We start from the raw sequence: 144,179 nt of genomic DNA, 5'->3' as shown, positions 1-144,179 counted from the left end.
AACACGATGGTGTAAGTGTGATGGTACGGAAAGTTGGGACAGTGTTGCGCCTTCTGGTAACGGTAGCCCAGCTACTCAGGCGTGGGCACGTGCTTTGCTCCTTTATGATAGGACTCCTGCTTTCCAGCTCCTCAGCATCTGCTTTTCCAGCTGGGTAGTGGCCCAGGCCCCTGAGTGTCCACTTTCTTTTTTTGCTGGCTTTTTTGTTGTGGTTGGAAGTCTGGCAATTCATTAACATCTCCACCAGAGGATGGGCAGGAGAAAGGAAAGCTGGGAACTCCAGTCCACCTTGCATTTCTTAGTAGTTAGTACTTCTAGTACTAGCTGGGTTTGGTGGGAAAAGAGCTGTGCTGCTGGCTAAAATGAGATTTTGTGATTATCTGTGGATTTAATCTGGTCTCCTCACATCTACCATTTCCACAAATAATTAGAGATTATTAGACACATTCAGAAGTTGCATTAGCCTCAAAGAATTTAGAGAAAATCTAAATAGGCTTAAATACCATATTGGAATCCAGAATGTTAAGCTCTATGCTCCAGATAATTAACATTTTTAGGGCCTCTTTTCTCCCCATGGGGCTAAAAATCACTCCTGGGTAACAATTAACTGAACACATTCTAAGTCTAATATATTTTGCAGAAAGGGATGAGCTGAGCAGAAAAACAGATGATGCACTACTGTTGCATTAAAAAGAGAATAGGCCATACAACATTGGAGGTTTGGCACTTCTCTGTTCTCTTAAGATGTATTCCGATTCTCGAGGTATTGAGAAGAGCCTTTGTTCTTTTCCCACCAAACCCAGCTAGTACTAAAAGTACTAACTACTGAGAAATGCAAGGTGGACTGGAGTTCCCAGCTTTCCTTTCTCCTGCTCACCCTCTGGTGGAGATGTTAATGAACTGCCAAACTTTCAACAACAGAAAGCAGCCTTTATATTTTCAAAATAAATCTCATCAGTTGGCATGCGTGAGAGCCCCTCAGGTAGAGGGTGATTCATTGAGAGAGCAATGCCTGCTCCATGAACACAAATATGCTGACCCCTTTTCCTGGAGAACATTCTGGACATAGAGTGTCCATCATGAGCAGGGGATGATGTATAGAGAGGGGCCACAGCCCTTCCTCAGTGCCCAGAGGGCTCCTTCCAGAGAACTTGAATGGAGTACCACCGTGGAGTTCTTTGGTTACTTTCCTCCCAGTGAGAGTCCTACCTTAGCACTGACATGCAGTGGCACCCCATTATTGCAGGATGGTTGAGAATATGACGATGAGAGTATCTTGTGCTCCTGCAATATTTAACAGTTTTCAAGGCAATTTTATATATGTTATCTTTTTTGTTTTTTGAAACGGAGTCTCACTCTGTCGCCCAGGCTGGAGTGCAGTGGCACCATTTTGGCTCACTGCAACCTCTGCCGCTCGGGTTAAAGCGATTCTCCTGCCTGAGACTCCTGAGTAGCTGGGACTACAGGAATGCACCACACACACACCACAGAGCACACCACCACACCCGGCTACTTTTTGTATTTTTAGTAGGGATGACGTTTCACCATGTTGGCCAGGATGGTCTTGAACTTCTAACCTCAAGTGATCCGCCTGCCTTGGCCTCCCAAAGTGCTGGGATTATAGGCATGAGCCACCACACCCTGCCTTTCTATATGCTGTTTTATTTGATGTTCATAATAGCTGTGAGGTAGGCAGTACAGATATTATCTCCATTGCTTCCTAGCGAAGGACTTAGCCATGGTCAGATAGCTAGTAAGAGCAGAGCAGAATTAGAATTGGAGACTTCTGGTCCCCCTCGTCTGCATGCCATTCAAGTTCTGTAACAAAACATCATAGTCTCTTATTTGACTACATTGTCACGTTTGTTATGTGTTCTTTAAATGCCCACTACACCCATGCATGCTAATTTTACAATGTTTTAATTATGCAAAGTCTATTAAAAAATTCAGAGTATCATTTCTAACACTGTATTTCCTTTGAAATTCCATTATTGCAGTTCTACGTATTAGTTGCATTTCCCCTCTTTAGTAATGAGCAAGGTTTTAATCTAATTGTGTTGGACAATTTCCCAAAGCCACTTAGAAAATATCATCTAGCATTCACTTTATCCCACAGATCTTTTTCATTACTAGACAGGTGGTTACTAGGATATGCCCTAAAGAAATAAGATCACAACTTACAAAAAAAAAAAAAAAAAAAAAAAAAGCCCAAGCACATAAAACGTTTGGTAGATACAATAACTGTAAATTATTATAACCATATATATTTTTAGAAAGATTGGTTAAAAAATACTCTGACATACCGCACATGCTGATAGTTCAATTCATGCTTGAAAAGCACATTTTAGCCTTTTCCATCAGCACCATTCACATTTCAGAAGACTGACTTCCTAGGGAGCTCCCCAAAGTGTCTCCTTAAACCACTGCCAACCCGGGGTGCAGTGGGTAGTGGCAATATTACACCAGTATCTGTATTGGGTTCTTGGATAGAGCTGCACAATGGCCATATATGGTGAAAGGTAGATTTTCCCCTGAGACTTTATTCTTGGAATATGTTAAATTGCATATGTCTCTATTTCTGCTCCCAAGAAGGTGGTGTACATATGTTAAGTATTCGGGTGGTAGGAACACTGCTGTCTACAGTTTACATGATGTCTAATAGGCCTCTAGAATGTGTTTAAAAGGCAGTGTTCAAAATTAGGCCTCTAACCTTCTTTGATGCAATTGTCTTTCTTTGGAGTTACATCTTGAAGGAAAGGATGAAGATTTGGAAAGGGAATTAATTTTTCTGACCGGACTTATTATTTTCCCCTGTACTTTATAGTAATCCTTTAAACTCAAAAAATTCAGCTAATTATGGATTTCTACCTGAATAATGCTGCCATTTGAGTGGCTGCATGTCACTGTTTCTGGTTTCTGACCCCCTGTCAGGCCAATTCTGCCTGATTTCACTCATGTGCTGCTGCTTTTTATAATCTGAACATTATTTCCACTCAAATGTTTCCAGCTTTGCCCAAAACCTAAGAATCTGAAAAGGAGGGAAAACTTTCTTCATAACTAGTATTTGAATAATTATCACTTTGCGTTATTCTGATCTTTTGCAAAATGTATACTCCAAGAACATTTGAAAAAAGTTAGAAGTCTTAGTTGATTTTCTAATTTACATTTAAAAATAGAACGTAGGCAGTCTCTCTTGTCATTAAAATATGATTTTCCCTCTATTGTCTATGCTCCATAAACTCTATTACAATATATTTTGAAATATAGGACATTGAATTGAGGATATTAAACAAAGAAATTCAAAGGCTTTGAGGGGAATTTTAAAGATCCAGTTTCCTAATATGTAGACTGGAAACTGGAAAGACTTCATGATGTCTAGTATGTTTTTTCCCTATCTCCTAAACGCAATAATCTCTAACCGCCGCTTGATCATTAGAGATTTATATTCACTGTAATTTATGTCAACTTATATCTGGGACCTTTTTTTTTTTTTTTACAACATTTGGCAGCCAACTGCTGGTGGAAATGTAGAATGTTTCACGTTAGTCAGCAGCCCTCTTAAATTATTTCTATGAAATAATTTACTGTGGGTTACAAATTCTTATATGGCATTTAAAGTTAATGATTAGGCAGAGAGATATATCAAAAATATGATTAGTCACATATGTATCTGACTTGCATGGTTCTAGCTCTATGTGTGTTTTATAAGAATTGCTTTTTAAAAAGATATTTTGAGACTTACATGTTTTTACAAGGAAAAACAACACATGTTGAAAGGAAAGGAGAAACGGATGCATACACTGTCATAAAATCTGTTCTCTAATTAAATGTCCATAAAATTATTTTCTATTTCATGATAAACATTTTTGGCATAGGTACTGTGTGGTCTAAAACTATAAGAACTGACAGTGGTAAAGATCTGTTGCCTCATAATTTGAGGTAAAGATGTAGAAACCCTAACAAAATATGAGATTGTCAATGAAAAATGTAATGTCCCTTTTTCATGGAAAGGAATTAGTAGTGAAGTGATATACTTCTAGAAGAACAAGAAACGAAATGAAACTGAATTCCTCATTCAAATCTCAGAGTGAGCTACCTCCTAACTAATTTTCATTTCTCTACATAGTTATGGTTAAGACTTTTAGACATTTATCGTTCCATTTCATTTATCACTCAGGAAAGAAAGACATAGAAAAACAGCCCAGAAAGTTTAATTAAAGTTTTATTTGCATGAAAGGGACTCCTAGAGCATCTCTTTTGTATCTTAGACAGATATTTCTTTTTCATTTCGTTTCTTTCTCTTCCTTTTTAACAGTGGTTTTATTAACTCAACTATTTATGATTCATTTCATGAAAGGCTAGGTTTTCTCAGAGGGTACTAAAACGTCTTAAAGTGGTTTTAGAGACTAGCAGCAACAAGGAACTATTTTCCTTCATGTTGTAAAATAAAGTCATTGTCAATAGCCTACAACCTGCAATAAACTATTAAAAAAGGAATTTATGATGGCTGGTTATTATCCTCCTGAAATAATGTTGTTACAAGTCTGCCCTTGTCAGTCATCCACAGGAATCACATGCTGAATTGCAAACAAAGGGAGGGTCTGGATCCACACAGAGGTTCATGGCAGATTACCCAGGGATGGTGGGCCTGATAGTCCCTTGTGCCCTTCATCACCTTTTTCAAAGAAACAGAATAATAGCCACACGTGCAGATTGCACTAAAAGGCACCTGTTTGCAAGGTGGAGTTTGAATTGTGAATTAGAAAAGTACTTGAGTGGCTAGTAACAGCAAATTATGTGGGAGTGCCCTGGACGGGTCGGGAAAGTAGCAAGCAGGATGCTTTAGAAAGACAACTAGAAGCATCCTACACACACCTAAAGCTGCATGTCAACTCTTCTCCTTGTTTTTTTTTTTTTTTTTGAGACGGAGTCTCGCTCTGTTTCTCCTTGTTTTTAATGTTATTATAAGTCTTAAGAAGTCCTCCCTCTTTCTCTCCTTGCTCTGTAAGCGTGTTCCTTTGCTAAAGCCAGGTCTGTCTGGAAAGCTCCTTGGGGAATTTTCTTTGGGTTCAGCAGAGAAAAGACACATTACCCTTCTGCTGAGTGTGGTGGGTCAGGGAGAAAGACGGGGAGCCAGTGCAGGAAGGAACAGAGCTTTTCACCAGTGGCTGAGGAACCAGAAAGCGTCTGTTGATGCTGGCAGATTACTGAAGTTAGAGGATTTGCCTAGATTAGAGAGCTATAGAGAATGGCTTTCAGGGAATTATAATGAAATTGTGTGTGGTTGGGGAAGGATGTAAGATCCACAGAGAGGAAGATGAGAAGGAGAGTTAAAGATGAGACAAAGGCCAAAAATGGCTTGATTAGATTAGAAGAGTTGAAGGTATAAAATTTCATGTTCCAAACCTTTACGATATAAATAATCACTTCCTGAAGAAAAACTAATATAATTTTTCTGCTAGAAAAATGGTGTTCTTTATTTTTTAAAAAATTATGTTATACCTCCAAATGTGAGAAAAAAGAAAGCTCTCCAAGATTTGGGAGATTTAAGTGATTATTGCATGATATTAAATGTTAAAGCAAAGAAAACTGACTTTAAAATGAGAATAAAAATTAAGAACCACTACTTCTCGGACATTAATTTAAATAAGCATGCTCTAACATATTGTGCATTCATTACTAGTTTCAGAAAGTTATCAGAAGCATATGTTGAGCATGTTTAGAAAGCCAACTTGCTTAGTTCAGTGAAGCAATGTCTGGCATTAGTGCCTATGGAAAAACAGAAAAGCACACACACTACTTTAATCCCATTGTTTTAAAAACTTGGAAAGACTTTTTTTTTTTTTTGAGACCAAGTCTCTCACTGTCGCCTGGGCTGGAGTGCAATGGCACAATCTTGGCTCACTGCATCCTCCACCTCCCAGTTCAAGTGATTCTCCTGCCTCAGCCTCCCGAGTAGCTGGGATTACAGGTGCCTGCCACCACTCCTGGCTACTTTTTTGTATTTTTAGTAGAGACGGGGTTTCACTATGTTGGCCAGGCTGGTCTCAAACTCCTGACCTCGTGATCTGCCCGCCTCGGCCTCCCAAAGTGTTGGGATTACAGGCATGAGCCACCACACCCAGCCAAAACTTGGGAAGACTTTAGTGTCATCTGAAATGATTGATTAACTTATTTTGTATACTTAGACAAGCACTAAGATTTAGGAAAAAAATGATGTTGATTTACAATTTGAAACTCAAAATCCAGAATTAAAATGATCATTTAATACACAGCTCTGGTTTGTAACTGTTTTATCAAAACAGGTGACATAGTTTTTATCATTCCCTCAGGATTATTTCTGCAGTTTAACAAGGGATTTCTAAAGCTCATTTCTAACAGGAAATCTAAAATCTACTAAAATATTGTTACAACAATTTGAAAAATTAAAGACAATAGAACAAAACATTAAGTACTGTCTGCCAAAATAATGCTAATTTACATTAACAACATGTCTCACTTTTTTATACAAAATTTCAGAGCAGCCGCAATTCACTAACAGTTATGGAATGATGGCCTATGTTAATGTCTGCCCCTCGCTAAATCACTCAGTATGTCCAAAGCTGGAATGTTTTCAACAACATTTTTCAGTGGTCATTTTTAAGTGATTGAAACTGTCAATGACAGCCTTTGAGTAGACCATCCACTTTTGGTCAAAATATACTAGAAAAGTCATCCCTCTTTGAAGTGCCATGTATTATATCTGCAATCACGTTGTCAAAATAAAATGCATTTAAGACATGTAAAGAAGAAACTTTCTTACTTAAATGCAAAAAACAAAACAAAACAAAAACAACCCCACACAAGACAAATGTTCATTCTTGTAACACAGTCCTAGTCCACGATTTCTATAAATAACCAGAGCATTGGAGACTCAAATCAGCTTTCTGGTCAACAATGGGAACTCTGATATGTTTAGCTATTGAGAACTTATGAGAATTTGTCACTGTACTAGAAAAATACAATCTGATAGAAAAGATAGCATTCTAAAATAGTTTTCTAATGATCACCTTGGCTTTCTGTGGTTCTGCCAATACAAATAAATAGAGAGCTAAGTCCTTCATTTCTTCCCAACTTCAAATTTAGCTGTAAACACTCTTAAATGAAAACACAGTTTTCTGGAGTTCTGAGATGTCAGGAGTGGTAACGAACAGAGATGCAAGAACTTCCAGGAAGGTCTGAGAGAGGTGCAGAAGGTTTAGGGAGCAGTTTGGGTGTGCTGGAGAACGCTCCTTAGTCTCAGATGGTCTCCTCCTCCCCATGACCTCTCACCACTCTTTGCTAAAAGACTATTTTAGAGAAGTGGAGTTGCTAATGTTGGGTTCATTATTAAAAGAAAACACCAAACCAGCTATTACCAGATCTGCTGTTACTCCTTGGTTTCAAGTGAATGCTGAAGTGAGCAGTTGTTGAATCATAAAATGTTAACGCTGCAAGGAAGCCTTAAAAGTTGTCTCTCTGGGTACAATTTTTAGCTGACTACGGGCTACCCTGGAACTAGAGTCACTCTTGACTCTCAGTCCACAGCTGTTTAATATGTAAATATCAGAAATTGTTTTAGCCAAGGGATTATAGATTAGAACATATTTTGTTACATTTATAACTAAATATTTCATGTTTTTAAATAACAAATTTGAGTCCAGCTCCTTAGAATCTCAAATTAAATCTGGATCAGTGTTGTTCCATTTGAGCCACAGAGACAGACCAGTGCTGTCCAGTAGAAATATAATGGGAGCCACACATGTAATTAAAATGTTCTAGTAGCCATATCTTAACAAGTATAAAGAAACTGGTGAAATTAATTTTTGTAATAGTGAATTTATTTATTGTTGCATAACAAATTGTCCCAAAAATATAGCTTAAAACACACATTTATTACTTTACCATTGTGTTGGATCAGCAATGCATAATGGCTTTGAGATAGAAAGAGAGATAGAGGCGGAGGTGTCAATGATATCCTTAATGAATGAAAGAGGGAGTTCCCAAGATATAAGCCCAGTCTTTTTGTAATCTCAGCTTGGAAGCTGCAGCCCATCACTTCTGTCACAGTCATTTGTTAGTATTGAACTACTAAGCCTAGCCTAGAGTCTAGGGGAGGGAATTACATATGGGTGTGAATACTGGGAGGCTGAGCTCAGTGGGGGCCATCTCAGAGGCTACCTACCACAAATATGTGTGTACATATATTCATGTATATTTATATACTTTTAAAAAATTTTAGGACTGGGCGCTGTGGCTCATGTCTGTAATCCCAGCACTTTGGGAGGCTGAGGCGGGTGGATCAGGAGGTCAGGAGATCGAGACCATCCTGGCTAACACAGTGAAACCCCATCTCTACTAAAAAAAAATACACACACAAAAAATTAGCCGGGCGAGGTGGTGGGCGCCTGTAGTCCCAGCTACTCAGGAGGCTGAGGCAGGAGAATGGCGGGAACCCAGGAGGCGGAGCTTGCAGTGAGCTGAGATCATGACACTGCACTCCAGCCTGGGGGACAGAGCAAGACTTTGTCTCAAAAAAAAAAAAAAAAAAAAGAAAGAAATTTAGACAGAGGTGGTACATGTGCAAGCTTGTTACATGGGTATATTGCATAACGCTGAGGTGTTTTGGCTTCTAGCGAACCAATCACCAAAATAGTGAACTACTCAATAGGTAGTTCTTCAGCCTTCATCCCCCCACACCTTTAGAGTCCCCAGTGTCTATTACTTCCATTTTTAGATCCATGCATACTCATTGCTTAGCTCCCGCTTATGAATGAGAACATGTGGTATTTGATTTTCTGATTCTGAGTTGTTTCTCTTAGGATAATGGTCTCCAACTCCCTCCATGTTGCTGTGAAGAACATGATTTCATTCTTTTTTATGGCTGCCTGGTATTCTGTGGTGTATAAGTACCACATTTTCTTTATCCAGTCAACTGTTGATGAACACTTAGGTTGATTCCATGACTTTGCTATTGTGAATAGTGCTGCAATAACATACAAGTGCAGGTGTCATTTTGGTATAACAATGACTTTTCCTTTGGGTAGATACCCAGTAATGAGATTGCTGGGTTGAATGGTAGCTCTACTTTTAGGTCTTTGAGAAGTCTCCGTACTATTTTCCATAGAGGTTGTATTGATTTACATGCCCACCAACAGTGTACAGTGTTCACTCTTCTCTGCAGCCTTGCCAACCAACATCTGTTATTTTTTGATATTTTAATAATAGTCATTCTGACTGGTATGAGATGGTATCTCATTGTGGTTTTAATCTGCATTTCTCTGATGATTAATGATGCTGAGTATTTTTTCATATGTTTGTTTTTAATGGGTTTTTTTTTTCTTGTTGATTTGTTTGAGTTCCTTATAGATTCTAGATATTCATCCATTGTCAGATGCATAATTTGGAAATACTTTCTCCCATTCTATAGGTTGTCTGTTGATTTATTCTTTTGTTGTGCAGAAGCTGTTTAGTTTAATTTAGTCCCATTTGTCTATTTTTGTCTTTGTTGCATTTGCTTTTGAGGTCTTACTAATAAAATATTTGCCTAAGCCAATGTCCAGAAGAGTTTTTCTAGGCTTTCTAATAGGATTTTTATAGTTTGATGTCTTACATTTAAGTCTTTAATTTATCTTCATTTAATTTTTGTATATGGTGAGAGATAGGGGTCAAGTTTCATTCTTCAGCATATGCCCAGCCAGTTGTCCCAGCATTATTTACTGAATAATAATGTGTCCTTTCCCCCATGTTTATTTTTTCTTGGCTTCCACGAATATATTTTATCTAACCCAATATACCCAAAGTATTATTCAATATATAACTAATATAAAATTATTAATGAGACTTTTGCATTCTGATTTCATACTCTCTTTGCTGTGGACTGAATGCTTGCACTGCCCCCCAAAATTATGATGTTGAAGCCCTAATTCCCAATGTCATGATACTGGAAAGTGAAACCCTTGGGCGGTAACTAGATTTAGATGAAGTCAGAAGGATGGGGTTCCCATAATGGGATTAATGCCCTTATAAGAAAAGGAAGAGACATGAGCTCTCTCTCCCTCCCTGAGCCCACCCCCACACTGCCCCCTCTTGCAAGCACCAGGGAAAGGCCATGTGGGGATGTAAACAGGAAGAGGGTCCTCAATAAGAACCCAACCACTCTGGCACCCTAATCTTGGACCTTCAGCTTCCAGAACTGTGAGAAATCAATGTTGCTGAAGCAACTCAGTCTATGGTAATTTGTTATAGCAGCCTAGATTTACTAAGACAACCTACAAAGTCCAGAATGTATTTTACACTTACAGCCTACATCAATTTGGACTAGATACACTTCGAGCATCAGTTGCCACCTGTGGCTAGAGGCTTCTGTAGCACAGAACACATCTAGATGGTCCAAAGCCATCTGAAGATCCAAAGACTCTATCTAAGCGGTCTTCTTCACCAGCAACCTAAATGATTTATGTGATTTGTCAGATATATCAAGTGCTTACCAGGTACCAGACATAGTGCTAGATGGAGGGAACCTCAAGTTAATAAATAATAGTGCCTGCCCTAAAGGAACTCACACAAGTAAGAGGTTAACTTTGGATTCTAGACCAGCCATGCGGGGCCTACCTCAGAGAGCTCTACGCTGTGATGAGTTCTGGTGTAAGGCAAAGTTCGGTCCCTCCATGGCCTGTGGGAAGGTGGGTGACCCAGAGTCTGCCTGGCCCAGCCAAAGTCTCTGACAATGACGGTACACATCATTTACTCCCAGGCCTAACCTGAGACCTGGGCCTCAGGCCCTGAACTGGAGCCCATATGTTGGCCTGAAATCTGATTTGCCTTGGACATGGAACAAGTTAAATATTTGTCTAACTCAGTACATTGTATTTTCCGCTATTCTTCACAAGCATAGCCTGTAAAAGAAAGCAGACATAGGGCCTACCTTAATATTTCAGGCTTCTTGGGTGCTTTAGAGGGGTTTCTGCAGAAGTATTGGTACATGCCACATTTGCACCAAGCTTCAAACATATGTGACTAAATTTATGTGGAAAAAAATGTCCTTAATTATCTTACCAGCTATGAATGAATTTAGCACCAAGGAGATATGTTTTTAGTCTCTTCTCTGTCCTAACTCTAATCATGCAAATACCTTTGCTTTTTGTCTCACAATGTATGTCCTGAATTGTATTTGTGGTAAGTTATAAGCACCTTGACTATAACTCTATGTATCCAGGACATCTAGGGCCTAACAGAGGAGCCCTCCCACCTCTCCCAAAATGTACTTAAACACTATTAATGGTGATACACTCGGCAGTCCAGTTAAATAATTATAGGTTTCATTTGGGGGAAATACAATATACTTTTCATTAACAGTAGAGGAAAGCAGCTTTCGGAGTGGTCTCTCTACCAATGTAAATAGTAGTCATTTACTTTAAAGTTAGAGGAAAATCTATGCCTGTCCTAATGGAAAGAAGTTCGTTTCTTTCATATGGTGTCTGGAAAAATGATCTTGAATGGCTTCTTTATTAATTTTTATCTTCATAAAAATATTATTTAGAAAAACAATTGTGAAGACAGTTGCAAGTAAAGGACTACAAATAAAACATTATTTCTTTCTGACATGTAAAACCCATCTCCAAATTGTTATTTCATCACAGAGACATGCATTGTCTCATTAATATCACAGTAGCTGCATCTTTAAAATGTCTTTGTTTCACAATGTGAACACAATAAAAAATATGAGGACATAGATCTCATTTCTGTGCCTAATAATGTGGTGATTCTGGTTGAGCTGCTGTAGGCTGGAACTCGACTACACAACCTGGAAAAACATTCAGGGAGTCTGGAACATAGAAAAGTCCCCAATGCTGTTTGGCTGGAATTTGAAGGATAAAATGAAAGCTTCTGTTCTGTGTAAATCTGTCCAGATTTAGTGTTTTACAGCATCAGGCAATGCTATTGGTGCCAAGAACTGGCTCTGCCTAGAGGCCCCATCAAGAAGCGAAATCCCTTTGCCCAGAAGTCAGGTTACATTACAGAAAGAAATGAATTTTAAACATTCCATTGTAAATACAACTTACGCATGTCATCTTTCACATGTAGAGTGGTTTCATTTTAAAAGTAAAGCTTGCTCCTGTTTTGGAGGTTCCAAACAAAAATGAAAAGAAAATAGCATTTTGGTTGGCCTTTTAAAAGATCATGTGTGACCAAGCTTGGCGTTTGTAGTTGTGATATAAAACAGTGTTTTTGCAGTTTTAGAATGTAAATTTAAACCTACAATATATACTCAAGCAAATCAACAAATATCTATTTATAAACATATAAATAGATACACACACAGAGAGACGTGTATATGCGTACACACATTATGCATAGCAACACTGGTATAAATATCTTTACTTCTTTTTTATTATAGCTTTCATTGTCACTTATTGTAACATTTTCCGCAAAACACGTTGTAACATTATTTGTAACATTTTCCGCAAAACACGTTTCATTGCTGTAGTAGTTCCGGCAGTTGTGAAGGATGGACGGGGAGGCAAGGGGGAAGTGCGTGTCTTTGGACAAAGAGGGAGACCTGAGGATGGGCAACATCTTTTAGCTTTTTCCATCTGAACTTTAATTTGCTCTCTAAAAGGAGAAGCTGAGTCCATCAAGCTAAACAGTGAAGCCTGAGATTTGCTTTAAAACTCGAACTCATTCTCTTTGCTTTGGGCAGGCGACTGCTAGCCCTCGCCCCCGACTGTCCTGTTCCTAGGAGGGTTTGCGCGGCCTGTTTGCGGAGCCTGTGTCGGCTGGACAGGGGGATTCCCAAGGCCGATTAGATCCGATTTACTGCCCTCTTCCCCAACCCCGGGGCCACCTCTGAGGCGTGAACCCAGAGACGTGCGCCCTGGGCTGGGAAAGCGGGACGGCTGCGCCCAGCGCCACAGGGGTAGAGGTGGGAACAGGCCCGCGGTCGCTTTGCTGATGGGAAGGGCGATCTGGCGATAAGGGAGTTGCACCCTTTTCTCTGGGCCTCGTTAGGGAACAGAGCAGCTACAGCGCTGGGCCGGCCGCGTACTCCTGGGGCTAGGTGGGCCTAATGCTTCCAGGCCACGGGGCTGGAGCGCGAAGGCTGGAGAGGGAGGAGGACCCGCCACGGCCTCAGGCCTCCTGGCTGGAGGCACTCACGTCCGGGACTCCCCATCAGACCTTTGAGGGGGAGCTCCTCATAAAACCCTAAACTCCTCCAGGACATTCTCCGAGTGCTTCTCCGTACCCAAGCGGCGCGTCCGTGCGGACTCCAAGTCTCGTAGAACTAGCTGGCTTCCACGGTCAGACCCGTATTTTAAAACCCCAAAACAGATGTGCCCTGAAACTCACAGAACCTGAGTTTCTGGGTTCCTCGCTTGCGCTGCCCCTTCCGAAGCCCTGAGAGGGGCGCTAGTAATCCTGGATTCCGATTGTGAGTTCTCAGTTTAAAGGATTGCCCCCGGCCCCCACCCCTTCCCAATTGTCTAATCTCAGGCCTGCAACTTCGGTGTCCGCCCAGCGCCGTCCTTGCCGCAGGTCCGGGACCCGCCCGACTCCTGCAATGCGCTCGGGGCGTTACCAGTCTGTTTGGGGTGCGGCCTGCAGGCATAACCATGGAGTAACTTCGGGAGCCAAACTGACTTTTGCAGGGCACGGAATCAGACTTCTTGCGTCATTTTCACACCTCCTTTTTCGGTTTGTCTCTCCTATTTTGAGCCCATCAAGGGAATAGGCCCACACAGCAGCTTAGGCAAAAATGTCATAATTCTGGTGAGGTATGGATTCGATGGAAGTTCTCATTTTTCTAAATATTTTTTTTCTTGGTATAACAATTTCGTCTTTTAGCCAAGGCTCTGAAACGAATGTCAAATTTCATGGCTTTTACGTGTTGTTGAAATCAGTGTGGCGTGCTGAAATATATGCAGTATTAAATCTCAAAAACAAAACAAAACAAAACCAAAACCCCAAACCAAAACCCTCTCTTTAGGGCAGACTGATTAAGCAGCTGGAGAGAGAAGAGGGAGGATTGTGGAATCACGGGAAAGGAGCAGGAAGGTCTCTCTTGCTGTCATCAGAATATTCTCCTCCCCACCCGCTGTCTTCTAGGACAAACAAATAAAGCATTGATTACCTCTAAACCTCAGACCTAATCTGAGAAGTGTGATGCAGGGCAGATATTCAGATAGCATCACCCATTTCTGCATAAAGAAACAGTTCACTACTTCAAAAATCCACATCTTATGATTTCCTGAATTTTATACCAAAGGAGGGAGGTGGAATAGGTCATCCTTATACAGCAGAGAAACACAATACCTTTCCTCATTTAGAATATTCTCAACTATTTTCTGGTGAAGAAAATTAGTAGGAGTCTACAATTTGAAAAATAAAACAAATCACAAACAAACAAAAAATCCACCTACAATTATACACTCTATTTTGTATGTTAATCCTTGACAGGCTGAGAGTATTTTTTAATAACACTGGCAATCAGAAGTCAAATGAAAATAAATAGATGTTCACTAAATAGCATTCTTTCTCTATTTGGTGGCAATGTTGCTGTCATCGGTTTTCCGCAAAATCATGGGGATGGGAGGAAGGAGAGAAACACATGGGCATGTTTGTGTTTTGCCTGGGTCTGAAACTTTCGATCTCAAATCTTCCAGTCCATCACAGTAACGTCTGGTGAACTCAAGCTGGCTTTACGTTACTTACTAACCTGGGTTCCTGCTGTATAGACTCAGAAACCCGGGAGAGTTTAGGCGGCCTCCGAGGCGAGCACTTTCTCTAATCATGGCGCGTTGCAGTCAGGAGAGCCCAGGTGGCTGCGGCCGCCCTTGGGAGACCAGAGATCATCCCACCCAGCCACCTTCCTGCCCAGCCCCGGGCCGAACTGGAAAACTCTTAACTTTGGGCTTTATTTAAAACACTCAGGTTTCGAAAGCCGGGTCCCCTCCGCAGACCAGCAGGCCTCAGTGCGCATCCTATGCTGCGTGGGGAGGGCCTGGCAGCTGGCGGATCCGTCTGGGCTGCAGCTGCAGGGTCGGGAGCTCTTCTTGGACTCGGCTCCTTTCAGAAAACTCTTTTCTTGTCGGATGTGGTTTCCCTTTAATTAATCACTCATGCCCGCGTGTCCGCCGCGCCGCTTCCCCACTCTTCCTCCAGCTCCGCATATGATCTGTATTTGGAAGCAGGAGAGCTGGTGGAGCATCTGGGGTTGCCGCGGGGGTGGTTCTGCCCGCCGCTGGGCTTCGGGCCGCCGCCCAGAGACAGGGCGATATCCTCCCAGATAGGCCTTCTGGAAGATTCACTGCCCTTTCCGGACTGTCGGGCCTGTTGGTCATGCTGGCCTCGAGGCTCGACAGTTCCAGGCCTCGGCCTGGGTGGTCCAGGTGTTCAGGGTGGTCTCGAAGTCCATATTTCCTTCAGGTTTCCTCCCTTCTCTGCCCTCCTCCCCATCCTCGCTTAAGCGCATCCCGCTGACACCAGCCAACTTTTGCATCCCCATCAAGGATCTCTCAAAGAGTGGCTTGGCCACTCAGGCGCTGTGACTTCCTGGAGTCCGCATGACACAGGGCAAATAGCCAAGCTCCCAGGCAGTTGGGCCCCCGGAGGTTGGAGGCCGTGGCCTGTGCAGGTCCCTTTCCGGAAAGCCCTGGCCCCAAACCCCAACATCAAGCCATTCTCAGGATTGCGGGGCAGTTGGCGAGACCTGATCCAGAGGGTGTGCATTAAGCCGTTGCCCTCGTTGCGTTTAATTCTTCCGTCACTCCCCAGTCACTAACGGAGGCCTCCTACTTGGGCCTCAGCTTCAAGGGCGGATGTGGCTGGGACCACCCTGGGACTCGGGTATCTCCAAATGTGGCTCAGGCCGCCCCACGCCTAACGAGGTGGGATCAGATATTCCCGCTGGTGAGTGTTGGTGGGGCTGAAGAGATCACACGCGGCCGGGTGTGGAACCTTGAGGGGTGTCATAGCCAGGGCTCTGCGGCCCCAGACTACCCAGCGGCTCGCAGGGGGCGCCAGGTCCGCTCTTCCCCTTCAGTCTTCGAGCCGCGTGTGCGCAGGACACTGGCCTCTGCTGCCCAAAGCCCGCAACAGGCTCCCGGGCTTCCACGGGCTTCCGCAGGCCGCGGGCGCGAGGCGGGGACGCCACCCGCACTCTCCCGAGCTCAGGGAGGGCTGTCGCCGAAGCGGAGACCCACGCGTGGACCCCGCCTGCGCTGGGCGGGGCCGGTCCACTGCCCACCCGGGGCCCGGCTCGGCCGCGTTCCCAGCAGCCGGGAGCGCTTCCTCCCTCGGTCACCGATCCAGGCCGCTGGTCCAGCTGTCAAAACAGGGGGTGTCTCTTTCATTCTGGCTCACAAAGTCCCAAAGGGGAACAGGGGGCCTTAATGCTTGTGTTTGGACACAAGCAATTATCCCTAATTATTCTTTTTCTTTTGAGCCTGCCCGTCCCGCCGGCGAGCCCGCCGCGGAACAGGCCCCGTAATCCTCCCCGGTCGGCGGATCTCAGTGGGCTCTGTGCGGCCCGAGGCTCGGGCGCTTTCATGTCACTGCGGGTTTAGAGCTGATTCAAACTCATTGCGATGGGGGAATTAACCCCGGGGCCCGGGCTTTCAGGGGCCTCTGATAAGAGATTATACGTGTTGATGGCAAGCTTTTCTTGGCAAAATGTTTTCAAAGGGCTTGGAGTTGTTAAATCAAAGCGCCATTGAATTGCTCCGGACCACCCCTCCCCCTCCTCCTGCCCTTCCCCCACCTCCATCTTTTTCCCTTCATCCCTCCGCCCCCATCACGGCCCAGGGCTGCCCACGGCGAGCGGCCCAGCCTCCGGGAGTGGCGAGTCACCTTCCTTGGTACGATTTTCCCTCGGTGCCTCGCCCGGGGAGGATTGTTTTTGTAGGTGCTCCTGCTGCTGGGCACTTTGGTACCCCTTCCCTTCCCCGCCCCTCCCCACCCCTTCACACACACTTGCTCTGGTAAAGAAAACATGTCCTAGATGAAAGACGTTTTTTTCAAACGTACATGTGTTTTGTAGAAAACGGAGGTGACAGGGTGGGATAACGAGGAGAAAGGAAGGGTGGTTTTCCTGCCTCCCTCACCCCCGAAAGGTCATCGGAGTCAAAGGGGTAACCATCGGGTTAAAAAGTGTTGTGGGCAGAGTTCAGATGTCCCATGAATCTCACGGTTCTGCCCTGGGGGCGATCTGCCCCCCACTCCCATCCCCGCTGAATGACAGAAAGAGTTGGGAGGACCGTGGGGATGTAGATTCTACACTGTGGAAAGTCTTTATTCAGGGAACTGGGTCCAATTATAAACTGCAAAGGATTATTGGGTACTGTGCTGGGCCCTGCTCGGGTGCAGTGGGAAATGCAAATTTGGACAAGGGTTTACAAAGTCTTACAGGGGCTAGGTAAACACCTCCCCTTGAAATAAAACAAGGTATTTTAAGAGCCAAATATGTGAAACTGGTAACAGTATTGTGCCTGTCATCTTCCCCTCCCCACCCCAGCCCAATATGGATCACATATGCCACATTAAACTGGTCAATTTCCACAGCTAGACTTCTTGGCTATCCAGACCTTCATCCTCTCTTCACCTCTCCCCATCCCTGGGATTGGAACTCTGCCCTCTACCCTCATTTGGCTGGTCTGACACTCTGCCTGATTCCTGTTAATCCTTGGGAGTGGCACAGAGGTAGAACAGTATCCTGTTCTTTTTTCTGAGATAGAGTCTCACTCTGTCGCCAGGCTGGAGTGCAGTGGCACTATCTTGGCTCACCGCAACCTCCGCCTCTTGGGTTCAAGCGATTCTCTTGTCTCAGCCTCCCGAGTAGCTGGGATTACAGGCATGCGCCACCACATGTGGCTAATTTTTGTATTTTTAGTAGAGACGGGGTTCACCATGTTGGCCAGGATGGTCTCAATCTCTTGACCTCATGATCTGTCCACCTCGGCCTCCCAAAGTGCTGGGATTACAGGTGTGAGCCACCGCACCTGGCCTATCCTGTTCTTTTTACCTTGGCTGGTGGTTGGGTCCCCGCTAGGAATAGATTGGTTATTAGGACAGCTGACTGCCTAACTCAATACCCACACCCTGTACAGGATTGGACCCCAGGGCACACCACCTGCTGCCCAGGGTTACTAGAATCCTGCACTGCCCCAACCTTCTAGGCTAGGAGTTTCTCACCCCACTTTCTGTTTACCTTTTCCTTCCCACTCCTGCCACTCTAAGGCCCAGCATGTCTGCCCTGTGAACCTGCTGAAGTTATAACAAAATTTGGTGCCAAGTTGGTACCCTATTTTGTTTTCTGGCTTCTTGAAGGATAAAGTGGTTCCTTGATTTATTTTCTGCTTCTTTCATAGTTAATGAGCTATGATGGGCCCTGCGGGAAGCAAAGTTCAGTTATGACTTTTTGTTTTACATTGCCATGGAATCCTTGGCCTGGTGTCTCCCAGTAATGTCTAATATGTAGCTTTGTCTTTTAAAGCTTGTATTATCGCTCCAAGATACACATGGTTTTTGTGATCTTAATCTATTTCATTGGTAATATTTTACTTAAATTTTTGAGTCTCATAGCCAATGGAAGCAAAAATAGACAAATGGGATTGCATCAAGCTAGAAAACTGCACAGCAAGGGAAACAACAGAATGAAGAGACAACCCACAGATTGGGAGAAAATATTTGCAAATCATACATCAGATAAGGGGCTAATATCCAAAATGTATAAGGAACTCAAACTACCCATAACAAGAAAACAAATCACGCTATCAAAAAATGGGCAGAGGACCTAAATAGACATTTCTCAAAAGAAGACATACAAATGGCCAACAGATATGTATTTAAAATGCTCAACGTCTCCAATAATCAGAAAAATGCAAATGAAAACCACCATGAGATATCACCTCACACCTGTTAGATTGGCTTTTATCAAAAAGATCAATGATAACAAGTCTTGGTGAGGGTGTGGAGAAATATGGAACCCGTACAGCATTGGTGGTATTGTAAATTAGTACAGCCACTTTGGAAAACAGTATGGAGGTTCCTCAAAAAATAAAAAACAGGATTACTATACCATCCAGCAATCCCAGCTCTGGGTATATATACAAAGGAATTAAAATCAGTATGTTGAAGACATGTCTGCACATGTTCATTGCAACATTATTCACAATAGTCAAGATACAGGAATGGCTGGGCACAGTGGCTCATACCTGTAATCCCAGCACTTTGGGAGGCAGAGGCAGGCAGGTTCCTTGGGCAACATGATGAAACCTCGTCTCTACAAAAAAAACACAAAAATTAACCGGGCATGGTGGCGCATACCTGTAGTCCCAGCTACTCGGGAGGCTGAGGTGGGAAGAACCCTTGAGGCCAGGAGGCAAAGGTGGCAGTGAGCCGAGATCACACCACTGCACTGCAGCCTGGGTGACAGAACCAGACCCTTCTTAAGCAAACAAACAAAACTATAGAAACAATTGAAGTGCCTGTCAATGGACAAATGGGTTTAAAAAAGTGGTATATATACACAATGGAATATTATTCAACTTCTAAAAAACAGGAAATTCTGTAATTTTCAACAACATGGATAAACCTAGAGGACATTATGCTAAGTGAAATAAGCCAGACACAGAGTGACAAATAATATAATCTCACTTATAAGTGGAATCTAAAAAATCAAATTAATGGAAGTACAGAGTAGAATGATAGTTCCCAGAGGCTGGGAGCAGAGCAGAGAGGAAGATGGGGAAAGGGGAAACATTGGTTAAAGGTACAAAGTTGCAGTGAGATAGGAGGCATAAGTTCCGGAAATCTACTGCCTAGTATGGCAAATGTAGCTAATAGTTATATGTACTTCAAAATTTCAAAAAGAGAGGATTTTAAGTGTTCTCAACATAAATAAATGATAAATATCTGTAGTAATGGGTATGTTAATTAGCTTGATTTGATTATTCCACAGTGTATACGTGCATAGAAACATCACATTTTACCCTATTATATATAAATATATCTATATATATAAAATTTGTGAATAAAAACAAAACTTAAAAAATATAAATATATTTTTGAGGCTAATAAACAGAACTCACTTATACTTCCTTTTCTCATTCTGTTGTCTGGTTTTGGTATCAGTTATGCTAAACTCATTCCATTTCAATCCACAATTTTTTTTTTGATACTAGATCTTGCTCTGTCACCCAGGCTGGCAGTAGTAGCGAGGCCTCAAAATCCTGAGCTCAAGACATCCACTGAGCTCGGCCATCTGAGTAACTGGGCTTATCAATCTAGAAATATTTATTGACTGCTTCCTGTGTTCTAGGCACTTTCAAGAGTGAATAAAACAGATTTAAAAAGGCAAAAATTTCTGCCTTCCTTGAGTTTACATTGCAGTAGAGAGAGACACAATATTTTAAAACATAGGAAATAAATACATATTATAGCATGTTAGAAAGTAATAAGTGCTATTGTAAAAATAAACCAGGCATCAAAAAGATCGATAACAAGTGTTGGTGGGGATATGAAGGGATTGGAATCTTCATACACTGCAGGTGGAAATGTAAAATGGTATAGCCACTTTGGAAAACAGTATTGTAGTTCCTAAAAAGGTTAAACATAGAGTTAGCCATATGACCTAGCAATTCTACTCCAGCTATATATTCAAGAAAAATAAAAACATCTGTCCACAAAAAAGCTTGTACACAAATGTTTATAGTAGTATTATTCATGATAGTCAGAAAGTGGAAACACCCAAATGTTTCCATTTCAATTCACCCATTTAAAGTATACAATCCAATGGTTTTTAGCCAAATTTCTATTGGTGAATGGAGAAAAAAAAATGTAGCAAATCCATACAATGAAATGTCATTCAGTCATAAGAAATAAAGTAGTGATTCCTGCTTCATTCTACATGTATTCATACTGCTGATACATGTAGATACATGCTACATTGATGAACTTTGAAAACATAATGTTAAGTGAAAGAAACCAGTCACAAAGGGCCATGTGGTGTATGACTTCATTTAGATCAAATGTACGGAAAAGGCAAATCCATAGACATGAAAAATAGGTTGGTGTTTGCCTAGGGCCTGAAAAGAGAAATTTGGGGAAATGGGGATCGATAACAATGTGGTTTCTTTTAGGGGTGACAAAAATGTTCTAAAATTGATTGTGGTGATGTTTGCACAACTCTGTGAATATACTAAATACCATTGGATTGTATACTTTAAATGGGTGAATTGCATAGTGTGTGAATAAATGAAGGTTGGGTTTGGTGACTAGGAGCATGGCCGTGGTGGTGCTGGGGTTACTTGAGATTTTTTTCATAGAAAAGGCCTATTTGAGAACATGACATTTAGGTAAAAATCTTGATTGAGGGCATTACCCAGGCAGCTGTCTGGAGCAGAGAACTCCAGGCAGAACTGCAGCCACAGCAAAGACTCTGGCTATCTAAGACACAGTTGGTAGGCTGGCAAGGCTGGAGCGAAGTGATGGAGGAGGTGACAGATGAGGTCAGAGGTGAAATGGAGGAGGTGCTTCGGAGAGGGCATGTGGGTAGTATACACCTTCTGCCTCATGGACCTGTGAAGGTTTCAGTAGAGGAAAATCATGACTCGACTAGCTTTTTAAAGGACTTCTGACTGCAGAAGGGTAAGAATGGAGACCAGCCAGGAAGGCTATTGCAGGACTCCAGCAAGAGATAGAAGCTTAGTCCTGGGTGCTAGCAGTAGAAGTGAAGTGGGATGCTTTTTCCCTGCGGCTGTCCTGGGGAGGAGATCCTCTATTCCTGGTTTACAAGACCAGAGAAATAAATTATACTACAAGGGCATCTTCATTAAGTAGTTTGTTTTCAATTAGGCTGATAAGTGGCATAAGGGTGAGGATAAGTGATCAGATTTTAGACATACCTTGAAGGTGACTTCAACAGAATTTGCTGATGGATTGAATGTGGAGTATAGGAGAAAGAAAGTTTTAGACTATAAGGCTTTGGAGTTGAGCTACTAGAAATACACTGTGATAATTGGGCCAGGGAGAACTAGGGTGGTATATGTGGGGAAAGATTAGAAATTCAGTTTTGGACAGGTTAAGTTTCAAGTTGCAATTGACTAAGTGGAGATGTCTATCAGGCAGTTGGATACATGAGTATGGGGCACAGGGGAGAGGTACGGGCTGGAAATAGAAATTTGGCAACTGGGCCAGGCACGGTGGTTCATACCTGCAATCCCAGCACTTTGGGAGACCGAGGTGGGTAGATCGCTTGAGCTCCAGAGTTCGAGACCAGCCTGGGCAACGTGGTGAAACCCTGTCTCTACGAAAAATACAAAAATTAGCTGGATGTGATGGCACGCACCTGTGATTCCAGCTACTTGGGAGACTGAGGTGGGATGATCACTTGAACCCAGGATGTTGATGCTGCAGTGAGCCAAGATTGCTGCTCTGCACTCTAGCCTGTTGACAGAATGAGATCCTGTCTAAAAGAAAAAAAAAAAGAAAGAAAGAAATTTGATAATCGTTGCATATTGGTAGGAGGTTAAGCCATGTGACTAAATGATAACAACAAAAGAATGAGTATGGATAGAGAAGAGCTGAGTGCTGGTGGCACTCCGATGTTGAGAAGTCAGGGAGGAGATGACGAACAAGCTAAGGAGACTGAGGACTGCATAGTGAGGTAATAGGAAACCAGGAGAGTGCAGCGTCCTGGCAGCCATGTGAAGAAAGGGTATCAAGGATGAGGGAATAGTTGACTATGTTTAAATACTGCTAAGAGAGCAGGTACAAGTTTATGAAATTAACAATGTGGAAGACTTGAAAAAGAGGGGGCTTCAGCGGGGTGTTGTAGAATGAACACCTGATGGGAATCTTTATTTCACAGAGAGTGGGAGGAAAGGATTGAAGTGAGTGCAGACCACACTTTGAAGGAATTTTGCCACAAAGGTGAGCAGAGAAATAGGGTACAGCTGGTTGGAGACATGGGGACAAGAGAAAGTTTCTTTTAAGATGGGAGAAGCAACCATATGTTTATGTGCTAATGGAAATTTGGAAATTTCCCATCCAGTAGAATGGGAAAGTCAATGATACCAGAGAGAGAGAGACAGATAGATAGAGGGAGAGGGAGAGAGAGAGACAGAGGGACAGAGAGAGAGAAATTGCTGTAGAGCTGTCCTTTACTAGCCCTGAGATAAGTAAAAGGAAATAATATCTAGTTCCACATAAGTAAGAGGAAATAATATCTAGTTCCACCCAAGTGGGGAGATTGACTTCAGATGGGAGCATGAGTGGCTCATTCACTTGGAGTAGCTACTAAGAAGACAACGTGGAGGCCCATCAGCTAGGAGGAGGGCAGAGGTTGTGGTAGGAATTTATGAAATTCTCTTCTGATTGCTCCAGTTTCCTCAGTGTGATGGGAAGCAAAGTTTTCCATGAGTGAGAATGTGGGGAGAGGTATCAAAAATGTAAGAATAAATAAAAAGTAGGACAGTAGGAGATAAACGGATTAGGAAATACAGTACGTCTGCCAGGGAGCATTAGGGCTCACTTGAGGTTTGTGATCCTGAATTTAAAATGAGCCCGTTAGAGCATTAAGGGCTCACTTGAGGTTTGTGAATCTGAATTTAAGATGAGCCCATTAGACTGCTGGCATGTTTTTCTTCTGCAGGCTCAGGGTAGGTGGAAAGTTGAATTAAATCATAGTTTGGCTGAGTAAGTATAACTAAAGGAAAGAGGGGCAAGAGTACTGAGGACATTCAGCTGGGAACAGTGGGAAGGTAGAACATCAGGGCATGATGGGTGCTGTAAAGGTGGTAGGAGGAGGGGAATGGAAGGGAATAGTAGGTCAAAGGGCTTATTAAATTCAGAGTGCTGAAATAATGAGCTGGAAAGATAAGAGGAGGTGGTGGTCAGTGAGCAGATACATGAAATTGAGGTTGTGGAGGGTGCCAGTTATGGAAGTGAGTGACTGAGGTGGGGTGGAAGACCATGTCATTGGAGGAGAGGAGCTTAAGGCACTGAGGATTTCGGCTACTGGAAGGGTTGCTGAGTGTATGTTGGAATCACCGAGAATTAAGAGAGGAGTAATACTGGAAAGAGTGATAGTGAGGAGAGAGCTAAATAGCCAAGAAGTGAAGTGAGCACAAGAGTCTATAGAGAAAATAACGGGACATTTTCTCTTCTCTTTGGAACAGTTTGTGTAATAGTTGGGTTACTGGTTCCTGGAATGATTGAAAGTTTTTAAACCAATGATATTGTTTTTTAATAGTTAATAAGCTATTCAAGTATTTAATTTCACCTATAGCTTGGAAAATTTATATTTTTTGAGAGTTAATGATCCTTTCCTTGTAGCTTTCAAATTTAGTGGCATAAACTTATTAAACATCATACATTTTAAAAATATTTTCTTTACCTTTACGTATACCCCCTTTTAATTCACAATTTTTCTGTATTTGCACATTTTCTTTTTCTTAGGTTAATCTTAAAAGAAGTCTTAAAACTGTTTTTTTTTTTTCAAAAAACCTATTCTTAGCATTGATGATTCCTTTTGACTTTCTATTTCTTCCATCTATTTCTCCTCTTGTCTTATTTCCTTCTTTCTGCTTTCTTTTGATTTATTCAGTGAAGGTGCAATAATGATAAATTATCTCCAACTTTGAGAAGATATTTATTTCACCCTGACTTTTGACCTGATGGTTTAGCTGGTGGTAGGGCTCTGGTTGTCAGCACTTTGCATATATGATTCCATTGTCTTTTAGCTTCTATTTTGCTGCTGAGAAGTCTGCTAAGCTATTAAAAAAACAGATTATCTGTCTTTCTTTCTGGTAGCTTTTAAGATCTTTTCTATATCTAAAGAGTTTTTCTCTTTCACTATGATATACCTAGGGATGACTTCATTTTGATTTATATTGTAATTTCTGAAAAAATCAGTAATTTGCATTACTTTTGAAAAGTTTCTAGCTATTTTTAAAAATCTCTTTATTGAGATGTATTTTACATACCATAAAATTCAACCATTTAAAGTATTCAACCATTTAAAGTTTTAGTACATACACAGAGTTGTGCAACCTTCGCCACATTATCTTTAGAATATTGTTTTTCCTTCATCCATTTTATTTTCTCTTTCTGGAAATCCTTTTAAACATGTTAGACTATTGGAGTTTGAGCAACTAATATGTAACATCCCTTTTCCCCCACTGAAAGTCAGAGTTAATTAAGAGAGAGGCAAGGAAATTAGACAGATGGAAATAAAAAGAACAGCTTTATCAGTAATAAATACTGGATTTGAGGATGTGGCTTAGATGAGTGACAACCATAGATCTTTCAACACCAAACCCTAGAGTTTGAATTACCCACACCCTCTGCTCAGGCAGCACTGAATCAACATGTGCTCTCCACATGGAGGCTGCCCCTGTGAAATATGGTGAGCGTTATAGCTCAGAAAGCATGTTCTCTGTGGGCAGGCTGGCTCCCAGGAGGAGGCAAGGAGGCAGGGCCTGTTCTATCCCAAACTCACCGGTAAGATAGGTAGAGTTAGTCAATCTTAAGACCGGTAAGATTGGCAGAAGGAAGCTGCAGCTGTCACACTGACTGATGTCCCTCCACACACCTGCAAAGCTACACAGATTATTGTATAAAGCAAACACAATTCTGATACCAAACCCAATCAATACAGATAAACAAGAACTACAGAAGTTTCAAAAATGCAAAAATCAGAGAAACAGACTTGAGCATTATATATTGAGTACAAAGAACAATTACATAAAATATATTGATCTAAAAATTCAGGGGTCTTAAAATTTAGAGAAATGTATTAAATACAGTGACATAAATGTGTATTAATAAGAGTCACTAAGAGAGAATATGATCATTTTCATAGATGCTCAAATAAAACCATTACAGGATGACAGAAAAGAAGGATACTTCCGGCTGGGCGCAGTGCCTCATGCCTGTAATCCCAGCACTTTGGGAGGCCGAGGCAGGCAGATCACCTGAGGTCAGGAGTTTGAGACCAGCCTGGTCAACATGGTGAAACCCCGTTTCTACTAAAAATACAAAAATTAGCCAGGTGTGATGACATATGCCTGTAATCCCAGCTACTCAGGAGGCTGAGGCAGGGGAATCGCTTGAACCCAGGAGGCAGAGGTTGCAGATGAGCTGAGATCATGCCACTGTACTCCAGTCTGGGTGACAGAGCAAGATTCCATTAAAAAAAAAAAAAAAAGGATACTTCCATAAGCCAGTATCCAAAATTATACAAAGATACATTTATACATTTGTCACATTCATTTGAAAAATCCAGAACAATGTTGGCCTCAATAACATTAATATTATTTTGGAAATTTGGGGTAATACAAGATAAGAAATCAAAGTGAAATGAATAAATATTTCAAATCAGTCAAAACATCATTTTTGGTAGATGACTGTATATAAAGAAAAGACAAAGACAACTGGAAGCTGTTTTGGAGTGAAGAGTAAGCAGAGTCAAATGTAAACACTCCCCCAATTAACATAGTTTTAACACAATCCCAGTTGAAAAATTCAACACAATTTTCCCTGAAACACTATAAAACTTTAATAAAACTGATAAGAAATATAAGCAAGTATGAATATCAAATAAAATTTTGAAAAAGAGAAACTACGGGGACTATCAGCTCTGAAAATGTTTTCTAAAACAACAATAATTAAAATAGGATCCAAATACTGAAGTAACATAGATATCAATGAAATAGAATAGAAAGCCCAAAAATAAATTTATCACATATAACAATGCAAAATGTAATTCGTGATAAAGAAATTATAACCAAGGAATATATAATTAAATAAACCCTGTTGGGATAGCATATGGAGGAAGAGGATTTATGTGTGTGTTTCTATCCACTCCACAATTTTAAGTGTAGCTAAATAATTAAATTAAAAGTTTAATTCTTTAGAAAGAAAAATCTCAATCACATCTATTAAGTCAATAAAAAAGTTATAAGAAAAAGCATTGTCCCATATAGTCCAGAAATTACTATAATGTTCTAAAATATGTGTATGACATAGAGAATCTGACATTTTTGGAGTGGAATGTATGACTAGTGTAAAAATTTTGAGCGATGTTTGAGATTTTTCATTTGTCGTTTTCTTTTCTGTTTTTATTTTGAGATGGAGTCTTGCTCTGTTGTCCAGGCTGGAGTGCGATGGTGTGATCTCACCTCACCGCAACCTCCACCTCCTGGGTTCAAGTGATTCTCCTGCCTCAGCCTCCTGAGTAGCTGGGATTACAGTCATGCGCCTCCATGCCCAGCTAATTTTTGTATCTTTAGTAGAAATGGGGTTTCACTATGTTGGTCAGGCTGGTCTTGAACTCCTGACATAGTGATCCGCCCACCCTGGCCTCCCAAAGTGCCTACACTCATCACCACTCTTGCATCTCAGAAAAAGTACAAGAAAATGTGAATGAATACTTGTTAGCTTTTTGGAGGAGTGAACACATTATATGCTTTGAAGCAACAGAAGAAATCACAGCGACAGAATTAACAGATTTAACTTTATAAAAAACTTTACACTTCTGTACAAAAATAAAATAAGAAGACATAGAGAAACATATTTATAGTATGTGTGCACATATACACACACACCAATGAGAAATGAAGTGAATATATGTAATTACATAATGGATTCTCTCAGAGTGGAAAACTAATTTATGTTATATTCATACAGTGGAATTTAGTTTAGCCACTGAAATGAATAAAATTGATCGTATAATTTGTCAAAATGAGTTTTTAAAAAGTAAGTTGCAGGATGCTAACTTTAGTATATTATCAGTCATATAAAGTTTAAAAACTAACAAATGTGTGTGTGAGAAAAAGAGAGAGAGAAATATAAAGAGAGATGACCAAGGACTAAAAATATTAAAATGTGGAAGGAATAGATGTAAAGCAACTGTAAGTGGATAAATTACTTCTGGAGGAGAGGGTGGGAAATGGTATCTGGGAAGGTTACAAAGGGAGCTTTAAATATATCTGTTACTTTTCCGTATGTCTGAAATATTCTGTAATTAAAAAAACAGGACTTACAAGTTGCTAAGGAAGAACTCCTAAATTCCAAAATATGTATGTGAAAACAACATGACTAAACAATTTATAGGAAAGGAAATAAACACATAGAAAAATGTGTAGCCTCCTTAGTAATCAAAGAAGATTAAAATGAGACACCAATCATATCTATTAAATTAGTTTTAAAAGATTTTTTACAAGAAAAACATTGTTGCATGTAGTCCAGAAATTAGTATGATGTTTTAAATATGTATACAAAATACAGAATCTTATATTTTCAGAGTGGAATGTATGACTATCTAGTGTAAAAATTTCAAGCAATGTTTGAGATTTTTCACTTTTTTCTTTCCTTTACAGTTAAGACTACACTCATCACCACCCTTGAATCTCAGGAACAAATGTTTCTTTTAAAGAACTTCAAACTTTCTGGAAAGAAAGGAGACTCATGAAAGTAGCTAAGGACAGAGTCTAAATGTTTACCAGATAACCAACTCAGTACTTAAATGCTCCTCAAATAAAACTTCTAATTCTCAAATATCCACCAAATCCTCAAACTTTTCCCAAAATATTCAAGACAATTCATAATCCTGCAAATCAAATCCAGACAGTGCAGAGCCCCACCTCCTGTTCATCCATTAGCATGTATGACCGTGCACATGTGCGCGCACACACACACACGTGTGCACACCCCCCCCCCCCCACCAGAGTTTACTTGTGGTTTTGTTTTTAAGGGCATATCAGTCAAGACAAAACTCGTCTTTTGTGAAACAGCAGGCCTCTTCCACAACAGGGCCTTCCTCTAACTCCCCAGTGACTGTCATCAACACTTCACTTCACTTTTTCCATTTGTTTTTCAAAAGAATGGTCGGGGCATCAGTGGAATAGAGATGTCGAGGCAGCGGGAGGCATTTTTATTTTTGTTTTTGTGTTTTCACAAGGGAGCCCTAAATATATTAAATTTCTGGCTCTCCTCAGTTCCTGAAGCTGTTTCTTTGGGACTCCATACTTCTGTGAAGTTCTTCGTCCTCCAGCTCCTCCCAGGTGGCTAAAGAGAGAGAGAGCAAAGAAAAAGTTGCACTTCCTTTTAGAATCTAAATATTTGAGTTCCTGAGTAAACGGAGGCATGTTTGTGTGACAGTTCTCACCAATTCATGCCTAGTGGTGATTTCAAGCTAAAATAAAAGAGAAGTTGGCGGTTTGCAGGTTCAAAGGTGTCTAAAAAAGAATGGCCAGAATGTATACATCAATTTAATAGGAGGATTCAGGATACCAGAGGGTGACTAAGGAAGATCTAAGGTGCCCTGAAGCTGAGCCAAGAGCTCAATGCAGTGCTTCACTTGAGAAACCCTTGAGGCTCAAGTGAGGAACAATGGATGGGATAATAAGAGCCAACTCCCCCAGAGGCTGTGCCGTAGGCCAGACGCTATACCAATAACTTTACACGGATTCATTCATTTAGTCTTCCCATAAACCTATGATGAAGATAGCATGATCACTCCCATTTTACAAAGAGACTGAGGCCCAGGGAAATTATACAACTTGCACAGGACCGCAGAGCTGGAAAAGCAACAAGGCAGGACTTTCACCAGGCACTAGGCATTCCAGCTAGAAGCCGTGCTCTAAGTTCCTATGCTGGAATCTCCTGTACTTGACCAGAAACCAGATGGGAAGAGGAGAAAAGAGAGTTAAGCTGAATGTTCTTGGCGAATTACTCCCCAGTATATTTTAGTTCAGACCACAGGTTCAACACTATGGCATTTACTCTGCACCCTCGTTGTAAGGAGCTTTGGGGATGCACGGGTGAGGAAAGCTTGCACTATGCTCCCCAGGGCCGTGCACCCCAGAGAGATGGACAGGTATATATACATATATTTTCTTTTCTTTTCTTTTCTTTTGAGACAGAGGCTCACACTGTCGCCCGGGCTGGAGTGCAGTGGCGTGATCTCGACTCACTGCAAGCTCCACCTCACAGGTTCACGCCATTCTCCTGCCTCAGCCTCCCAAGTAGCTGGGACCATAGGCGCACACCACCACACCCGGCTAATTTTTTGTGTTTTTAGTAGAGATGGGTTTCACTATGTTGGCCAGACTGTTCTTGAACATCTGACTTTGTGATCCACCTGCTTCAGCCTCCCAAAGTGCTGGGATTACAGGAGTGAGCCACTAAGCCCTGCCATATTCAGAATATTTTTAACATACATTTTAAATTTTAGAACAGTTTTAGATTTACAGAAAAATGGCTGTAGTTCCCATATGCTTTGCATCCAGTTTCCCCTATGATGAATAACTCACATTAGTGTGATATATTTGCTACAATGAATAAACCCACATGATACATTATTATTAACATTATTATTAACTAAAGTCCATAGTAAATTTTTTTAAGTATACTTTATTTCCTAGTTTTTACCTAGTGTCTTTTTTCTGTTCCAGGACTCCATCCAGGGTAGCACATTACATTTAGTTGTCATTTCTCCTTCGGCTCCTCTTGGCTGTGACTGTTTCTCAGACTTAACTTGTTTTTTATGACTTTGACAGTTTTCAGGCATATTGGTAAGTATTTTGTAGAATTCCCCTCAACTGAGATTTGTATGTTTTTTCATGCTTAGTGATATGTTTGGTTGTGTCCCCACCAAAATCTCATCTTTAATTATAATCCCCATAATCCCCACATGTTGTGGGAGGGATCCAGTAGGAAGTAATTGGATCATGGGGGCGGTTCCCCCATGCTCTTCTCATGATAGTAAGTTCTCACAAGATCCGACAGTTTTGTTGTTGTTGTTGCTGTTGTTGTTGAGACAGAGTCTCGCTCTGTCACCCAGGCTGGAGTGCAATGGTGCTGTCTTGGCTCACTGTAACCTCCGCCTCCCGGGTTCAAGTGATTTTCCTGCCTCAGCCTCCTGAGTAGCTGGGATTACAGGCACCCGCCACAGCTAAATTTTGTATTTTTAGTAGAGACGGAGTTTCACCAGGTTGGCTAGGCTGGTCTCGAATTCCTGACCTCAGGTGATCCACCCGCCTTGACCTCCCAAAGTGCTGGGAATTTAGGCGTGAGCCATTGTGTCTGGTGATTTGATGGTTTTATAAGGGGCTCTTCCTCGTTTACTCGGCACTTCTTGCTGTGCCTTGTGAAGAAGGTGCCTTGCTTCTCCTTTGCCTTCTGCCAATGATTGCGTTTCCTGAGGCTTCACCAGCCATGCTGAACTGTGAATCAATTAAATTTCTTTCCTTTATAAATTACCCAGTCTCAGGCAGTTCTTTATAGCAGTGTGAAAACAGACTAATACAGTTAGACTAGGGTTATATATTTTTGGGGAGGAAGACCCCAGAGGTAAAGTGCCATTGTCATCTCATCATGTCAGTGTATACACTACCAACATGACTTACCACCGTTGACATTAATCTTGATCACCTGGCTGAGGTAGTATCTGTTAGATTTCCTCACTGTAAATTTACTTTTTATTCCCTGTGTTTCCACACTGTACTTGTTGGAAGGAAGTCATTAAGTGACTTCTCACACTTAGGGAGAATAACCAGGAATTTTGTTAGCCAGTTGTTAAATCTTTGGTAGCTCGAAGTCAGCTATGGTGGGAATATTGACATCATGGCAATTAGCAAACTCTGCAAATCTGGGCTCATTCTGGGGAGTTGGTTTCCTAGTGCACCACTGCATGTGTCGCTTGAGCTGAGTCTCAGGAGATGATAGGTGGGTGGGCAGGTAGAGAGGCATTTGGATCAAGTGGCTCACATGGTATAAGTGAGGACTTGGAGGCAAGAGGGAGGGTGCTATGCTTACAGGACGTGGATTGGGATTAGAAGAAGCTTGGCACAGACATATAGTCACCTGGGAACCACACAGAAACTATAACCCAAAGGGTTTTAATGTAAATAGGGTTGGAAACTTAAAGGACCTACTTTTGTTTTTTTTCTTTTCAGAATAGTAATAACTACCATTTGTTGAGTGCCTACTACGTACAGGTGCTTTTTCATATATAAAATTCCTTTCAATCACCACAAACCTATGGGGTGGATATGGTTATCCCATTTTACAAATAAGAAAACTACGGTTAAGTGGTTTATTCGAGAATACAACCAGCAATCAGCAAAACTGAGATTCAAACCTCCTGTGTAAATCCAGCCACGCTGTTCTCTCTGCTTAATTTACTTCCTTCTTCCAGGAGCATTGGTTACTAGTAGGATCTGTTTCAAGATGGTGGAATGGCAATTGATGGTGAGATTCCAGGACTTGATTAGTGATGAGACTGCCATTTGCTGTTCAGGACATTCCATCACAGTTCATACTCATGGAAGTGCATGAGAACCGGGACAAGCACCACTCTGTAGACTCCAGAGGTTTCACTTTGGACCAGGCAAACTATATTGACACTTTAACTTCTAGTCTTCCAGACAAAGTATCCATCTTAGTAATATTTTATTTTTCTTGTGGGTGTATCATTAAGGGAGCAGAAATTATGATACCCCTAAACTTTGTATCTTAATTGAACTCTGTGGTATCTTTATGATTTAATTTAATAGGTGACTTCAGCTATTGTTTTCAAAGGCAATTTTTAAGAAGCAGACTTATAGAAACTCCGGACTACAGTTCATCATTAGAGTTTTGGTTAACTCTACAAAACTGTATGATCTACATGCATACTGAACAAATGCATATAAAATGCAATATATTTCACTTCAAAAACGTAAACATAAGAATCACTAAGAGTTTATGTCATATTTAAGGCACATGAAATGCTATTTGATCTCTTTCCATTTGAGTCATTCAGGGACTTTAAAGCTATTTTAGGATAAATAATCTTAAAGAAGCTCTAGAAGGTTTGAATGGGATTTGCTTAAATAATAGAGAATATTATATTGCTTTATTAAACTTTAGTTACCATTTTTAACTAAGACTTCATTGGTCTTATTAAGGTCTGGGTAATATTAGAAACTGTTGTTAAATGATGGTAATGCTATTTTGACTCTCTCCCTCTCACATCATTGAGACTCTTTAAACTGTACAACTAGTGGTGGGGTGGTGCAAAAGTTACATTCAAGGGAATTTTGTTTTATTTGGTCTACTTCCCTTAACTTCCTTGTCCCCAGCCCCAGCTGCCTCTTTTACTCAGAGATCTGGCCTGAGATGATTGGACCAAGAACAAACACCTGCCCCAGTGGGGAGCCCATTTATAAACCAGCTGAGCTAATCTTCCTCCCAAGAGCATTTATGTTTGGAGAAAGAGAGACTGAGTCAGCCTGCTGATGGATGGTGATGGACCAAATAAAGGTCATATGGAGTTAGGGTTGGAGTCAGTCCATAAACAAGTTGAAGTCATGTGGGGGTAGACCATGGGAAGCAGGAGAAGCTGCTCTGTGCAGACAAATGGGAGAATAGAGCTAAGGCCAGAGAGATCCGGGGCATGCAAGAATGAGAGAAGAGCCCCAGTTCAGAAAACCACCTGGCCAGATGTCACCTGGTTTTCTGGCCCTGGATGCCTGCGAGACTGCTTGTTATCCATTGTATTAAGCTCTCTAGGTGGGTTTCTCTCACTTACAACCCAAGTGATTCCAGACTAAGACAACTCCATACACCAAATGGCAAATACAGGCTATCAAATAGTTCCCCACCTCTTCAGTATCTCCACCAAGTCACCCAGACTGCAGAGGTCTATGGTGCAACATAGGGATACATGGAGGAATAGGCAAGATGGAGGAAATGAGTATACAGGACATTTTCCATATGTTTTATAGTTTATAAATGCCCAACTCGCAATTTGTCATTTTCTATTAGCTTTTTCCATGTGTCTTTTTCACCTGCAATCTTGTGGGCCAATCAGTACGTTCTGCCCAGATCAGGGTTCAATGCCCACAACATGTCACTGCCAAGTCATGGGCCCACGTCTTCAGTGTCACGTTCCAGCAGGGCAGTCTCCTCCTCTGCTTTAGAAAGGTGATGCCTGAAATAGAGTTTTATTTATTCGATACATATTTACTGGCTGCCTGCTATGGCTAAACACTGTGCAAGGTGCCAAGGATACGGCAATGAGCTAATGGCATATGTCTTACTTGCATGGACTTATATTGGTGGGGAGGGAGTACACTCGCAATGAACACTATGAAAAGCATAAGCAGGACAATTTGTGATGGTAGGGGTCAGTGAGGATCCTACTTAGATGGGTTGGTTAAGAAAGGCCTCTCGAGGATGAAAAAGAGCCAATCATGAACAAATTTTAAAATAGAAGAAATGACACTCACAAAGACCCTTTCACAGGAAAGAGCTTGGTGACATCAAGGGATTGAAAGAAGTCAGAGAAGGCAGAGTGGTTGGATCATGTGGTCTCTCTGATACACACCCCTTTGGTGCCTGCTGTCCCACACAGTTTTCCTTTTTGCCTGAGGTATTAGCCTTATCTGGATATTTGTCCCCATGTCTGTTGGTTGGACCTGCACAATCTCTCTCCTGTTCCACCTCTCCTTTCCTGTCCTGCAGCTGCTGGTCTGCTCAGGCTTCCTCCTCACTCACCTAATCTCTGCAACTACCTTCTAACTAATGGGGCAGTGACTTTGTCCTGTTCACTCTTGTAGCTTAGCATCAACTGTCTGTCATTAGTAGGTGCCTAAAAAGTATTTGCTGAATGAATGAATGAATGAATAAATGAAATGTCTGGTCCAGTCTTCACCCCTGTGTTGCATGCTACTGTCAGGATTATTCTGTATCCTTGTCTTGCATGCTACTGTCAGGATTATTGCTCTAAGTTAGAGATCCAATTATCTCAGTTATCAGCCTTCCGGTGGTTGGCCCCCATTGTCACATGACTGACTAAAACCCTCCATATTGCCTTCATAGGTCTTCAGAATTTGATCCCAATCTGCCTTTAAGGCTCATTTCCCAAACACTAAACCCAGCCACTCTGAAATACTATCTCTTGGTGACACCATGAACTCCCTCTGCTTACAGTTTGTTCCCCCTACGGGGTTTGCCCACCTGCCATTCTTCAAGCTTCAGCTCAAAAGTCACCGGCCTTTCATGTCCCTAGTCCCACTTTCTCCCACTGGAGACAACTCACCATCTCTACTAAGCTCAGAACAGTTTGTTCCTATTGCTCCTACAGCCTGGATTAGCCATGAGTTTGCATTGGTCTTTCTCTCCTGAGAGATGGCAAACCCCCGCAGGGCCCAGGAGCTGCATCTTACTCATCTTCGTGACCCCAGTTCTTAACACAGAGGCACGTGTGATATTAATAGTGACAGCAAAAAATCTACTAAGTGCTTGCAAAGTGCCAGCCTATTTTACACAATTAGCTCTCTAGTCCTCAAAATAATCTTAGGAGGCAGGTCATATTGTGGTTCCTATTTTAGAACTGAGGAAACTGAGACTTAGAGAAGTTAAAGAAATTGCCTGGAGTTGCACAGGTAGCAAGTGACGGCAGAGCCGGATTTAAACACAGTCTGACTGCAAAGCCCACAAGTGAAACCATGGCAAAGTGCTGTATCCCACAGTGTCTGCTGACTGCTTCTTAGAATCACCTGAGGAACTCTGAAAAATCATCCGTGTCCCGGCTCCATCCCACACAAACAACTGAACTACTGGACTATGAAAGCACTAAACTGGGGCTTAGACAGTTTCGAACCTTGACCATAAGTATGCCCTGGAGTATCTGTTAAATATGTAGATCCACACCTGTCTTCCAGATAATGCCATTTCAGTAGATTATGGTTGAAGCTGGGCAACTTGTTGTTGATGAGGTACCCCAGGTGATTCATATCTTAAGGGAAGTTAGGGAAATAAAGCTAGAGAGTAGGTTGCAGAGTCATTTAAGTAGGTCTCTAAACATTCAACAGTCTGTGATGGTAGAAAGACCCTGTGGAGGATTTTTGACTGTTTCATCATGGGGCTGAGCTGAAAATGATGAATAACACAGTAAATTGGCACGGCTCTTTGGGAACCCTAAGCTGAAATAGCTAATAGCACTGCACAAGTATACATCTTCAAAACCGTCCACTGATAGTGCTGCAACCAAAAAACAGTATTTTGATGGTACTTATTTGTCTTGAGCATTCTATATACTTTAGCCAAAAACTGAAAGAGAGGCCTCGTGATTCTTTAAGAAGTGAAGGGGTATAATACAGCCCCAGGGAAGTATGCGCTGAGGCTTTTTCCACCTCCTCTCCTGGGGCCTCCTGAACTCCACCTGCCAACACACATACATGTGAACACATGTACACACCTACATCTACCCACACACACACAGGTGGCAAAGCAGATCACTTCCTTGATTTCCTTAAATGTAGACTTAATAAGCACCAGGTGGGATGCAGCCACATTGCCTGTCCTTGCCTCCCAGGGCTGACTCTATGTTCCCTTTCTGATATGGTTTGGCTCTGTGTCGCCACCCAAATCTCATCTTGAATTGTACTCCTATAATTCCCACATATTGTGGGAGGGACCCAGTGGGAGATAATTTGAATCAATGGGGCAGTTTTCCCCATACTGTTCTCATGGTAGTGAATAAGTCTCACGAGATCTGATGGGTTTATCAGGGGTTTCTGCTTTTGCATCTTCCTCATTTTTTCTTGCCGCTGCCATGTAAGAAGTGCCTTTCACTTTCTGCCGTGATTCTGAGGCCTTCCCAGCCATGTGGAACTGTTTTCTTCCCAGTCTCGGGTATGTCTTTATCAGCAGTGTGAAAATGGGCTAATACACTTTCCATGGTCTCCTGCCTTATCACCGGCTCTCTGAAGTCCTGACCAGCTGGTTTCTAAGCTATTTCATGATCATCATTTTGATCCACTCCATTTTCTGCCTTCTGACTGTTGTGTTTACTGACCTTTACCAAGATTGAAAAGAAAATGCCTCATCTTTTACATGCAATGCATAGAACTGGACTCCTGAATCCAAGAAAAATATCTTCCTTGCTGCTCTCTTCTCTTTCCTCCATTCTCGCCCCAAGAGAAGCCCTGAATCTATTTATGAATAACATTCAGGTTCTACAACTTGCTCTGCCAGAATAATCTTCCTAATGGGAAATGTAATGGGGCCTCCCACTGACAAAGAAGACCACCCCATCTGCAGCTAGGGACAAGAGACACTCCCAGCCCAGATGTAAAGAAATGCAGCAGATCGTGGTTTTGTGTCTATTCATTGCTTATTTAATATTTGAGCATCTTTTTCTAAAGATATTTCTATTGAACTCACTTGTGGTGTCACCATCTGGAAAATATCAAGCCTCACCCCACTGAGGTAAACCCCTATTGCGTATTTTTTTCCCTTTTATGTGAGCCCAGTAGGCACGGAGTGTGTATCTCTATGTTTAGCACAGTTCCTCACCAAGGCAGCTCTCAAGCATATGACGCTCTCTAAATAAATCAGCGTTGTGTAGACCCATTAGCGAGCCCTTCCCGATTGATGCTAACAGAACGTTTCAATGGGGCTCTCGGGAGCCGCCATGACTTCCTGATGTGAGGTCCTTTTATATTTTAAAGTGACAGATTAGGGTTTTAAGAGAGAGTAAGCTGCTAAGAACTCATTGATTTCATTATAACCAGTTTTTAAATTGGACCAAATCTCATCCCAGGGTCTAAAATCAGACTGCTGTCTAAACCCACAAATAAAAGTTTTAGTCAGCTCTCAAGGGCACAGGCCAACAGGGCAAGCAGTGTGCCACAGACAGTTCAACTAATGGAAATCAAAATCCAGCTGTGTTAGACAAGAGGGTTGATTAAGATGAAAATTTATATTCCAGTGGAGAGAATGCTCAGATTTTGTTCAGTGGGTTTATCATCCTGTGTTTTGAAAGGTGCTAATAAAATTAATTTCCATCCTCTGGGTGTTCATAAATGGTTGGTGCAGAGAAGTGTCTAGGATATGGTCTAACTGACAGATGGAAGATGAGTCTTCATTGCAGATAAGGCAAAAGTGAATAATTTTTAACTATCCAAAAAAATTTACAACTTTGTGCCAGGGCATATGATTACTAGAGAGAATACAACACCCCTACCTTCCTCACAGGAACATACTACCCAGCATGTTGAGTTAGCCTCAGATAGAGATGATGTGTTTCTGGCTATTGTTTAAAAATTACCCATTCATTTCATGATAAACTCATTTCCCCACTATGCTTAATAAGTACTACATAGAGGCACTGAAAACAGCGATTCTAGGTAAAAAGGACAAAAGCGAGATTGAGTTAGGAAGGAGGAAAGGAGATGAACCCACTCCACTTTTGACCTGAATTATCACAGAGAGGCGATTGTGAAGCTGTTATGGAGCGGTTTACTCTCACAAGAATGATCCTCTCGCAGGCATTCTCTTCCCTCTCTACCAGCACAGTCTTGAATTTCAAAGGCAAAGCCTCATGTGAGTATAATAGACAGGTTTGCCTACTCAGATCCCCCGCCAGGACAGGGGTCAGTGCACAAAGTTGTTAGGTAGCGCCCTTACACGTCCATTCTCGTCATCCCACACCTCCCCACAGACCTCACCGCGGTGCATTTCCGGCTCCCTTTGAGAGTCTCTTCCATGTTATCACATGCTCATTATTCCTGCCATTTGCAGTGGCACGTTGCTCTTTTTCAGGCCATTTGGCCGTTCATCTGGTATGGAACCTGGCAACAATTTACCATACAGCAGGAGATGATATAAAAAACCATTCTGTTGACATAGGACTGAGACAATGTTAAAATCCAGATATGATATTAAGTCATCTTTTCGTCATATATAAATTGAGGGGACGAATTCTGCTGGTTTGCTTGCTGCCCCTGAGATAATTAGATGTGTCAATTTTAAAAAGTATTGTCTAGCCTGGGCAACCCAGTGAAACTCCATCTCTACAAAAAATACAAAAATTAGCCAAGTGTGGTGGTGGCACCTGTAGTTCTAGCTACTTGGGAGTGGGAAGGGTGGGAGCTGGGGTGGGAAGATTGCTTGAGCCTGGGTGGTCGAGGCTTCGGTGAGCTGGGATCGTGCCTCTGCACTCCAGCCTGGGTGACAAAGCAAGACCCTGCCTCAAAAATAAATAAATAAATAAATAAATAAATAAATAAATAAAAAGTATTGTCCTAGCACAGATTTTGGACATTCCAGAATATTGAAATAAAATAACATTTCTCAAAAGGGAAGTGACCCAAGTGAAACTATCATATGCATCTCCTCTTTTCTTTAGCAAAAAGAGCTTTTGTGGGGAAAACAGCAGGTGAAATGAGATTTTTCACCAGGAGACCTTTAGGAGGAGTAACCCACTCTGTTCATAAGCACACACTAAACAAGTACTTCAGGGTTTGTATGTGCTAAGGAAGGTGTTGGGTGCCTGAACAGAGAGAAGTCTGAGCCATGCTTGCTCCTTCTCAAGGATCTGGAAGTACAGTGTAGATGACTGACAAGCCAGCAAGTCATGACCTCATGGTGTAGACAGTGCTGGAACAGAGGTGTGTGCAAGTGCACTGGAGGGCCTGAGGAGGAGTGACTAAGGCTGCCTGACAGGAAGCAGGCAATAATGAAAGATGAGGCATTTAACTTTGTGTCCTGCAACCCTGTTATACTGGCTTATTAGTTCCAGAAGTTTTATATTGATTCTATGGAATTTTCTATGTATATAATCATGTCATATAGAGAGACAGTTTTATTTCTTCTTTCCTAATCCGTATACTTATAATTTCTTTTTCTTGTCTTACTGCATTAGCTAGGACTTCTAGTACGATGTTGAAAAGAGTAATGAGAGGGAACATCCTTGCCTTGTTCCTGATCTTAGGGGGAAAGTTTCTAGTTTCTAACCATTATACATGACGTTAGCCATAGGCTTTTTTTGTAAATGTTCTTTTTCAAGTTGAGAAAGTTTCCCTCTATTCTTAGTTTGCTGAATTTTTATCATGAATAGGCGTTGGATTTTGTCAGATGCATTTTATGTATCTATTCATACAATGTGACATTTTTTCTTTAGCCTCGTGATGTGGTTGTATACATCGATTGATTTTTGTATATTGAACAAGCCTTGTTTACTTAGATTAAATCTCACTTGATCATGATGTATAATTCTTTTCATATATTGTTGGATTTGGATTGCTAATCTTTTTTTGAGAAATTTTATATCTATGGTCATAAAGATATTCATCTGTTGTTTTCCTTTCTTGCAGTGTCTTTGTTTTGGTTTTGGTATTAAGATAAGGTGGGCCTCATAGAATGTGTTAGGCTATATTCCTTCTGCTTCTGTCTTCTGGAAGAGATTGTGGATAATTGATATCATTTGTTTCTTAACTGTTTGGTAGGATTCACCAGTGAAACCATCTGAGGCTGGTGCTTTTTTTGGGATTATTATTAATTATTGGTTCAACGTCTGTAATAAATTTGGGCCTATTCAGATTATCTATTTCTCCTTATGTGGGCTTTGGTAGTTTGCGTCTTTCAAGAATTGATCCATTTCATTTAAGTTATCAAATGTATGGCCTGGAGTTGTTGCAGTATTCCTTGATTATCCTCTGAACGCCCATGAGATCAGCATGAGATCAGTAGTAATCATTCCTGTCTTTTTTGGGGGTGGGAGTGGGAGGATGGAGTCATGCTCTGTCGCCCAGGCTAGAGTACAGTGGGGGATCTTGGCTCACTGCAACCACCACCTCCCAGGTTCAAGAGATTTTCCTGCCTCAGACTCACGAGTAGCTGGGACTACAGGCACATGCCATCATGCCAGGCTAATTTTTTGCATTTTTTAGTAGAGACAGGATTTCACCTTATTAGCCAGGATGGTCTTGATCTCCTGACCTCGTGATCCACCCACCTTGGCCTCCCAAAGTCCTGGGATTACAGGTGTGAGCTACCAAACCTGGCCTAATCACTCCTTTTTAATTTCTGGTATCAGTAATTTGTGTCCTCTCTCTTTTTTCCTTGGCTAACCTGTTTTTCTGTTTTGGATTTCACTGGTACTACTCTAAGTTTTATTATTTATTTCCTTGCCTTTGGCTTAAATTGCTCTTGTATCTCTAGCTTCCTAAAAGATGACACTTCAAGACACTTAAGCTCAGTATCTTAGTCTGGAACCTTTGAGAAGCTAACACCAATATGTAATTAAACATCTTTATTAGGGAAAATACTCATGAGAGAAACCTCAGACCATCAGACCACTTTGTAAGTCTGCTCCTGAGTAAAGAAGAGAGGAAACGAAGGTTGGGCTCAGTAGAAGGAAGGTTCAGCAAGGGTGTCAAAGAGTATCCAAGCCAGAGTTGACTGTTAGAAAGTTCTGTGTCTCCTAGGGAAAGTCCTGCCTTCATATTCTGCCAGGCTCTGTTAATAGCTGAGAGCATCCCTTGGGAAGCATGGCCTTAGCCCAAATGTAGCAATGGATTTCAGAGCATACCAGTTGGGGCTCTTGGTCAGTTATATACCCTGAAAAGGAGGGTACCTCTGAGAAGTACATTTTCATGGCTAACATGCCAGGTCTTGAAAAAGGGAAAGAAGGAGTCAGAGGCCCCTAGAGCCATGAGAGAACTCAGCATGTTTGAAATAAGTAAATATATGGGTGGGAGATTAGACTGTGATAGGAAAGACAAGGGTTTAGTGTGAAATGGGCCTTTGAAGAGAGCCAGGGCTGGGACCTGGTGAAGGGCCTTGTGGGCCAGGGTGAAAATTTTGGCTTTTAACCCGAAGGAAATGAAGAGCTATTGAAGGATGTTTTAGCAAGGACATGACAGCACTGGATTGGATCATCTGTAGAAAGAGGATTCTGGCAGCAGTGTGGAAGACTGAGTAGGGGACAGAGGGTGGAGGTGGGGAAGACTGGAGAGGAGAGATGCTAAGGGCCTGAACCAAACAAGTGGTGATGCAGGGGGACCAGACCTGGGAGTTCTTTAGGAGGGAGGCGTGACATGACTCAGGTGTGGGATAGAAAGGTGTAAAATGAGTCCCAGACATTTGACTTAGGAGAGGGAGAGATTCACTGAGGAAGAGAATTATGAGAGGGGCAGCAGGTATGGAGGAGCAATCAAGAGTTTGGTCAATTTGGGACACATGGCTTCCGAGCTTCCTCTGTGCAGCAGGCATTTGTATACACGGACTGGGACTCAGGTCATTGCCTGGACTCAGCATAGAGGCCTGAGAACCATAGGTGTTTAGGTACACTTTAAAGCCATGAGTTTTATTGAGACCACCCAGTTACAGGATGTAGCTTTAGAAGAAAAGGTGGCCAAATACTGAACTCCAAGGAACCCAAGAGTGGAGATGGGTGGAAGAAGAGGAGTCGGTTAAGGAGACTGAGAAATGGTTAAGTCAGTGGGGGAACTGAAGGGTGGTGTTCTAAAAGCCAAGGGAGAGGAGAACTCTGAGGGGATATCATCAATAGTGTCAAATCCCACTATAGGAAGCCAGTAAGCTAAGAATGGGGAAGGGTCTGCCAACTCTCCACTGTAATATATTATAGGCTTAACTGTGGCCCCCGTTCCCCACAAATATATATAGTCTTTTTTTTTTTTTTTTTTTTGATGCAGGGTCTTGTGCTGTCACCCATGTGGAAGTGTAGTGGCACAATCACAGCTCGTTGCAGCCTTGACTTCTTGGGCTCAAGCGATTCTCCTGCTTTATTATTTAATTTTTTTTGTAGAGATGAGGTCTCACCATGTTGCCTAGGCTGGTGTTGAACTCCCAGACTCAAGCGATCCTCCTGCCATGACCTCCCAAAGTGCTGGGATTACAGGTCCAAAAAGATATACTGAAGTCCTAATCCCTGGAACCTCAGAGAGTGACCTTACTTGAAAATAGGGTCATTGCAGATGTAATTAAATTAAGGTGTACATTAAGATGAGGTCATTCTGGAGTAGGGTGGGGTCTTAATCCAATGCAACTGGTGTCCTTACAAGAAGAGAAGAGTTGGATACAGAGGGAAGAATCTCATGTGCAGATGAAGGCAGATATTGGGGTTATGCAGATGCAAGCCAAGGAGAACCAAGGATTGCTGGCAAACACTGAGGCTAAAAGGAAGGTGTGGAACAGATTCTTTTCTAGATTCCTCAGAGACAGAATGACCCTGCTGTTGCCTTAATTTCAGACTAGCCCTCCAAACTGTGAGAGAATCAGCATCTGTTGGTTGAAACCACTGCAGGTTGCGGTGCTTTGTTACAGCAGCCCTAGGAAACTAACATGCAGTAAAGGTGAGGAACCATCATTTTGCTGCAAAGACAGACAGGTGAGTCCTTTAAAACTGAAGGGAAAGTAAATGTAGGTGTACCACAAATAAGTTTGCAGATGGGGAGTGATGGAGTGGGAGCTGGATAGTTCCAGCCTGTTGGCATCTTTTCTCTATGAAGTTGGGGGGTATGGATCATCTATACCCCCAACTTCATAGAATGAAGGGGTGAAAGGTGATCACACTGTAATTGCCACCTGTATTATCTATTACTGTATGACAAATTACCCCAAAACTTAGCTTAAAACAACAAACATTTGTTATCTCACACAGTCTTTCTAAGAGTCAGGGATCTGGGAGTGGCTACAGTGGGTGGTTCTGGCTCAGAATCTCTCATGAGGTGGCAATCATGATATCAGTCAACGCTCCAAACATCTGAAGTTTTGATGGGACTAGAGGATTGGCTTCCACTATGGCTCATCCACATGGAACTCTCCATGAGGTTGCTTGGGTATCCGCACTGCATGGCAGCTAGTTTCCTCCATAGCAAGCAATCCGAGATGGAGATCAAGGCATACACAGCATCTTTTATGACCTAACCTCGGCAGTCATATACCACTTCAGCTGTATTCTATTGATCATATAGACCAACTTTGATTCAGTGTAGTGGGGACTACATGAGGGCATGAATACCAGGAGGCAGGGATCCTTAGGGCCATCTTGGGGGCTGCCCATCATAGGCTATGGATCTGCCTACATGCTGAGGCCCCCCCAAACCTTTGTTGCAGTCTTGACATCTCTCTCTGAGCATCAGACACTTGGAGTTAAGGTGTTTTCCGGTCATTCCCTCTTGGATATCCCAAAAGCACCTCAAAGGAAACATGTTTAAAACTGAATTCTTTATTCTATTCCCAAGCCAGATTCTTTCTCTAATACTGCCTTAGTTAGAAGCCCATCAATGGCTCAAACACTCAAGCTAGATCTTGGGATTATCTATGACCACTCTCCTTCACCAACTCTCCAACCAAACCACCACAAGTTCTGCCAATTTTACTTTCTAAATATTTCTGGAATCTGTTGCCTCTTGTCTATACTTACTTATACAGCCCTAGTTAAGAAATGTACCATCCAATCATTGCAACAGCCTCTAGACTATTGGACCAATATACAGCTGTCAAGAACTACCAAGAGTCTGAGATTCTACCTGGCTTGCAAGCCTGGATGCTATCAGCTTTGCAGATGCTGACAGAAGACACAAAACTCCTGGGTCAGAGATAAAGGGCTTTGTAATTCCCAGCGTAGCATGAGGCACGAATGTCATGTTTACCTCAGTTTCCCTTGATCCCCAAATCCCACAGGGGCAACGTGGAGTGACCCAGGTGGATACTATAAGCACAGTGAAGTTCTATCTCAGTTGGGAAATGCCCAGCTCAGGGAATGTGGGTCATTTTTCTTGCGCTGCAAGCAAACCACCTCCTCTTTCCTCCAAAGGGAGTCACTCTCTTTAACTTCCAAGGATGTTTGCTATACAAACATCTCTGAAAACAATCTAGAACAAAATGACAGCACGCCACTCACAAGACTGCAGAAATGTGAAAAACCGAGAGACAATTGTTTCCCAGCAACAGCCAAAATCCAAATCAGAACATTTAGTGGCTCCTCATACTTACTGAATAAAGACCCTCACACTGATACCACCCCCTCTATCAGCCTCATTGCTCCTCTCCCTGTTTCACAATGTGAATCTGAAATAACCTGCAGCCCCTTAGTCTGTGTTCATTCTTGCCCACAGGTCTTTGCTTGAGTAATCTTCTTTGCCTGAGTTTCCTTTTTCCTTCCCTAGAAGTCATTCATTTAATGCCTAGAAAGTTACCTTTTGAGGCTCCTATGCATTCTGAGGGTTGCTGGGTTAATGTGTGTCTACAAGGATGTGGGACTGGCAATTATCACTCATTATTGGACTAACATTTACCACCTGCAACTGTTTTCTTCTTTCTCTAAATGGAACCACCCTCTATTTGGTGAAAGCACAGCACATTCTAGTGAAATGAGTCTGCATGATTTTCTTAGCAACTTCTATGGCAGGGTTGGGTAAATACCTACTTTCTATTCTCACTCTTGGTTTTAGTTTGCCTCTTGTTGCACTGTCTCCCCAGCAGGCCTGGAGCAGCTCCATTTGGGGCAGGCCTTGCTCTGAGCCTGGTTGTTTTCACTGTACCAAAGTCAAAGTCAAAGGTGTATTTTCACTTACAAAATAGCCATGCGTACTATAACTTTCTAAATCTCCAACTGGAGGCCTGTTGCATGCCTGAAAGGAGTAGAATAAGGTTTAGAAGAGTGGTCCAGGGCCTACTTATGCAATACCACAATTTCCACTTCTCTTCCCAAACAGACCTGAATAGAATGTGTCACAAGAATAGTATTGCTTTGGATACAACAGCTTTCAGAAAGGCTGTGAGAAAACTATTGATTCATTCCAGAAATGAGCTCTGGTGGCCATTTGACCATATTTTGAGAGGCATCAGTCTTAAAAGGATTCTAAGGAATGGCGCCCAAGCAACGTTGACTTCATCCAACTCCTTCTCTTGTATTGTCCTTCTTTTTGTTTTTGTTTCTCTGTGAAATGAAGGTAATAGCACGAGCCACCCTCCTGGCTCTGAGTAACGAGAAGAAATGAAGAGCTGTAACATTAAGATTGCAATACACTGGTGGAACCGAATGGAAAATGCCCGAATTTTCCCACTTGCCATTTTCTTTTTGGTTGTGTGTCATCTTTTGGGATATTAGCCCAGTTGATGATGATGCTTCTTACTGAGGCCTCTGATGAGACCTACGAGGCTGGGCTCCTGGTAACCATGGGTTTATGGAACAGAATTCTGGCCCATTACTTCCCACTCCATAGGGATCTTCTTCATTCCTTTGTGTATCCCAAGCATGTAACAGTGCCTGGAATATACTAGGTGTGCAAGAAATATTTATTAAATTGACAATATCAAAGATCGAGACTAAGTTTTCTCCTGTGCTTGAGGCTGGAACTCTCACACATGAACTCTGGAGGTGTGGGCAGCCTCGTTCCACCATGGAGGCTAGGGAGCAGGAGAAGCTAGTCTTTGGACACCAAGGAATCTTGGAGGGAGGGATCTGCAGAGGGAGAGCTTGGGCTGGCTCCCATTGATTCACTACTTTCTTCTTCCAGGATTTTCCCAGGCCAAGCTGCAAGCTTCTTTATCTTTGAATAAGTTCCTTTCTCTGTGCTTAAACTAGCTTCAGGGGGTTAGTCCAAGGCAACACAGAAAATCTGGGAGTTGACATGGTAGAAGTCTAGGTGTGACTAATAGGAAGAGCCACTTACTGCTAGTGGAGCTAACACAGGTTGTGACCTATGAGAAGTCCTCAGTGAACTGGCTACAACCCACCCCTTTCTCTCCCACTCATCTAAACTCACAGGTGTGTCCAGACAGTGATATATGGTCACTGGCTTAACACAGAGGGGGGCATGAGATGTTTAAACAATAAAACCGCAGTTCCATAGAAATGTTTGATACTGTTACACAGGAAATATCATGGAGGCCATGGTACAGCACTAAAAGCATGGTCTGAAATGGGGATTTTTTTTTTCTCCCATGACAAAATAGAGACCAGTAAACACCCTTTCTCACCGCCATAGCCTCATGGAGACATGTAAGACAGATTACCACATGTTTGGAGCAGAAAATCAGACAAGAAGCTGCAATACCACACACATAGATCGTGGTCCTTCTAATCCAGTCATTGGTGGCAGGTCCCTCTGCAAGGTATATTGGAAGTGGGGCAGGGGGACATCCTAGGTTCAATGTTATTAAGAATTAACTTCTAGAGATACAGCTGATTAATTAAGCTTTTACATTTCAACTCTGAGCATTTTCATGACTACTCATAATTTTCTGCAGTTAATATTAAATATGCCATTACAAGGAAGCACATTCTGATGTGTGGAACAGAAAGAATTCAGATGACAAAGGAAAATTCCAGACTGAACCAGGACCAAGACATTTCCCATAGCCACGCCCAGCCTAGTATTTCACCAGCACTGATGAGAAGCTGTAACAGCCAGCTGGTTTTGCTAAGTCAGGCTGCAGTATCAGACAACCCTACTGTCTCAGGAACTTACAGCAGCAAAGGTTTATTTCTTACCCCAGACTGCTGTAGCTCAAACCCCAGCTGCCCCAAGTCTCCCCACTTAGATCAAGACTAAAAGAGCAGTTCCAATCTGGAACACACTGTTCTCATGGCAGAGGGAGGAGAGAGGGCAGAACCACAACCTGGCCTTTAAAGCTTCTCATCACAGCAGCAGCCCCACAAGTCACATGGCTGAACACACCTTCAATGGGCAGGAAGTTCAGTCTCCCAGGACAGACTACTAGGGTAGGGGCCAAGCCAAGAGGGGCAGGAATATTTGGACATAATATAATACAGCAGGGATTAGACTGTATTTCCAGAACCACACCATCTACTAACAGCAGTCGGATCTATGTAATTATGCTTACATTAATTGTATAGTGAACAGTTTATAGTCAAATGGTGAGGTCAGTCATTTCTAATTATTCTTTTTGTGACTCTCAAAAATTTGGGTATTGGAGATGCCCTCAGGTATTAATATAAACCACAGGATGGACCAGATGAACCCTATCTGGCAGCGGCAGGCAGGATTCTGAAAGTGGGTAAACGATTTTGATGGTATCCCCGGGCAAGGGTTAGGAGAGAGCGCGTTTCTCAAGTTGTAGTCCACGTTCTGTCTGTAGCAGAATGACCTGAAAGTCAGATTTAATGTGCAGATTTCTGGGACCCACCCTAGCTATACCGAATCTGAGTTTCTAGGGGTGGGGGCTGGGAACCTGCATTTCTTTTAGCTTTCCAGGCAATTCTGATGTAGATTAACTATTGAGAAGTGCCACCTCAGAAAATCTGCCCTTACCAAGGCACACTCCTGTCACAGAGCGTGACGCTAGATGCTTGCGCCATCTGTCACTGTCTGCGGCTCTGGTTCCCACGACTGGCCTTAAGCAGGGACCAGAGTGTACTCATATCCATGTGCTGGGGGTCCAGCTGGGACTTGGAATTTCCTGGGAAGTCAGGGAGAAGGCATTACTTTCTTTTTATGGAATGGTTTCTAATGAGGGCCTCGGTCCCTCCTTCAAATACATTTCAGTTTATATAGTTCACTATTTTTCTTGTAAATCAACATCTGTGAATCATTTTATTTGTCTATTTTTAGAAATAAAATGTGACTACATTGAACAATGTACTCATAAAAAGTCCTCTTATAATAGTAACAATTGTTTTAAAACTTATATTTTAGCTGCTTTTCCTCAACAATGTACATTTGGAAACAAATCTATGATGAAAACTTAACTGTAAGTTTCCAAACCTGGTTTCTGTGAGGTTTGCATTTCATTAAATATTCCAATTATTGATTCCTAAAATGAAAAATGAAATTTAAAAGTATGTAATCTGACTGGGCTCTGCCTCTGGTTTTCCAGGGCTGCTTTTAAAGAGAAAGACAGCAGTGTTCCATGTGGGAGGATTTCGTTTTAGAGTTCTGTTGCAGTGACCTCTGCTGCTGCCTGGGTCATTAAATTCAATACACTTATGCTTCCAGCTAAAAGTTTCCTGGCCTGGTTGTGCCTTAACAGGGCCTGGTCTAGCACCCTGGTGATATAAGCTGCCCAGAAGCTGCCAGCTCATTTCAGGACAGTTCCAGCTTCTTTCGGTGCATGTCCTGAGGAGGACCATGTAATGAGAGGAAAGAGTGCTTTCCATGGGGTGATACTGATCTTGCCTTCGTAGCCATTTAAACACCCTCAGAGAGCACATTTTTGTTAGGCTGCTGTGTTCTGCTTCCGCATGGGTACTAACGCCATCGCTGTATTCTGGGGGCTGGAACAACTGGTACAGACTCTTTCAAGGTCTATTCTGTTGTCTAATCCACACCTCATATATGAATTACCTTCTAAATTGGATTGTGTTCATGATATTAAGCTCTTAAATGTTATTTTCAAGTTCTTTCTGCCTTTTTGAAGTCATGACTGCAGTGAAAGTGAGGAGGAGACAATTTACTACAAAGTTCAGTTGCAAGCAAGGCAGAGAGAGAGGAAGAGAAAGAAGGAAGGAAAGAAAAGAGACAAGGAAGGAAGGAAGGGAGGAAGGGAGGGAGGAAATAAAACTCTTTTGCTTTGTCTGCTTTGCCCCTGCTTTGTTTTGTTTTGCTTTTGCTGAGCTGGCCTGGCCTCATCGTGCCTCTCAGCTGAATCCAAACATTCACATTGCTGTCCCTCTGATGCTGGGCTCTCTTTCCTGTGGCTCCTAAATTCTGCAAATTTAGCGCAGCCAGATACATGTCACAAGATGCAAACCATCATGCCCAGGGAACTTCTGGATCTTTAGGAGGTTGGCATAAAAAAGACAGAGGGCAGCGTGAAGTCTAAACTCAGCCATTATTGTCATGAAATTGTCGTGAGGCTCCCTCACTGAAAGGATGTGTTCCCTTTCATACTGACTGCAAGCAACAGCTCGTTAACGTGGCATCACGGCTAACCATGCGAGTAGCAGAGACCCCGTGCCAACACTGCATGCTGGTTTATATACCGCTAATGCAGACTTCATTTAGTTTCTTGGGATTAGAATGTTTCAATATTGCCTTATAAAAATATTCTATTCTGGTTCTTGGGCAGAGCGTTAGTTCAGAAAAGCTGCAAGGCTTTAGCTGCCAGTTTCTCTTGCATTCCTGTTATTGTCTGTAATTTCTAAAGACTAGTAAGTAGACATGGCACTTTACAAATACACAAAGACAAGGGCCTGGACTTCGGTCAGAAAAACACAACCAAAATGAAAATAATCCAAGCAGAAGCAGTAACAGAGTTTTTGGGGAGGGCATCGGCTTTGGAAAGCGAAGTTTAAAGTATTTCTGTTTTTGTTTTGAAATGGGAGTGATTGGAAGAGAGAGGAGGCGGCTGCGTCCTGAGGTTTGCTCTGCATTTAATCTTACCAGGCTTGTGGGCTCAGAAGGTCACTCAATTCAAAAGCAAAGTTGTTCAGACTGACCCCTTCTCCCCAACCAAAGAAACTGCTTTCTATGGCAGACAGCTCCTTCTTTCCAATGGCTTTGTGGCTGACCTCAGCTCCCCAGACAAGTGTAGGCTTAAATAAGATAATTGCTTTCTAAGGCATTATGCCTCCTTGTAGGAAAACTTCTTGGACAGAAAGCACAACACCTCTGTTGGAAGGAGACCACACCTGAAGTCACATCCCTAATTGGTTGTTTCATTTGCCTTCATCAGAAATCTCTACTGACGACATCAAGCAAATGTCAGGCATTTTACTTCTTAGAAACAAGCCAGCTACCCGGCACTGTGGCATAGTCAGTTAATCCAAGACACATTTTTATAAAAACCTCAAGTTATAACCCACATATGGTGGCAGATCATTATCCTAAGACTCTAAATTGAATCAGTTATATAGTTGGAGGCGGATCTATCATAATCTGGAAAGCTTTTCTTTTTACTAGTCTATTTTAACAAGTGTAGGGAGGAAATAAAACTCAAAAAGCATAAACTGTTTTACATTTTGAATTGAACTTTGATAAAAATGGAAAAACTCCAAAATAAAGGCATACTGGCAAAAGAGGAAGGAAAGATGCAGACAGAAATAAAGAAGGAAAATGTGGAAATAAAAAGGTTCTGTTACTGCTTTTACATTTCCTGGTTTAAGTGAAAAAGGCAGGATACACAATTGCACAGAGATATGATCCTTAATGAGAGACAGCAAGAGAGACAGGGATAGAAAGACAGACAGAGGTAAAAGACTGAAATGAAATGGATCCAAATAGGTAATTTCTGGGAATTGGGCTTACATATCACAGTTATTTTGTGTTGGGGCCTTTTTGTATTCTCCAAATTCCCTGCAATGAGGATGTTTTTCTTTGACAATAAAACTCAATAAAATATTTTAAAAATGGGCTCTCATTCAAAATGCAACTATCTTTACCTCTGAGTCTGAACACATAAGCTGATAGAGTTCAGGGTGGTTAAAGGTAGAGTTTCTATGTGTATAACTGAACTTCCAGGCCCAAGGGAACAGGAAGCACGCACATACAGTCTCACACATTTTGCATAAGCTCACAGATATGTATAAAGACTTTAGTCTAAACATATTTTAACAGTGCCAATGCCCCAGGCTGTAGTAACAGATGATAAAATAAAGTGTTCTTAAAGTGTTCTAACCTATTGCAATTTGTTACCATCACCATCGGTAGACACCATCTGCAAGATCCATTCCAGCTGTAGATGATACATTGCTTTACACCTTGTGTGTTACACCACGTGATTTAACACAGTGGAGGCTGATGTGCTGTGGAGGAGGCCAGGCTGACCCTGGCTGTGAGCTTTAACTGTATTGGTTGTTCCAGGAGCCACGATCTCCAGATGATGCACCATTCCAGGTCCTGGAGCAGCTGGAGCTAGGAGAGCATGCAGAACTTTGCTCTGAGATCTCATTCCATCTAGATAATGAAGCTGGCTGCACAGTGCCTTCCCTGCACCTGAAGGTCTGCAGACCTTCCTGTTTTATTTGCATTTGTCTTTTACATCACTGTGTGGATAAAAGATACCCCCCGAGGCAGACTCCAGATAGTTATCCTGGCCACTGCCCAGAACCATTCACTCCATCTGTTCCTCTGTTGAAATCCTTGAATTAGAGGTTTATTTAGGTTAACTGATTCTTCCCAAAGAAATACAAATGCCTCAATAGGGTTATGAGACATTGGTCTAACTTCCCTTCTGACACTCAGGCAGCCAGGTTGAAAAATGGAAATGTTGATGATACAGAAAGAGATCTAGGTGGTAGGCGGGGACAAAAGGGCACAGCTTGAAGATTAAGGCAGCAGGGGAGCACTTTGACCCTCGGGGGCTGAAGAAAGCTGCACACAGAGATGTTTGAAGAGAGAGCAATCCTCTTTGCCCCTCAGGGCTCAGATCCTCCCTCTCCCCCTCACTCTTAAAGGACACTTTGCCTTCCTTCACACGGAGAAAACCCATAAGAACTTCCTCAGTTTCCTGTTCCCAACTCCACCAACTCTCCAAAACGACCTGCAAGCACCCATCTTTCCACCGTCCTTCTGTCTGGGCTGAGTCCTCCTCCCGTACCAGATCCCGCCTGCTACTGCCCTCTCAGTGACCTTACTTTAGGACTTTCCCATTTGCCTCCAGTATCTTCAGTTGCTTCATCTTTACTGCCTCCCTCCTTCTGCTCTGCCATCTAAGCAAACAAGCAAAAACGTCCTCTCCCGAAACTCCTGCTCCACTCCGGCATTGCCCCCTCTCTCAGCAAGCTTCTTAGAAGAGTCGCTTGCCTCGTGTGCCCTCCAGGTCCTCACCTTCCACTCTAGCTCCAACCCACTTCATCTGCCTTCTGCTCATTTTCTTGCTATGAAACTGCTCTTGCCCAAATCACCAGTGACGTTATGACGAAAAGCAATGAAAACTTCCATTCTTGGCTTACGTGACCTCCCCAAAGCCCTGATCCTGGTGACCTCTGCCTACTTCTTGGCTCTCTATTTTCTTGGCTTCTTGGGTCCCATCCCCATCCACTCCCACTGTCTTCATACTGACGACTCCCATGTCTGTTCCCTTAGCCCAGACTTCCCTCCTGAGCTGCACATCCCTGTACCCAACTGTTTACAGGACAATCTACACCTCACAGACACATCAATCAACACCTCCAAAATGGAACCCATCACAGTCTCTCCCTACCCACCAGCCCAATGCCTGATGTCCTGGGGACTTTGCACAGGCTGCTTTCCAGCTTGAAAAGCACTCCTCTTCCCCTTGTCCCTCTGACCCCTTCACTGGGCTATTATCTTTTAAGCCTTAGGTTAGATGTTGCTTCTTCTAGGGAGCCTTTCTTGATTCACCAAATCTAAGTCAGCTGCTTCTGTAATCGCATAAACTTTTGCTTGTAATTCTTTTTTTTTTTTGAGATGGAGTCTCACTCTGTCGCCCAGGCTGGAGTGCAGTGGCGCCATCTTGGCTCACTGCAACCTCCATCTCCCGGGTTCAAGCAGTTCTCATGCTTCAGCCTCCTGAGTAGCGGGGATTACAGGTGCATACCACCATACCTGGCTACTTTTTTTTCTTTTTTGTATTTTTAGTAGAGATGGGGTTTCACCATGTTGGACAAGCTGGTCTTGAACTCCTGATCTCTGGTGATCCGCCCACCTCGGCCTCCCAAAGTGCTGGGATTACAGGCATGAGCCACCATGCCTGGACATAATTCTTTCTTTTTAAATTCTTTTGTTACTTGTAATTCTTTATTAAATTGTCTCTTTCCCACTTAAATGATTTGCTCCTTAAGGGGAAGGATCTTTCAGTCTTTCTCATTACATCCCATAGCCCAGCATAATATCTGGCACATAGGATACTCAGTAAAAATGTGCCTATTTGAGCCTGGGCAACATAGTGAGACCTCATCCCCACAAAAAATTTAAAAATTAGCCAAGCATGGACGTCATGTACCTGTAGTCCCAGCTACTGGGGAGGCTGAGGCAGGAGGATTGCTTGAGCCCACGAATTTGAGGCTGCAGTGAGCTATGACCTCATCACTGCTCTCCAGCCTGGGCGACAGAGTGAGACCCTGTCTCTAAAAAAATAAATAAAAATTAAAGAAATCTTTTTAAATGTATTTATTTGGAAAAAAAAAATAGAACAACCTATTTTCAACACTCAGGCATCCAGGAAAGGATGGGGGAAGGCTGGGGAAGAGGTTTCCTTCCCCTTCCTAGTCTTCCTTCCCACTGCAGATCCCTGTGCATGAGACACTGGCTTCATTCACTCAGGTGAACACCCTTTGCTCCACTATCCAATTTAATCACAGGCTGTGGAGCCTATGTGTGTCCATCCTGGCACTTTTCTACCATGTATAATGACTTTTTAAATGAGAAAACGTATTCTTAGTTCTTAACACCAACTTAAAAATGGGCTTTTATAATTTTGTTTTAAGTTGAGGACCATCTTTACCATATATAAATATGCAGCAGTCACCACAAATACATTCTAGGTTGGTTCTTCAAAGTAAAACAATTTTGCCACAGAACCATTTTTTTGTTGTTGTTTTGTTTTGTTTTTGTTTTTTTGAGGCGGAGTTTCACTCTTGATGCCCAGGCTGGAGTGCAATGGCATGATTTCGGCTCACCACAACCTCCGCCTCCCGGGTTCAAGCGATTCTCCTGCCTCAGCCTCTCCAGCAGCTGATATTACAGGCTTGCGCCACCAGACCCAGCTAATTTTGTATTTTTAGTAGAGACAAGGTTTCTCCATGTTGGGCAGGCTGGTCGCGAACTCCCAACCTCAGGTGATCCACCCTCTTCAGCCTCCCAAAGTGCTGGGATTACAGGCATGAGCCACCGTGCCTGGCCACCACAGGATCATTCTTAAAAGCAATTTGGTTTACTTCTCAGTTTTTATTTTCCTTTTTGGAGTTTAGCTTTGCTAAAGAAAAATGTTCAGCTCCAATATGGCCATTTTGAAAATGCATTTTTAAAGTTCCAAGTGTTCAATAGCTTTTCCTTTTGCTTTGGCTGGTTATGAAGATTTTATAGGTCCAAACACACATTTGACGCTTTAATTAACACTTGTGGCTAAATTATGGAAGGAAGAAAGTATTTTAACACATTTATAGGAGTGAGTCATATGATTTCCCCGACTGAAGCCACAACACCCTGCCCTGTATGACATCTGTTTGTCTCTTTCAAAAGATTTAGAACAGAATTTTAACAGCAAATTTGAAAACAACATGGCTACATTTACCACTACGTTGGCAAAGAGACACTACATCAAAAGATGATAGCTGTTTTTGAGATTCTGTCAAGTTGTAGCATACTTTTAAACCAATGATGCAGGAAGGGGGACATTCCGGCATCTCTTTTGCAAAAGAAACGTGTTTATTGTGAAAATAAGAGCAGTATAAAGAAAACAGGGTGAGTGGTCTGTGACTAGACAAATTATTGTATCTGTAACCATGGGTAAGATTTGCTCTTGACATCAAATGGACATTCTTCCCACAACAGAACTTTCAAGAACATGCCTCATCCCACTGCTCAGATAACCATAGACTACTAGCCCCAATATTGAGGATGCTGTATGAGCACTTTTGGACTCTCTCTCACCGTTCCTGCTCATTTTACTAGGGCTTGCTCTTGACCTGAACTTGCTTTTCATCTTCACGTTGTTCTCTGGGGTAGACAACTGTATGGAAGCTGGGTCAGAGATGGATACCCTGCCCTATTGCTCCATGTTCCTGGGACTTCCCTCCTCCATCCTCTGTGGATTCAAATCTGAGATTTCTCTTTAATCCATGCCACTCATCAATTGTGAAAGAGGATACCCTGTCCTGCTTATTCTATTGAGGAGCTTTTGCCCATCTTCTGTAGCCCCCCTGCGCCATGACAAAGATGTATTAAGTGTCCTTTCAATATTTAAGATAGTGCCACTCAATGTTGTTCAGGGACTAGCAGTATTAGTCTCACTTGAGAGCTTGTTAGAAATGAAAATTCTCAGGCCTCGTGCTAAACTCACTGAATCAGGATTTCTGAGAGGTGAGGTCCAGAAATCTGTGTTTTAACAGATTCCAGGTGATTCCTATCTAGCATGAGACTTGCTGTCTCAACTCAGCACTGTAGGAATGAAGTGACAGTGATGGGAGAGTATCATGTTCCTTCCAGTTTTACGAAACCAAACACTCTGGCAACAGGTTACAAGGTTCTCCTGGCGAATAGGCAGCAGTTCTGCCTGTGGTCCTAAACAGATCATTTTCTGAAATCAGCAGCAAGGATTAAGGGCTGCTTACCAGCTGAGAGGTCACTCTCGGAAGTCCAAAGTTTATGTTCTCTTCTCCCACTGCACCCACTCCCCCATAAACACTTTGTGGCAGCCAGTCTGATCTCCTCGTTGCCTGCCAATGCTACACCCTCATCTTTGCCCTGCTCCTTTACGAATTCCTGGATGTTCAGGAATCTAGAACAGACTCACACCCCTTTCAAGGGTTGGCTCTGTTTGTTGACAATGAACAAACAGCTACTGAGCGCTTGCTATGTGGAAGGTATCTTGAACTGTCCCCTCCCCATGAAACCTGCTTGTCCACTGCCGCTGGTTTTCATGTGGCATTCCTGTCTCGGTGATTCCCTGATCTAGGTCCCTGGTCCAAGAACCTTAGTGATAGCTGAGGCCCATTTGCAGTCTATGCTCTAGTGATTTTCAAACATTTTAGTAATATAACCATATTAGAACAGTTACACAGATAATTAGACAAAGCAGTGTTTTATTAGTGCTAATACATTTTGAAGTTAAAATGAAGGTAAATTGTAGGCTAATCACTGAGGTAATAAGGCTATTTTATTGGCCCTCAAAAAGTGAAGTTAGATGGATAAGAGGAGTCAGGTCTGCCTTTGTGCCCTGCTTATTTCTGGAATGCTTGGTTATGCAATATAGAGAAAATCCTTATTCAGATAACTAGCTGCACATGGTAACTGTATTTTTTTTTTCTATTTTTTAAAGATAGCTTTCCTTGCAACCTCAGATACTCTTCTATTAAACAGATGGCAGGACAACTTCATTCCAAGGTTTGCCCACAAGTAGGTGTTTACACGGCATTATAACGAACACATTGGCAGTCTTTGGTGGGTAAAAATTTGATCCGTGTCATATTTGATTATCTCCTATTTTTTAACGTTGTCGAAAAATTTTAAATCAAATTTAAATCAAATAATGTCTGTGGAAACTCTAAAAAACTTTGCAGCCCCTCGGGGATCCACAAAGCCCAGCATCACTTTACTGAGAGACCAAAAGAGAGAGGCAAAGTCACTTACTCAGGTCCCATGGCTTTTTGGGGTCAGAGCTGGCTGCATCTCATGTCTCCTGCCTCCTTATGTTTATGTTTCACAGGGACATTCGAGCCCCCCATGTCGACTCCAAGTGCCTTTTGCTCAGGGCTGGATCTTCCAGAGCAGGAGCTCTGTTTATCCTGCTTAAATGAATTACAGAATGGAATTTCCCCAGAGCCATCTAGCATCCTCAGCGGGAGGGTGCCGGGCTGAGAGAGCAGGGCAGGAATGAAGATCCTGCTAAACGACTCTGCCTCCTCCTGGTGTCTCACCACCGGCCTGGCACACCCCATCCTCTGAAAATAATACGGCCTTCCTTTCAGCAGCCAGGGCTTGGCAGGCTGACGGAGCTCTCCTTGGATTCTCTTTCATCAGGCCTATTCCCAGAAAGCACTTGCTCATTTAGATGAACGGCTTCTGGCATGCGATCACATTTAGCTAACAAAGATATCATTCTAGCAATGTGGAGGGCAGGGAGATGGGGGCAGAGAGATGGCAGGGGCTTGGCGGAAAAGCCAATCTATCGAGGCATCTGCAGATGGCCTCAGCTATCGTGGGCTGCAGCTCACAGACCCTTTCCCCTGGTAGCATGCTGTTTCGAGACCAGCCCCCTAGGGAGAAAACCCTAACAGGATGAGGGCAGAGGAGCCGTGGAGAAAATGGAACAGCTGTAGCTATGTTACTGCTTAATGAAAGAAGGTTGGGAAACCTTTTCTCTACCTCAGCAGTTTGGCTTCTCTTTCTACTTCAGAGAACTGGCGGCAGCTCTTCCCTGCAGAAGTTGCTGTGGCTTGGTGATGGGGAATCTCTCTGTGTTTGCTCAGAGCTGAAATTCCACCCACCTCCAACCAACTTTGGAGACTGAACAGGTTTCAGGCACGTCTGTCATCAGGAAAGAGAAATTCAGGCCCCAGATGGCTCACCCAGTAAGGTCCCTCAGGTCTCCTAGCAACTTGCTGAGCTTGGATTTTTCCAACTATTTTTGCAAGGTGAAATTTTAAAATATAAGGGGCCTGTCACTAAAACTGAAAGGACTGGAATACAGAGGTTTAGCTGACACTGATCCCTCTAACTGACCTACTTTATGAGGAAAACCAGCCTGGGACTGATCATGATTTATTCTTTACTTCCTGTTAGAATTAAATGGATTGCTTTAATATTTTTGCTTCTTACAAAGAGACTTATTAAACCTCAGAAGCCTGCCTGCCATTATGCTCAGGCCTAATCTTTCTCATATAATCATCCTGTAGAAGATACCACTGGTTGCTTCCCTAGGGTCTGTTTCCTTCTTCCTTGTCAGAAGAAATGGTTGGCAATGTGCTCAGGAGAAAATACTCCCATCTCCAGATAGTCCGACGCATGAGAGCAGCCATGCCACCCAGTTGTGGCCAATGGTGTGTAAGTAAAATCTAGGGGGTAGAGTTTCTTATGGAAATGGAAAAACTCAGATAATATGAACATTTTGCACATCCTCCTTTGGTCTGTCTTCCTGACTGGAATGTAAACATGATGGTTTGTGGCAGAGCAGCCACCTTGCAACCGCAAGGAGGAAATCTGCAAAGAATGGCGGATCAGCAGCTTAAAGGGGTGTGAGTCCTTGCTGACTACCTTGACCAGTTGTAGCAACCCTTTGTCTGCCTGCCTCAAAATTTCTTCCCGGCTGAGCAGAATAAAATCCATTTGGTCAAGTCTTTTGTATTGGGGTTTCTCTTAAATGCAGCTAAATGTGATTCTAACCAATACCTTTCCAAAACACAAAGTTCACCTCACTTTAAGTCAAAGAATGCTCCTGCCCAGGTGGTAAACAGACAAGAATCTCCTTTCTCATTTCACAGCATGAGGAAGTTGAGACAGTGGAAAGCATAGCATACTCACCTCTTGCTGAATTAATTCTACCTCTCAGTCCTTGACTAATCAAACTTCTCAGCAGTTTTTGGGCCAGTGGCTACTTCTTCCTCCTTGAAACTTCTTCCTTACTTACTTCTGTGTTACTACTTTTCCATGCTTTTCCCTCATCTTTTTGGCCCATTTTTGAGTCTCTCATGAGTCCCTCTTCTTCTGCCTGCCCCTTAAATGCAGATGTCGCCAGGGTTCCCCATAGTCCTTTGGGTAGTGACCTTATGTCTACCCACAACATTTACTGTCACGTAGAACTAGACACCAAAATGGTATCTATTGACATTGGGAAAAGATGTCTAAAGCGTACTGCTAAGAGAAAAGCAGCTCATAAGATAAGATGTGTTGTTCGATCCCATTAATGCAAAATGGGAGAAAGAAAAAAATACGTATATAAAAAGAGATCTAAAAGGATCTACAAACAAGATGTTAACAGTGGATGGATAATGAAGTTAAGGATTTAAAATCTTTCATTCAAATGTCAAATTAACCCTTTAATCCATAAGGATGGAGAGGAAGTAGAAATTGCTTCAGTGGGTTTTCAGCCATTTCCAAATTATTTTCTCATTTTTATTCTTGGTACTTTCTTCTCCTACAGACATTCATTTACTCAAGGAGTTCTTGTGTGACTGCTATGTGCCAGGTGTTGTGTGAGAGTCTGGAGACACGGCATCGTAAAAGCAAAGTCACTAACCCTAAGAATAAGGTGCTTTCATTTGAAATAACTAGGTATAGGTGATTTCATTTTTAACATGACAGAGAGAGGGCATAATTTAAATGCTCACATTTAAGGGATTTTCCAGGTAGAACAATAATAGGTGTCATGCAGCAGCTCTGCTGTCATCTTTCCTGACTGAGCACCAGAGAGTACACCCAGGCCTAGGCTGAAATTGCTCCTCCCTGGCCCCTAAAGACTTTGCTGAACCAAGGGCTCCGCCTCCAGGATCTGCTAGACCTGTCATCTCTGGGCACTGCATGAGTAACATCTCCAGGGTGTCTTCCAGCTTCTCTGATTAACTCTTAGCACTCCAAGTGAAAAGTTTAGAAAAATGTCAAAAACATTACACAAATACAAGGGACTCCTGTCACACAGCCTTGCTCCTTTCAGGATCCTGACCACTCACCACTGTTCTCTTTCCCCTTTTTCAGCTCCAATTCCGTAAGACCGAGTGCTTGCAAAAATACTTAGGTGATATATGCCAGCTCTTGCCTATACACAAAATTCGAACAGTGTAGGTGAGCAGCTCAGACTCCAAACCTATAAACCCAATTGTAGCCAGGTCCTACCCTCCTATGACAGGGAAAGAGGCTGCCTCCTTTGTTCATGACCAACCCCTCCACTTGTTCTCTGGATTCTTGCTTCTTGCCTCTTCCCCAATCTCTCTTCCTGTCCAGTATCTTCTACCTCTCTCTGTATATACTAGTTCTTTCTCTTCGGCATTTAAACACACTAAAAGCCTCTTCCAATTGGGGAAACGGACTCCATGGATTGATTGTGTTATAAATTTTGCATGAGGATGGAGCTCCACGTTGCGTCCTGTGCATCTAACAAAGTGCTGGGCCTTCTGGGGGTTGTAGGCCCATTAGGAGATGGCATCTTCACTGAAACCCGTTAGACATTCTGCAACATTTCTTTCAATTCTGAGCTTTCCCTTCAGTTACTGGGCCCCAGGCCCCTCCCTCGGTGGATAGGCATTGTTTCTCTGGAAAGGCCTCTGATTCCTCACATATAGAATGTTGTTGGTCTTCTGCCACTGAGCAGTTGCTGGCGAGGTAGAATGGTGTGGGGGAAGGCCACAGCAAGGCACTGGGCCCAGCACACCATTTAGCCACCTGGGCATCTCCTGGAACATGAATCTTCAAGACACACTGTCTCCATGCACCGCCTATCCTTCAGTGGGGAGGTTCTGTGTATCTCGTTCCTTTATATGGGGGCTACCTAAATATGTGCTTTGTGTCGAAAGAACTAGAACACATCCTCGGTGCGTCAGTGGGAAGTATTTGGAAAACTGACTGGAATTTTAGAAAAGTTATTTCCATTTTCTGAATATAAATGTCCATTAGCATTTTTCAACCATCCTTCAGAATTAAAGGACTAATTCTTCCACTTGAGTCAGTGTGAGGGAAATTTGATTCATTTCCCTAAAACTTCCCTCACTTACCTAGAAAGGAAGTTGCAGCAGAGTTGAAATTCATCAGCTGTTGAACAGTGTAAAACCCCACATCTGAAGAGTGCCTCACTCAGGTGACCTTCTTGGAACATCCAAGTGAGCAGGTAGGTTGGAAGGTGACCAAACCACAGGGTTTTTAAGAATCTAGCATGACGTCAATTTGCCAGGGGCTGTTGTCAAGTCTCATCTGAAAGCCAGAAACTCTTCTAACTGTTGAGCCTTCCATCTGCCATCATCACGGCCTGTGCCACAAACAGCTTGCCTCAGCATGAGGCCACCACCTTCCACTGAGACTTTTTGTGAATTTGGTTCCTGGGGTTGGCTATGAGCTTTTTTTGAGGCACAGATGTTTTCCAAAGTGTTGGTGCTCATGCTCCAACTCCCTCATCCCCACAGGCCCACCCCCGTCTCCTCACCCACCCTATGCACCTCTTCTAGGCACCACTTCCCTTCTGCCCCCAACCCATGGTCTTGGCATATCTTGGCTGAGCTGAGCTGTTAATGTGTTTAATTGTGTTGAAAGTAAAAACAGAGGTCTGAGAAAACAATTAGCCCTGAAAGGCACCAGGAGAGGCCCAAGAGAAGACCCCTGCAGTCTGTTACAGAGAGAGGTGACAGCTCCAGGCAGCATGTTGTTTATCTGTGTCTCGGGTGAGTGTGTGCGTGTGTGCGTGTCTGTGTGTGATCTCGTCCTGTTCCCTTCTGCCTTTGCCCAGATGTGAGCATGGGCTTTGTTAATAACAAGTGATTTTGACTTTTAGGGGTGTTGTGTGTGCCTAACCTCTGGTGTATGTGTGTCTATGTTAAAAGGACACATATCTAACCCCTGGGGAAGAAGTCTGGTCACACACATTATCTGGGCCTTCCCCTGTGCAGCTCTGTTGGTTAGGAAGGGAGAAAACCTCCCTGAATGATGTGTTGTGTGTGACTTTTCCTGTGCGCTCTTCTCATCCCTCCTCAGTCCTCTCCTGCTTGCCATCTTTGGGCCATCCACTCCCTTCAGGAGTTTTCTCTTGTAGATCAAACTGCCAAAGTCCACTTTAATTTTGACTCCAACTTTGAGATTGACTTACGTTTTAATAGTAAGAAACCCTTTTGGTGCTAGTATTCTGTAGCTCTTGTTTCCCAGATGAACATTTCTTGGGGCAGAAGGAAAAAAAAGAAAAAGAAGTAGACTCCTTTTGCTACATAAATAAATGTGACATTCAAACCCAGAGTTAAATGGAATTTCTCGAACATTAGTAGGCTTGTGCAGTGACCTATGAAGTCAAAGTCACTAAAGTTTTCTGATTAATTAGTTGCATGTAGTAACTTTAGTGCTCTAAAAGAAATGAAAGAAGCAAATAAATAAAACACTTTGCAATACTGGCTACCTACTAAGATTTACTAAGAATCTAGAGAGGTTTACTTTCCTCTGATGATATCGAGGCCTTTTCTTCGTAGGGAGCTGCTGGCAACTGAGGATTTTGCAAACAGAATTCAGAAGGGAGGGAAATACTTCATGATGGCGTGACTCTGAGCCAAGCATAGCATTCACTAAAAGGCTGCCCAGTCAGGTCAGCATCAAGACAGAGGGGTGGCATTTATGAAATCTGAAAACAGGGCCAGAGCGTTCCAACACGATGGAGACAGACACCGTCACCAGTCTTTGCAAGTGACAGCCACCCTGCAAATATTAGGTGGCGAGTGGGATGCTCTAGAGCTGAAGTAGTAAGAATGTGAGGAAACATAAGAGTGACCAAGAGTGTGGGACATTCCAGGAGAGGGTTAGGAAGGGAAGGGTTTTTGGCAGAACCACAGGGCCTAACCCAGTCCTGCTGGTTTAGACAAGTGGAGTTTCTGTATAGGCTGGCCATCTGGGCTGGGAGAAAACAGAGAACAGAAACCTTAGCACAAAAGGGTTTCTGACCTAGATGCCTTCAACCCAGAGGAGCTACAGAGCAGGGTGGTGGGGAGGGGGTGGCGGGGAGGGGGTGGCGGGGAGGGGGTGGGGGGGCCCTGAAATGGGACACTGCCCAGTGGTCACAGCCTGGGTGGAACCAAAGAAGTCAGTTGGCCCATGAATGGTTTTTCTTCCTGCCTGTCACACCAAGGGGATTCTCTTCCTATGTAACGTAATAAATTCCCCTGTAATCTCAAGATGCAGGTAACAGCTTGGCCCTAGTGAGAAATGGCTGGCTTCATGTTTCCCCCAGTATGATTTCCTGTACATACAGCGAGGGGCCCTGCCCACTCCCCTGCAGAGCTCGGGAGCTGAGCCTAGAAGGGAAAAACAAGGCTGATTCATGTTTGTGATTAACTTCTCACCTAACGCTGTAATCCCATACACGGAACTGGCCCGGCTTGCTGCTGCTTGGCTGGGAACTCGGTTGTTGGAAGAAGGGTAGGTGACTGCAGATTCTGCACCAACCTGGGCTCTGGCCACACTGCCAATGCCACCTTTGCCACTCTCTGCGGGCAGTGCCTCCAGTCCCCCCCCGCTTTGGGATGCCTTTTTCTGTCTTTCCCCCTGTGTGGCCCCATGGCGTTTTATTTGCACCTCTTTCATGCCGTTTGCCTTTTCTTCACTTGCAGTTAGTTATTGATGAGCTCCCTTGGGGGGAGAGGGGGGCAACCATGTTCTCCTTCTCTTCAAACCCTCTCAAGTGCCAAGTCCAATACCAGGCACAGGTTTAGCGCTTAGCAAATCACAGTGAAATGAACTGAACAGCAGAGGGTGACCTCCCTGGAACAACTGCCCTGGATAAAAAAGAAGCCCACATCAAATTCCAGCCCCTGGCCAGCAGGGCAGATGCGACCTCCCTCTGCTTTTCTCGACAATAATCCTGGCCCCTTGTTATGATAAACTACTTGCTCCTTGCTCGGCAGTACATTCAGGAACTGGACTGCTGCCAATGAAAACACAGGATCGATGGTAGGACTATTGAAATAAATTAATGGCCTATGACAAATACAGGAAAAACAGTGCTGGTTAATAAGGTCAAACGCCAATGGAATCACATGTTGTTTAAGAGAAGGAGGAGTTTTTACATAAATGTGTGTGATTTTAAGTAATAAGAATGATTTTTTAAAACCCAAGTAATTCATAACCTTTTTAGCCAAGTAAATACTAGCCCTTTAAAGTTGATATCAATACTTTGGGAAGCAGCAATTGCCTAAAACAACTATATTCTTCTTTTCGGCAGCCTTCAGGGCTGGTTCAGGAGGAAAATTAAATCTATTACTTGATAATTATGCTTTTTGGTTCCAGATAGTATCACCCAATGTGATTACTGGCCTGACACACCAGATTAGGCTCTAAATTATTTTTGATAGTTTCCAAAAATCAAATGCACCCTCAGTTAAACCAAATCTTGGCTATTCCTCAGGCATGCAAAAGAAGGTACTGTAAATTCTGGAGTTCCAAAGAGAGATTCCAAAACTGTTTCATGAACAAGAAGAATGTCAGTGTCGACCTCGCAGGTGAACACTGCAAATATGCAAGTTCGGATTTCTTTGTTTGAAGATCTGTCATGTCATCTTAGAATCAGTGTTCATACTTACTCATTCTGGGCAGACTGTCATCAGGTTCGGTTTGCACAAAACAGTTGACCCGAATCAAGGAATTTAAACTTTGAATACTAGACCAGCTATGACATTTGGATCAGTGGGAGCCTTTGCAAATCAATATGAAAACTTGAGCAGCCCACACGGGTGTTTCACCAGCTGGCCACCCTGCAGGAGGCACATTCAGTGAAATAACTAAAAGCAGCCTCCTTTACTTCTAACCTGGCATAAATCACTGTGGTTCGATTTCGAGGGGGTGGGGTGTGCAGGAGCGCCTTCGTCAAGCCCCAGCGCTAAGTGGCTAACCGAGACCCTTGGTGTTCTCAATGTGGTATTTAGGGCTGGTTTACTTTCCTGATGGTAGAATGCTATGACCCACTTCCAGATGAGAGTAAACACACTCCAAGCACTAACTTTATGCTTAATGCAAATTGAGCCCCAAAGAGGCCTGGGTAGTAGAGGAAAAGCTCTCCTATGCTGCACCTTGGGAAAATGAGCTGGTCAGAAATCTGTTATCCAAGATCTAATTCATGTTATCCCAGCAGGTCCATCCCCTTTTTCTCTCTCTTCCTCACCCTCCTAAGAACTATAAATGAATGCAAGAGCAGTATCTGACTGTGTAATTACCCCATTTGTTTGTGAAGCTAAAGATCTACTTCCTCCACCCCCACCTAAGACAGTGGGAATAGTAACTCCCAGTTCCCCCGCAACCCTAGGATACCTCCAACCTATAAAACTCACCTGCTCTGTCACCGTCAGCTTCTGGTGTCTACTTCCTAGACTGAAGGCCATACTGGAAAGGTCAGATTCAAGGGCTTTCAGGTTAGTAAAACTCCAGCTGGCATGGTTTCCACCATCTCATTAATGAAGAACAAACACACACTAACACTCCTTGGGAAAAGTGCCTGCCAGCTTTCTTTCCTTATTACTGGGAATAAATCAGCAGAGATCCACAGAAAGGGGAAGGCTAGGAGGAGAAGATCTCCAAGACATGATCTACACCCAAAGGCACCCTTGGTCGTAATGCCATAAAGGGACATCAAAAAGAGCTAACACTTTTTGAAACCCAGGTGGCCCCGACCTAAGCTATAACATCCCCAGGCATAGGCAGGTCTGGGTCAGCTATCCTATTACTCACTGTTCTTCAAAGGATGTTACTGAGATTCTTACTCAGTATGCAGGGCTCCACAGATTGGTGGGGAGTGGGCGAAAGTGTGACTTTTCAGGGGCTTCCATTCCACTTGGGATGATTAAGAACATAGACTCTGAAGCCAGACTACCTGAGTTTGATTCTGGGCCCTACCACTTACTAACTATGTGACTTTGGGCAACCTACTTAACACGTCTGTGCCTCAATTTCTATTTCTGTAGAAAGGTTATAATAATAGTACCTTCCATGTAGGGTCACTGTGAAGATTAATGAGATCAAATACATATCTAGGCCTAGAACAGCATTGGACAAATAGACTGTGCTAAATGAGGGTTAGCTGTAAGGATTTGGAGAAACACATTATATGTCCAAAGTCATGTCCAGTTAGAACAAAGCCACATACAAGAATGCACAGGAAGACTGCTTTGGAATTAGAGAAAAAAGAGAAATCTATGGCGTTGAAGCAGGCCGAATGGACTTCTCAGGAGAGGTGGGGCCTGAATCCAGGACTTTCAGGGATGGGATGGGCATGTTCTACTCTGACCCTTTTTCTATAACCTAGATTGACCACCCATGAATATGGGGCTGCCACCCCCAAGGAGGACCTCAGGCATCTTTTCCCAAGCAAAGGTTCTGGATCTGCCCACTCTGTGGCTCACCTCCCCAAATGGTCTTTTGGCTTCATCTTTGATTCCTGGCTCTTACCCACGTACTATTGGATCAGGTGAGAGATTTCAGTTCAGGTTAACAAACTTTAGGACAGGTCTATTCTGAGTGAGGAACTGGGGCTAAAAAGGTGAGCACCTAACGATATCAAATATCACTCTCAAGAAGCTCCTAGTGAGTGTTGACAGAGGAGGGAACAGTTTTATAATTCATTGTGTTGGGAGTGGTTGCTATGGGAGCAGAGAGGGGGAGGGCTTGGCCCAAGGGCAGAGAGAGAGATCAGTGACTCTTCAAGGGTGACAGGGACAAGCCAGGGCCAGGGGCCATGATGAGCATATAGGGGGAATGGCAGTCCAGACAGGAGGAAGTGCTTGAAGTTTAGTTTGGACTCCAACACTCTCTAGGAACACTGGGTGGTGCTTTCCTTTTATCTCCTACTGCCTTCAGCCCCTCCGAAAGCTCCAGTTGATAAGGTTGATAAGCATCTGTGCTGGGCTGGCCACAGGCCTCCTAATGAGCCAGTTCCAGACCACGCAGGGTGAAGGGCTGGCGGGAGTGGTGAGGACTCTCCAGGCAGGAGGTGCGCCGTAAGGAAAAGCTGCAACAGGAAGGTCCAGTGGAGATGTGGGCACAATACCAACGTTAAAACCTGATCTCTACCATCAATTAGCTCCATTGTCTGGAGCAGGTTACTTTGCTTCTCTGGAATCTTGGTTATAAAATAGGTGAAATAATACTTGAAGGGGTGGTTATGGGGCTTGAGTGAGATACATGAGGAACACCCAATAAGCACCTACTACTATGTGCTGGGCTAGAAGGGGTTGGCCAGGTCCCAGTCCCACTCTGTCATTCTGCTGTCTGTGTTCACAATGCTAAATGGCACTTAGATCATTAGCTGTCAAAACAAATCAGGGAACTCGAGACACCTCTCTTTGAAATGGCTTTTAAACAGCTAGTGTTTGATAAAGATTAGGCAGTGAGAGTGTTGGTCTTTACTCTGGGAAGAGCCCAGTCAGGTTGCAACTGTGTTAGACTCTCCCAGAGAGTCCTACTGAGCTGGAAGGGCTGGCGCCTGGCCTGGAGGAAGAGTCTGCGGGCTACAGAGTTGCACATCCTGCTCAGCTTTAGGAGGTGGCTAATTAGGGCTGATGGTGAAGGGGGTTTGATGATGTGGACACCTATGTGGGAAACTTTGTATGCAGACCACCACCGTCATTTCAGGAAGGTCATGAAACAGCTATTGGACAAGAGCATTCACTCACTCACTTCAGACGGCCTGGGTGAAATGCTCCCTATCCCAGGGCCAAACCTAAGCTATCTCTTTTCCCTATTCCTGCAACTTGAATCAGCCTAGTCAAAAATGCAGAAGTTTGGCGCAAAAATTGCCCAAAGAGAAGACTGAAAAAGAAGGAAGAACAATGCTCTTTTCATAGGGCTGTGGCATCGTTTACAGTGTTCCTAACATTTGAACTACTTTAGATTAAATAGTAAGTAGTTCATCATATAAAAGGTGTAAAGAAGCAACCTCATACATTGCTGGTAGGGGTAAAAATTGATGTAAGTCAGTTTGGCAATATCTATCACAATCTCACATTTTGACAAATGAACACTTGATGAAGTAGTTCCATTTCAAAGAATTTATCCTACAAGTATTCTCACTTGTGTAAAATGACAAATGTAACATGTTACTTTCCAATTGTAGAATTATTTGCAAAAGATTGTAAACAATTTAAATATCAATCAATAGAGGACTTGACAAATACATTACAGAGAAGAACATTATACAGATATGTAGATGGTGTATGTATGCATGTGATGGTTAATTTTTCTTTTCTTTCTTGCTTTTTTTTTTTTTTTTTTTTGAGGCAGATTCTCTCTCTTTCATCCAGGCTGGAGTGCAGTGGCATGATCTCGGCTCACTGCAAACTACGCCTCCCAGGTTCAAGCAATTCTTCTGCCTCAGCCTCCTGAGTAGCTGGGACTACAGGCATGTGCCACCATGCTCAGCTAATTTTTTGTATTTTTAGTAGAGATGGGGTTTCACTGTGTTAGCCAAGATGGTCTCGATCTCCTGATCTCACGATCCGCCCGCCTTGGCTTCCCAAAGTGCTGGGATTACAAGCGTGAGCCACTGCGCCCGGCTGTTATGGTTAATTTTACATGTCAGCTTGCCTGGGCTAAGCGATACTCAGATGACTGGTAAAACATTATGTCTGGGTGTGTCTGTGAGGGTGTTTCCAGAAGAGACTAGCATTTGAGAAGGTAGGCTGAGTAAAGAAAATCCACCCTCCCTAACGTGGGTGGACATAATCCAATCTGTCAAGGGACTGACTCAAACATAAAGACTAAACAAGGGCAAATTTGTTCTCTCTGCTTAAGCGGGGACATCTATCTTCTGTCTTCAAACATCAGAGCTTCTGGTTCCTGGGGCTTCAGACTTGGACTAGAACTTCACTACCAGCCTTCCTGCGTCTCCAGCTTGCAGATAGCAGATCGCAGAACTTCTTAACCTCCATAATCACGTGAGCCAATCCCTCATAATAAATCTCCTTCTGTGTGTGTGTGTGTGTGTGTGTGTGTGTGTGTGTGTGTCTGTACAGATAGATTCTGTATCTTACTGGTTCTGTTTCTCTGGAGAACTCTGACTAATACAATGTACATGTATATATACATTTTATGAACATATATATCTCCAAGAAATGTTAAGTCAAAAAAGCAAGTTGCCAAACAACATGTATACTATGCTACCATTTGTACATGTGTGTAAACAGTTCTGGAAGGATCTTCAGGAAACAAATTACACTGGTGGCTTATGGAGAAAGAAGCTAGGTGGCTGTTGGGGCAGAAGAGAGACTCAACATTTACTTTTCTATAATATTTGAATTTTGAACCATGTGAATGTGTAACCCATACAAAACATTAAATTTTAAAAAGTCACCTTAAAAATAAATAAATACTGTCCACTGACAGATGAATGGATAAACAAACTGTAGTATATGAATACAATGGGATATTGTTCAGCCTTTAAAAGGAAGGAAATTCTGACTCATGCTACAACATGGATGAACTTTGAAGATATTACACTAAGTGAAATAAGCCAGTCACAAAGGGATAAATATTGTATGATTCTAGTTATATGTGGTACCTAGAATAGTCAAATTCACAAAGACAGAAAGTAGAATGGTGGTTGTCAAGAGTTTAGTGAGGGGGTAGGAATGGGGAGTTATTGTTTAATGGGTACAGTTTCAGCTTTGCAAGATCAAAAGAATTGTGGAGATTGCATGCACAACAAATGAATGCACTAAAACTACTTGATATGGTTTGGCCATGTCCCCACCCAAATCTCATCTTGAATTACAGTTCCCATAATCCCCACATGTCACTGGGGGGACTGGTGAGAGGTAATTGAATCATGGGAGCAGTTACCCTCATGCTGTTTTCATGATAGTGAATGAGTTCTCATAAGATCCAATGGTTTTATAAGGGGCTTTCCCCCACCCTTCACTCTCATTCTTCTCTCTCCTATTTCCATGTAAAGAAGGACGTGTTTGCTTTCCCTTCCACCATGATTGTAAGTTTCCTGAGGCCTCCCCAGCCCTGCGTAACTGTGAGTCAATTAAACCTCTTTCCTTTATAAATTACCCAGTCTCGCGTATTTCTTCATAGCAGTGTGAGAACGAACTAATACACTACTGAACTGCATATCTTGACTGTACATGGTTAAGATGGAGGCCAGTACAGTGGCTCATGCCTATAATCCCAGCACTTTGGGAGGCTGAGGCTGGAGGATTGCTTAAGCCTGGGAGTTTGAGACCAGCCTGGACAACAAAGCGAGACCCTGTCTTTACCAATAAAATAAAATAAAATAAAATAAAATAAAATAATTGCCAGGCATGGTGGTGTGCACCTATAGTCCCAGCTACTTGAGAGCTAAGGTGGGAGGATGGCTTGAGCCCTGGAGGTTTAGGCTGCGGTGATTTCTAATTGCACCATTGCACTCCAGCCTGGGCAAGAAGTGAGATGCTTTTTTTCTCTCAAAATAATAATAATAATTTAAAAAATGGTTAAGATGATAAATTTTATGTTATATATATTTTACTACAGTTAAAAATTAAGAAAACTATCTATAAAATAAATTTTTAACAAAGAACACTTGGTTACATTAATTTAGTCATCCCACCAATGAATGTTCTGATTGCAGCCACCTAGTGTGATGTGTTAGAGGACTTTGGGGGCCTACTTCTCTGCCTACCCTTTCCCTCAGCTTCAGCAAGCCCAGATTATCTGATTGCTCTCTGCTTTTCTTTTTTAATCTGAAAAGTAGGAACACGGTTTTCCTACCCTGATACTTGAATTGGATTATTGCATATTGATGTTTTTCTACTCAGGTTCCTAGCCATTATGATAACATCAACCTGCAAGCATTATCTAACCTTATTTTGTGACTTTTACCTTATCTAGGCTTTGAAGAAGACCACTGCGTTGGTATTTGCAAAATGTTTTGAGCCTCGAGGTTTAAATAAGGTGAGATATAAAGGATCCTTTTCACTACTGGGCATGCCTAACTGCATGTCTTCTGAACACTGCTTGTGATGGTCATTCATACCAAAGGATGGAAACAGAAAGCACAGATCACAAGATCCTCTGGTCAAATAGGGAATCTGACCCTGAAACGAAGCAGCAGTGTTAATGTCCTGAGCCCCACTGCCAGCCTCAGCTGTATGAGAAAGGTGGCAGAGAGGTGGGAAGGAGGCAAGCACAAAAGGTTGGTGTTTGTCCTCTCTATGCTTCTACCAACTCTTATAATCTCCTGCCCCAGACTGGCAAGTCAAATAGTAGCGCCATCCCTACAGGTTACAATATACCCTGAAATTAACACTAAAAATCAAACTGCTTAGTTTTAAAGTGCTTTTCACAAGCCTACTAACTTAATCCCTGACTAGTGTTATGGGGGTTGTTAATAAGTTCTCACATCTCCCCAAAACAGCCCTATTTAGGACCCCTCCTCCGTTACCCACCCACCAGTCTGCCTTCCTTACTGAGGGTGAGGACCCAGAGTGAACGACAGTAGTATTCTCCTCTCTCTTCTGTTGACCTAGATTGACCTGAGTGGGAGTTTTAAGACTGATGTCTCTTTTCTCTTCTCATACGAAGTCTAAATTCCATTGCTGGGCTTTCCCTGCCTGCTGTGATTTGACTCTACCTTTCCATACAGCCAACTTCTTACCACCCACACGCTCACCTCTGCCTCAGTCCTTGGGCCTAGAAAGGCCCTTTGAATCTTCCTTTATGCCTCTCCTGCAGATCCAGGCACAAGTCCAACCCTCCAGCAGCCTAAATCCATCTTTTCCTCCTCTGAATTCCTATGGCATTTATAGTTAGCACCCTACAATTTACTGAACCACTTAATTATATGCTCTCTGGCATTGCTCAGTGATTATGTCTTGCTTTTAGTCTGGCCTCCTGAGTAGATATTGAATCCCAGTGGGACAGAAACTATACTTTATGAATTTTTTATTATATCCTCAAGAGCACCTAGTAATAATAATGGCAGTCATTTAGCACTTACTGTATACGACACACAGTACTTTATGTATGCTATCTATTTAATACCACAATATCTCTAATAAGGCATTATCATGCCTATTTTTCAGATGGAAAACCAAAGCTCAGAGAGAGTTACATGGGCAGGCAGCTGGGGAGGGCTGAGACTGGAGCCAGGCCGTGGTCTTCAAAGGCTTTAGTCAAACTTTTTGACAGATAGAAGAAAACTGAACTAGGGAAAATACTTTCCTGGGATCATCCCTATATGAAGTGGCAGAACTGGAATTGCTCCCAATGTTTCAAAACATGTAAGCTCCTCAGGAACAGGAACTTTTGTCTGTCCGTTCATTGTTGTATCCCCAATCCTTAGAATTATGCCTGACTCAAAGTAAGTGCTCAATAAAATATCTGCTGAATGAACAAGTGAAATCTAGTCAACAAACCTACTCTGAATGCTCACCAAGTGTGAGGCACTGCTCCTATGAGAAAAGTAATGTAAAAGACATTCTAGTTTGCTTGACTAAACCTCACTCACCGCGGAATACTCACAAAGGGCTGTCCAGAAACAGAAATGTGAAAAAAGCCTGCATCCCTAACTTGGTGCCAAATTTACCCTTTTAGACTTGCGAGGTTATGGGGTTTCCTATTCCCTGCCTGTTCCTCTCCTTCAGTCCTACCTCCGTAGAAATAATCAGCCAGCACAGCCCAGGAAGAAAGGGAAGCAGTCCCATACCCCAGGAGCAGGCTGGTCTGCCATATCATATCAGACTCCTGGGATCCCAGAGAGAAAGGAGTCCCTGAGGCCCTGCAGGTCCACCTACTGGGGCTCTAGAGCTGGAGACCTGGGGCCTGGATATTAAACTAACACAGGCGTATTCACAGGCAGGGGGCGTGGGCCCTGCTCCTTCTGTAGGTTCTTTTAAAAATTTATCTTCAGAAGTCTTTATTTGTGCTAAGTGACTTAGATCAAAACAAAAACACTTATTTTTGTGTTTGCTTAAACAAGTAGATCATTTCTTCAGTTATCTCCTGGCTATGTATGCGGACACAACATCTTAGATCCAGAGACTAAGTATTTTCTTTCTGTCTCATACTTTCTACACATTTGTAACTGTGTGCATAACAAAGGTAATCAATTTCCCGACAAGTAGCTATTCAAGCTAGGTGAGATAAATAAAGGAGATAAAGAAGTTGCACGATTTAAACAAACAAAAGGAACAGTCAGCCACCAAACAAAGCCCACAGTTCCAAGGTAAGGATTTGAAATAGTCTTGATCTTTTTTGGTAGGGGAAGGGGCCAGGTCATAACCATGTAAAAGTAATGAAAACAAACCAAGACTGTGGGGCCCTAATTACTGTCAAGTTGTCATTCTCTCCAATTGCCTTGAAGGTTTGTTTCTTTTGAAATTTCAGTGTAACCTTACAGGAGGCAATAAGGGCTGGCAAAAGGTGGTGACAGTGGAAACTAGCTGGGCGGATGCAGAGACTTTGGGAATAGTGGGATGTAGGGGTGGAAGGCAGGCTGAGGGCAAAAGGGCTGCCAGGGCTTCCGAGGAGGCTCCCAGGAGACTGATAAGATCCCGAGGGGATCGGAGTAGTGCAAGGGTCTCCAGGAAACGTGATGAACCCCAGGTTTTTATACTTGTTCATGAGGTGCCAGACAAATGCTTAGTTTGTTTCTGAAGGATATCACTCTCACTCTAACTCCTACCTAGAATATTCTTCTCTCACATCTTCCCATAGCTGGCTCAGCTTCCACATCACCTCTTCAGAAAGGGCCCCCTGACCACCAACCCGAAGTCATAACCTACTTAGTGTCTTGCCCCTTTTCATGTTTTTTTTGTTTTCTTTTTCTTCATGGCTCTTGGCACTACCTGAATGTTTCTTGTTTGTCAGTGTATGTCCTCTGCCCCGCATACCATGGTGTAAGCCCCAGGAGAGCAGAAACTTCCTCTGTCTACCCGATGGTGCTGAAGCCTCAGAGCCTGGATCAGTGTCAGGTACGGAGAAGGCACTCTGGTGGAAACCTCAGTGGCAACATTCAGCTCACAGTGGGAAACTCGGACCTTCAGACCAGGGAAGGGGGCGGTTTGAAGATGTGAGTCTGGAGTGTGACTGATGAAGCCAAAAGCAGGCGCAAACTCTCTTTTTATGACCAACTTTGGATAATGAGCTCAAGCCATGTATAAAAACGTTCCCCAAAAAAGTGCTTTTCTAGATGAAAGGGAAAAAATAGCTAAAGTGATCCATCTTCCTTTCTTTGAGGAAGGTTGGCTCCGCTTCTGTTGCTTCCAGGAAGATTGCATACACATGTAAAACTGGGAAAACTTTAATGAAGGGAAAAACTAAGAAGTAGGAGGGTGTACTCAAATATCAAGTTCTCCTCCACTTAGTAGCTGCCCCTGCCTTCATTAACAGAACCATTAAGATCCTTGTTGCTCCCTGTGCATCGATATGAAGGGAGCTCAGGATATAGACTTAAATCAAAACGAAGGACACAGAACAGTGGAAGCCAGGGGTGCCCAACTTTTTGGCTTCCCTGGGCCACATTGGAAGAAGAAAAATTGCCTTGGATCACACGTAAAATACACTAACGATAGCTGACAAGCTAAAAAAATCGCTAAAAAACTCATAATATTTTAAGAAAGTTTACGAATTTGTGTTGGGACTCATTCAAAGCCATCCTGGGGTGCGTGCGGTCCGTGGGCCATGGGTTGGACAAGTTAAGTATAAACCGTATGTTATCTTTTGCATTAAAAAGGTGGGGTAGAATAAAAAATACACTTACATTTACAGGAACACTGTGGGGTATAGAAGAAGCCGATGTAACTGGCTATACACTTCAAGGCCAGGGAAGTGGAGAGCAGGCACCAGTATAGGAATGAGATGCCTTGATTCATACTTTCCATGTTGTCTTGATTCTTCAACCATGTGAATGTATTAGCTGTTTTTAAAATAAAAAATGTAATGATCCTTGTTTATAATTGATAGTAATTGGAGCCTTATAGCTCAATGATTATCTTGCCAAAGTTTGGTGCAGGTAATATTGACAATTCAGGCTGAGAGAGCTACTGTCAGCGTCTTAGAGTAAAGAATATGAATGTAAGAGGGCACATTATTACACTCACGTCTTCACAAACAGAATCAGAGACTGAGGTGTTTCCTATTCTGGAGGTAGACTCCTGATTTAGTTTGCTTTTTAGTAATCGTACTAAAATTGTATGTTTTATACAATTTCATACTAAAATTGTGTGAAAAAATACGGCACCAGGCTGAGTGCAGTGGCTCATGCCTGTAATTCCAGTACTTTGGGAGGCTGAGGCAGGCGGATCACCTGAGATCAGGAGTTCGAGACCAGCCTGGCCAAGATGGTGAAACCCCATCTCTACAAAAAATACAAAATTAGCCAGGCGTGGTGGAACACACCTGTAATCCCAGCTACTCGGGAGGCTGAGGCGGGAGAATCACTTGAACCTGGGAAGCGGAGGCTGCAATGAGCCGAGGTCATGCCATTGCACTCCAGCCTGGGCAAAAAGAGCGAAACTCCATCTGAATAAATAAATAAAATAAATAAACCAAGGTAGTCTCCCTACAGTTTCTCTTTCTTCCATCTCTAGCCCACTGTGCTACCTCTCTTTGGCTCTGGCAGAGGGGATTTCACTAGTTTATTCCCAGCCCTGCACTATCTAACTTAGAGAGTTTCCTATTTCCCTTTCAAATCCTTTTCCACCAAAACCCTCCTCATGTTTGCATACTGGAAGTTATTTAAATAGGGATGAATTACTTTCTTCTACCATCAAAGCCCAAGCTTAAAAGGTAAATAACCCTGGGTGAGTTAGCATAGGACCTTAAAATTCACACTAAGGTGTAAATGTCTAATAGGTATGATTTCTAAAGAGCACAATTTGGTTGGGGGATGGGAAGTGGAAAGGGAGGCATGGATCTTGCACAGATTTGGCCAGCTTGCTGGTGTTACCTGCTTTTCCTCCACCGTAGCTCCCACCCCCACCCAGGCCTGCTCAGAAGACCCCAAGCCACCCAGAAGCAGGAGGCAGCCTTCACCCCAGCCGGATCTATATCCATTCCAGACTCAGGATTACAACAATTTGGGAGAGGGTCAACCAAGTCAGAGTCCCACATGGCAGAAGAGCTGCTTTAGCTTAAGACTCTTAACTCTTTTTCCTCGGGGCAGGAAAGCTTTGAGCCAATGAAGGATGAGGCTTTCCAGGCCCAGGACACAACCTTGATCCAAGGCCTAGTTGTGGCTTTAATTTTTGTAAATCAAGCCTCAAGTTTTTCTTCACTCTTTTAGCTGAAGATATGTTTCCCAGGATGCATGAAAAAAAAAAATGAATAAAAGGTACCAAATTTGAGATTGTGAGATATGTACGTCATTTAAACCCTTTTTAGGTAAGCAGGAATCACTGATTCACTAAATTCTTTCATAAGTTTTTTTCCTCCTAACCATTGTCTTCATAACATCATCCCATACTTGGAAAACATTTGTCTAATTATCATCACACACAATGGGCCCACTGCCAGCTGCTTTTTATTTTAACTTCAGATTCTTTCCAGGGTGTTTGTTTTTTTTTTTTTTTTCTTGGGGGTGGGGAGTAGGAGAGAGGAGTGTGTGTCTGTTTTTGCTATTACACAGAACTGATCAGATTTCCTTTTATAATCATAATTAAACTTCCAGACCCGATCATCTGAATATTTCACATTTAGAAGATCTGGGTGTACATTGACTTAGTCAGTTTCAGAAAGCTTCCAAGAGACGAGGTGAGAAACCGATGGGTGAGGTCAAGTGAATCATTCTAGAAACATAAACAGCATAGATGGACTAGAGGAGCTCAAGGCTGACTCTGAGCTCAGTGTTCTCTCCATCAGCTGAGACTGGGTACCATGAGGTTAAGCCCAAAATACGTTACTCTAGTCCCTCTATCAGGAAGGGAAGTCCTAAGAAAGCAGGGCCTTTGTACATCTTGTCCACAGCAGCCCCCACACAGCAGTGGACAAGATGCCTCATCCCCAGCACCTGCTTGGTGTTTAATGTTGTAGTTGGTGAACAGCAAGGACTAGTTGAAAATGCATTACCCTTTGCCACTCTGCCCTCTACAGTAGCGGAAGTGGAGATTCATAAAATCTCTCTACAAAACAGGACTGTCAAAGGACTGTCAGACATTTAAATCCTGGTCTGACCAGTGGCAGCTCTCAAAGAGGTTTAAGGACAGCAATGTGGCTGACGGGAATCGTGTTGGGGCTTACGGATGCACCAGCACAGTCAACACAGTTTTACTTCTATTACATTTCATTTCAGGGTTCCTGATGGGAGTCTATGGGGAGGGGCTCAAACTTCTTCTCCACTCCTTGGCACCATAGTGGCTCAGACCAATAGGCTAGAGATGTGAAGCTGTGCTCATGAAAATTGGAGGGAAAAAAAAAAAAACCAAAAGATGCAGGGGTCTTGGGAGAGGTTTCCCTCTGCTGCAGAGAAGGCCTCCCTACCCCTGAAGAGCAGGGAGTATGAGGAAGAATGTTAATGAAATGAAATCTGGGTAGTCACTCAGACCTTCAGCGATAGATAATATGTAGAACATTCTGAAGGGACAACATTTTCATCAGGCATCTAAAACCTGTCAGCAATGGAGCCCTAAGTTACCATTCACTCTTCCACTGCAGTGAACAACAGCCCATGTAGCCCACCCCCACCCCACCTCCCTGACTAATGTGGAGATGGCTTAAAATAACCAGTTCTCTTTAAATGCACATGTATTCTAAAGGGGCTAATCCTGTAAATAAGGCATCCCTCAGTGAGATTTACTTTTGTAAGGCTCTAGCAACTAATATTAACTAGTATTTAGATTTAGGAAAGAGAAAGGTACTTCAGTATTTATTGGAGTTTTCTTGCTTTCTTTTATTGGAGGGGTGGAGAAAAGAGGATTAGTGAGGGGGATGTTATTAAGTGAAAAAAAAAAAAACGTTATCGCTTGTTTTGTATGCGCTAGGAATTAAGTTTATAATCTAGGAGAGGAAACAGGGAAAACACCTGAATGACTCTGAAACACATCTACATCAATGGTAGCAAACATATTACTGTGAGAGTCAGGGGATGGAGGGGTTTTGCAAAGCCTTGGAGGATTTTGACCAGCAAAGATGGGAAAAGGGGATACCAGGCGTGAGAAGGTTCAAGAGAAGGTCTGGGGGCAGGAGAGCCAGAGGAATCAGACTGCTGGAGAAGGTGAGAAGACAAGTGCTCACAGGAGAGGTGGGCAAGAGAACTGGTATGGGAGCCAAGGTCATCCCAGGGAGGACCGAGTCAGACAGGCTCAGGGACACCACCAAACTTCTGCAGTGGATCTGGTGGGATCTTGTTCAATCAGCAGTGTGCAGCCTGGTGACTCAGAGGCAGGGAAAGCCACAGAGGCTTTTGGTGAGATAAGGGACATCAAGTTGGCCTTAGACAATTGCTGTGGTGGTGAGCGTTGGGTGGGCTGGAGGGAAGGGAATGGAAGAATGGGAGGCTGGCTGGCAGGCTGTCCCACTGATCCAAATGAGGAGGAATCAAGGATTGGCCTACAGAAGGGACAGATGACATGGAGGAAAAAAGACAGGAGAGGCAAAGCATGGACTTGGAAAATAGCAAGGAGAGGGGACTGGGCTGCACCTATACCCGAAGGAGTCCTTTTGAGCTATGCTGAGTTTGACAGGCTAGCAGGCTTCAAGGAAGGAAGTAGCAGGTCCCTACTAGGAAAAAGGGGACACTGCACATGTCAGCCTCTAAGGAAGTGGAGGCCCTCTTGGAGGCTTTGAAGAGTCAAATGAACAGGGGGTACTGGAGAGTGGAAACAGAGCAAGGAAAGAAGTGGGGTAAGCCTTTTGCAAAAGCTTTCAATTTTCTCTAGAACAATTTACAAGAACCGACTAGGGAGGGGAAGTGGGAGCCTGAGGGGAACCCACTAGGGAGGGGAATTGGGAGCCTCTGTTACACAGTTTTACATCTTTCGAATTTTGAACTTCTTGCATATACAGTCCTACTTGTTGTAATTCAGTTTTAAAGGGTTGGGATCCAGAGCCCTGGGGCCTGCTTGTTGTAGTAGACACCCTGCTTTTCACCCATGTGAAACTCTGATGGCCAGCTCGGGGTAGGTGGGGTAGGTGTTCAGAACAATGTTTCACTCCTTTCTACCCCCTATCGCCTAGCTAGTTGAAGGTTTTTTTCTGTTTGGGATTCCACTTCATTACCTCCACCGAAAAAACACAACAAAGTTCTGGGTTTCATCCAAGACGCCTACAGGTCAAGGACGTTTTTGCTAGGCCATCTCTTAGCTGGCATCACTGCCAAAATCCTACAAAAGAGAAGAGAGTCCGTGGAGTAGGGAAAGAGGTTGGTAGTGGCTGATTAGGAAACTGTGGAGAAAAGTCCTTGTCACTGCCCCAGGTAGGGCCTACCCGGGAAGCAGCATCGTCATTGGATTATCTCGGTCATTTCAGCTCACTTAGGCCAAACAGGCGGTGGGTGGCTGGGTTCTGCCTGGAACTGCCTTTTTTTCGGAGGGTAGGCCGCACCCCGCAGTGCGTCCAACCCTCTCGGCTGCCCAGGTGTTCCTTGGGCTTGGGACAAAGCCCCCACAGCTTCCAGATGGGCCCAGGGCGCACCCTAGCCCGGGATGGGGTGGCCAGCTTGCTCCCCGCCCCTCTCAACGGCTGCCCATTCGTCTTCAATCTTTCTGGCAGATTCCACCAGTACTCCTTTACCATGGATTGTCCCACCGGGGGCCCCTGTGCTCTTGAGTCGCTGGCACCGAACTGCGTGGCGAGAGCCGGGACAAAACGCCAGAGTGGCCGGGCGGGAGACGCACAGGCGAGTCTCAGGGCCTCCCCCTCTTCTGCGCGGGCGGGCTGTGCAGGCCTGGCCAGGAGCCGGGTCAGAACTCCGTGCAGCGATGGCAGCTCGGGCGCGCGCCTTGGGGAGCCGGTGGGATGCTGGGGTACGGAGAAGGCCCCCAGGTCCGGGGTGAGCGCTTTGCTGCCGCTGGAAGCGCGCCCCAATTGTCGCGCCGCGTGGTTCGCTCGGTTAAAGCCCCGACCCGAGGGTTAGCGAGCTGCTTCCGCCCAGTGGATACGAACCCGGACTGTCCTGAGTGCATTTTTTTTCCTCCCTTATAGTCTGTTAAATTGACTAATAAACTCAACACAGCGTTCTCTGTGCGGCTTCAAAAAACTCAGTAATTTCGTTAGAAAACGTTGAAACCCAACTCTAAAGTATTCAGCCCAAATGTTTAGTTAAAGTAACCCCGTGGGTTAATAAACTAAACAAAGGCAACCCATGCAAAACCGGAGCAATGAAAACCAGGCTACATAAACGAAGGGAAGTTTATAAGAACTCTTTCGGAGGAAAAAAAGAGAAAAGGCACCGGGCACGGAGGTTTAATGTGAAGCATGTGAGCGGGGCTCAGTTTACAGGTACGCGGGCCGACGGCGAAGAGCGCTGTCAAGCGGCCTCGAGGATTTCGGGGGGTTTGCGCAGCCGAGGAAACCCTACCCGGACGAGGCGAGCAGCCTGGTGGCGCTGGCGGTCGCGAGCTCCCGGCTCCACCGCTAGGCGCTCCCGGCTCCACCGCTAGGCGCCCCCGCCCGGCCAGCCGGCGCTCCGAGGGCAAACCCGGGCGGCAGAGTCGTGCGCCCTGGGCGCCGCGCGCCCAAAGGAAAGGGCTTCCCAGTCACCCTGTGGCGACGCTTCTCCCTCCCGGGAAGGACAGCGTCGCTCGCTTTCACACAGCCGAGCCGTTGGAGAGGCAGAAACAGTGGGTCTCGCGCCCGCAGGAGTTCCCACTCCCGCCCCCTAGCCCTCGGGCGTTGGCAGTGGAGTAACAAAGACGCTGCCGCGCCGTTGACCCCGAAGAAGCTCTGATGAAAAGGAGGGCGGGCCGCGGGATAGGAGTTTCTACAATTAGTTTCTTTTGCCTTTACGTTCCCAAGAAGAAGCTGAGGAGGTAGAAAGGAGAGAGATCTGGGAAAGGCAAGATCCAGAAATCAGGAGCTATTATTTTTCTCATTTTGGAGAAAAGCTGTAAAACAGCTCGGCCTCTTGTCCACCTTGCCCCGAAAGCAAGTCTGGATATGAAAAGAAAAAGGCTGGCGAAGGAGGAGATTTATTTTTCATTTTAACTTTCCTCTCCCAGGCTTCCTCACCCCCTGTCCCCTTCGATTCCTAGGAGGGGCGGCCCCAGCCCTCGGAGCCGATTCTGGGCGCTGCGCTAGGAGATCAGAGGCGATACAGGTTCGATGTTAAATGAACCTTCAGGCCGCGGGACAATGGCGCGGACCTCACACGGGGGCACCGCGCCTTCCCCCAGCCGCGCTCGGCTCCCGCCGCTTCTTTATTTATTTATAGGAGGTGGAATCCTCCGCGTCTCCTACCGCTGCCGAACCAATGGGCCGACCGGGGAGAGCGGGACGCGCAGGAGAGGGTTTGAAAGGAGGTGTGGGTTTTAATTTTTAAAGAGCATAATTGGACTGAGGAGGGTTATTTTTTCCTTGGCCACGGGAAAAAAAGAGGAAGAAGGGGAAAAAAAAGTCAGGCGAAACACAACACATTTATCTATCAACCGCTAGACAAGACAAAGAGGTTTTAACAACAGTTTGAAAAGAGCGGCCTGTGAATGGTTACTATTCAATTTGTATTTTATTCCCCGCTGGTCATGGAATTGAGATCAGAAGAAAAAGTGAAAACACATGGCTGGGGTCAGGGGATCAGAGAACCACCACATACAGCAAAGGGAAGGGAAAGCAATGGGAACTCGTGTGAAGAAATGGATTATATAAACAGAGCTTACCATCGCCTGCGCCCCATTATCCTATAATTTACCCTGCATGAGAGCATAGAAATATATTAAACTAGTGATAGGTTTTACCATTTCTTTACAACCCAGCCTCGTGCCAATCAAGACTACTATATACTTTGAGACATGTTTAGAATTCTTGGACTAATGTGTTTATTTTAAATATCACAGGGAAATTATTACATCATCAGAAAATAATGCCAGAGCGGGGGTCTGCCGCCCTTTTGAAGTCCTGCTGCAACGAAACATGATTTTAATTACATAATCACTTTGAAACTATAATTATACAATAAACGACGAGGATTAAGCGGGAAGTATAGAGTACATTAAAAATTGCTTAGGTCTTGAAAAAACAAACTGAACATGCAGGGGGAAAAGAAAGAGATGAAATCCGAGGTCCTGGGAGGGGGGATGATAAATCCTGCAATCGCTTTGCTCTGAGCTGCGGCGGGAATCCGAGCCTGGGGCTCTCTTTGCCTGGGCCAAGGGAGCGGGGGCGATGGTTTGAGTCGTGTAGCCGAGGAGAAGCCCGTAAATCTGAGACGGAATCAAAGAGAAGCGCGAAGGATGGCTTCGGGTTCGTTAGCTAATCTTTCTATACGGAAACAAATAAACAGAGTTGTTGCCTTGGCATTTACTAAATTCATTTACATTGAAAACCACATGTATGACACGGAGAAGTTGAGCGTTGCCAAGGACTGCTTTGTTTGCCCTTCCCTTCCAGGAGGAAGGGAACAAACGACACGAACGGCGTCTTGGGTACCCTGATGCCCGCAATGAGTTTATAAATAACTGCGCATAGGTGTCGCGGGCATCCCAACGCCACTGCGAACACTCCCGGGCACGCCTTGCTCCCCGGGCGCACACGCCTAGCGCGCACTCGGTTTCGCACCAGCTTTCTCTCCCTAAGCTCCTTTCCAGAAAGTTGCTCCGCTGCTTAATTTTGCTCCTGTGTTTGTCTTCAGGTGAGGACAAGGGCAGGTACATGGTTCTGCCTTTAAAATACAGAAACTTGGCTAGGCCCAGAGCTCACCGACGTGCGTCTCTCTCCCCTGAGCTTCCATGAGAACTTCTTCCCAGAACTTCTACAAATCCTGGGTGCGCAGAAACCAGGCCCTGGACGCTGGTCCTCCTTGCCTTCAGATCCTGATGGGGGTTGGAGGGGGTTGCACTGGAGCCCCGTGGATGAAGAGTTCTAGGCCTGAACACAGAGTCCCGAAAGATTTTGGAAGCACCCTGGAGACAGAAATCCCACAGGTAGAGGCTAGTGACTCTTTGCTGCGATGTTTAAATTCACCCACAATCTGGAAGATGTTTTGCCCAGGAACTCAGACGTGAGGTATTGGGAGAAAGTGACACTAAGAATCTTTCCTTGCCTTCACTTGGGCCTCATGATCGCTCCCAACCCTGCCCAGTCGCCCCACCAGCACGAGGCAAATAACTGTCTTTAGCTCCGAACATTAATATTAAGACATCAGCATCGCATTAGTCTGCAGTGGACCATCAACGATCAAGAAAAAAATACAAAAGAGAAATGAAATAGTTCATCCGAAAAGTCCTACTGTCATCGTGTTTATTTTTTGCTTTGCTAAGCCCAGGATATAATTTACTCACTGCTCTCTTGCAAACAAAAGGGCCGTGCTAGCCTGACACGGATGAAAAGCCCCTCTCAAAATCCCCAAGGAAATTACAACTGGGCAGGAATTCAGGAGCCGTTTTTATACCAAGCCTGAAGCGCCAACTTGCACAGTCCCTTCCCAGGATGAACACTGAAGAGGCCAAGATTTTAAAAAGGAAGGAAGGAAGGAGAATCTTGAGGAGTAATAATAATAAGTATCATTTATCTGCCTCCTACTTAATACAAGCAATTTACCTACCTTACTTCATTTCATACTTACAGCAAAGCTGTAGGGTTGGCTGGGCATGGTGGCTCTAGCCTGTAATTCCAGCACTTTGGGAGGCCGAGGCGGATCATTTGAGGTCAGGAGCTTCAGACCAGCTTGACCAATATGGTGAAACCCCGTCTCTACTATTAAAAAAAAAAAAAAAATCTGTAAGGTAAATATTGTAATACCGACACCTACTTTATTGATAATATAAAATACTTATACGATAGTTATTATATGCCTAGCACTATGGTGTTTTACATTCATTTATACCTTACAACATCGTCATATAGGGAGGAATATTATCCCCATTTTACAGAAGAAAAACTGAAGCACACAGAGATGATCTAATCTGTCTCAGGTCACGTGGCCATAAATGGCCAGGGATGGATTGGAATCCAGACTTGTGATATCTTGAGACACTCTACCATCAAAGTAAGTGACGGGCTGGGAGAAGTTGGGGCTTATCCGAGGTTCCAGGGAGGACGCCAAGGAGCCGGGACTGGAGCCGGTATCTTGTGAGTAGGGATTGCGGTGCGCCGCCTGTACGCAAGGAGCCACCCGCCGCAATGCAGAAGGGCGGCGAGTCGCCCTCGGGGCCCACAGCGCCGTCGGGCAAAGAACCAGAGGCGTGCAGCGAGTGCAGCGCCCGGGAGTCAGGGCTGTTAGTGGCGTGACCCGCCGGGTATTGACCTATTTTCTCCACCGCCTGGTCCCCCGCGGCCTAGGCCCGGTGTTTAGTTTTGCAGATATGTCAAAGGGAACATTCAGGACGGGTGGGCTCCTGGGAGCCCGCCCCGACCCTCCGGAGCACTAGGAGGCGCGGGGCCTCTGAGATGCGGCCTGCCAGATTGAGACGGGAGAGGAGGGGGCCTGGTCCAGCAGCTGGACAGCCGGGCAGTGCTCGCAGCCCGCGGGTGGGCGCCCAGCTGCCTTTGCACTGATGAGGGGCGCAGCCTGCATTTCCCTCCTGGACCGGGACCGCCGAGCGCGTCCCGGCGGGCCTCAGAGTGAGCTTCTCGTGGATGTGCTGCGCGCACCCTAGGGAGATGTGCGGCGTCCGCGCGGGTCAGCGGCCAAGTACCACTCCCCAGAGCACGCTTCCCTTGCGCGGCGAGTTCGAACTCAGGTCAGAACGGAGCTGAGCGGTTGGCGGAGTGGAGAAAGGTCCCGGAAATTGGCCAGGAGGGGGCGGTTTCGAGGTAGTGCCTTCAAAGTGTTGTCAAGACCAGCAGGGAGGGTCGCCTCCACCTGCGGGACCTCCTCCAACTCCACAAGGTAGCCTCGTGGGGACTTGCAGATCTGCCCGACATAGATAGGGGTCTGAGACCACTGCTCCCACTGAATGGCGCCGCCTGCGGGCTGGCCCGGGCTCTGTGCAGCGGCTTTGTCTCATTTTCTTCTCACCGTTAATAACTGGCAAGGCAGTGTGATCACCCTACTTAAGAGAAGACATCTTGTTCTAATCGCTTAGCACAGCGCCCAGTACTTCTAGGGGAGTAACGCATGCCAGTTCCTCCCATTTTATAGGAGGAAGGCGCCGAGAGGGTAAACAGTCTCAATAGATACAACCAGTAGGTGCCCGAGTGTCCACTGGAATGGGTCTGCGAACAGTCACCTGATGTCTGGACCCCTTTTACTTCCTTCACTGACCTTTGGGAGACCAGTGTTTCAGAGAAACTCGGGGTGGGAGCTGTGGGTAGAACTGGGAGGATGGAGGGGGAGGAAAGTCCTTCCCAGAAAGTCGGAAAGGCAGAAGGTCCATTAGAGGGCTGTGAAGTTCTAGTTGGGCAGGGAGCTTTGAATCATTACTATAATCAAATGAGAAGCACTTGAGTGCCGACCACTTGTCCAGTGCTGTGCTGGGCCCTTTACAGATAAGCTGTGTTTTCCATCTTGGCTGCACGTGGGGAATGTTTGGGGAATTTTAAAAATCTGATGCCCAGAGCAATTAAATCATCATTTCTAGGAGTAGGACCAAAGCATCATTTTTTTAAAGCTTCCCAAGTAATTCCAATGTACAACCATGCTTGAGGACTTCTGCCTTGGGGAAATTATCTTAATCCTCACAACTCCTCCACATAGCAGTTACCATTATGATGCCCATTTCATCAGTAAGAAAAGCAAGCCTTAGAGAGGACTTGTATTTGGTCCGAGTCAGCCCAGAGAGAAGCACAGGTTAATCTGGCATGACACAGCAGACATCCAGCCTGTCTGGGCTGAGTCCCCTTCTAACTTTCACCCCCAGAAGTTTACTGTGCTGGAAAGACACCCTGAGGTCATAGCAGGAAGAGGCAGGAAGGCTTCTGAAGTTTCACAGCTTCAGGCAGAGAGCTATATTCAGGGTCTTGAGTAGAGAGGGAGGCAGGATGGGAAGAAAGGGAAAGTAATAGCTTTGATTTTCTTTGGAAAAAAGTAGGTTAGGTTCCCAGATGACCCTGCATTCCAGAGTGCCCTGCCTGGGTCTATTACTTGAAAAGGTGGCATGTGATGACTCAAGCCCAGCCACATGGATGAAGAATCATCCCTTAGGAAGCCTGAAGTAGTGAAATGAACATTGGACTAGGAGTCAGGAAATTGAAAGCCTATCCTAGCTGAGCCATTGGCTGGCAGCATCACCTCGAGCAAGTCATAACCTCTGGGCCTGTTTTCTCTCCTGTAAAATAAAGTGGTTGGATAGCATTATCTCTAAGGTTGCTTCCTGCTCATACATTTTATGGTTATTTCCAGCCCTGGTGTGAATAAACTTAAGTCTGGATTCAAGTTGGAAATACAAATGACAATAGTTTAGCATCTTCATGATCTCAATTGCTTTTCAGACCTTCCCTAAAAGAAGGACTTGCTAGTTCCATTTTCATAATTAGGGAAACTGAGGCTCCAAGTTATTCTGATTCTCCTAGTAGATTCTACTTCTACTCCTGGTAACGTGTCTCCTTTCAACCCATCTGTTCAGGTCTTATAGGTCATTCTGTGGTTGGAGAACCTCGGGGCATTCGGAGAAGTAGGGCGCTGGACAGAACAGGGCAGACAGCTCAAGGCCTTAAAAACACCCTAAATAAGCTGCAGAATTTAAGCAAGGTCAGGGCAAATTTTGTCTGTGGGAAGGGAGTTGGCGGATGGAGAACTAGTCTTCTGAATCAGAGACATTTCTCAAAGTCTTGTGTTTTTGTTTTTGTTTTTCATCAATCCTGATTCCTAGGTAATGCCTTTAAAGGGTTTTAAAAGTATAAGGGCTAGAGTCATGATTCATTATCCTGAAGAAGGGCCCAGTGTGGGCATGTAAAGGCATTCTTGTCCAAAGCACTTTAGCTCTCTACGTATATGTGCCTTGTGCCTCAGTGTCCTAATTTCCGGCTGTTCATTAGAATTAGTCAGGGAGATTTCAAAATAACCATGTCCAGGTCCTATCCAGATCAATTAAATCAACAGCTGTGGTGGTAAAGCTCACACATGGATTTTTTTTTTTTTTAAGCTGCCATGATTCTAATATGCAGCTGGGGTTGAAATTGCTTTAAATGCTATAGAAAGGCCATGGAGAGGCCAGTGGTCAGGCTAGAGCTCTAAGAAGACAAGTCTGGCTGTGGTTCCAGCTGTGAGGCTGAAGCCATCAGTGTGCATGTGATTGCCTAGGGAAAGGGTAGAGTCAGAGGGAGCTGAGGACAGAAGCTTAGGAAAGCCCAACATCAGTGAGGCAAGAAGAAGTGGGAGAGACTCTGAAAGAGACTGAAGTGGATGAACTTGAGATGCCGGAGAAAAGCCTGGGCTGCTCTCCTGGCAGCCAAGAGGGAAGCCATGGTGGTCAGAGAGGTCAACAGTGCTAATGCCACCAAGAGGCTGATTTAAGATTAGGACTGAAAAGTCTTCATTGGACTTGACGTCCAGGAAGTCTTGGGTGGCCTTAGTCAGAGGAGCATGGTGGGGCCAGGGAAGCTGAAATGCAGTGGGTTGAGAAGTAAATGGAGGTGAGCCAAAAGAGACAATGAAACTCCTTTCAGCAAGCCAAGGATGCACTTATAACTGGGCCGGATCATCTCCCCCGAGACAGTAAGCATCTCTTCACCACCCCACAGAAAACATAAAAAGAATTTGGCTGTTATTTTTGATGCCCAGTCAAAATGGGATTCTCCCCTATAGATATAGACATCTACCAGCACTATATACCAGAGAGAAGCCATGGCCAAACTCTGAGCCAGAATATGAAGCATATTTAAAACCTGCTTGATTATTCTCAGAAACAGGGGATAACTCAGGGGTAAAATAGGCCACTGCAGCCAGGTGGCAAACTGAGCAAAACTAGCCACGACTCCTGGCCACAAAAATCAGTGTCAAAGCTGCCAAGCCTTCGAGGCCTGACTTTGTTGCCTAACAGGAAACCCATGGAGCAAAACAACCTATACTCCTCCCCCAGAATGGTTGACCACTATAAGGAAACTCAGAGAGCCTACAATGAGAGAAAACCCACAAAAACACCAAAAAAGAAACAGAAGAACCCTATGTGAACAGCCCAGCGCTGTCAACTATGACCAACAACCTTGACACTGAGGAGACTTTGCTGTCTTATCTCTGCCAGCCTTCTTCAGGGCAGAGACCAGCTCTGCAGCAGGACAGGAAGGGGAGAGGGCCAGTGCACAGTGTTGCGTCTTCCTCTCCTCCTCCTCTCTTCAAGGGGCTGCCCACTCCTCCTCTCCCAATCTGACCCTGTCAAGATCCACTTGTACCAGAGGAGCTACTGAGCTAGGTGGGACCCAGCAGGCCACCAGACCTAGCCTTCAGCAACTGAGCTATGGGAATAACCTGGATAAACTTCAAAACTTTGTCTCCTCCTTTGTTGCCACTTGGCTTACATCAAAAAGACAAGGATGCATCAGAATAGCTATTCCCCCTGGGCTGGGGGTGACTGGAAGGGGACACAAAGGGGTACTCTCTTTCTTGATTTGGGTGTAGGGTGTTGGATATCTTCCAATTAAAGTTCCTCGAGCCTTTATGATTTGTGCACTTTTCTGTTTGTGTACGTACTGCAAAAAAAAAGTTGTTGCTGCTGCTTTTTTTTTTTAAGGCAATGATGAACATGTCCAGTGGCTCACTGTCCCCAGGCCCCAAAATACCACTCTGCTATTTCTCTCTCTCTTCAGGCAATGGCCTACAATTTTCCTTTTGCCCTGCAGCCACCACCATGTAATTTGCACCTCACTAATTTCCTGGCTGAGTCTTAATGCTGTCTGGTCACTGCTCCACCCTCCCGGAAAACATCGACCTGTTGCAGGTCCTGCCCAGCAGTTTGTTGTGTGGGCTGTAGAGGCTGCATCTGATTGGCCATCTGGGACTTGGAATACTTATTAGAAATTCAGCTTTGAAAAACATCACTCAGAAGGGCCGATGGTCTGGTGACACAAAATCACTGTATTGCAGCTTCCTCAAAACCTGTGGTATGAATGGAGCTGAGATGGCTTTAGAGTTGTTCTGAGCAAGCAAAGTATTACATTTTGCTAGGTTTGAGGGGGTGTTGCTTGGCAGGGCTGAGTGATTGTAGTTTTTGCTCTCCAATTTTCTGCTCGCTGAAGCATTAAAGTGGCAACCCTGAAATCATTATAAAGCCAAAGGCCTGGGCACAGAGCACTTAATTCCAATCTGCAAATAAAAAGCTTTTATTAGACCTCCTTTCCTTCTTATTTTGCCTTAGATCTCAAATTGTCTTTCACAAGGTCTCACCACAAATGTAACTGTAGTGGATCACGAAGTACTTTTGCAGGTGGCAATTAAAACAGTTGAGTTCTTCTCCCTCCATAATGAAGGGTTAGGAAGACTATATATGTGCTGAGTAAACACCTCGAATTCTTTATTTAAGCTTCCTGATTCTTAAGGGAGAGTGGTTTAGTGGAAAATTTCACTCGGGTTAGATGTCAGAAGAGCTGGGTTCTGGTAGAGATTAGCTATGTGACCTCAAATAACTTACTTAGACTCTTTGAGCCTCAGTTTTCTAATCTATCAAATGAGAGGGCTGGACCAGATAATAGACAAGGGTCTTTGTTGTCTAATGTTCTATGAATCCATGATATTCTTGCATAGTTAAATATATGTTCATCCTCCTTAATTAGATGTGTTACAGTTAGTAAGAAAAAAATCCTGTCTACTTGTGAATGAGTATTCATTAAATAAGCAAATATTTATTTAACAAAGTCTATGCCAGTCACACTGGCATCTCTGTGAAAGACACAAATATTTCTGTGAAGACACAAAGATGAATACAACTAAGTTTTTATTGAGTATCTGAGAATATCCAGATATTACATGTAGCATGTATCTCCTTGGAAAGACAGTGATAGTAATGAACATGTAAATTCTCTGATCAGATCACGAACAAGGCATAAACTCCTGCCCAAGTGACCATCCTGATTCAGAGGTATGCTCTGATTCTCCATCATATTCTGTTTACAAGTCACCTCTGTAAAGTTTTCAAAATTGGAATATCTTATTAGGGTCTTCCAATGAATTAATTTAGGAAATTTGCTCAGTCTGAAACATATGTAAGTTAACATTTAGCTCACTCTTTATTTTTAGAGACAGAGTTATGCTTTGTCACCCAGGCTACAGTGTAGTGGCATGATTACAGCTCACTGCAACCTTGAACTCCTGGGCTCAAGGGATCCTTCTGCCTCAGCCTCCCAAGTAAATAGGACTATAGTTGTGCACCACCATGCCCAGCTAATTTTTAAATTTTTTTTGTGGAGATGGGGGTCTTGCTGTATTGTCCAAGCTGGTCTTGAACTCCCAGACTCAAGTAATCCTTCCACCTCAGCCTCCCAAAGCACCAAGATTACAGGTGAGAGCTACCACATCCAGCCTTGGTTCACTATTGATCTTAAATTGCTCAAAGTCTCTGGCCATTTTAAGGTTTTCTCTGTGTGTGTGTGTGTGTGTGTGTGTGTGTGTGTGTGTTTGGGGTCACACACACGTGTGTGCTGGTCCACATTTGATATACATATTTTGTGCTTTTTGTTAAGAAAAAGTTTCCTACCTAACAGTTACCAGTATATTTTCTCTGTTAAATGCTTGCACATCCATATATTTAGCCACGCCCACACACCCCATGGATCTCTTGCCTTGCAGTCTGGGGAGCTGGAATCTGTGGCACTGTACCCTTGCCAGATCTGTCCCCACTAGCTCCTGATCCAAGTAGCTGGCAAGGCCCCCTGCTGGGACCGACTATATATTGTGCAGGGCCCAGTGCAAAATGCAAATGCAGGGCCCCTTGTTAAAAGACTTTTTAAAATTTCAAGACAACAACATGGAACATTAAACCAAGTTAGGGGCCCTTCCTAGATCACATTTCCATGAAGCCAGCCCTGCCATCTGATTTGCCTGTCTGTGCTGCTGGAAAAGGGCATGCGTCAGAGCAAAGGACTGCCGACATCTGAGATCCCCCAGCACTGTGCTTCTAGGTGGTTCTACCAGAGGCATCAGCTCACCATCACTTCTCTCAACCCTACCTCTATAGCTTGAGAAAAGACGGAAAAACAGGAGAGACTGGCAGAGCAGGATGCATGAAGGATAACTCACACTTATCAGAGAATGTCTTCAAAGGCTGTCACAGATCATCTCATCCAGCCTTTCCCTTTACAGATGTGGAAACTGAGGCATTGAGCGGAGCCATGGTTCTACCAAGGCCATAGAGCTAGTTACAGCCAAATCTGAGGCCGACTCCCTGGCTTGACTGCTAGCCAATACTAACCGTTAACACATACATAATCATACCTGGATTAAACAGTCCTCTGGGAATGCAGCCCATCTGTAAGGAAGGGCCAGTTTTTAGAATTTTCTCAAGTTTTGGGAAAAGTTTCTATTTTTTCTCTTTTAGTGGAAGGTGAGGAAGGAAGACCCAGGTGTGATACTGTAAAGTCTTCTAAGCTGTCTTCGGCATGCCCAGTCCCCTTGTCACCATGGTGGCAGCACCTTCCCTCCCCAGCATTGAGAACCCTCACGCTCACCAAGCTCCACACCTCTATATTCGTCCAGTTGAGAGGTTAGGTTATGGCTTTGGGTTTGAGTGGATTTCAGCCAAAGAACAGGGTGATTTCCCAGCTGGCAGACACCTCAGAGATCTCTGGAAAGCAATGGTGAGAATGAGATTACCAGAGGGAAGGAGTGGCCAGTGAGGAAACCCCCTTTTCTGGACCAAGGAGGCCTGTGCTCATAGAATCTCAGAAGGCCAGATCCAGAAGGGATGGTAGATGCTGGGCTCAATCCATTCACTGTAACTGATGTCAAAACCAAAGCTGACAGGTGACTTATCCAGAGTCAGAGACTAAAATCCATGGCTCCTGCCTTCCATCCCAGGCTCTTTCTACTTCATCAGTCTGTTAATGGTCTAGCCACTCTTTTATTTTTAAAACCTTTTAATTTGGGGATTTTTATCCTTTCAAGAGATTTTTTTTTTTTTTTTAACTGAGACAGGGCTTGCTGTATCACCAGAGATAGGGTACAGTGGCACAATCATTGCTCACTGTAACCTCAACCTTCTAACTCAAGCAATCCTCCTGCCTCAGCCTCCCCAGTAGCTAGGACTACAGGCAGGCACACCACCACACTCAGCTAATTTTCTTATTTTTTGTAGCCTGACCCTCTCTCTACAAAAACTAAGAAAATTAGCTGAGTGGCCCAGGCTGGTCTCAAACTCCTGGCCTCAAGCCACCCTCCTGCAGCCCTGGCCTCCCAAAGTGCTGGGATTACAAGCATGAGTCACCCTGCCAACCTCAAGTGATGTTTATTAAGCAAATGGCTGCCCCAGACAGCCTCAGCCCCTAGGGTGAGCGGCTGCCTGCACTTTGGCTGGAGATCCTTCTGAGTGGCTCCATTTGGCCTGCAGCCACTAAAATCTCCTAGGACCTGTCTCGCTCCTGAAGGCAGGGTCTCTGTCCTCAGTTGCAGCTGTGCTGGGACGATTCCCCTTTCCCTCCTCCCCTCCTTTTCTTACCCCGCCTTCCGCCTATGGACTCAGCACTCCCAGATACATCATTCCTGTTTTCTGGCGGGTTTGCTGTTAGCTGCATTCCTGTTTCATGGTGTGCGGTGTCATCTCCTTGCAGCGTAAGCCCTCGCTGCAGCGCGCCCGACGAAGACCGCCTGCCACTGGAACGCGGTCTCGCGGGTGTCGGAGTGCAGCGCAGGCCAGGCGGACAGGAGGTGCGGCTGTGAGCCGCCCCATGAGGACAATGGGACTTTTATTTCTGGCCTGTCTTGGTTAGCAGTCTCTCTCCCACTCTCTTTCTTGGTTGGGCTTTGGTTTAAAGTTACCCTTTCAGGATTAGGTTGGTGTTTTCTTTCCCATGCCACCTGGGAAGTTTCTGTTTCCGAAGCGGATGAACACAGACGGGTCAGTCAGTCCCAGGCCTTTACCCGGCAGAGGCGCGCGGCCCGGGCTTCTCCAAATCACCCGACAGATAGAGGCCCGCCAAACTTGCCTCTTGCCATGTGGGAAGGCATGCTGCCCTGCAAGCTAATCTTTAAATTATTGTTTTCTATTGGGTACATGTAATTATAACCAAGCGTCCCTACCCTAACCCCCACCCCCGCGGCCCGTTTTTCACAGAAAATCTTGGAAACAAGAACTGCTTGGGAGTGGGATGGGAGTGGGGGTCTCTGTAAGCAGCCTTGGCTCCTCGCTTCTCATTTTTATGCCTTCAGTCACCACGAAGTCTGGCCACCAAAGACAATCTCCTATTCTCTGAAACTCAATGCCAAAACAAATGAGACAACCAAAAAAAGTTTTGGGTTCCCCTTAACCCAGCTGAGATGAGACAGCTTTTTAAAAGGAAATGCTAAAAACCATAGGAGAGAAGGGGTGGGAACCAGAATCTCTGTAAAGTCAGTGAAGCTCTTTAGGGACCCAGCAGCCCTTATCCTAAGATTGTCACTTCCTGGGGGGTTACATGGGGCTGCCATAGCCTTCCCCCAGCCATTCTCAGGGCTAAATTGTTGGCTGCCTGTTATTTTCCACTTGGAGAAGCCGTACCTCCGCAAACACAGCCCAGCTCAGATTAGAAGCCCACAGCCTCCACACAGGGGAGTCTTCTAGAAGCTTGCCCCTTCCAAGCCCGAAGCATGATGTTAATTTAACCACATAACCACACGCAGCTAAACCCATACCATAAATGTGAGCACACTAAGAACCAAGGGGACTTCTTTCAGCTTCTCTCAGTGTATCTATGGGACTACACCGCCGTTGCGTCCTCCTCCTCTGCCTCCTCCCTTTCTTCCTCCTCCTCCTCCTCTTCTTCCTCCTCCTCCTCCTTCTCCTCCTCCTCTTGTTCTTCTTCCTCTTCCTCCTTCTTTCTCCTCCTCCTCTTCTTCTTCCTCCTCCTTCCTCTTCTTCCTCCTCCTCCTTCCTCTTCCTCCTCCTCCTTCTTCCTCCTCCCCCTTCTTCCTCCTCCTCCTTTCCTCCTCCTTCCTCCTCCTCCTTCCTCCTCCTCCTTCTTCTTTCTTCTTCTTCTTACAAAGGCAATACCTATTTATGAGAAAGGCATACAGTAAACAAAACAAAACACATTCCTCTCATCTCTCCCCTACAAATTCTACTCCCTAGGAGCAACCATGACTAAACCATTTGGTGCATATCTTTTTAAATCTGACACTTGCCGAGACCCAAATACATACTCCATGGTCATGTTTTAGTTGTTGTTGTTTTTAGCTCTTGTTTTAAAATCAATGTTATTGAGAGAAATTTACGCACAATAAAATACACCCATTTTAAGTGTGCAGCTGGATGAATTTTGATAAATGTGTTCACCCTCATGACCACTTCAACAATCATGATATAGAACATTCTCATCACTCAGAAATTCGCTTGTGCCCCTTTGCTGGCAGTTCCCTACCCTGGCCCCAAGCAACCCCGATCTGCGGTCTGTCATTACAGGTTAGTTTTGCCTACTCCCGGACCTCATATAAATGGAATCGTGCAGTACGTACTCTTTTGTATCTGTTTTTTTTTTTTTTAATAAATCAGTATGTTTTTGAGATTCATTTGTGTTGCTGTGTGTATCAGTAGTTAGTTCTTTTCTATTGCCGAGTAGTATTCCATTATATGAACGTACCATAATTTGCTCATCCACTCTTCTCTGGCTGGACATTAGGGTTGTTTCCAGTTTGGGGGTGATATGAATTGCACGAAAAGCTGTTATGTTGTTTTGAATCATGAAAAAAGTAGAGAGAGTAAATCCAAATTTATCTCAGGCCTATAATTCAGAGCTTAGTAATTAGCGGGCATATTTCTAAAGCAAACATCTTTATGTGAACAAGGAGTCCAGATAGGCCATCTTAATCTCGATTATAATGATGATATTAACACTGAATGCTCACGTGACACTTCCAATTTGCAAACTCTATTTTCAGACATGATCTCTGGCATTTTACTAATTCTATAAATGCCAGGCCCTTAATATGCTCTTTCTCAACCCCACCTCCTCCTCCACATCCACACAGTTGGTACAAGGCTGACTCCACTGGTACTTAGAAGACATGAGGAATTCTATTAGTTTTATGTGTGAAATCCCGACCCATGTGCCTGTTCATGCAGATCATTCAAGTCCTGATTTAAACCGAGTTCTAGAGGATTTAATAAGAACTATTCCAAAAGGAGTGCTATATACACATCCATTAATTTAAAAGAATCCATTAGAAAGAAACTTGAAAAAAATTAAAGTAGATAGCACCACAACATGATTTGACTTATTTTGCTGACTACATGAGGTAATTCTGATGATGGAAGACATGCCACCCAAACAGCAAAATCATCTAGCAAAGTGGTAGAGTAAACCTATACATCCAAGTCATGACTTGCATGCTTCTAGCCAGGAATGCAATTTTCCCCTCACTGGAATTATTCATTTCCTTTTTAATAGGTCACGTCTCATTTACCTTGATTTAGCTTTGGGCCAAATACAGTTATGTATTTGGTGTGGGTAGAGAAGGAGAGAGACCAAGAGAGAACTTTATGGGCAATATGGTAGCTCTGTTCTTAAAATCCAAGAACATGCATGTCAGGAATTGTACCGTATCTTTGGATCTTTTTCTATTGTGAAAAGAATAAAGGGTTTTTCTATGTTTATGTACTTGAAAGAATAACGAGAAGTATGCTTGAAAATACTGTTTGATGAATAGTGCTTTTACGTGTGTCGCTATGAGGAAGTATCATATTGCGTATTTCACTGCAAGACCAACGAGAATATTTAAAAAGAAAACTCCACTGTAATGTGAAAAATGGACTGATACCTACATCTGTCTACAGGAAGAATAAATCACTAAACAAATATTTTAATGGCCTTAAAATACAATCAGAAAGAGCAATTCTCGAAGGTGGTTAGTTTGAGCCCTCATTAGAAGGTTTATTTTCGTTGAGTGTATGGATTGTTGTACATCTACAATTGCAGTTATGATAAATTTATAGGAGAAACATCACATGACCACATCCTGTTACATGGACATTCTACCCTTGAGATGGAATGGAAATAAAGTACTGAGATGAACAATAAGCTGTAACAATCAGCCTTGATGAGGAAATGCCACAGTCTGAGATTCCAATTCTAACAGGAATTGACTTTAAAAAATCCACATAGAACCCTGACTTCTTTCCACCATATTACACTTTGTACTACAATCCCTGTTTTACAGAAAAACCCATAAGGTAAGCATAGCACTCAATAAATATTGATTGAATAAATAAATATTGAACCTGATGAAGTTCTTAACATTCTACTAGCTTTTTAAAATAGCATTTTAGAAAATAACTTAGCACTGGCCTGGTGGATAGAGATCCATTTGATCAGAAGTTAGGAAATTATCTTGACCTTCAGAAATGATGAACTGTCCTAAACTTTGGTTTCTCTTTTAATAAAAAGTTAACATTCTTTTCCATCAAATCACATATTAGAGAGTATTATTTAAGTGAGGTCTGAAAAAGAATCTTTATTTTCTAACCAATGAAAGTAATGCAAAAATTATTTTACCAGGTTAAATAATGCAGAAATGCATAAATTTTGCAAAATGTGGTAGGATTCTTACCTAAGTCAGCGCCAGTCTTCAGAGGTAGCTGTGGTTAATAATACAAAGTATAACTTTTCAGTAGCATTTTTTTCTATGCACTTCTAAATGCACAGAGTTGGGTTTGTTTTTTGTTTTGTTTTGTTTTGTTTTGGAAACAGCGTCTTACTCTGTAGCCCAGGCTTGAGTACAGTGGTAAGATGACAGCTCACTGAAGCCTCAAACTCTGTGGGCTCAAGTGATCCTCCCATCTCAGCCTTCCGAGTAGCTAGGACCACAGGTGTGTGCCACCATGCCTGGCTATTTTTTCAATTTTTTGTGGAGATGGGGTTTCGCCATGTTGCCCAGGCTGACCTCAAACTCCTGGCCTCAAGAGATCCACCCATCTTAGCCTCCTAAAGTCCTGGGATTACAGGCATGAGCCACTGTGCCAGGTGAGATTTTTTTTCATTAAGCAAAAAATGTATCATATGATAAATATTATTTTTCAATTTGCTCTTTTTCTTAGTGAGATTTTTACATTCATGTGCTAGAACAGTGTCTAGGCCAGCCTTCAAAGAAGAGGATGTCTTTTGCTCATTAATCCATTCAACAAACACTTACTGAGTCTTTATTGTATACCTGGCACTGTTCTGGGTGTCAGGAGGCTCAGAAAAGGAGTCCCTGCCTGCATGGCTGAGTTTCCTGCCTCGGTACTCAGTGTCTCATTGTGAGTGTCTGTCGCCCACCTCTTGAACCTTTGGCGAATGCACATTTTAGTTACTGGCTGAAACATCTGATTGCAAATCTTCCATGGGAGTAGTTTACACTAAATTCTAAAATTTAGTTAAATCAATATATTACCTAATAGGGCTTTACTACATACGTTTTTGAAACCAACAGATGTTCTTATCTTTGAGTTTAGACTAGAATATACCTTGTTTCTTATTGCTTTGTTTGAATATCATTGATATGTGAATACAATATAGCTGTAGGTCTTTAACATCTAGCAAGGGGATTTGTAATCTCCGTTGTACCACCAAGTTATCCCTAAATCACACCACCAACCACAAGAAAAATCATTCCTTGGCAGGAAGTGAGCCTGTTCTCAAACACTGCGGAGAAACTGTTGTCCTGGCTTGGATAATATTCTGGAATAAGGTCATCTTCAAATGGACTGTCTTAGGGTAAAATAAGAAATGCCTCTGGATCTTCTTTTTTCATATTTTTTCCATGTCAAGGGTTCATACACACGTGCACACACTTAAGTCCTTTATTGCCTAGAATCTTAGCTCCCAGAACCCTGGAATCAATGTTAATCACTGCTCAGGCCCCTGTAGCTTCCTCTTAGGAGTAAATTCAAATTCTGTACTATAGGAAATATCCGGGAGGCCATTTCTTAATGCTGTCTCCCTCCCTCCCTTATGACAAAGAGGCTGAGCCTCAGTCCCTCCCCTGAGGCTGCTGGCCTGGTTAATCTGTCCTCCAGGTCTCCCATGGGCACCTAGAGTTAAGCAACCAGCTGCACTGCACAAAGGTTCTATTGAGGCTCAACTCCAGTAACTTGCTGGTCTTGTCAGGGTAGCATTTATAACTGCGTGCTGACCTTGCTTGGCCCACAGTAGACTGTGTGGGCATTTGTACAGCCCCATGTGGGAACATCTCTGTCTAATTCTCAACCTTGGGCAAGAACTTTTGGGGCTCTGGCAGCCAAAATGAACTGCTTGGAAGACAAAGAAGCATTTGCTGGGGTCTGAAAATGATCCTCTCCTAGGCGAATCAAGGCAGTTTATCGAGTCTGGTAGGGCTAGGCTGAGGTTGGGAGAGCTGCCTGTGGGAAGAATCAGCCCCGTATGGGCCCCGAGCATCCCTGCACGTCCCTGCTGAGGGTGCCAAACTGCAAGACCTAGCAGTCTTCTCACCCTGAGTCTTTGTTGTAATTAGTCATGTGGACCATTAAACAGGTCAAGGTGACCATAGCATGACTACTGTGCTGAACACTTACTCCCCAGTGGAGGGCATTGAGTTGTTCATTGCATGATGTAAAAGGTGCTGACTTCTTGGCCCTGGATTCCTTAGCTGTGGCATAATCCACTGTGTGCATAGTTGCCATCTGTGCCTATCATGTCCCTTGTGGAACTTGGGAATAGGGAATCACCTCTATTACTGATGTTCCTGCAGTTTTCTGTGTTGTGAGTAATAAACTGACTTGAGTCTCACTGTCTAATTTGGATACCTATGGAATTGTAGGAAGCCAACCTACTGGCTTGCTGTACTAGTAGTACCCTATTGCTGCCGTAGCAAATTACCACACACTTAGTGGCTTAAACAACACAAATGTATTATATAGTTCTGGAGGACAGAAGTCTGAAATGAATCTAAAATGCAGGTGTTTCAAAGAAATGGTAAGTGTTTATTACCAGGAGATATGTTGATTACTCTGATTTGATCATTACACATAATATACATGGATAGAAATATCACTCTGTACTCCATAAATATGCACAATTATTACATGTCAACTGAAAATAAAAGAAAAAGAAGAAAAATAAATAAAGAAATAAAATCAAGGTGTTGGTTAGCAGGCCTATATTCTGAAGGCTCCAGAGGAGAATCTGGAATTTTCCAGCTTCTAGAAGCTATCTGCATTCCTTGGCTCATGGCCCTTTCCTCCATCTTCAAAGTGCATCACCACAACATCTGCTTTCATCACCCCATCTCATCTTTCTTTGTTTAATCTTGCCTTCCTCTGCCTTGTGCTTACACTGAATCCTTGCCATCTCAAGATCCTTAATCACAGCTACAAAGTCCCTTTTGAGTACATAATCACAAACTCTGGGATTAGGACAAGAACATCTTTCAGGGGCCATTATGCAGCCTGCCACACTTACTTAGTCACATTCTTTGGGCTCTTGTCACTTCTTGCCATCCTCTATGATGTCACTTTTTGCCTGATCCTCCAGAACCCAGTGCTAATAGCAGAACACCCTTTAGCACATAGCAGGACAGAGCAGAGCAATCTGTCTCTCTTGATTTGTCCTGATGGTCTGGTAAGAGGTTACAACTTGCTACTCCCAGGCCAAACTCAGAGGCCTAGCACTTCTAGAATGAAGTTCCATGAAGCCAGAGAATCTTGTCTGATTTATTTATCAGTAAGCTCCAATGCCTAAAACTGTGCCTTCTGGAACATAGTAGGTGCTTAATAAATATTTGTTGAATGAACACATTTATTCAGCTTGCTTATGGCTGGCTCTCCACTTCTACTCATACGTGAATTTTTTAAATTACTCGTGATAGGAAACCCTTTATGTAATAGATTTGCTTTCTCTATCTTGGGTCTCAAAGTTAGATGCCTGATGGTGCCTTTATCAAAATAAGGAGTATGGGAGAAGGAGTGGGTTTCAGAGGGAAGATACTTTCTGTTCTGTACGTACTAAGTTTGAAGTGCTGACGAGTCAACCAGGCTGAGATGTCATGCAGGAAGTTGGAAATGTGGTAGAGAAAAAATGGCAAGGTTGGAATACAAATTTAGGATTCAACCACACGAAAAATATAGATGAAGTCACAAGATTGATAAAAATGTCGAGGGAGAGGATGTGGAGAGAAAAGAGAAGAGCTCATTTGGTTAATTCTGCAGCATCTAAAATTAGCATAGGTGCCAACAACGTATTTTGGTAATATTCATATATATTAATGATCATGCCCACTGACACATATATTTTTAGATTCAAAGGCTCTAGTAAGAACATATTTCTTACCTATGACACCCTATTTCCTGTCCTCTCCTAGCCTCAAGCCCCTCTTCCAGGATTGAGGTTTCTTGTATTTACTCACCCACTTTCATTTGGAAAAAAAAAAAAGAAAACCTCTCCTAAAGTTTCTGTCCCACCTGTGGGGCCCCTGAGCCGTGGCCCAGCAGTTTTCTTCTGCCTGCACACCCTCCACCTTTGCCACCAGACCGTTCATACCACAGAACTTGAAGCACCAAAACATCGAACCGGTGGGCTCAGGCAGCTTCTGCATGGCAGTGCCTGCTTGAATTTATTACCACCACCACCACCAGTCCCAACCAGACACCAAGATCTGAACTGCATTGGACACCCAGTCCAGATTTCTATCTGGAAATCTTTTGGTATGGTCTTTTAATTGCAGGTTTTATGGAGACAAAAACAAATGGCTGACTTTAGCCTCACAATGAGAATGGTACTATGCATGGTTAACTTAAACATACTGTAAGCAGTGATAGAGTTTCTGCTATCTGTTCATAATTCCCTCTTCTCCTCAAAAAGAAAGTAGTGAAAACTCATAGCCAGTGTGGGAGCCAGCTTTCAAGATGGCCTCTGGTAATGTTTACCCCCTGGTCTTCACAACTGTTGTATACTTCCCTTCCATGTGATAATAGAGTGATTCTGTATGGCCAATAAAATATGGTAGAAGTGATGGCATGTCACTTTCAAGATCTGATTATAAAAGATGTAGATATATTAACCTATTAACCTGTAAGTAGAGCAATCTATCTCTCTAATCATTCATTCTGGGAGAAGCCATCAGCCACATTGCGAAGCTGCTCTGTGGAGAGGCCCAGGTGGTAAGGAACTGAGGCCGCCTGCCAACGGCCATGTGAGTTCGTCATCTTAGAAATGGCTTCTCCAAGCCTCAGTCAAGCCTTCGGATGACTGCAGCCTCAGCCAATATGTTCACTGAAACCTTCCAAGAGACCCCAAGACAGAAGCACTAGCTAAACTGCTCCTGAATTTCTGACCTACAGAAACTGTGAGATAATAAATGTTTGTTGTTTGAAGCCATTAAGTTTTAATGGTAGTTTGTTACGCAGCAAGATAACCAATATAACCAGGAATGGGGATCACCCCAGACTTATCCCTCCTCTGGATGTCCTAGCTCAGCTAAGCTTCTTCTTGGCCCTTTACCGCTCTTGTCATCAGATGGTCTGCACTGAGGTGAGAGCATCTTTGCACTTGGACCTGTATAATCAGCCTTAACCTCAGTTCATAAGCTAAATTAAAAATTACTGATAAAGTTAAAGAAAAATAATTATTTTAACTGGTATCTAAAGGAAAGCAAATTAATACAAATATAAAATTCTACTTTTTTATTTATCAAAATAGTAAGGTTTTAAAAAACATTGATACTTAATGGTGAAAAGCTGGTTCAATCCTTTTAAAATGTATTAAGAACATTCAAAAATTTTGATCTTTGATGCAGAGTTGATTATACTTCTAGGAATAGATCTGATGAAAGTAATGAGAAACGCAGATAGAAATTTATAGCTAAAGATGTTCACTGCAGCATTTACAGTAGCCAAACATTAGACACAATCTTTGGTCCAACAATAGCGGATTTGTTTTTTAAAAAAATTATGGGCCAAGTGTGGTGGCTCATGCCTGTAATCCCAGCACTTTGGGAGGCTGAGGCATGTGGATCACAAGGTCAAGGGATCGAAACCATCCTGGCCAACATGGTGAAACCCCGTCTCTATTAAAAATACAAAAATTAGCTGGGCATGGTGGTGCATGCCTATAGTCCCAGCTACTCAGGAGGCTGAGGCAGGAGAATCACTTGAACCATGAGGTGGAGGTTACAGTGAGCCGAGACCACACCACTGCACTCTAGCCTGGTGACACAGGGAGCCTCTGTCTCAAAAAAAAAAAAAAAAAAAAAAAAGATACATTTATTTTATTTGAAATTATGTAGCTATTGAAAACTAAGGTTATAAAGTTTTTTACTATGTGAGAAAATGTTTAAGTAAAAATATAGGATACAAAATTATAAATGCAATATAGCCTTAGTTCTAGAAATGTAAATATGCATGAATGAAAAACTGGGGAGAAATTTGCTAAAATATTAGCATCAGTTATTGTTTGAATAATCCTCCCCGGCAATGATTTGGGATAATTATTTTCTTCTTTATAGTCCTCAGAATTTTTAGAATTTTCACATTGGAGAGGTATTACTTTTAAATCACAAAATAAAATGTTTAAAAATTGCATATATGTAGGCAGTATAGCTTCTTAAAGTATCTAGTATTTGCCTTTGCTGTTTATCCTTGAACTACAGTATTTTGGGTGATTCATGAATGATTCACATCAAAAGCCCTGGCCTATCTAAAATTTCATATTTTTACTTGTTCTTTCAGGTAGGAGATTAATGAGCATTCTAGAATGAGACTATGGCGTGGGAAGGAAGTGTTTAATGAACCCAGGAGGATGCCTAGGAGATGTGTCCCTTGTAGCATTCTAGGTGTGACCACAAAGTGTCCAGCACGTGGCATTCGGAAGAAGGCCCTGTGAGCTCCGCATTCTATTTCCTTTACTCAGGATGGAAGCAGGAAGATAGAATTCAATTGCAAAACGTTGGTCAACGACTCTGAAAAGGATTCAAATTACTGACAGCTTAAAGTAATCAATGCTATGAAAACCATAACTATCCCAATACTGCAAAGGTTTGGAGGTTTAACAACAACAACAACAACAAACCAGTTCTCTCAATCTGTGTCTTTCTATCTGCATCTCTCTGGTTACATAACTAGAAAAGGGCCGGCTCAGGAATGAATCCCAGATGGCTCTGCTCAGTGCTTGCTTTGAAGTTGGTTCAATTCAATTTATCTGGTCTGTGGTTTGAGGATAGGGTGGAAGGATCCAACTACACAACAGTGCCCAGACCCCAGAGTAGGAACAGAACATGTGCTTCCTGGGCACAAGTGCGTGAGGAAAGGATTTACCCTTCAAGGGAGTTGATTCTGATCCTGAGTACTTGGGGGAGAGGGGTGTGGGGTGTTGCTTCCTGGCCTGCTCAGCCTGGGGTCTGGGGGGCTGCTTCTCACATTGCTGTGTGAAGGCTATGGCTGTAAGTCCCAGCCAAGCTTGGCCCCATGGCTCTCCTACACCCAGGAAGGTGTCAGACCATTTCAGCTGGGTAAGGTCAAGTGGGGCCCCAGGGTTCAGCCCTTCATTGTGGGTCTTGGTACTTAGAGCTTCTCGCTCTGTTCATTTTCTCTCAGGTGGTTAATTATATCATTTCTCTCTCCAGTTTTCTGAAAGGTATAATTGACTCAAGAGGCTGGCCTGTCAAATATTTGTGTAGGGCAGTGTCTAGTGACTGAGGAAGGCATGGAAGTGAGATAGTGCCATTGAGAATGATGGGACCACATAAGGCCAGTGCCAGGAAGGCACTAATGTCATCTAGTTCGCAGGCTGCAGACCCAGATGGCTACAGGGACAGAGCAGGTTCCCTAAAGGCGGGAACTGGGCTGGTATTGAGCAGAGGGACTGTAGGTTGGACAGTGCGCACCTTTCCTAAAGATATGCAAATAAAAATGTTAATAATAATTTGTAGCCCAAAGAAAACACAGTTGCAGGTTGGATTTGGCCCAAGGGTCAGCAACTGGACATTCTTGGGTGGTCCTGTGCCTTCAATGTACAGATAATAAACAGGTCCAGGGGTCTATCCAGCTGATGACTAGGGAGCCTAGAACACTAGTGTTCCAGCTCCCTGGCCAAGGGACCTTCTGGTCTAGAGCTCTGCTGAGAAACAGATGCTGTGACAGCCCCTCCACCCTGTACCCCATGACAGTTTGACAGAAAAAGAAAAAGCACTCTGTCAACCCCTACTTATTTCAGGAAATGACCAGCCACAGAAAAATGTCCACCCCTAACATGAAACATCCCATACTGCTTGCTTGCCCCCTTGCCAAAGGTCTGCCCAGCATCCTCGAACACCAATCAGAAAGTCTCCCAGCTTCCAATATTCCCACCTTAATAGAATGGTTGCTGATCAGAGACTGTCTCTATATTTCTCTTTCTACCCGACAAAGCACGTTGTCCTGTCTAACACCTTTCAACCCCTGCTGAAACCAGTGACCTGCAGATGTTTTCCTTGCCACAAGCTTATCAAGAGACACTGCACTCCCATATTTATTGCACAATAGCCAAGATTTGGAAGCAACCTAAGTGTCCACAACAGACGAATGGATAAAGAAAATGTGGTACATACACACAATTCAGCCATAAAAAGAATAAGATCTTGTCATTTGCAACATGGAAGAAACTGGAGGACATTATGTTTGTTAAGTGAAATAAGCCAGGCACGGAAAGACAAACTTCACATGTTCTCACTCATTTGTGGGAGCTAAACATTAAAACAATTGAACTCATGGACATAGAGAGTGGAATGATGGTTGCCAGAGGCTGGGAAGGGTAGTGGGGCAGGGGTAGGGAAGTACGGAAGGGGCAGATGGTTAATGGGTACAAAAATACAGTTGCATAGAATGAATAAGATTTAGCATTTGATGGTATAACAGGGTGATTACAGTCAACAAAAATTTATTGTACATTCTTAAATAAGTAAAAGAGTATAATTGCACTGTACGTAACACAAAGAAATAATAAATGCTTAACGTGATGGATACCCCGTTTACCCTGATGTGATTATTACATATTGCAAGCCTGAATGAAAGTATCTCATGTACCCCAAAAACATATACACCTACTATGTACCCACAAAAATTAAAAATTAAAAAAAGAGAAACAGCCTGTGTCCATTTTGTCCTGGACAAAGTTTTGGACACTGGCATGTGTCAGAAGACTGTAGCTCTCAGGGATTTTGCCCCGTATCTGCCAGTTCCTGGCAGAGTAGATACTATCTGTCCCCAGTCACCTGCAAACTGTAACTATCACGCTAAAGCAGCCTGCATTCCTAGGATGCCAGCTGGGAATTTCTGCTCCCCCTTCCCTGGAGCTGCAGGAGAGGTGCATGAGCCCCCAGGCATGGGCAACCCACCAGTCCACCTCTGGGCTGTGCACAGCAATTTTGGTGCAGGGCGTTCTCCAGAGTCCAACCGTCCTTTGTCCCTTGGCATCCTCCAGCCCCAGCCCCACCTCCTGGCTTCCCAGTCCTAACTTGGGAATTCTGTTCCAGCAATACGCATAACCTCTGCACTGCTGTTTTTTCTCAACTGTTTTTTCTGTCCTGAAGGAGAGCTCATCCAGTCAACATCTACTCACTCAACATTTTCTATGTGGCTCAAGTTCCAAAAAAAGCTCAGTGAGCAAAAGCCCTCCCTCTCTCTCCCCTATGAGAGTCTGCCTAACGCCATGATTACAATAGCTAGTATTTGTTGAACCCTTACTATTTCCCAGGCACAGAGCTCCCTCTCCTTCAGGTTACATTCTTCCTCTCCTTCACATTACATTCCTCCTCTCTTTAATCCTCAGGAAAATGCTATGAAGTAGGCATTCTTATCCCCTTTTGTGCCAGTGACAAAATCAAGGTTCAGAGAGGTTAAGCAAGTAGCCCAGGGTCACACAGGAGCAGAATTTTGATTTGCATCCAGGTTTAAGCTGGATTCAATCCCCTCCCTCTGTGGCATATCTGCTTTCACGGGGAGCCCCCATTTCTCCCTCACCCCCATTCTGCAGCACTGACTCTGCCCCATGTGACTGTTCCTTGCTAAACTCACTGGTATGAGTTTCTGGAGGATGGGTAGAGAGCAGCACCAGCTGAAGTTCTTCTCAGGTCCTAAGGAATCTAACTTTTACAAGCACCACCCACATGATGTCAATTGTATTAACATGCTCCAGCATCTGATTTTAACCATAAATGCAGAAAACATTTTGAAAAGCATTTTATAACTTTTTGAAATTATTTTTTATTTCGTTTTGACCATTTTGTTTTCTTATTTTGAAATCAATTTAATTTGTCATTCTGAAACAATTTGTAGGCCCTTGAAAAGCCATAGGCACTGGGCTTATAGTGCTTGAGTGATGGAAAAACAAACATACAAAAAAGAAACAAATTGTGGCGATGGGGAAGAGTTATCTGCATGTTGTCCACACGTCGTCAATTTGCAAACCTTTGACTCAATTTCCATAAGAATCATTTTTGCCTCCTGCAGAAGATAGCACTATATCTTTCCTGTAAGTACTTTCTAGGAGTTTCTGATCCCAAGTCTGATGTTTTGGTGCTAACATTTCCAGCTTGTTGGTGCTGTGAGATGCTAATGATTAAAAACAGAAGGGTGGCTTATGCTGTGCATCACAAATTCTCAATTCCTGAAGCCAGTGAGAACCCTCCTCCCAAGTGAGGGTCAAAGATGGGCAGTGTTGCACTTGGGAAGCATTAATGGTACCTTATCTCTGGGATGGTTGGTTTGCTAGGGCTGCCATGACAAAATACCATACAGTGGGTGGTTTAAACAACAGACATTTATTTTCTCACATTTCAAGAGGCTGAAAGTCCAAGATCAAAGTGTTGGCAGGATTGGTTTCCTCAGACGATCATGAGAAAAATCTGTTCCAGGCCTCTCTCCTTGGTTTGCAGATAGCCACCTTCTTGCTGCCTCTCCACAGGGTCATTGTCCTTCTGTGCACGTGTGCCCCTGTTGTCTCTTTGTGTCCTAATCTCTCCTTATAAGGACATTAATTAGATACAATTAGACCCACCCTAACAGCCTCATTTTAATTTCATCACCTCTCTAAAGGTCCGATCTTCAAATACAGTGACATTCTCAAGGACTGAGGGTTAGGGCTTCAACATATGAATGGAGTGGGGAACACAAATCAGCCCATAAAAGATGGGTTTTGCTTGAGATGCCTCGATAATGCTCGGAAGCCCTTGCTCCATCTTGCCTGAACTTCAGGAGAGGGCTTTGCCACATCCAGAGCGGAACTGGGATGAGGCATAATGAGTCTTCCTAGTGCTTCTGCTCTATGGGTGCTTGTTAAACACTGCTAAATGCTTAACCAGCCTTTACTCAATATCCTATGATACAGTTATTCCCTAGTTTACGCATCAGAAAACAGAGAAGCCAAGCAATTTGCTTAAGGTTAGTCAGCTAATGAATGGCAGAGCTGAAGCATGAATTGAAGCAGTCCGTGCTCTTCGCCACTACAATACACTGGTTTGCAAAAGCCCTTTATACATGGAGGAAGGGTAGCCTTTCAATTTCCAAAGGTGTTAGCCTTGGTTACTTACTCTCTCTCTCTCTCTCTCTCTCTGTGTGTGTGTGTGTGTGTGTGTGTGCGCGCACGTGTGTGTTGGGGAGGATGGTAAACAACTCCTCTGTGTTTTGTTTTGTGTAGGGGGGCTCAGACAATGCCTGGGAGATATCCCATAGTTAGGCCTTTGGTTCCCAAGATAAAGGCCCAGGGAGGGAAGCTGGCTGATGGACAGGGGATACGAGCTTGAGGTTAAGATGAGAGGGCTGTCCTTAGCCTTGGAGAGATGGTTCCTTGGAAGGTCTGGGCAAACAGCATTCCAGGAGTAGCTGAGGCCTGAGCCCACGTACACAGGGATCCCAAGGTGGCAGAATCAGGATGCCTGCCCTGTGACTCTAGGACCCTGAATGACAGCCCCCAAGACCAAGCCTGGCACAGAGGGAAGAAGATGCTAAGGGAGCCACCTTCTTTCAAATGGACGGTGGTGACAGGTAGATGAGAACAGAGCCCTGGTGCCCAGCACATCCGAGGTTCCTTACAAAAGAGTGGATGCAGACCCCAGTGACTCATCCTGGAATTCCTAATACCTAGGAAAGTGGATGTATGTACCAGCTTTATTTTTATGTAAAAAAAAAAAAGTGACATTTCTTGCAATTTGAGTGTCTTGGAGCAATTCATATCACATATTTATTTTGTCTCCTTTCCCATTTTTTCAAGTTGTGGGATCTCAAATTGGGCATGACAGGTTAGTCAAAAGTATACAGAAAAGGGCTCAGAATTCACCACAACCAACCCAGTCATTTCCTGGTCCCCTCACATGCTATAGCTTATATATAAGTGTCATGCATGTATCCAACAACCTCATCTGTATGTGGTCCATTTTTCCAATCCATGTATTAGGCTCCTCCTAAGTAGGAACAAAGTTTTCTGTTCTCTAATCCTCATCTCATAATGGTCAGCACAGAGCCCAACGCCTGGAGAATGCTTATCAATATGAAGAGAAACGTATGAAAGATTGTAGTGATCTTTGTGTATAGACTTATTTACTGGGTCTGTCCTTCCAATGACAGATTTGCCTCTACAGTGGGCATTAATTGTGATTTGAGCACAAAACTGTGATATTATGCTAGAAGCACTGTAATCGGAGATTGCCTGGCACTTCTCAGCAGCTGCTAGACAAGCAGTGCCCTAGAAGTTGTTGGTAACTTTCTACCTTCTCCTTATCTCTTCAGAGCCTCTACTGGCTCAGTGGAAAAAGGATTGCTTTAGAGTCCGAGAGACTTGGGTTTTGAATACTTACACTTAGGTAAATTCTTTGGGCAAATATTTTAACCTCTCTTAATTTTATTTCTTGGTCTTTAAAAGGAGAAAAAGGGCATTTCCATTAAGAAATTTCTAAGAGGATTAAATGATATAACTTAAGTAAAGCCCCTAGCACAGAGAAAATGCCTAGTCATCGCTGGCAACCCTACCTCATTTACCCCTTTTTCTGTCTATTCTCAGAGAGAAAACCAGCATCTAGCAATGTACCTGAGCAAAGGAAAGGAAGGACTAGAAAGCATTTCTTGAGTCACATAGCCTGGTGACTCTGATCTAAGCTGACTCACAGATTCACAAACCACATGCCAGAAAAGGAACACAAAGACTTGGGACACAGAATGCAGCCCATTTTGGGGAACTATAAATTGTGTCCCCTTGGACCTTCCACTAAGAGCCCTGAATCCTGCTTTCTTCCAATGGAGAGCCATCTAGCTCTGGCGGAACGGCAAAGGCCTCGAATCTGAGTTTAAATTCTTGCTTTGCCACTTAGTACCTTATGACCTAGGACAAGTCATGTAACTTATATGAGCATGTTTTATGATCTATAAAATAAATTGTATTAAACACCTTGCATGGTGCCTGGCACATAGTTAGTACTCAGAAGTATTCAATCATTATAATGTGGTGGTTAAGAGCATGGGCTTAGAAGCCTGGCTCTGCCACTTACGAACTCCTGCTAACTTTTACTAACTAACCATCATCAAGTAAGCAGTCTGTCAATGCCACAGTTTCCGCATCTGCAAAATGGGATAGTAATATTTCCGACTGCTCTTGGCGTGGATGCCTACAGAAGTGGTGAGACAAGGGCTTGCGAACAAAGAGTTTATTTGGAAGGTACGCCTAGGAAACACTGGTAGGGCAATAGGGAAGTGAAATGGGGAAAGGAAGGAAGCAAGTAAAGAGCAACTAGAGGTTCTTTACACTGAGGAACTCCATCTGGGAGGGTGTGTAGAACATACCCCAGGTATGCCAACTGAGGGGCAAGGAAGCAGGGGTACTTATCCTCCTAATCCCCACATGTCATTGGTGGAGGGCTGTTTCTGAGGATTCTAACCCTCAACACCCACAGTGTCCTGCATCTAGGCTGAGGGTGCTCCCGCAGCCGGAAAAAAAAAAAAAAAAGAAGAAGCTCTTCAGGCCAAGAGAACTTCAGGTACCCACTGTAATAGTCTGCAGTGCAGGACACAGTGAGAAGGAATATCGATAGGCCACCAGTAATATCTGCCACACTACCTCATAGGGTTGTTATCATGACTTAATAGTTATGTAAGGTTCTTAGAGCAATGCCTGGCATGGAGTAATTGTTATCTCAAATCACACACACACTAAACAGATTCATATAATCCAACACTTAAAAATATTTAAAAGTACATGTGGATGTTCTTTAATGATTGCTTACTTAATAGGAAGAATTGAGAAAAAGTAATTCAATTCAATAAATATTTACAAACAGCCCACCATACCTGTGAGTTACTGTGCTCCTGTACTAATCAATAGAAATAAAGAACTTACATATCAGAGATAAGGCTCTATTCCCACCACCTCTTTCTAAGCATATCCTTTTGCTTACTATCCTTTAAAAAATATCTTTTCATCATTCTGAACCTCTTCCTTACTTTGGGTTACAGTTTGCAGGTGAGATTGCTGGTAATCTTTGACGAATCACAGATAATATATGAATTGCCAAAATCATGGAGATAGGCAAACCTCACTTTCCAATTCTATAAACTATAAACCAGTGAAACTTTATATTATTAACCAAGTTATTCACTCTGAAATATGAATGGGCCATCAATAATCAACAGATATTTGGGAAAAATCAACAGCACAAAATAGGAGAAAAAGGGACAGAGAGAATAATCTACAACAGAAGAAACAGATATAATAAAGGAAATAAAATAGAATCTTAAAAATTGCATAATCCTATGCATGAGAAACTTGACAAGTTATTATAACCACAAGATAAGAACAGGTTGCTATGAAAGAAAAAGCAAACAGAACCGTAACAAGAGTTCTTGCATATTAAAAACATGTTTAACAACAAAAAGTAGTAAATGGAAGACTTAGGAATTTGAACATTTTCTCAGCATTTAGGGCACACTATTTTAAAACAGAAAAATATAAGAAAAATAAGAGATCCAAATGAAGTATCAATTGAGGAGGTCCAACATCCACCTAATATGAGTTACTGAAGAAAAAAGAGAAGAGAAAATAGAGAAAACTGATGAGTTAATTTAAAAAATCGTGTAGTGGAAAAATATTTTTGTAAATCATTTGCCACTGTTCTTTCCAAAAGGTGAAACTTAATTCCCCTCCCCTTGGATTTAGGCTGGATTTGGTGAATCATTTAAATGAATAAAATGTCACAGAAGTAATGGTTTGTCATTTCCAATGCTGGGTCAAGACATTGCCTCTTATGCCTTCCTTTCTGTCTTCGATATCACTCGTGGGAAGCCAGCTACCACATTCTAGATACTAAAGAAGCCTGTAGAAAAGCCCCATGTGGAGAGGAACTGAAGTCTCCTACCAACAACCAGCAACAACTTTCTAATTAAGTGAGTGAGCCACCTTGAAAGAAGATCTTCCAGTTCCATCCAAAACCTTCAGATGACTGCAGCCCTGGCCATCTTGACAGCAACCTCATGAGAAATCCCAAAGCAGAATAACACAGCTAAGCTTCTCCTGACTTCCTGAACCACAGAAACTGTGAGAGATATGTGTTATGGTTGTTTTAGATCACTATGTTTGGGGCAATTTGTTAAGCAACATAGATAAGTAATATACTATCCCAGGGAGCAGATTTAGGACCATAGGGTAGAAGTTACAGAAAAACAGACCAGCTCAATATATGGAAGGAATTTTCAGCAATTGGGGATAATACAGCAATACACTGAAATATCTTGAAGTAGTGGAATTTATGCAAGTGTTTGAGCAGAGGCCAGATGCCCACCTGTTGCCAGTGATACTGAAGAATCTGTATAATTGTGAAAATCACTGCACTAAACACATTCCTGGTCAAACTCTTAAGATTTTAATTTTTTTCTTATCAAGGCTGTGTTCCTATTTATTCAGTAGATGTTTAATGAGGACCTACTATATAATAGCAACTGTATTAGGCATTTTGGATAGATACATGAAAAATATATTTGGTCACTTTCCTAAACAAACTTACTGTTTAAGTTAAAAAACAAACAAAAAACAACCAACACACTACATTTGTGTGAACTTTAGCTAAAATAACATATGTGGTAGTGGGCTGAACACAATCAACAAAGGGATAGCACTTTCCTCTTCCGGGAATTAAGATCTCATCATCTACTTTACATACATGACAAGAGTCATGTATGAGGTAGAGTGTCATGATTAATTTGCCAAAATCTCACAGCTAATGGCATACCAAGTTTTCTATAAGGGCATAATGATGTCCAAGTCTCCTTAACTTCATGTTTCATAGATCACTCTGCATTTTAGCATGTAAGTACTATAGTTCATGGTATCCTCTTATTCCCCTTTTAATGTCTACAAGGGCCCATAGTGATACCCTCATCTGGAGTGAAGCATTCTTAATATTGGTAATTTGGTTTTCTCTTTGTGAATCTTGTTAGAGTTTTGTCAATTTTATTGATCTTTTCAATACCACATCTCTTTGTTTCAATGATTTTCTTTATTGTTTTTATATTTCTAATTCCATTGATTTCTGTTCTATCTTTAATATTTTTGCTTTTTTGTTTACTTTGGGCTTATTTTGTTTTTCATTTTCTAGGTTGTTGAGATGGGAACTTAGATTATTTTTTAATTATCCTCTTTTTCATGGATGTATGTAATGCGATAAATTTTCTTCTTAGTATTGCTTTACTGTGTCCCACAGAATTTGCTGTGTATTTTCATGTTCATTCAGTTCCACATTTTTTATTTTCAAGATTTCCTCTTTGAGCCAATAGGTCATTTAGTTGTATATTTCCCAAGTATTTGAAGGTTTCTTGTTATCTTTCTGTTATGGGTTTCTAGTTTGGTTCCCTTGTGGTTGGAAAACACATTCTGTAAGACTTAAATTCATATAACTTGTTGGGGTTTGTCTTATGGCTCAGATATGCTCTAACTTGCTATATGTGCTGTGGACACTGAAAAAGAATGTGTATTCTGCTGTTGTTGGGTGGATTGTTCTATAAACATCAATTAGAGCTTGTTGGTTGATAGCATTGTTTAGTTCTTCTATATTTTTGCTAATTTTCTTTTTTTTTTTTTTTGAGACGGAGTAGTGGCCCAGGCTGGAGTGCAGTGGTGCAATCTCTGCTCACTGCAAGCTCCACCTCGCAGGTTCACACCATTCTCCTGCCTCAGCCTCCCGACTAGCTAGGACTACAGGCACCCACCACCATGCCCAGCTAAGTTTTTGTATTTTTAGTAGAGATGGGGTTTCACCGCGTTAGCCCAAGGATGGTCTTGATCTCCTGACCTCATGATCCATCTGCCTCGGCCTCCCAAAATGCTGGGCATTTCTGCTCATTTTCTGTATAGTGTTCTACCAATTGTTACGGAGCATTGAAGTCTCTAATTATATTGTGGATTTGTCTATTTCTTCTTTCATTTCTATTAATGTTTGTGTCACATAGTTTGCAACTCTGTTTTTTGGAACATATATATTTAAGATTTCTATGTCTTATTCGTGGATTGACCCTTTTGTCATCATATGATGTCACTCTCTGGTAATTTTCTTTGCTCTGTAGTCTACTTTATCTGAAATTAACGTAGTTACTCCTGCTTTCCTTTGCTTAATAATTGCACGATATATTTTTCCATCTTTTTATTTTCAGCCTGCCTATATTATAATATTTGAAATGAATTTCTTAAAGACAGAATGTAGCTGGGTCAAGATTTTTAAATCTACTGTGTCAATCTTTATCTTTTAATTGGTTTATTTGAACCATTTACATTTAATAAATTATTTTTCATGTTTGGACTTAAATCTCCCATTTTATTTTTGTTTTTTGCTTATGCTTTTGCTTACTTTTTCCATCCTTCCTATAGAATGCATGAACCTTTTATAGAATTCCACTTTGATTAATCTATAATGTTTTTGAGCATATCTCTTTGTATAAGTTTATTAGTGGTTACTGTAGATAGTATATTATATATACATAGCATATCACTGTCTACTTGTGTCATCATTTTACTATTTACTATTACAGAAACCTTATGCTATGGGTTGTGAGGTTTTGGGGTTTTTGAATCCTGGTTCTGCCTTTTTTTTTTCTTAATTTTCAAATTTCTTAGGGTTTTAATGTTTCTCCCCTCCAAAACTCATGTTGAAATCTAATTGCCACTGTAACAGTATTAAGAGACAGGACTTTAAAGAGGTGTTATCCATGCCATTGTCACAGGAATGGACTAATACTATTATCATGGGAGTGGGTTTGTTATCACAAGGGTGGTACTTTGTCTCTCTCTTTGCCTACCCTTCTTACTTTCTTTGTCTATCTCTTTGCCCTTGCACCATGTGATGCTTTCTGCCATGTTATGATGCAGCAAGAAGGTCCTCATCAGATGCTGGCACCTTGATATTTGACTTCTTGACTTCCCGAACTATGAGGAAATACATTTCTATTTATTATAAATTGCCTAGTCTGTGGCATTCTGTTATAGCAGCACAAACAGACAAAGACACTTTGCCTTGCTTTATGACCCGTTACCCTCCCTATTTATAATGTAATTATCTCAAATATCCCCACTGCATAATTTAGAACCATATTAGACAATGTTGTAATTTTTGCTCCAACTACCAAACATAATTCCAAAAACTTACAAGAGAAAGAAGGCCTATTGTATTTACCCATATGCTTACTTATCATGTTTTCTATTCCTTCCTATGTTCTAAGTTTCCTTCTTTCATTTTTGCTTTCTGTTTAGAGAACTTCCTTTAGTCATTCTTTTAGGGTAGGTCTACTGGTGACAAATTCTCTTAGTTTTTCTTCATCTGAGAATGTCTGGAGTTCTCCTTCATTCCTGAAGGATATTTTCACTGGTTATAAGATTCTGGGTTGGCAGTTCTTTCTTTTCAGCACTTGAAAAATATCATACCATTTCATTCTAACCTTGATAGTTTCTCATGAGAAATCCACTGACATTCTATTTTCTCGTTATAGGTGAGGTGTCATTTTTCAATATTGTTATGTGTCTTCAGTTTTCAGAAGTTTAATTATTATGTGTCTCAGCATGGATTTCTTTGGGTTTTCCCTTTTCAGGTTTGCTCAGCTTCTTGATTCTGTAAACTTATTTCTCCTGTCAAATTTGGAAGTTTTCAGCTGTTATTTATCAAGTACTTTTTCAGCCCCTTTTACTCCTCTCCTTCTGGCACTCTGATGAATGAATCTTAGATTCTTTGTTATAGTCCCACAAGTATCTGAGGCTGTATTCTTTCTTTTTTCAGTCTATTTTCTCTCTGTTGTTCCGAGTGAGCAACCTCTATTTTTCTATATTCCAGTTCACTGATTTTTTCCTCTATCCTGTATTCTATTGATGAGCCTATCAACTGAGCCTTTTATTTTGGTTATTATATTTTTTCCATTCTAAAATTCCCATTTGGTTTTCTTTAGATCTTCCATTTCTTTGCTGAGACTTTCTATTTCTTTGCTGGGTCTTTTTATTTTCTATTTTTAATTTATTCCAAGGGTTTTATTAGTTGCTTATTGGAGTACTTTTATCATGACAACTTTAAATTATTGTCAGATTAACTTAGCATCTGTCATCTCAGTGTTACCATTATTGCTTGTCTTTCTTCGTTCAGTTTGAGATCTTTCTGGTTCTTGTGTGACAAATGATTTTCAATTGAAACCTCATTTTTGTACTGAATTATGAGACTCTGGGGGTCTTACTTTAACCTTCTGTTTTAGCTGGATTTTATTTTTATATCACTCCAGAAGGAAAAGGAGGTGGGGTGTCATCTTGTCACAAATAGGTAGAGGTAGAAGTCCAGGTTCCCCTCTCGTCCTCAGTCAATATCTGGGTGGGGGAAGGGGGACTCTGTTTCTGTTGGGTGGGATGTGGATTCTGGGTCCCCATGTGGTTTCCACTGATATTGAGATGGAGGTGTCCTTGTTATCATTATGCAATGGTGAAAATCCTAACTCTCCACTAGACCTTCTCTGACACTGTCCCAGTAGGGAAGAGGAGGGTTGCCTTATTATTGCTCAGTGACAGTAAAACCTTAGGCTCTTCATATGGTTTCCACTGACATTGCAGAGACAGGGAGGATCTCATTATCAGTGAGGTGGAGATAAAAGTCTTGGCTCCTTATGTGGCCTTCTCTGATTCCATCATGGCAGAGGCTTAGGCTGCCTCATTACAGCATTGTGATGGTGGGAGTCTAGGCTTTGCTGGCATGTAGGGTAAGGTCACAGTTTTTCTGTGGTATTTACTTGGAATAGAACAGTTATTATGTAAGTTTTCTGTTTTGCCAAGCTGCACCTTTCCTTGTCCTTTGGCTAGAGACAGCAAGCTTCCTTGGGGCTTTTAGTGTCTACATCCACAGGCATTTCTGGGTTGCTACCTTTCTCAGCTCCAAATCTAGCTTACATGAGGCAAAAAGAAAATCCAGGGAACTCACCTCCATGTCATTCCTTGGGCTATCATGTTCCTAGCTGGTCTTCCTACATTTCTCCATCTTTTAGAGTTTTCTTCTGCTAGTTTCATATATGATGCCCAGGGTTTTTAGTTGTATTTAGTGGCAGGAATAGTGAAAAGTATGTCAACTACATCTTCCTGGAAGACAAAGTTACTCATTCTGCATTTTAAATACAGGTATAACTAAGAATTTCATTGCAAGGCTTGGAAAATCCTACTGCTAAGAAATAGCCATGACTTTATAAGAAACCATAAAAGCTGATGTTCAGGAGCCAAAACTAACTTTTCTAATAGAGAAAGACTTTATATAAGTTTTCACTCAATGTTATTGTTTGGTTTGGGGAACTCCTTTTGACTTGTAATAGATATGGCATGTCATGAAAAGGATATTAAAAGTCATTCCTGAGCTTGAAGTGATTTGATGATAAGTAAAAAAGTCTTTATTATGTTTAGTAGCACTTTGAGATTTTAAAAGAACTCTGTTGCCTGGTTGCTTTGAACCAAAAGGTAAGTTATTCTAGGCCAGGCACTATATCTAAATGATCTGCTCAGTATCCCAAATCAATTACATCATTTATATATGTACATGTCAGGAATACAAACTGCAAGTCTCAAAAGTTGGGCAGAAAAATGTTTCTTAGGTCACCTCCCCATGGAATGGCTTAGATTTGGTTCAGGCTGGAAATGGACAGATAATGAGCCCGCAAGATACAGTCTAAGTTTTATAAAGTGAAAGTGATGATTGGGAGTGTCAGGTTATGTTCTGGGATTCAAAACAGAATCCTTTTTCAGAAAGGATCCTGTTACTTTTTGTAAATTGCAAAACAAAACCTTCTATTTTGGAAAACCCCTCCCTCTTTTACAAAAAACACCCAGAGACTGCTTGGGTGAGACTCACACTTGGGTGATGAAGACAAATCACACTGGAACAGTCCAGAAAATACTTTGCTGGTGTTGGTTTGGTGCAAGCACATTGTGTACTTGAGCAATGGGCGTGAGTCTTGGGACAGGGGAGGGGTAAGGGAATAAAAAAGCAACTCAAAGTGTTCTCCGCCAGAGCTGAAAGCAACTCTCCTTGACACTCTTCAATTTTCTTTCCCACACAGTCCTGACACGGCCTTTCAGTATCAACTAGATATTCCCAGAGAGTGCCTATAACCCGTCAGAGATCTTTGTTTTCTTATGTCAATGTGTTTATTATCAGCGAAAATCTCACTATTCAGAAAGAATAACGTTAAATGGTGTTCGGCCTCAGAGTAGTTGGCTCTGATTTTATTTCATAAAATTGTGTTTTCCAAACCTTATGTAATGTTAGATATGGGAAATGCATGAAACATAAGCACCTGGATTCTAAATTCCCCTTAGGCATCTATGCAACGGTCTATACAATGGGCTTAAAGATATATGCACTAAGCAGGTAGTCTTGCTAGCAAGAGATTTTCCTTCAAGATATAACAATTAGCTCCCTGGCAAGGACTAAGAAGTGAAGCCAAATGAGAACATTGACATTCTAAGATTTAAAGAGGCAGCTCCTTTAGCTGCCCTCTTATCCCTGCATAATGGGTCTCTAATAATGCAACTGAAGCACATCTCGAGGGAACATTTGCAAAACCTAACTTTATTCTTTGCCTTAGCTTCTAAAGAGGGAGACCAGAGTTCTTCACATTTCTTTCTTTCTTTTTTTCTTTTTTTCTTTTTTTTTTTTTGAGACAGAGCCTCTCTCTGTGGCCCAGGCTGGAGTGTAGTGGTGTGATCTCAGCTTACTGCAACCTCTGCCTCCCAGGTTCAAGTGATTCTCCTCCTTCAGCCTCCTGAGTAGCTGGACTACAGGTGCATGCCACCATGCCCAGCTAATTTTGTATTTTTAGTACAGACGAATTTCATCATGCTGGCCAGGCTGGTCTTGAACTCCTGACCTCAAGCACCACCTCAGCCTCCCAAAGTGCTGAGATTACAGGCATGAGCCACTGTGATCAGTCCAGAGTTCTTCACATTCTGAAAAGAATGTAAAAATATCTCTTGCAGTGCTGAAAACAACATACTCTCCACTCTAAAGGATCCAGAGCCCCAGTGCAAGTGATGATATAAGAAAGATGTGTCCAGTGCTTAGAGGAGGACAGTCAACCAGCAAAAATACAACAGCAAATGCTGTCTTCATAGCAAAATACTAGGACTGTAGAAAGAGGAAACAATGAACCCAAGGGTAGTCCATGCACGATGAATTGGATTTTCGCCACATCCATAATAACTGAACAGTCCATCCAAAGCCTGAAGCATGTACACAGCTTACCAAGGGTGCAGTGATGGGAAAAGCACAATTCTAGAGCCAGGAAGACTGGGTTTGAATCCCAGTTCCATTACTTACTAGCTATGTAACCTAGTACTGGTTGCCTAACTTCTCAGACCTCAATTTTCTTATCTGTAAAATGAGCATTCATTCGTTAGTTCAGCATTTATTCAATGCTTATTACGTGGCAAACATTGCACTAGGTCCAAAGTAATACAATGATGAATAAAACAGGCTTCTTGTGAGTTCCAATTTAAATGACATAATGCACGTAAAGCACCTCGTACAGAGACTGGTACATGGGAGATGATTAATGATTTTTATTTCCTTTCTCCTTTTTTATCCTTTCACAGATGTAGAAGTAGCTAAATCCCAAACAACTGTTTGTTCATCAAAAGATAAATACTATCATCTCTCCCTCCAGCACAAAGAAAGCATCAATCCATGGACTGGCTCCTCTCAGGAGAATTTAGTGTCTCAAGTGTGAAGTCCTTTCACTGGAGCTTGAGATGAAGGAGAAGAAGGAATTCTAAAGGTTCCCCATCATCCACCTACCCTGACCATCCCCCTGTATTCTGGACCTACCCTTGACTAACAGTCACGTAGTGTAGGGAATAGAGTACAGAAAGCAGAGGATGTGCTGGTTCATTTTCCTGAGCCACTTACTAACCACCTGACAGAAGGCGAGTCATTTCAGCCAAAAACAATAATAGCCATCATCTACTGAATTCCTTAAAAGTGCCCCCACTAGACTGAAAATTCCTTGAGATAAGGATGGACTTACTTATGCCCCTCCTTTAGTGACTACCAAAGTGCAAATAGTTGGCACTCAAAATACATTCATTGAATATAAAATTGGGATCGTTCTTTTTTCCTGTTTTTTCTTTTTCTTTTTTTTTTTTTTTTTTTTTTTTGCCTGCTTCATTTTTCCTTCATATAAAATTGGGATCATTCTGCCCTACCCATGTTGTAGGGTTTTTATGAAGATTAAATCTGTGCACTTCTATGAAAACTCTTTGAGGTTATAAAATATGCAAATGTAAGGAATCTGCCTGTTTCGGGTCTAGGAAAAAAGTAGAAAAAAGGAGAAATGAAAGAGATAAAACAGAGCTGGGAGTGAGGCAGGCAGCTACAATTGAAAGCAATCTGAAACCACTCAGAGGTGGAGGAAAGAGATTTAAATTTCTGCAAGAATGTAAAGGCCACCTCCCACACAGCCCATCAGTCTTTCAGGGACTATTCTTCAAGACCTACTCAAAGACATTCTGTCCTATGACCAGCTTTAGGGTAATGGGGAAAAGAATTATGACGGTCACATCATATGATGAAATACCAAGTAGCATTTCAAAGGTCATGCTTCAGAAAGTCTGTTAATGATATGGAAAATGCTTAAGCACAAATTATGTAATTTTAAAAATAAAGCAGTTGAGATCTTAATTTTGTAAAAAATAATATATATATAATAAAAACATATAGAAGCAATGAGAAAAGACTGAGCAGAGATATATCAATTAGTTACCAGTAATATATTATTATTATAAGTCATTTTAATTATCTTTTAAATATACATGCATTTTGTATACACTCTTCAATGAATAAGTGAATAATTTGAAATATAACTCTGCGCACATGCGTGCGTGTGTGTGTGTGTGTGTGTGTAAACATATTCTATTCTTCACTGTTCTAGCCAGGAACTGATTAAGATCTGAATCAATTGTTCCAAGAACCCAAATCACCAGGAACTGAATTACATTCAATCACCTTGAACCAAGTCCCAGTTGGAAAAAATGAGACCCATAATTCAGCTTTTTGGTTTTGTCAGCTGTAAGGCTAGATTAGGCCCTTTTCCCTACAACCCTGGAGGTTAGATGCCTGGTTCCAGCAACGGCTCTTCTTCTAATAGCTGTATGCTGTCAGGCATCACTGCCCCTCTCTGGGCCTCTCTTCTGTGCTATAACATGATGGGGCTGCAATGGGGGCCACCTGGCCAGTTGTTACATCACTCATGAACTTTTGGTTCTTTTCCTCTGTGTTCTGCTTGTTCCATTTCGCTGCCCCTTACAATTCTTCCCAAAGAAAAGAAGTGAAACGCAAATGAGTTTTTTGAGTTTTTTGTTGACACGTCTAACTGCAGGTTGGAAAGCTTGGGGGCTTTGGCCCTGGTTGGGTAGGTTCTGCTCACTGGGAAATCAGGCCTCAGCTGGCTCCGATCCCTCTCCCTTCTCCTAATCACTGCCCTGGCTGCAGAACTCTGGGCTGGCACCAGAACAGCAGCCAACATTTGGCTGACACAGGACATAATTTTTAATCATGGGAAGGCAGACATAAGTACAAAAGGCCTATTTTCTTCACGCAGGTTCAAGTATCTGCTTTTGGGTTATGTCTGTCTCTATTTGGCAGGGCTCGTCTTGGGGAAGGTTCGGGATTCATGACCAAAAGGTCAGTCTCCTTCCTTTTCCAGGATGGAAGCGGCACAAATTGTTCTGATCAGGGAGCAATAACATGCCACGACCCCCAGGGCTCCCAGGCAGGCGGAGGGGGCACCCAGTCTCAGCAGCCCACGACCTGCTCGGCCCCTGCGAGCCACATGCCTCACATTTCCCCAGCTCCAGCCTCCTTTCAAAGGCCCTTTATTAAACCACCAACTATTTGCTGTCGAGACATTTAGGATGAAATCATTGTGTTAAACAAATAAACGCAGCTTCGTCCAGATTTCTGCTCTGGGAGCAGAGTAAGAAAATAATTTCTGTCTGCTCGCCACAAAAGCGGCTGGAAAGGTCCAAAGAAAAATATTATTTTTACTCCATTGTGTGAAATATTGTCCTGGAGGATCTGACGGGCTGAGCGTTTGAAGAGTTTGTGCTGGCAGGTTTCAAGGGTCCCCTGGGTCGGCCCCCTGGGATTGTTTTCTGCATTAATAAACTTAGCATGATGTGTGTTAAAAGGAACATTCTGTTTGCTTTGTAAATAAGGGATGTCAAACAAGAAGCAGAAGCCTTACAGACACTAGGCGATGTGTTCTCAGAGAGGGGAGAGGGAGGCGGGTGGGAGAGGCACCCTGGAAAAATGGGCATCACTGGGGCTCCCTGAACTGAGCAGAGGCCTTGTTGGGAAAACAAATCAGTCTGTTTGAGTCCAAACCAGGCCATTTCCTCACTGATCCTGGTGGGAAAGCTGCACACTTTGCCCTGAACCAGCAGGATACGGGCTTGGGAAGGAAAGTTCTCAAGTGTCTGTCAGCTGTGTGGTGGAGGAGAGATGATGGCGCCCGGCAGAGGCTCTCCCCCCACCCGCAACCCCCCCTCCCCTCCCTTTTGGAGAAGGTTCTTGGCTTGCCGGGGTCTCCCAGAGCTGGAGGGCAGGAGGGGGCAGAGGTTAAAGCCATATCTTTGGGAATGATGATCTGGCTCTCACCCCCTCTATCCCTCTTATACTCCTTCCTCAGATGTCACTGCAGCCCCAAGTGGGTTCCCCTGTCAAATTCCTGATGGGTCCTCGGGGACGCTGACATCGTGGGAGACACATCACCCTGGCCCTGTGATCCTTGCCTCTGCGGGAAACCTGCAGGAGCCAGGGCAGGATGTGTATCGTCTCTGGCTCAAGTATTTGCTATTTTCACAGGTGCCTCCCCTGGCCCCGCAGCCCTCTCCGTTGTCCGCAGTCCGCTCCAATGTTATTGAAGGCTCCCCAGACCTCCCAGGAGTTCTCATTTCCACCCGCTGCCCTGCTGTTCTCTTCCCTCTCTCCCTAAATTCTCCATTCCCCTCTGTGGTCCTGGGAGGAATCCCTTGCCATCCACTTCTATTCTGGAAAGTCCTGGCTGTCTCCTTGCCCACAAAAGTTCAAACTGTTTCTTGAAGCTTTGGAAGAAGGGGACAACAGGGAATCCTGAGTTCTGTTTAGTGAGAATCACAGACTATCAGAGCTTCAAGGGCCTAGACACAGAAACCAGGGGCCTGCCCCCAGGCACCCTTAGAATCACCTGGAGAGCCTTTACAGGTTCTGTTTTCTGAGCCCACACCCGAGTAGTTCTGCTTCGGTTACCTTGCGGTCATCCTCAAACCTCAAAACTTTGTAAAGTTTTGGTGACTCCAGTGGTGGATAATTTCAAGCACAGCAACCAAGCACCCAAGCCAAAACTATTGCTCTTACCCACATGCTTATATCATGGAGGAATAAATGATGTGTCTAAAATCTCTGCATTCGTTTCCTGTGACTGCTGTAACAAAATGCCACAAACTGGGGGGCTTAAACGACAAGATATTTTTTCTCTCACAGTGCTGGAGGCTGGAAGGCCAAAATCAAGGTGATTTTGGCAGAGCCAGGCTCCCTCTGGAGGCTCTAAGGAAGGGTCCTTCCTCGCCTCTCCCAGCCTCCCTGGGCTGCAGGCATTCCTTGACTCGTAGCTGCATCTCTCTCTCTCTTCACTTTGCCTTCTCCTCTCTTCTGTCTATGTTATTTCCCTCTTTCTTATTGATACAGAAGCGGGGCAGGGAAGTGCTGGGTAGAAGGGTGTGATCCCTCGCGAGGGCTCTGTGCCCACAGACCGAGGTGAGGACGGGCATTTCTGTTTCCCTGCCTAAATGTTGCATTTCCCAAGACCACCATGGCCCGCCATGCCCCCATCCTGTGCCTATGAAAACCCTGAGACCCTAGCAGGCAGAGACACAAGCGATTGTACATCAAGAGGATGTGGAGAGCACACCAACAAGCACCAGCAGGGCAGCAGGCCATCGACTGGTGGAATGACACAGTTTGACCAGGGCAGTTGGAGGAGAGCCTGGGCTGCTGAGTGGCCCAGCTCTAGGGGAAAACCATCTCCCTTCTGCCTCCCCTATCTGCTAAGAGCTATTTCCACTCAATAAAACATTTCACTTATTCTCCAAACCCACATGGTGATCCAATTCTTCTAGTACACCAAGGTATGAGAGCACTGAAGAAGCGAGCCACACCCCCCATCACACACCCTGCAAGGGGAACAAGAGGACTTTTCCCATTTCATTATGACACTGGTGATGGCATTTTGATCCTACCTGGAAAACCAGGATAAGTTCCTCCTCTCAAAATCTTAACTATATCTTTTGCCATATAAGGTGATATTCACTCTTCTACCATAGGAGGTGATAATCACAGGCTCTGGCAATTAGGACATGAACATGGTTTTTAGGGGGCCGCTGTTCAGTCTACCACAGTCCCTCAGTCAGCGGCTGAGTCAGGGCTGGAATCTGGATCTTTTTTTTTCCTTTAGAGAGTATCTGCTGCTCTACTCCATTTTTAGCAAGCAACAAATCATCCTGAAAGATCTATTTTAAAAGGTGACCCCCTATCTGAGAGCATCTGGGACCACACACTTCCTTTTGAAGTAGTGTAGAGTGAATTTATGTGCAGGGTCTTGTAGTCAGAAGACTTGAGTTCAAACCTCAGCACTTACTTATTTTGCCAATTTCCTTGTCTGTACATTGGGGGTAATCACGTAGACTTGTTTAAATGGTTAGCTGAAATAATGCATGTAATGCACTTAGCAGAATCAAGCACACAGTATAGGCTTGATTCATTTGCTAGGGCTGCCAAAACAAAGGACCGCAGTCTGGGTGGATTAGACAACAGAAATTTCTTCTCTCCATTCTGGAAGCTGAAAGTCAGCAGGTTTGGTTTCTTCTGAGGCCTCTCTCCTTGGCTTAAAGTTGACCAACTTCTTTGCGTCCTCACATGGCCTTCTCTCAGTACTTAGGCACTGCTGGTGTCCCTTCCTCTCCTTATGAGGACACAAGTCCTGTTATATTAGGACCCCGCCATTTTGACTTCATTTGGTGTTTATCACTTTAAAGCCCTATCTCCACATACAGTCACAGTGTGGGTTAAGGCTTCAACAAATAAATTTTGAGGGAAAACAATTCAGTCTATAACCAAAGTTTAATGTTAGTTATTAGTATTATTATTGGTCAGACAAGGGTTAAATATTTTATCATTAAAAACTATTAAATGGTGGCTCACACCTGTAATCTCAGTACTTTGGGAGACCCAAGTGAGAAGACTGCTTGAGCCAGGAGTTCAAGACCAGCCTGAGTAACGTAGTGAGACTCCCGTCTCTACAAAAAAACTTCAAAAATAAAAAAACTAACCAGTCGTGATGGCACACACCTGTAGTTGCAGGTGTAGTTGTAGCTACCTGGGAGGCTGAGATGGGAGGATTGCTTGAGCCCAGGAAGTTGAGGCTGCAGTGAGTGGTAATCATGCCACTGTACTATAGCCCGGGTGACAGAGCAAGACCCTGTCTCAAAAAACAAACAAACAAACAAACAAACAACAACAACAAAACGATTAACACCCACACACATGCTCTTTTTGTCAAAAATAAGGAATAAACAAAATACGCAACAGGTATATTGCTAATGCAACATTAGAAACCAATGAGCTGAATTAAAATTGAACAGTGAATGGAGGTACTGGAAGCCCTCACTTGGAGGGCAGGGGGCAAGTGGGTCACACTGGGAAAGGGGCCAAGACTGCAGAAGGTGACAGATCGAGTGGGAGCAATTTCAGGGAGTTGTACAGAGCTCTTCTTCCTGCACTCATCGCTAAGTGGTCTCCAAGGAATTGCCACCTGCTTGGCATCCTGGCAAGCTTTAGCAGTAGCCACCCCCAGCCTGCTACCCTTCCTTGCTAGTCTATTTTAAGAGTAATATGAGCAAAAAGAGTCAGGGAAACTTAAAGGTACCTGAGAACTGTCAGAAATTAGAGGCTGTCATTTAGAGCCTTTGAAATATTTCATGTTGCTTTTTAAAAATCCCTGACTTTCCCCAGCCAGTATTAAAGGGAAAATTCTGGCCGGGCACAGTGGCTCACGCCTGTAATCCCAGCATTTTGGGAGGCCGACGCGGGTGGATCATGAGGTCAGGAGATCAAGACTATCCTGGCTAACACAGTGAAACCCTGTCTCTACTAAAAATACAAAAAGTTAGCCGGGTGTGGTGGTGTGCACCTGTAATCCCAGCTACTTGAGAGGCTGAGGCAGGAGAATCACTTGAACCCAGGAGGTGAAGGTTGCAGTGAGCTGAGATCGCACCACTGCACTCCAGCCTGGGAGACAGAGGGAAACTCCATCTCAAGAAAGCAAGCAAGCAAGCAAGCAAGCAAGCAAGCAAGCAAGCAAGCAAGGAAGGAAGGAAGGAAGGAAGGAAGGAAGGAAGGAAGGAAGGAAGGAAGAGAGAGAGAAGAAAGCAATAAGGAAGGAAGGAAGGAAGGAAGGAAGGAAGGAAGGAAGGAAGGAAGGAAGGAAGGAAGGAAGGAAGGAAGGGAAAAGAAAAGAAAAGAAAAGAAAAGAAAAATTCCTCATGGCCAGGCTCAGAGCACATCTCCCAGCATCATGGAGTTGCTGAGTTTCCCCATCATGTTGCCATTTTTAGCAGGCAACACAATTCCATGGGAAGATCTACTTTAAAAGGTGACTTCCTCAGGCCTTGTCTTCTCCCCGCTGACACACTCCCACGGGGCAGCTCCATCTCCATCACTGTCTCCCAGGGATTTCTTTTCCTCATCTTGCCCCATGAGCAGTGGGTGACCAGAAATCCTGATTTTGCTCCTGGAGGAAAGTTCAAGAAAGTAAGATATGGGTGAAGCCTGACTGTTAAGGTCACTTTATAGTGAGGGGAAGCCAGGCTGGCCTGAGCATCTTCCCAGTGCTTCATGCTAGAAGGCAGCCCAGGCCAAACCCCACAAGAAAGCATGTCCTGTCTCCACAGTGTATAATCAGAACAGAATGAAAACATTCTTCTCTAGTATGTTTAATATGTATCCGTTTCCTCTGCTAGTTAGTGCCACTTGTTTTCCTGCTCTTGACTTCTCTTTAGCTGGTTGTTTTTTCATATAAACTTCAAAGTTATAGCCAACCAAGTATTTACACTATACCAGGAAGGGCTCTTTAAAGATTGTAGGAAAAAAGATTAAAACTCAGTAGTTTCTGTACTATCTCCTACACATCTTCATGCAGCTACTTATAATGGTGCTTCTGGCCTCTCCTCCTTGCATTGTGGGGTCTGCCTATAGCATAACCAAAGCTCGGCCACCGAAGGAGTAATAACAGCTTAAATTAGCTCCAGCTATGTATAGAATCAGAATCATGATGTGATGACAATGTTTCCGTGGAAGTTTTAAATACTACTAGAGGATCACTCAACATCTTACAACTGCTGCCGTCTTCTCTGGTGTTCTTGCTTCCAACTTACATTAGAAGATGGGATTGTAAGTCAAAAAATGTTCTGCACAAAGCCATGAGTTAAACTGAACCAGTTTCTATGTCCCTTTAAGCTGAGATATCTGAGAGTCTACAAGTCTTCAGTGAAACAAAGAGAAGGCTGAGGATTAGTCCCATGCAGGCTCCTGCAGGGAGGGAACAGCCCAAGGGACAACCAGGATCTCAGAGTTCAAGATTTCTTGTTTTCAGAGAGCAATAGAACTTCTTTTTTTCCCTCTGTACCTCCTTTAGTTTTACTTGCTTATTTATTTTTAAGTTAGGGTATAAATTACATACAACAAGATTTATTCTTTTAATTGTAGAGTTCTGCATGTTTTGACAAACACATACAATCATGAAACCACTCCCACAATAAGATATTAAACAGTTATATCAATCCCCCCACCAAATATTTCTATACTCCTTTGTAGTCAGTCTCTTTTCCCACCCCCAGCCCCCGGAAACCACTGTTTTTTCCCAGAACAGCATGCAAATAAAATTATACAATATGCAGTCTTTTGGGTCTGCCTCCTTTTTTCATTAGCATAACGCATTGAGGGTCATCCATGTTTCCATGTTATTGAAATATTGTAATTTGTTCTTTTTCTGTTTTTGAATATAATTCCATTGTATGGATGTACCATATTTTGTTTATCTTTTCACCAGTTGAAGGACTTTTTTTCTAGGTTTTGTTGGTATGAATAAAGCCACTATAAATATTCACATACAGATTTTAGCATGGACATACATTTTAATCTCCCTTGAGTAAATACTTGGGAATGAGACTGCTACATCATGTTAAGTGTTTGTTTGGCATTATCAAAAACTTTAAAACTGTTTTCCAAAGTGGCTGTGCCATTTTGCGTTCCCACCAGCAGTGGATGAGAGTTCCAGTCACTCCACATTCTTGCCAGCATTTGGCATTGCCAATTGTAGTTTCTTTTGAAATGCACAACAGCCTTGTTTTTTAGAAAAAGAGGTTAAACCAGTAAGAATGTGTGACTTATTCAGCTGACTAAATAGTCAGGCCAGAATTTAAACTCAGAACCCTGGACAGTTCTAGACTAAATTTAGTCCAGTGTTTTAACTTTCCTAATCTCATCCCCCTCTGCACAGCTCCACCACAGTCATAAAAGCCAATGGTTTAGCAACTATAACAACTGTGACAGCCAGCAGTCTAGTAGCTACTGGAGGAGCAGATAGGTTGGGAGCTCCCCCAAAACCCTATCCCCAGAGAATCAGCACTATTTGATTTGGCTGGCAACTTGCTGCAAAGCCCTGTTCTCAGGGTTTCTCTTTCTTTGATGTGACTCAAAACTTTCTATGTGCAAGCAGCCTGTCCACAGGGTGGTTGTTTAAAGCAATCAGCTGCAATTGTCTAATTATATCTGAGGCAGCATTAACAGTCACAGCTAACAAGAGGCTGACCAAAAATCTTAAAAAGAAAAACTAGTAAATTAGATGTTCATAGGGAAATTTGCAAAGCTCAGACATATTTCTGGGAATCTAGTAAGCCATGCAAATGCACAGGACTGTGTGCAAGCCCAGAGCTGTCTCTATGTCAAGAAAATACCTGAGAAGATCTAAAATTCTCACCTCTTACTTTGAGGCTCTGCACTAGCAGAGAACGAAGGTTTGGATAGAGTTGTGATCTACTTGCTAGAACATGAAGGACATGCTCCAACACAGAGAGCCTCTTGGAAAAGGCTGGGAGACTTATCCGTCAAGAGTTTAATAAAATCTCTGTCTAATCATTAGACTACTAAGCTAACCAACCAGAGACTTAAAGGTCACACATGACAAAAAGTACTAAGTCCAAGAGGGTCACTAAACAAACAAACAGCAGAGGCAGTAACAATTGCCTGAAAAGTATGGCCCATACACAGGAGGAAAAAAGCAGTCAGTAACAACTTTTCCTAAGGAAGCTCAGATATTAGACAGAAACATTAATTCAGCTGTTCAAATAACTAAAGGAAAATAAATCTGTTCAAATAACTAAAGGAAATCATGGGTGAGGAATTAAAGGGAAATATGAAAATGATATCTCACGGAACAGAATATTAATAAGAAGATAGACATTATTAAAAGAACCAAATAAAAATTTGGGGTTTGAAAAGGATAATAACTAAAATGAAAAATTTACTAGAGGCTTGTATTAGTCAGGGCTCTATAGAGAAACAGAATCAATAGGAATATCTATATTTATAGCTACAGAAAGAGAGAGAGAGAAGAGAAGATTTATTAGAACTGTCTCACACAATTATGGAGTCTGAAAAGTCCCATGATATTCTATGTGCAAGCTGGAGAACCAGGGAAGCAAGTAGCATGATTCAGTCCAAGTCTGAAGGTCTGACAACTAAGAGAGCTACTGGTGAAAATCTTGGGGTCCAAAAGCTGGAAATCATAGAGTTATGACGTCTGAAGGCAGGATTAGATGTGTGTTCCAGCTCCAGAAGAGAGAGAGGGGAAAAAAATAATTTTTCTCTGTCTCCTTGTGCTTTCCAGGCCCTCAGTGGATTGAATGGTGCCCACCCACATTGGGTAAAGGGGTAGAGGCGTTCTTCCTTACTCAGTCCACTGATTTAAATGCCAATCATTTATGGAAACACTCTCACAGACACAGAAATCATGCTGTACCATTTATCTGAGGTATCCCTTAATCCAGTCAAGTTGACACTTAAAACTAACCAACATAGGACTCAACAATAAATTTTTTTTTTTTTAATTTAAAAAAAATTGTTGAGATAGTATCTCACCACGTTGTCCAGGCTGGTCTCAAACTCCTGGGCTCAAGGTATCTGCCCATCTTGGCCTCCCAAAGTGCTGGGACTATAGGTGTGAGCCACTGCACCTGGCCTCAACAGCAGATTTTAGACAGCAAAAGAAAGAATCAGCAAACTCAAAGACGTATCAGTTGAGATAATCCAATCTGAGAGACAACAATAAAACAGAATAAAAATACCTGAAAGAAACTTAGAGACATGTAGGATACCATCAAGTATATTACCATATGCATAATGGGAGCCCTAAATGCAGAGAAGAGAGGGAAATAAAACAGAATATTTGAACAGATAATGGCTGAAACGGTTGATGAAAAACATTAATCTACACATCAAAGAAGCTTAACTAACTCCAAGTATAAACTCAAAGAATTCCACACCTAGACACATCAGTCAAAACATCAAAACAAAAAACAAAAAGAAAATCTTGAGGGCAACAAGAGAAAAGCAACTCATTCATACAATGGATGCTCAGTAAGATTAACAGCTGACTTCTCATCAGAAACCATGGAGGCCATAAGGCAGTGGGATAACATACTTAAAGTGCTAAAAAAAAAGACTTGTCGGTCAAGAATTTTATATCCTGCAAAGCTATTATTAAAAACTAAAGGAGAAATTAAGACATTCTAAGATCAACAGAAAAGGAGAGAACTCATTGCTAGCAGACCTGCCCTTTAGGTAAAAATTAAAGGACTCCAGAGAGTAACTCAAATCCACAAGAAGAAATAAGGACCACCAGTAAAGGTAAATACGTTGGTAAATATAAAAACAGCATAAATTATCAATCTCCTCAAAAGCCACAGTGGGTCACCACGGCATATGTAGTTGCCCAAAGAGCCAAAATCTCGAGAAATTTTATCTTTCACAAATGCAGATGTACAAAAAGGACATCTCTTCATTTCTTGAGGAAGTTTCAACATTTTAATTTACATACACAATGCTTACACACAAAGTCAGCTTTGTGATAATGCACTTTTATGGAGTCAAATCTGCAAAAGAAAAATACATAAAACAAATTAGAATGCTCTAAAGTCTTTAAACAATTTATGCCTCCAGTATTGGAAATGATGTGAAGACGAAATACATAGCATAGCAAATTAGTGCTATGTGTGAAGGGGCAGATGTCATACATGATTGAATAATTTTGCAGGAGAGATTTCCTGTAATTTTTACTTGCATTTTTAGTTCTTCCATAATCTTTGAAACACTCACTACAGTTCTATTTGGAGAGTGGTTGTGGTCTACAAAGTTTGCAAGCATCTGCTGTACATTTGAAAGTCTAGTTATTGCTTGGCCGTTGCAATTAAGTGATTTTGTGCTTTTGCAGCACCAATAATAACTAGCTTTTAAATGTTTACCCTTCACCATTAAGTAGCCTTGTACACTGATCACAGCCTGGATCAGTTGCAAATTGCAAAGGAAAAATTTCATGGATCTCTTCTATTGTGCTGGAAGAAAAACAGTAAGAAGGGATAATATTTGGCTTCCCTGACACCAAATCTGTATTAGTCAGGGTTCTCCAGAGAAACTGAACCAATAGAATATGTATATAGATATATGGAGGGGATTTATTAGGAAAATTGCCTCATGTAACTATGGTGGCTGAGGAGTTCAACAATATGCCCTCTGAAAGCTGGAGAACCAGGGATGCTGGTAGTGTGGCTCAGTCCAAGTCCAAAGGTTTCAGACCCAGGAAAGCTCATGGTATATCTCTCAGGTGGTGTAAGTTCTGAAGTCAAGGCCAACAAGCTTGGAATTCTGATGTCCAAGACAGCTGATATGGTTTATCTCTATGTCCCCACCCAAATCTCATGTCAAATTGTAATCCCTGTGTTTTGAAGGAGTGGCCTGGTGGGAGGTAATTGAATCATGGGGGCAGACTTCACCCTTGCTGTTCTCATGATGGAATTCTCATGAGATCTGATTGTTTAAAAGTGTGTAGCGCTTCTGCCTTTGATCTCTCTCTCCTGCCACCATGTAAAAAACGTACTTGCTTCCCCTTCACCCTTCCACCGTGATTGTAAATTTCCTGAGGGTTCCCAGCCATGCTTCCTACACAGCCTTTGGAACTGTGAGTCAATGAAACCTCTTTTCTTCATAAATTACCCAGTCTCAGGTAGTTCTTTATAGTAGTGTGAGAACAGACTAATACAGCAGCAGAAGAAATGTATGTCCTAGCTCTCAAAGAGAGAGATGAAGTGGCCTTCTGTATTTGTTCTCTCCAGGTGCCAGCCAATTGTATGGTGCCCTTCAACACTGAGGGCAGATCTTCTGCACCTAGTCCACTCAGACTCACACTAATCTCCTCTAGAAACACCCTCACAGACATGCCCAAAATAATGCTTTCTCAGGTTTCTAAATATTCCTTAATCCAGTCAAGTTGACACCTAAAATTAAGTCCATGAATGTGGTCCTTGTCAACCTGGCACCTGTAGGCAGCTCCTTAAACCATGCTTAATCTCCAAACAGACAATAATAAGGTTATAGTCCCTCTTAATATGATGCAACTATCATGCTTACAACCAAAAATATACTAATCTCATCCCCAGAATTCAGCTTTCAGGGTTTCAACATTCAGAATTTTAATCTTTTAGGATTATAATTTTCAGAATATTAGACATTAGAAATTTTAGACTTTAGGAATTTTAGAGTTCAGGGATTTTGATCTCAGGGATTTCAACATTTAGGATTATGGTGTTATGGATTGTCTTTCGAGATTATGATCAACATTGTTGAGAAAGACACAGCTATTCAAAGTGACTCAAGAAGAAAGAAAATCAGTATAGACCTATGAGAAGTAAACAGACTGAATTAGTAATTGAAGAACTTTCTGCAAATGAAAGCTTAGACCCAGAGAGTTTCAAGGGTGAATCCTACTAACTGTTCAAAAAACAAGACCAACCCTTCACAAATTCTTCCAAAAAATAGAAGAGGGAACTCTTCCCATCTCATTTTATAAGGACAGTATTACACTGACACCAAAATCAAAAACATCACAAGAAAACTAAAGACCAATATCTCTTATGAATATAGATGAAAAAATTCTCAAAAAATACTATCAAACTGACTCCAGAAACATATATAAAGGACTACATGCCATAGCCAAGTGAGATTTATCTCAGGAATGCAAAGTTACCTCAACATTAAAAAATCAATCAATGTAATATACCATAATAATAGTGTAAAAGACAAATACCCCATGATTAGCTCAGTGTGTGCAGAGATAGCATTTGACAAAATTTAATACCTTTTCATAAGAAAGACACTCAATGAACTTTAGCTAGAAGCAACAGGGAGCTTTCTCATCCTGATACATGCCACTTATGAAAAACTTATGGTGAATATCATACTTAATGGTCAAAGACTAAATGCTTTCCTTCTAAGATCAGGAATAAAACAAGGATGTCTGTTCTTGCCACTTTTATTCAACAATATACCAGAAGCACTAGACAGGGCAATTAGACAAGGAAAAGAAATAAAAGGCATACCTCTGTATTCACAGACATAATCTTGTATGTGGAAAATCCTAAGGAACTCACACAAAAAACTTCTAGAGATAAGTGGGTTCATCAAAGTTTTAGGATACAAGATTAGTATTCAACAATATTACACATTAACAATGAACAATCTAAAATGAAATTAAGAAAACAATTCCATTTATAATAGCATCAAAAATAATAAAATATTTAGAAATAAATTTACCAAAAGAAGAGTAAGGCATTTGAAAACTGCAAAACATTGTTGACAGAAATTGAAGAAGACCTAAATAAATGAAAAGACATCTTGTGTTCATGGATGGGAAGATTTAATAATGTTGAGACAATAATACTTCCCAAATTGATCTACAGGTTCAATCAATCTCTATAAAAATCAAGCCTGCCTGTTTTTTTGTTTTGTTTTGTTTTGTTTTTGTTTTTTTTTTTTTTTGGCAGAATCTGACACAAAAAGCACAAGGGATGAAAGAAAAAAATAGATGAACTGGACTTCATCAAAATTAAAATTTTCATGTTTCAAGGACACTGTCAAGAAAGTGAAAAGACAACCTATGGAATGAGATAAATATTTGGAAATCAGATATCTTATAAGGGACTTGTATCTAGAATATGTAAAGAGCTCTCACAATTCAATAAGAAGAAAAAAAAATGACCCAATTAAAAAATGGGCACAGGATTTCAACAGATGTTCATAGAAGCATTATTCATAAGAGCCAAAAAGTGGAAACAACCCAAATATTCATCAACTGATAAAGGGATAAATGAATGTGGTATATCCATACAATGAAATATTGTTCTGCAATTAAATGGAATGAAGTTTTGATACATGCTACAACATGGGTAAACCTTGAAAACATTATGGAAAGTGAAATAAGCCAGACACGAAATGCCATATATTGCAGGTTCCTGTTTATACAAAATGTTCTGAATAGACAAATCCACAAAGACAGAAAGTGCACTAGTAGTTGCAAGGGGCTGGGGGAAGGGGCAAATGGAAGAGTGACTGCTAAAAGGTATGGAATTTCTTTGGAAGGCATTGAAAGGCTTTTGGAATTATATAAAGATGATGATTACAAAATTTGGTGAATATACTAAAAACTACTGAACTACATTTTGAAAGGGTGGGCTTTATGGTATATGAATTATATCTCAATAAAGCTGCTATTAAAGAGAAAGAATAGATATATGTGTGTCAACATACTCAGTCAGGGAAAAGTGTGGGAAGAGGAAGGAATAGTGGTCAGGAACTAAACTTGGGGATGAAAAACCCAACTTCAACACTTATTTGCTCTATGACCTTGAAAAAAGCCACTCAAACCCCTTGAATCTCATTTTCTACATTTTACATACAGGAAAAATTACATCCCCCTCAAAGCTTTTATGCGGCGTAGGTAAGACAGTGTCTATGAAAGCATCATACGACCTATAAATTGTTATTTAAATGTTAGATACAATCCTAAGATCCTGAATTGTCCTCTGGAGCAGCAACTCTTTCCATAAGATTTGAGCTGCTTGAGAATGGCAGAGGCACTTTTATAGATTATGTCCCTTCTCTCTGGCCCCTCAGTGCTTAACACAGCATTCAGCATAATAGATACTCACTCCATAAGTATATTTCACAATTGAGCACCAGGGCAGGCCTGGGGCTATACACATAAAGATTTGATTGTATGGTCAAGAAGGTCAGGCAAGTGGAGTGGAGCAGGAGACAAATACCTAAATTCATAAGTGTTTATAAGTATGGTACATGTAATTACATGCATGTAACTACAATGAGATGAGGAGATGATCACGTGTACATATTTATCCATTTCAACATATCTCTTCTGGAGATACAGGATGAGGACTTATTGGGTGAGATATTTGTGTCTCCCACAATTGGATCTTCCTGCTTCCAACAGAGGGGAAAGGTTGAACATGGTTCAAAAACATTTCTTAAGATATTTGATGTTGGCTATTTATGGGGATAAAAACAACATTAACACATGATTGCTAATAGAATGGGAACTTGAAAAACATCATACTTCTGCAGTGGGGAACCATTCTTAGCTCACACCCTTTCCTGGTAACTTCTTGATTATTTTATCTTAAAAACCCTAATAAAATCACCATGTAATGCCCTCCAACACTGTGTTCTAAGTGAGGCTCCAGAGGGTAGATCAGCCCATGTATTTTCTAAGTTATTTATAGAGTTAATGCCCCACAAGGGAGGCATTAGATGGACCCACTTCTATTAGGTCATATGTTGTTCATAATGGATTCCTGGAAATCCAGTTGTTGTTTCCTAAGACTCCAGGATATCATGACCAAAAATATACATTTTTAAACCTCTCCACCTCCAAAGCTCTGCTCAAAAGGAGTGGTACTGCAGCTTTTTATTCTTACTATTGAAATGTTTCCATTGATGAGTATTTGGCCTAGCAACTTCCAAAACCTTGGTATTTGGAATAGCTTGCTAATGTTTTCTTAAATTACATCCTCTTGTGGGTCCATAAAATACTAAAGTTATTACAAATAAATAAATGGAGTTTCTCTTCATGATGTAAAGCAGCTTTCAATGAAGTCATTGAGGGGAAGTTTGGTTTGGAAGGAAGCAGTGCCTAACTGGGGCAAAGCACTGCTTTCCACCCATGGGGGCTAGACACGCTGGGCAGCAGCTGCTCCGAGTCAGCTGAACAAAGCAAATCCCTGCTGCTCCATTTCTTGTTTTAACTTTCAGCAGAAAACACAAGATTTTAAAATGCCGCCTTTCCCTAAAGTCCTCTGCATGTGGGGACCATGGCTCAGCCTCCTCAGAGCTGGTTGAAGAGAGAGGATTTGTCCGTGTTCACTCCCCCACCACACCAAAGTGGACCAAGCTGAAGGCCCTGGAACAAGGGGACAACTCATTGGCATTCCTAAGGCTGGCATACCTTGTCCCGACCCATGAGACTGTGGCCACCCCCAGGCACAATGGAAATCACATTCTTCAGGACGAAATAAAATTAAGATGCAAAGGCAAGCTCCCAGGAGAGAAGCAGGCTGCGTGTGCTTGTTGTGGGTGCCTTCCAGATGGCATCTGCTGTGGCACATCCTGGGAGGGAGCAGTTCTCATGGGAGTGTTACACAGAGAACCTCCTGGGTACCTGTGGGCAGCCCCCCGGCCACCGCCACCCAATCTTCTCCGTGGCCTAAAACTGGGGCGTGGCACCCAAAGTCTGTGTGGAAATAATCACCATCCACCTACACAGTCAGGGGCCAAAGAGCCGACATCCCACAGCTCTCCTGGTTGAACAATTTCCGTTTCTGCGACTTTAAATACAAGGCAGACTCTCCTCTGTGCAGGGTTTCTCTTTCCCAACTCTCCCCTACAAAAACAATTTTCCTGTGCTCGTATTAACACAGAAATGTACTTTTCAAAGAATAATACAGGAGTGCTGTTAGGATTCAGGCACCATCTGGAGCCAGAATTATAAGGATGCTGCCACTGTTTTTTGTTGTTTTTTTAATTATAGTAAAAGAAAAAAAAACAACAACACATAACCAACTCCAAATGCTGGTTGAAGATGTGAAGCAGCAGGAACACTCCTTGATTGCTGGTGGGAATACAGAACGGCAAGGCATTTGGAAGATAGCGCAGTGGTTTTTTACAAAGCTAAACATACTCTTACCAAATGATCAAGCAGTCCTACCCAAATGAGCTAAAACCTTATGTCCACATAAAAACCTGTGCACAGATGTTTATAGCACTTTTATTTATGATTGTTAAAACTCCTTCAAGATGTGCTTCGGTAGATTATTGGATAAATAAACTGTGGTACACCCAGACAGTGGAATATGATTCAGTCCTAAAAAGAAATAAGCTACCAAGCCACGAAGAGACACGGAGGAAACTTCAATACATACCTCTGAGGGAAAGAAGCCAATCTGAAAAGGCCACAAAGTGCATAATTCCAAGTAGATGACATTCTGAAAAAGGCAAAACTCTGGAGACAATAAAAAGATTAGTGGTTGGCAGAGGTTAGGCCTGGTGAGATAAATATACAGAGCACAGAAAGGACAGTGAAAATCCTCCATGGTGAATGTATGCCGTTTTACACTTGTCCAAACCCATGGAATGTTCAATACCAAGCGTGAACCTTAACGTGAACCATGGACTTTGGGTGCTTATCATATGTCAGTGTTGGTTAATTGATGGTAATAAACGTACAGTTTTGGGGATATTGATTATGGAGGAGGCTGCGTGTCTACTGGGGCAGTAGGCATACGGGAAATCTCTATCTTCCTCTCAATTTTGCTGCGAACCTAACTAAAACTGTTCTTTAAAAAAAGTATTTTTAAAATACACACCTAATATAAAATTTACCATCTTAACCAATTTTAAGTGAACAGCTCAGCAGTGTCAAGTATATTCATCATTATACAACTATCTCTGGAACTTTTTCATCTTGCAAAACTGAAACTCTGGGCTTACTAAACAACATCTCCTTTCTCCCTCCCCCAGACTCTGATAACTACCAGTTTTTCTGTTTCTGTGAATTTGACTACTTTAGCTACCTCATATAAGTGGAATCACACAGGATTTGTCCTTCTCTAACTGGCTTATTTCACTCAGCATAATGTTGTAAAGGTTCATCCACGTTGTAGTATGTGGCAGGATTTCCTTCCTGCACGTGAATAATATTCCATTATATGTATATGCCATTTTTTGTTTATTCATTTGTTGATGGATATTTTGATTACCAATGATTTTCAGGCGATGTGGGTAGACTGCTGAGTGTCTTTCTAATTTTCCTTAGTCTTATGGTAGAAACTGGTATTCTGTAAGGGTGTTAAACAGCTCCCGGACATAGGGTCCTAGCAATGTCATTAGATTTGCATCTGTAGCCAAATAGAAATTAATCTGAGGAGCTAGAAAGCCTAAGGCTAACAAGTGTCTTGAGAGTAAAGGGTTGGTTTTAAGTGAGGCATCTCCTATCATGTTATTCCATGACCACCTTAGAGGGAGAGAACTGCAGATTCTAAAGTTCATCAGTGCCCCTACTCTCCCACATAAATGCACCTACTAACACTAAATAGAAAATGACAGGCCCTGCAGTGTAGTGGTTAGGAGTATGGACCGTGCAATCCCAGAGAGCTCAGCTCAAATCCCTGTTCTGCCAACTTAGCACCATTGTCTTAGGAAATTCAATTACCATTCTCAGCCCCAGTTTGCATATCTCTAGGATAGGGATCAGTGTTGCCAACTACACATTCATAGTTAGATAGTACGTTTGAAACAAGTGGCACATGCTATGCCCTATGATCAGTCAATATGACTTGCTTCATTCTGGAGTTCAGTTTTTGTCACCTACCCAGGAACTGTAATAACACATGTTATATTAATACATATTACTTTCTCTCCTCTAGAATGTAAGATCCATGAGACAGAGGTTTCTGTTTATTTTTTTACAACCTTCCTCAGTGCGTAGAACAATATTTGCCACCTATGAGGCGCTCAATAAATAAATAAATTCATTCATCCATTTGGTCTTCATGTAACAAAGATTCATTAAATACCTACTTTGTGCCAAGTACTGTGTTTGGCAATATAGGAGACTCAAGATAATAAATAGGTCCCTTGAGGGACTTGGAGATACCATCTCGTTGTGTAGAGATGAGATGCACAGGCAGAACAATAAGTCAGCTTTCAGGGGTTGCCCAAGAATGATGTTGGGTGGTGTGAGGGTCATCACAGAACTTCACACAACCAGGAGTTGGTGGGATGAATCGGTTAGGGAGGATTTCACACAGCAGCAGGCGTGGAGTGGGGCTTCCTGCCTGTTCCTGCATAGGCACCACCAAGGCAAACTACAGTAGGACCAGGTACACAGATCTCTTTACAGTTCCAAAAAGATTATTTTTGGGGTCCTAGTGATATGCTCACAAGTTTTTGTGAAATTACCGGAAAACCACCAAGCATTCTATTTTTCATGCCTATTGTTGATGGAAGAAAAAACTCCATACCTTCATAAATAGTAATCAGCAAAGCTATAAATTTATAAAGAAGGAAAATCTATTTCACATGACAAATTGTCTGCCCCGGAAAGTCTGCAGAATAACCAAAGGAGAGAGTAAACTGTGTTTTTTTGTTTTGTTTTCTTCAAGGCAGGGTCTCACTCTGTCACCCAGGCTGGAGTGCAGTGGTGCAAACACAGCTTACTGCAGCCTCAACCTCCCGGGCTCAAGCAATCCTTCCACCTCAGCCTCCGCAGTATAGCTAGCACTACAGGCACGCACCACCATGCCTGGCTGATTTTTTAATTTTTTGTGGAGATGGGGCCTTGCCATGTTGCACAGTCTGGTCTTGAACCCCTAGGATCAAGCAATCCTCCTGCTTCAGCTTCCCAAAATGCTGGGATTACAGGCATGAGCCATCACGCCTGGCCTGAGAGTATACAATTTTTAAGTTTCATGGGCTTGTTCCACACTGACAAAGTTACTGGCATTCTTTCAGCCCCAAGCCCTCTCCCCATCCCTACCTCTTGTTGGTTTTAAGAGCCTTCCCACTTTGACCTTCTCAGGTCTGGGAGCTGGCAGACCCCTCTCTAATTTTCCTTAGTATATGATTCTTGACTTTTCCCTCAGGCCTTTTATTTCTTCCTCTTCCTAACAAGAACATCACTGGACCCCAAACTCCACAGGTTGAGCCACAGAGAGAGTTGAGATTTAGTGGTCTGGGACCACACCTGCAGAATTCTCTGTGTTTCGTGGTGATCCACTCCTTTGCAGGCCTACCCCCTCTTTCCATAACCCTCAGTGTCACCCCCACATCTACCTTAGAGACTGGCAGGGCTAATCCCATGATGTCCACATCCTTGTTTACTTCCTGGGTGTTTGCCATCACCACAAGAAGCGTAAGATCCCAGATTGCCCCTCTCACTAGGACTCACCCCCACAGACCTAGGTATATCCCCTAATCTGATTACCTCTCCACCCTTCCCAACCCCCAGGCCCCTCCACTGGATGTCCTCAGGAATGCACAGCCAGTCATCAACACACTCCGGGATATTCTCTGCAGCTCCTCTGAATGTTCCTCTACCACACAGTTCAGATGGGAATCTGATCTCTGAGGGCACTGCTTCCCCACAGTCCTGAAGCTGGGGTAGGTGTCCTCCTTGCTCCTCACCTTCCTTTCCAGACAATTCTCTCCTTCCTTCTCAAGCACCAGATGAAGGTTTAGTCATCTATGAGCCTCCAGGTCATTCCTTGATTTTGCACCAGGTTCACAATCACTTTCCAACACCACTCCTGTCTAATTCAATGCCCTGCCCTCTTGGTTCCTTCATTTCCATTTTCCCAATGATATTGTTCTAAACATACTCCCATACTAATTCCCCATCCCCATATTCTCAATTTCAACTTTCTACCTCCGATATTTCTAGCTCACTCCCCTAATCTTCTAACCTCAACAACTACTGGAATCCACTGGGATTTCCAATTCACATTCCCTTTCTCTGCTCTTCATCTGCCACTCAGCCTCACTTCCCACCTTACCCTGCATGGATTCCTTGGTCCATCATTATTATCACTTCTTCACATATGCCCTCATCCTGCTTAAAATTCACCAGGCAAAAGCCGAAACCTTGTTAAATCCAATTCTCCACCCATTGAACATCTGCGCTCAAGAAACTGACACATGTACTGTCTTAGACTTTATTTTTCAAGAAGAAATTCCTTAGACAGGATTACAGTAGAAGCAGTTTTCTCAGAGGTGATCCTTGGAAATATCAGTAGAGAAGTCAGGAAGTGGGAAAGGGAAGAAAGAAAGCCAATAAATGATACATGAATAAGCAAGGTATTTCTCTGAGCAACTGGAGAATTCCACCAGGAAATGTTGCAAAAGAATGCCTCAAAATTGTCCCAGCTGAATGCTGAGGGTGTTACAGTATTTACCCACTGTGTTGGACTTCCAGGGATGCCATAAAAAAATACCATTGACTGAGTGACTTAAACAACAGACATTTACTAATATTTTCTCACAGTTCTAGATGCTAAAAGTCCAAGAAGGTGCCAGCATGGTTGGTTCTGAGTGCCCTCCTCCAGATTTGCAAATGAACACTTTCACCTGGTAAAGAGAGAGAACAAGCTCTTTGGTGCTTCTTTTTGTAAGGGCACCCCATCATGAAGGGCCCACCCAAAGGCCATTTCCAAATGCCATCACACTGGGGGTTAGGGCTTCAACATATAAATTGCAAGGAGATACAAACATTCTATTCATAACATCCACCAAAGCCCTTCCTATCATTGGTTGAGAGCTGCTTCACAGGGCAGTAACACTTCAGCATTTCTTGGTTATCCTACATTCGTGCAGAGCATGTTGCCCTAGACAGAACAAATGTGTAAAGCCCTCCAGCGGAGAGTTGGAAGCATTTGCAGTCATTGTGTAAAGGTGACTGCTGGGAGGATGTGGACAGGGAACCACAGACATAACCAGCAGCAGCTTTTCCACTTACTGACTGGTCTCAGCCTCAGATAGGCCTTTAGTGCTGCCCGGCAATCCTGTTGGATTTCTCTAGTCAACTCTGTCTCTCTTTCCTATTCCTCATTCTCTCTCCTTAAACCTCCAAGTCCTTCTCACGCTTCACCCTCAGCCTTTGACCTCAATTCCTCTTTCATTAAAACAACTGAGGCCATCAGAAGACAACTCCACTTTTTCCACCAGTAGGACTACCCCTCTCTGCATCTGTGTCCATCCTCTCTGCCACCTCCTGTTGACTGTGGATGAGTATGGCACACACCATCCTCTTTAAGACCAAACTCTCCACCTGGGACCTACCCTACAGGTCCCATTCCCTCTTTCTACTCAAGGACAGCACACTTACATTTGCCCACCCTGCCCTCCTCATCCATGTTCCTATATCAGCATTCAACTGTACTGTAACTTCTCCATCTTAAAAAAGAAGCAAACAAACAAAAACAGAGACCAATCTAGATACTACCTATTTCTTTGTTTTCCTTTATAGCAAAACTGCAAAAGATTTGTGTATTCCTTTTGCTAGTGATGCAGACTCAAAACAAAAACAAAAAAGATCTGTGTATTCCTGTTGCCTGAAATTCCTTTTCTCCCATTTACTTTAAAAACTTTTAACATTTTATTATGAAAAATTTCAATCATTTTAAAAAATAAATAATATCACAATGAATTTCATTATTATATTACTCAGATTTAATAATCATGAATTTAATGCGTAAGTGCTTCATTTCTTTTTTTCTTGCCAAAGTGTTTTATTTTTATTTTTATTTATTTATTCATTTAGAGACAAAGTCTCACTCTGTGGCCCAGGCTGGAGTACAGTGGTGTGATTTCAGCTCACTGCAGCCTCCGTCTCCCGGGTTCAAGTGATTCTCCTGCCTCAGCCTCCCGAGTAGGGATTACAGGCACCCGCCACTAGGCCTAGCTAATTTTTGTATTTTTAGTACAGATAGGGTTTCACCATGTTGGCCAGGCTGATCTCAAACTCCTGACCTCAAATGATGCACCTGCAGCGGCCTCCCAAAGTGCTGGGATTATAGGCATGAGCCACCACAACCGGCCTGAAGTGTTTTAAAGAAAGTCCCAGATAACATGACATTTTAGCCTTAAATACTCAGGATGTATCTATAAAAAATGAGAAATTTTCTTAAATAACTTTAACTTGATTAAGAATACTGATGAGGCCGGGCATGGTGGCTCACGCCTGTGGTGCCAGCACTTTGGGAGGCTGAGGCAGGTGGATCACGAGGTCAGGAGATCGAGACCATCTTGGCTAATGCGGTGAAACCCCATCTCTATTAAAAATACAAAAAAAATTAGCTGGATGTGGTGGCAGATGCCTGTAGTCCCAGCTACTCAGGAGGCTGAGGCAGGAGAATGATGTGAACCCTGGAGGCAGAGCTTGCAGTGAGCCGAGATTACGCCACTGCACTCCAGCCTGGGTGACAGAGCAAGACCCCACCTCAAAAAAAAAAAAAAAAAAAAGAAGAAGAAGAAGAAGAATGATGAAATAATATTGTAGTATGTATTGTATTATAATACTAATCCCTCCTGTTCTTTCTCAGAACTATCCCACTCTGATCAGGGTGTTTGTCTCCACTATTCCACATGAACTTCTCCTGACTAAATCACATGACCACTATGTTGTCAAGCCTAATGACTATTTCTCACAAGTAAGGTGACCAACTGTAGCAGTTTGCTTAGAGATTTCTTAGGACAAGAGACTTTGTCTTAGTCCATTGAAGCTGCTCCAACAAAAATGCCATAAACTGGTGGCTTATGAATAATGCAAATTTATTTCTTATAGTTCTAGAGGCTGGGAAGTTCGAGATCAAGTTGCCAACAGATTTGACGTCTGGTGAGGGCTCACTTGCTTCATAGATGGTACCTTCTGTCTGTGTCTTCACAAGGTGAAAGGGGCAGCTAACACTCTGGGGTCTCTTTTATAAGGGCGCTAATCCCATTCATGAGGGCAGAGCCCTCGTGACCTAACCATCTCTCAAATATCCCACCTTCTTTTGTTATTTGAGATGGAGTGTAGCTCTGTCACCCAGGCTGGCATGATCTGGGCTCACTGCAACCTCCACCTCCCAGGCTCAAGTAATTCTCATTCCTCAGCGTCCTGAGTAGCTGGGACTACAGGTGTGCACTATCACTCGCAGCTAATTTTTATAGTTTTAGTAGAGACAGGGTTTCACCATGTTGGCCAGGTTGATCTCAAGCTCCTGACCTCA

General features: G+C 42.8%; 3 long non-coding RNA genes across 4 annotated transcripts; 2 read left to right on the top strand and 1 right to left on the bottom strand.

Moving 5' to 3' along the window:
* Positions 1-28,817: 28,817 nt before the first annotated feature.
* On the bottom strand, positions 28,818-79,917 carry LOC139363850 (uncharacterized). Its single transcript, XR_011624918.1, has 3 exons — positions 79,782-79,917; positions 74,815-74,970; positions 28,818-29,085 (listed from the first exon to the last, which is right to left on the bottom strand). It is a non-coding gene; the product is annotated as an uncharacterized lncRNA (long non-coding RNA).
* LOC105475163 (uncharacterized) lies at positions 65,878-103,550 on the top strand. Of its 2 annotated transcripts, XR_983177.2 has the most exons (5): positions 65,878-66,540; positions 68,895-69,004; positions 70,944-71,006; positions 73,923-74,026; positions 102,920-103,550. It is a non-coding gene; the product is annotated as an uncharacterized lncRNA (long non-coding RNA). The 2 variants fall into 2 exon arrangements; XR_983176.2 differs by lacking the exon at positions 102,920-103,550 and having other exon boundaries at positions 73,923-75,137.
* Positions 103,551-120,961: 17,411 nt separating this feature from the next.
* On the top strand, positions 120,962-121,888 carry LOC112425455 (uncharacterized). Its single transcript, XR_003016516.2, has 2 exons — positions 120,962-121,078; positions 121,406-121,888. It is a non-coding gene; the product is annotated as an uncharacterized lncRNA (long non-coding RNA).
* The last annotated feature ends 22,291 nt before the right edge of the window (positions 121,889-144,179 follow it).

The sequence above is a fragment of the Macaca nemestrina genome, chromosome 6 (genome assembly GCF_043159975.1).
Source record: "Macaca nemestrina isolate mMacNem1 chromosome 6, mMacNem.hap1, whole genome shotgun sequence".
Lineage (NCBI taxonomy): Eukaryota > Metazoa > Chordata > Mammalia > Primates > Cercopithecidae > Macaca > Macaca nemestrina.
This window is presented reverse-complemented; position numbering and strand designations above follow the sequence as displayed.